A 140,259-nucleotide genomic window follows, 5' to 3' on the forward strand; every position below is an offset into this window, starting at 1 on the left:
TTCTGTCCCCCAGCAGGAGCACGGGCTGGTAAAGAGGTGACTCAAAGGCTACATTCCACATGTTCTCTGTTGGAGGGTGATTCACTTGTTGGTTTGGAGATGATCATTTCAGAGATCTTCTGTGCCATCCCCAAAGTCTGGATTACTTTGTTCCTATGGAGGGTGTGGGCTCAGGGACAGATAACCTTGCCTAGGATGGGGAGAAGGTGACCCTGTTAACCCTGAGATTAGGGAGGAGCAGGGAGAGAGGAAGAGAAGGAAACAGTTCATTTTAAAGATAAGTCTCCGTGGCAGAGCAGCAAGGGCTATATTCAAAGCACAAAGTGGACCCTGTCCTACACTTACTTACTGAGAAGAAAAGTGATAGAGCCCCAGGGACTCCCCAGCACCCCCTCCATCCCACGTGGATCACGCCTCTTGACGGCATCCCGAGCGCTGGCTGTGGGACTGGCCGCACTGTCAAGGTTAGTGTGAGTGAACCGTGTGATGCACAGATAAGATCACCCTGCAGCGCCTCTCTCAGAACCCACCCTGCCGTTAGGAAACTCAGGACTCTGATGCTCCAGCCTCCATGTCCACCTGAGGCAGACCCTCGGGCCACCCTGCTGGGGCAGGAGAGCATTGGCGAGCAGCAGGCGTCCCGCAGACAGGCACCACAGGGGTCAGAGCAGCCCTGGTCCTCTCTGGTCAGGCATGCCATCCATGCCTGGTGCCACCTCCCCGAGTGTCAGGGGAAATGCATTTGAGGTCAGCATTCTGAGTTCTTGGGGTCAGCCACTAGTTGTCTAGGAGTAGAGGGGTCTCTGGGTAGAGATTAGCAGTCAGGAGAGGAAATGTCTATTTCATGGAAATGTAGAATCAGAACATTCAGGATTGAGTTACTTCTGGTCTCACAGAACCCAGGCGAGTCTGGGGCCTGATGGGTCCCCTCAGCCCTGGCTATGGCAAGCCAGCTGAGTAGAGGGCCCAAGGAATTCAAAGGGGATTGAAAGTAGAACCTGCTTTTAAAAAAACATGTGGTTTGCCCAAATCAAAACCTACTGAGCCATCAAACCACAGAAAGGATATAAGATGACCCAAACCACAATGGCCATGTGACCCACAGAGCCTCCTGTGGGGCCACTCAGTGTTGGCTTGAGGTGTGAGCTACTGACGCGCGGACAGGGCCTGTCCCTGAAAAAAGTCCCTCCTAGTGGGCCACCTTCCAGGGCTGCTGCCTGCAGGGATCCCAGCAGGTTTGTGCCAAAGCTGCCACATGGGCCTCCTCTGGACCAGAAGCCAGCCAGCCCCTCAGTCCACTCTGCCCACTCCACCCCTGTTGAAGTCCCCTTCTAGGAAGCCCTGGCCTCGGGCAGTGTGGAGTCCAGCAGGGTACTGGGGCACAGTGCGGGATCCCCAGGGACAGCAGCCGCCTGGCAAACCTTCTGGGCACCAGGCTTCCTCACCCCCCCCCCCCGGCTCCTAATCACAAAGGTGCCACTGGTCTCCCTAACAGCCTGACCTGCATGTCCAATGGCAGGAAGCTGAACACCCGCGTTCACTGATAGACCCTCACCCTCGAGGGCGCTCATCGGGATATCCTGTTTTTAAAGGTCTCAAGGAGGTTTGCAGGAGAGTTAATATTTGTTGAGGTCCCACAGGCAGAACTATTATTGAACCAAGAACAAACAGTTCTTGGTTAAACATTCACTGTTTGCTCAGCCTTAGGCCCAGATGGCCTGGGAGGTCACGAGGAAGATGATGTGATCACTGCTGACACAGCCAGGCTGGCAGAGGGACCTGCCAGACCCCATTCCAGGCCACGGTCAAGGGGAGTGGTCACTGCCCTCTAGTGGCCAGGGGCATGGAAGAAGAGCGTGGTGGTTTCACAAGTCAACTCACAGGCACGGGGGTGGGGGGGGCAGCTGGGTGGGAGTCGGGGCCTGGGGGCCAGCACTTCACCCTTCTAAGCAGAGGGATCTGAAAGGAGAGGGTGACTGCGCCAGGCTCTGCCGAGGGATGGGGATGTGTCATCGGAAACGTAAGAGAGGACAGAGATATGGCAAGAAAATATTTCTCTCCAGGGCACCAGGGCGGGGCCCACCAGGCCTTGGCTCCAGGATCAGGTGCTCAAGGACTGAGGCACAATGGTCATAACCGGGGTCCCTCGACTTTGTGGCCAGAAAAGCACCTTTGCCCGACCCTGTTAGTTGTGTAGGTGGGGCTGGTGAGTTCAAGTTACAAAAGGAGGGACAGGAGAAAGGTACACAGATGGCACTTGATGTGAATATTTCAGAAGTCTTCATAAAGAAGGAGAGACCCAGAGAGTGATTGGATTGGGGGGTACGTATGCCATGTTGACAAAATCCAGCAAGTTGTGGAGAAGGGATAAGACCCAGGAAAGGTGAATCGCTGCCAGCTAAGGGAAGTGAAGACAGAGGAGAGGAACTCAAGCTTGTGTGGGCGTCTGTGGGTGCTGGCCCAGGTGGGAACAGCACCACCTCCCTTGCCTGCCCTCCCGAGGGCGCCGAGGCTTGGCACAGGTGGATGGCTCAGCCTGCAGGGTGAAGCAGGTCCATGTGCTGGGGCAGTGCTCCTGCTGCATTACAGCAGGACGCCACTGCTGCCCGTTGAGGTCATGGGCATCTTGTGTGGCCCTCTTCGGATGCCTGAGTTGCTCCCTCCTGATTCGGTCCTAGCTCTTCTCCTGAGCCCCATCTGCTTAGGAGGAAGCTGCTCCCTGCGCAGCTCCTGGCGCCTCTGTGATGGAGGGAGGCCATTGCAGAAGGCGGATGTGGGAGGAGGTAGGTCAAAGGAGATGATGAAGGCCATTGACCTGGTCCGGGTAGCGCAGCTCTGCACTGTGGGCAGCAGTCAGCCCTCCAGCCTTTGCAGGGTTCCAGAGGCACCTGGTGGCTACTGTGTGATCCAGAGCCCCACTGAAGGCCTGGCAGTTGCCTGCTCTGCTCCACAGACCCCCGGGTGGTGTGAGCCAAGGTGGGAGGGGAGGCGCCTTGTTGTGAGGATCACGTGGGTCACAAGTCACCACACTCCACAAGCCAAGGCTCGCTCTGCAGAACAAGAGCCAGAGAGCAGAGGAGGTCAGAGAATCCTGAGCCAAGGTCATTACGAGGCTCGGAGGGGATCAGGCAGGAAGCAGACAGAGGGTTCCCCAGCCTCTGGACCCCTGCACACATGGCACGGTGGAAACAAAACCAGAAAGAAGTCCTCAAGGCACCTTTTTGGAATTATAAAAACAAATCATTTGTAGTAACTGTATGGCGTACACAAAGTGGATCGATATGTGTTTTAATTTAGGTAAGGGTCTCATTAAAATATACTTTTATCATGGTCTTTTCTTCTTTGCTTTTAGTTTCTGAAAAAAACTTTGCCCTTTATGCAATTTTTAAGATCATTTCATCAGATGACTTACCTTTAGGGGATCCGAACAGGAAAGGGCAGTATTATTACTTTTATCATTAATATTCTCATTAGCCTTCTTTTTTCTTGACCATATTCCTTTTCTTTCTGCCCTTAACCAACAGCTATTCTGATTAAAAGTCAGTTGCTCTGTGGCTAAACACACAGAGCTTTGGGCCATCTGATGATGGAAAGTGATTGTACCACCAGCTCCTTGGGGTCCGGCCAAGCAGGACTCTGCCCACGCAACAGGGGCCCTCAAACGTGAAAACCAAAAATCCGAAATGCAAGCCCAGGGGGAGAGAGAGAAACCACGGCCAGGCATGGAACTCCACTCTAGGCACGAGACAGCCAAGTAAACAAAAGGAAACGACACACTCTCTTGTTTAATCTGAAAGATCATCCTAACATGCCTGTTATGACACTCATGTGTGTCCGACTTTCAATCCTGATAATAAAACAACTTAAGTACACAGGAGATGTTCACAGACTGTACTGGTGTATTTGTTCACAATGAAATCACTAAGTACCTTAAAGTAGAACGATACCATCACTCTACGGCCAAACACAACAGAGGAAGAAAAGCTGTGCAAGGTTTGAAAAGGCTCCTGCACAGGGAAATTCATCTTTTATTAAGCAAAACTCTAGAACTTCTTAAAAAGCTCTGCATTAAAAACACGGCCTCTCTGGAGCTCGGGGGATGTCTAGCGTAGTGATTAGAAACGGAGAGTTTCAGACTCACATCAGTGGTACGTGAGTCCAATTCCCACCTGAGGAAAAACCAAGAAGAGCAACCACAGCAGAAATAGAACCAGAGGGAAAGAGACCAACAGAGTGGGAGAGAGAAGCAGCAGATCAGTTGATATGCCAAATACAGCTCTTTTCAAACACACACACACACACACACACACACACACACACACACACACAATACACAAACTATGACTTATGTAGTCCAGGGCCAGGGAGAGAAGAACCCAACTATATCAATGGTCAACGGGGGAGCAGTTAGCAAACAGAGGGAACTAAAAATGTAAGAAACCACTCTGAGTAACTTCGTGCCACTAATTTGTTTTTGAGGGTGCTACTGGGGATTGACCCCAGAGATGCTTTACCATTGAGCCACGGCCCCGATCCCAATCCTTGTTGGTTTTTTAAATTTTTTATTTGTTTATTTATTTTGATACAGGGTTTTGCTAAGTTGCTTAGGGCCTCATCAAGTTGCTGAAGTTGGCCTCAAACTTGTGATCCTCCTGCTTCAGCTCCTGAGCCACTGGAATTACAGGCATGCGCCACTGTGTCCAGCTTCATGCAACTGCTTTTAAAAATCTAGATGAAATGGATAAATTCCTAGGAAGATAACAGCTTAACAAAAGTGGTCAAGCAGAGACTCAACAGCTGAAATAAACCATGGGAGAAATGGACAAGTTATCAAGAAACAAACCCAGGAAAACCTCCAGGCTCAGACAGTCTCACAGGAAAATTCTATCCAAGTTCAAACACCAAACCATTCCAATGCACAAAAATTGTTCCAGAGTATGGAACTAGGGAAAATGTTCACACTCATAGGAAGACATTAGCTCAAAATGTGCCATTGGCCCAAAACATAAGAGCTGAAGTTATAGAACTTCTAGAAGAAAATACAGTAGAAAACTCTGTGGGCTTGGATTAGGCAGAGGTTTTTAGTTAGGACACAGTGTAAATCATAAAAACAAACCTGGAAAAAATGGATTCCAATTTGCTCTTTGAAAGACACTGCTAAAGGAAATGAAAAGGCAGGGCACAAGCCAGAAGGAAATACTTGCACAAGCATCTGGCAGAGGACTTGCGGGTAGAGTCTAGGAAGAACTCTAACCATGAGCATTCAGAAGGACAACGCCCGGTTAAAATGCGCCCAGTACCTGGACCACCACTTTGTCAGAGAAGGTGGGAGAAACGGAAACCCATGAAAAGATCTTCCACCGCTCGTTACCAGGAGATGAGGGCTGAAATGCAGACCGGAGTCCTATCACAACTGCTGCAGCGGCTGCAAGGTGAGGCACAGAGAACTGGAGCGCTGGGCAGGCCCCCGACACCTGCTCCTCCCCTGTGGCTGGCGGGAGGGAAGCGCGGAATAAGCACTTCGGAAAACAGTGTTCCAGGTTCTTAAACAGTTAAACACCACCTACCCCACGACCCAGCGGCCCACTGGAGGTGGTCACCAGGAGAAAAGACCTTACCCCCCACCCACCCAAGTGCTTTCAGACACCTGGGCACAGTCCCTCACAGCAGCTTTATTCTTGAGAGTGGGGAACCAGAAACAACCCAAATGTCCATCCACGTTTGTGAGAAGTCCCCGCTGTGGCCTGGCAACACGAAGGACAGAGTGCCTATGTAGGCGGCAGTGAGAGGAGGTGGACTTGGAGACCCTTCCTGCAGGACTCAACTAGGGGAACTTGGAGGAGGGGGAACCAAGGGGAGAGGGAACAGGCCCCGACCTATCCCTGGGGTGGGGGTGGGGGTGGGGGAGGGCACTGGCTGTCAAGGGGAAGGCAGGGACCTGGGGGCTATGGCGAGGGTCCTGTCTCTCCATGTCCTGCCTGCGGCAGTGTTTACAGTACTGTATATGTTTGTCACAGCTTCTGAGCTCATCACTTCAATCAGATGAATTTCATTGTGTGAAATTGTGCCATATTTAACAAACCCCCAGGCACAGCCATAACCAGATCAGTATTTCTAGTGTGAAGACAGTGGACTGATGAGACGGAAGGGCAATTCTCACCCGTGTAGCTGTTGAGGTCCCTGCCTTGAGGTTCATTAAGACCTTGGATCCTCAGCCACCACCTCTTGGCTGTGGAGGAGGCATGACATCTGCCCTGGGGTGGCCAGCAGAGGGTGCAGGAGGGCAGATACAGGACCTCGGTAGGCCAGGAAGTTCTATCTGGTGGACCCTCAGCCCTTGGTCTCCTGAGCCCTGTCTCCTAGGCAGCACTGATGGAATGGTCCCCCACCCCTCTCTGAGCCACATTTCTGATGGTGCCACATTAGGACAGACAACCACTGCCCCTTGGGGAGACCCAGCCACCCTTCTGAGCTGCTCGGAGGCCTGGCAGGAAACCTGGGATCAGCCCCTTCCATCTCGGCCTGTGTGGCCGGAGCCGGCTCACTCTGGGACACGTGCTCAGGGAGATCAAGCGTGAGGGGCTGCAGCTCTCGGTGAGGAGCTACGGTGTGGTAATGGTGGTCCCTAACAGCCTTCTTCGGTGCTATGGAGCTTGGTGTCACCCACAAGAGTCAGTCCTGCTGAACTTGGGGACATGTTTCAAGCAGTGTACAGGCTCAAGGGCGACTGGGGGCCACCTGTGGCCTCCTCAGAGTGCAGGTCCCGGCAGATGATACAGGGCCAGCTCCGCTCCGTGAAGAAGCACTGTTGAAACCCAGCAGCCTCCAGGGCCAAGCCTGAGTTGCTGGCCCCGCTCCACCACGGGAGGCAGGGACCCAGGGTTCCCAAGGTGACAGACTGGATCTGAGTGGCACACACCAAGTTGGGAGCACGAGGAGAGGGCAAAGCTACAGAAAGCCTGGCCTGGTCACCACTTGGGCTTTTTGAAGTGGACTGGGACAGGGAGTCGGAGTGACAGTGTGCCCTACCTGCCACTCAGCTTCACGGGATGCTTCATGCATCCAGAAGAGCCTGGAGGCCTTCAGGGACTCGCTGCAGATGAGAGGTGTTAGAACCACACACGCTCACCCTCGTACACTCACATGCACACCCCGATCCACACGCACAGCCGCACATGGACATGCAGGTAAACACATGTGTATGCGCACGCGCACACACATGGCCACCTCTGTGTCCATGAGACCAAAATGAAACTCAGCAGATTTTCAGATTTCCTTTATTTGAAGAAATTGTATGTTGAGCCCCTGAAAAGGGTCAAAAGAAGACGGAAAACCCAGGAATTCAGGAAATAGGGAGCTGGTAAGATGGTAACTTCCTTCTTCATGAGCCAGGGTGTTCTCTGGAGCAAGCACCTCTTAGTGATGGCAGTCTAGAGATTCAAACGTGGGACAGCTGGTGAGCACACAGGAGACAGGACAGCACCCACACTCAGGAGTCAGGGTGGATGCTGTGCCAAGAGGCCATTCTGCCCAGGTCCCCCTGAGGGAGGGTGGGATGGGAGAGGACCACCACCCTGAGCCTCGGTGCTCTCTGTGAGGCCCATTGGGAAAACTATCAGGAAATTTCAAGGGGGAACTTGGGGTCTCAAAGGAAACCCCTCAGAAGGTTCTGGAAGGTAAGGCTCTGCTCTTGGGAGCACTTAAATGTCCTAAGAGGGAAATTGGAAGGGTATCTCCAGGGACCAATGTGCTCTTTCCTGGGTTTTGAATGAATCAGTCTGATCCTTATCTGGCCAAACTCAGAGTCAGGGGCACACAGAGACTGGGGAGAGGGAGGTGGGCAAATCCGAGCCTGCGGTCGAACCCTCTGGACAGCCATGGGGGAGCATGTGGTGGGCAAAGCCTGTCTCTGGGGGCAGGGGGTGGGAAGGCGAGGCAGGGGGGAAGGGGCAGGACTAATTGCTCCAGGCCCATCCCTCAGGTCCAGCCTGCTGCACACACATGCTCTCACTCCCAGGAGAGGCCCAGCAGCATGGACACAGGGAGGCAGGATCACAGTGCAGATGCCAGCCCCCTGCACAGGACAGGAGTGGCTGAGAGCCGGCTGGGAGTGCTGGAGGGAGCTACCCTACTGCAGAGACCCTCTCTGGGGAGAACGTGGAGCAGCCTTCAGCTGGTACATGACAGGGACACGCCCCACCAAGGGGCACTTCTCTGCCGGGCTCACTGAGGCCCTGGCCAGCTCCTACCACCCGCTGACCCTGCCTAGGGAGAACTTCCCAGGGTGGGGACCCAGGTGGGACTCATCCCAGCCACCTCACCTGTCACAGAATTCAGGAAGAAACACCAGGGCACCTCAGTGGTCAGGTTGGAAAAGCAGCACTTGCGAGAGGCACACTGTGAGTTGTGATGCTGGGCAGACACAGTTGTGGGGCAGAGACCTCCATGATGCCCTGCTTGTCCACAGCGCAGAGACCCAGCCAAGCAGTGGGCTTACCAAAGCCTCCAGATTCACAGCCCCCTTGTATCCCGAGGGGCTGCCTGGAGGTGGTATTTCTCAGAACATCCTAGACCCATCCTGGCCTCCCACAGGTGTGGGCCCATGTGGTGGTCACTGCAGGCAGAAGGTGGAGGAGTGGGCCTTGGGAAAAGCGCTGTCCTCTCTTGGCCTTCTGCTCCGGGAGTGCTGTGGCCCACTCACCATGACAGAGAAGGTTTGCAGAGCCTTTTGAAGATGAAAAACGTTGATGGAAGCTTTGATACCCAGCACTCCTGCCTCCTGGGGGGCGGGGGGCTCTGGCTCCCTACCTCACGTCTGTCTGGTTCCCTTTCAAATCCAGCCAGCTCTGAGCAACAGTCTCGGGGCAGGGAGCCCTACCCAGGAGTGTGGACCAGTCGGGGCAGGGCCCAGGGGCCTTGGTCTGTGCAGGGCTTCACATTACAACTTTGCTTCTTGACAGGAAGCTCATTCCTAAGGCCCCCGGAAGTCTCCCTCACTCCCCTAACAGGGAGGTCTGTGGACTGGGCTGTTACTGATGCTCTGTTAAGTGTTTCTGTTTCCCCTTGGGAGCTTCTTCCAAAGTGGTGGTATTAGAGTTAAAAGGAACCTGAGACATTTATTTTCCCCTCAAATAAAGCAAAACTGATGGGTCCACACACATCTGGGGGGAGGGTGGGAGAGGCGTGTTCCATCACCTTCTGGTTTGGTTTCTCTCTAGACTCACCCACCTGGGTTGGTCCCCACGAGCTCTAGCTAACACCAAGCCTCCCAAGTGCTGCTCTAGACTCTGACCCTGAAACTGAGTCCAGGCACTGGCCACTGGCCCAGACAGTCTGGCTCTCTGAAGATTACCTTGATTAGGAGAGGGTGGACACACCAGGGAACCCCACTAATTTGGGGCCATAGCAACATCCTATGTTGAAGCGCCACTCCTTGGGGATGCCAGACAAGCCACAGCTCTTCCTCTTGCTGGGGTTCATCCTCGAGCGCTGACAGGGAGCTGCAGGCAGCCCCACCTAGGGTGCAGGACTACGCCCCACCTCCTCAGGAACTTCGGGGAGCCTCCCTACCCCCTGTCCAGGGAGCAAGGCAAGGGCTTATCTTGCCCATATTTGAATGACGCAATTTCCTCCCAAGAAGCTGACCGGCCTTTGCTGACGTGGTTTGATTGGTTTAAAGAGTAAAGAAAAGCCTTCTTTTGCGGTCAGATAGACCAGGCAGAATTAAATTGAAAGGTCATCCAGATGAGCCAGGGGTGGGTCTCCTGACCTCCTCAGACTGGCCAGCACCACAGCCATCAGCCTTCTGGCCGGTCAAATAGGACAGACCCTAGGGAGCTGTATCTTCCCCTTGGGGGCTAACTCAGGTCTCCGCCTTTTTCCTTTCAAGAGAACAAAGAGGAGAGTCCTCTCCGTTGTAGAAAGCACCCCCCAGGGGGCAGAAGGCCCTGCAGGAGGCAAGGACTCCTTCCCCACCACCTGCCCAGACAGGAGACACAGTCTGGGGTCACCTGTGGGCATTGACATAGAAGGTTTCTGGCCCCCACCAGGATGCAGAGCCCCAGGACCAGGAACGCTGCCAGGATGCACCCAGAGCAGCCTGCAGAATGCCCGGTTCCCATGGCCATGGCAGTCTTATCATCTTCTGTCTGTCTGTGAACAAGCACTGTTAACCTCCCCACTCCCACCTGTGGCCTCAACCCTCCAGCCCCTTTGGAGAGGGAGCTGAGAGAGCGGAGTGCAGGTAGAGAGGAGGCGGAGGAAGCCCTGCCCCGGGCTGGAGGCCTCCGCCCCGCTCGCACCCTGCACACAGCCACCCCTGCCCTGGGAAGAAAGCCATTCCCGCCAGGTTGCTGAGGCGCAAAACGGCCCAAAGGACCAGGGGCGCATCTAGAGTTGGCACTCACAGGGTCACTCCCAGGAGAGGGGTTTCCACGTGGTACTCCCGAGAAAGCACTTGGCCACCACGGGGATTTTTTAAAATATTGAGTCCAAGGCTTCTGAGATGCTGCACAGCACAGGGAAGGGCAGCAGAGAGACCCTGGGCAGAAGGACAGGGGACTCTTACAGGATGGCAGAGACACCTTCCAGAGCTGCAGTTGGCCTCTCCCCGCCACAGCACAGGCCCTGTCTGTCTCCCTTTGACCCATCCCAGCAGCGGGGGGCTGCTCCCCATGGAGAAGGGGCAGAGGAGGGATGTGGATCCTCCTGGAATGGGCAACTCAATAAGGCTGGGCGTAGCCGGGTGGTAGAGCGCTTGCTGAACACATGCAAGACGCGAGTTGATTCCCAGCACTGGTCATATTTTCTTGTGTAGGGATTCTCTATATGTCCTCAAAGATGGCATCTGGACCCTGGCCTACTTCTGGGAGTGAGATGCTCTGATAAGGAGGAACTGTGGATTGGACAGAGAGAAGAAGGAAATCAGGGCGTACACACCCCAAAATAAAAAGAGAGAGAGGGACGTCTGGAAGGAGGGAGGGATCCTAAGTTCCTCAGCCCTGGGGAAATTTCCAGATCTGTGAATGGTGGTTGGGTACCCTGACCAACGGTGCCTGAACGTCAAACCCCTGATCAAGAGCATGCACCATCCTGGGGCTTGGAGGGCATGCCTGCACCCTGACGGCTCCTCCAGGTCTGGCTCAAGCCCCTCCAACCACCCTGCACTATTCTCCCATGGAGCGGCTGGAGGTCTCACTCTTTAAAAACCTTGGAAGATTTTCCCTGTCCCTATTCCTGTCACCCTTTGTCACCACCCAGACATGAGTGCTCTGAGTCACCCTTCTCTCCAGGATGCATCTCCTTCTCCTCTCTGTGCCCCCACCTCGACCTGACGACCTTTGTGCCCGTCCGGCCCTGCGGGACTCCTGCTGAAGCACCTAACCCCTCTCCTCCTGCTCCACCCTTGGCCTCTCACCGCCCTGGCCCCAGAGGAAGCCCGTGACTCCTGGAGATGCTTCCCACACTGAGATGGTTCAGGCAGACATCTCAGGACCCTCCACCTAGGACCCCAACACCCCCAAGTGCTGTGTGCAAATGAGAAAAGGGAACCTTTCCTTCCAGACATTTCCTTCCCTGCTGAGAAATCGCCGTCACAGAGGCTGTGCCTGAATGAGTGGCACTCTGCTCTGGGCAGAGTGAGAGCCCACACAACCTCAGCAGCCACACTGGGTGACCACACTCCCAGCACGAAGGCCCAGGCCTGGGCACCACACACTGCCCTTGAGGGCCAGCCTCTATCTCAACAAAAGCTCTTTCAGTGCAGACTTTCAGCTGTACCCCCAGGCTTTCTCTGTGCCTGTGCCATCTACCAATGTCATGGTTTAGTTGTGAGGTGTCCCCAAAACTCACGTGTGGGACAGTGCAAGAACATTAAGAGGTAAAACGATGGTTATGAGAGCTTTAACCTAATCAATGAATTAATTCTCTGATGGAGATCAGTTGAGTGGTAACTGAGGGCAGGCAGGCTGTGGCTGGAGGTGGCGGTCCTGGGGGCAGCATTTGGGGTATATATTTTGTATCTGGCAAGTGGAGTCTCTCTGCTCCTGGCCACGCCCTGAGCCACTTTATTCCACCCCATTCTTCTGCCATGATGTTCTGCCTCACCTAGAGCCTTAAGGAATGGATTTGGCCATCTATGGACTGAGACCTCTGAAACCGTGAGCCCCCAATTAAGCTTTTCCTCTCCTGATTGTTCTTCTCAGGTCTTTTAGTCACAGCAGCAAGCACCACACTCTCCGGGCACGTTCTCGGCTCTACCCGACACTCCATTCTTTAGCACCATCCCTCCCCACCAGCAGCACAGCAGCAGCCAAGGCCCGAGGGCAGGGCTGGAGGAAAGGGAGACGGTGTGACAGAGCCAGGATCACCCTTGTTCTCTGCCTGGTGGGGACTACAGGCCAAGCCGTCTCCTGAATCAGGGCAGCAGAGGCCAGAAGTGGAGGCTACTGGGTAGGTGGGGTAGGAGAAGGAGGAAAAGGGAGTCCCAGAATATGAAGGGGAGTCCTTTGGTTTCTGCTTGTGTCCCCCAAGCCAGACAACACAGCTGTTGGTGGAAGGACCACCAGTGGGGAGGCTGAGCTGAAGAACTAGTGCAGGGCTGGGACCCTGGAGTTCTGAGCAGCCCGAAGGAGGAAGGGATCACCCACCCAGAGCAGGCTGGCTGTCCCAGGATGAAGGTGCTCTGGATCCATTCTAGAAAAACTTTAAAGCAAGTCTCGAAGGAACCTTGTTAATCTGCAAGTCAACTAACTGCCTGCATTAGGTGGCTAAGGTGACCATTAGAAAACGCCACAATGGGGCTACAGTGACAGAAATGCCACTTTTCACAGTCTGGAGGCTGGAAGTCCAAGATCCAGGTGCAGCCAAGGCTGGTTCTTTAAGAGGCCTTTCTCCTTGGCTTGGGGGTGTCTTCTCCCTGTGTCCTCACAAAATCCCCCCTCAGCACAGCCACATACCTGGTGTCTCTTTCTTATATGCACATCAGTCAGATTGGATCAGGGTCCACCCTAACAGCCACAATATACCTTGACGACCCCTTTAGGACACAATTTTCAAATACAGTCACACACTGAGGTCCTGGAGGTTAGAGCTTCAACACACAAATTTGGGGCAACAAAGTAAAATTACCTGACTGCACAAAGCTCAATGCTTTTCTAAAGATAACAACAAAATCCAGATGTGCAACACAGTGTTCATAGTATATAACACAAAAACAAAACCTGTCAGAGATCTGGAGGCAGGAAAGCACAGCCAACATCTACTACAAAGATCAGTGATTGGAAACAGACTCAGAAATGGCACAAAAGTGTTAAATTTTTAAAAAAAACTAAGATATAATGAAGGAGCAAAAGATTGGAATCTCAATATAGAAATAGAAAGTAAAAATAAGCCACGTAGAAATTCTAGAAATGAAAAATATAATATCTGAAATGAAAAATTCACTGTAGGAGTTTTATGTGAGATGCTGAATAGTAGATTCTGCAGAAGAAATGATCAGTTTACTTGAAGCTGGTGTAATTCAGACTATCCAAACAAAAGCACAGAGAGAAAGGAGCTGGAAAAAAACGAGTAGAATCTCAGTGACTTTTGAGACAATGTCAAGCAGCCTCACACACCTGTGATTAGTGCATTGGTAGGAGAGGAGAGAAAAAGTACACGAACAAACACTGAGCTAAGAATGAGCATTGGAAGAGATTTGGTCAGATTTTTTGTAAATTTGATAAGGATAAACCAACAAATCCTAGAAACTCAAATAACTTCAAGAAAGATAAATACAATAAAAGACACAGTGTGAAATAGAATGGGTCACAGTGAAAATCAGTGATTAAGAAAGTACTTAAAGCAACTAATGAAAATAATACTCCCTCAAGGGGAACACCAGGGAACAACTGACTTCTCATATGAAACAATTCGAGCCAGAGGGCAATGGAACGGCACGTGTGATGAGCGTCGTGAGAGCGGAAATTGGGTAATGAAAACATTTTCTGCCTTGATAACAATGACAATGAGACCTTCCCATGCTTGGTTTTAGGGAATGACAGTTGAAAACCGTCCCACATCTCATTCAACGCCTAATGCCGGTGGGAAAGGCGAATGGCGTGTACAGTGAGTCCTTTCCCAGGTCCCCAGCTTCTGGAGGTTCCTTGTGCTGAAGCAGGTAGCAATAGAACTTGTTGAAGCCCAGGACTAAATACAGAGCAAAGAGCTCAACCAAAGCTAGGAGAAAGAATCAGCAGATGGGCCAAGCCAATGGGAATTTCAAGGCTGAGTTGGGAAGGGATGAGCTTACGGATGTCTTGCAAGTGACAATCAGGGTGTGGTCAGATGAACATAATGCAGGCCCATCTTCAGAGTATCCTGCAGCCAACAGTTAACCTGCTCTTGAAGGTCTCTTGGCCTCTGATGACGTGGCACCTCCCCGAGACAAGCCGAGATCTGAGAAATTTTAAAGCTCAGACATATTAATCCATTTAAAGTTCAAGTCATGGTAAACTGGTGTATCAAGGTGGAGCTGAGAACGAGGGCTCGTGGGCCCATTGCCTGTTTTTTTACATAAAGCTTTAGGGAAACACAGCCACACTGTTCCTCTCTAGCTTCTTGGCTTCCTTCTAGACACAGGGGTACAGTTGGTTAGCTGAGACAGAGACCCTGTGGCCCATGATACCTGAAATGGTGACTATCTAGCCCTTTTGTAAAAATCTGCTTACTCCAGGGGTGTGGTCCCCACTCTGTTCACAGGGGAGAGGTCCCCTACCCTCTCAGGGGTGTGTTACCTTCCCTGCTCTGCTCCCAGAGGTAGGGTCCCCTGACAATCAGCCTTTCTTTCAAGGGACCAGCACAGTGCCCGCTTATCAGGGATTAGCGGATTTCAGTTTGCTGCCAGCCCACAGGGCGACGTGAGCAAGCTGACCCTGTCCTGCTGCAGGAGCAGTCGCCACCACACCCTCCGGAGGCTGCAGGGCTGCCTCCCACAGCCTGGCTCCTTCATGCTGGTCCTGAGGGCACCCTGTGGGGCCACGCGTGGCCCACCCTGTCCTCCTCCCCTGGGCTACATGTGACTCACGAGGGGCTTTCCTTCTCATTTGTCTGTGCTGGGAGCAGGGTGCCTGGCCACCCCCACAGCCTGAGAGAAACCCTGCCCTCCCCTCCCCACCCCTCCCCCATGAGGGTCGGAGGCTAAAGCAGCCCTTTCTTCAGGTCTCTCTTCCAGAGGATGTTGTGGGGTAGGCAAGGGGCTCTCTCTGGAGCAAAGGACAGGCAGCCTCGGGTCCCCACCACCAGGGTCCCTGTCCTGCAGCTCACTGAGTGGTGGCTTCCTCCCGAACCCAGCCCTGCCAGCCCAGGGTCTCGGGGCCCAGGGAACCACCCTCCTGCTGTTCGTGCCGCTTGCTATCCTAGGAGTCACGACGTCCTTCATCTCTTGGCAGTTTCCACCAGCAATGCAGAAACAGCAGCAGGTCACTTGCCAGCCTGCGAGCTCTTCCCAGTTCCTGACCCGGAAGAACCAGAGAGGACTGGACGTGGACAGTCCTCCCCACGCCTGTCTCCGGGACAGCTGCTCTCTAGCCAACGGCTCACTCCCCTGGGGCACAGCCACAGGCAGGTGTGTGAAGTTTGCCTACCTCAAAAAAATCCAGCTCAGTGCCAGGTGACAGGCTGGAGGGACAGCCGAGCTCTGCCTGGAGTAGCACTGCTTCTTGTGAAATAGTCCTCTGTCACCAGCCACAGTAGGCACGGTCCTTTAGGCCACCAGCCTTCCTTCCCGGTGGCCACAGCCACTTTCAGCAAGTGGTGTGCACTGGAACTTGCCCAGCCAAAGTTCCCTTCTCATTAGTGACCTTTCCCAACAGGCTCACATGGAAAGATGGGGAAGTTTTTTAAGCTGACCATATCTTGCCACGATAGTGTAAATGACCCTATAAATATGATCTAAAGCCACAGCTCAGTTTCACAAGAGTTCCCAGTTGGGCCCTTGGTTCAGCCTCTCTGAACGGAACCTGTTTGGTGGGACATTGTACAGAGCAGTGGAAGCCCCCAGCACAGGAGCAGCTCAGAGCAGAAGGGCTCACAGACCAAATGGAGGTGCTGGACCTGCCCAGTAGGTGAACCAGCTCACAGTGCAGGGAGGGCAATGGGCAGGGGCAGCAGGCTAAGTGCAGGGTGCAGGTGCGGAGGACACACCTCAGCCCTGGGCTCCGGGAGGTTCTGGGGGTGCTGCTCTCCAGCTCCTGCAGAACTGTGCTGATGAGAGCCGAGTTGTGGTTTGAGACAGAGAGAGGGAAGGCCGGGGCCACCACGAGTTCTTAACCTACCTGAGGATTCAGGGGCCAGGACCCTGGCCATGCCGTGGCCCAGAGTGGCCCAGAGAGGTAGGCTCTCACTCTGTGATGCTGGGGCTGAGGTCCTGGGGCCACCCGCCTATGGTCTGTCTTCCCTGTCCCTGCCTGTCGGTGACTATTTCCTGCTGGCTCCATTCTGTCATGCAGCACATCTCACAGGTCACTAGCTCATACAGTGTCCACAAGGAACAATGCTTGTGAACAATGATCACATCCTACAAGCCTCCTGGTTGCCCACTATCTGTACTCGACACATCTTCAGTATCACAAATTCACTTTTTTTCCACCATCTCTAGCAGAATTGACTAGTCTCAAATCACTGTGAACAATCCCGGCTCTGCCCTTTGGTAGCTGGCATGGACAGGGCTCCTCAGCTGCATGTCACGGGGTTATGGGCTGAATCTCGACACCCATCCCATTCATACGCTCAAGCCCAGACCCAGTGCCTCCAAAGGAGTCTGCGTTTGGACCCGGGGTCTTTAAGAGCTGACTAAGGCAGAATGGGGCCTTTAGGGGGCCTTAATCCACATAGCCATGTCCTTATGGGAAGAGAGGTCTGGATGCAGACCCCAGACACACAGGTGATTTCCTGGGAAGAGCAGGAGAGTGGTCCTCTGCCAGGCCAGGTGCAAGTCCTCCGGACAAGCCAGCCCTGCTGCTACCTCGATCTTGGACTCCACGTTCTTGTCAGAACTTAGACAGACCATGAACTGCCCACATCCATGTCAGACAGGTAGACAGGACACTCCCACCCCTGCTGTCCAGCTAAAAGCCCCTGTGTTCCCACAAAAAGTGAATGTCTCCCCACAAGAGGTTCCCTGAACTTTTACCTGAAGAGCTCAAGGACATAAGAAGTTCTAGAAAGTTCCCCAGTTAGTAGTCTACAGGCCAGAAGGAAGAGGGCGGGGCTAGGACCTGTAGCCAGCTCTGGCAGCAGCTGGGAAGGAAGTGGTCAGCAGGTGCTTCAGCTTCATGGTGGCCCAGAGCAGGAAGAGCGTGTCCCCAGCTCCTCTGAGGGCTATGCAGGTGGCAGACACACGGTAAGAAGACTCCACTCCATGCAGCACCTAGAGCTGCCAGAGTGCTCAGCGTGGTGTGCACTCCCGACACAGGCCCCACAGTTTGGGGTACTAGGAGCCCTTGCCCCCAGTGGCCATCCACACCCAGCCCTCAGCCCCCGTCCCTGAGGGCACCTGTGGTGAGCGTGCGCCACTCTCTGCCAAACCCTCAGCACCTCGTCAGTGGAGCAGCTCCCAGGGAGGCCCTGTCCCCACAGCTTGCCTGCCCCCCCTGGGCACTCCGAGGGCTGCAGCACCCAGCCTGCTGCTCCGGAGCTTCCTCTCGTGCCCTGAAAGTGCCAGAATGGTGTGCAGAGCTGGTGCCTGGCCGTGCTTTCCTCCTACTTCTGGGCTGTGGGAGGAAACCATTTCCCTGCTGGCGGGCTTCCTCTGGCCTCACCCCTGGTCTCTCTGAAGAGAGAAGGAAGCCACGGGTGCCCACACTTGCCGCTGTTGGTGGTGTGCAGAATTCAGCAGGTTCCCCCTCACCCACAAGCCTGAGGGAGCTGCAGGTGCCCCAGAAGCTCTGAGGCAGCCCGGGGCCAGGGCCAGGGCCAGGAGAGGCCTCAGCACTGTCCTCTGACTGTCTCCCGAGCACCCCAAGCCTCCCGCCCCAGCAGCACCTCTGCCAGGCCTCTGGCCCCTGGCATAGTCCCTGCCCCCTCTTGCAGTCCACCCTGGAATCTCCGGGCTGGCGAGACTTCCCAGACGGACAGTGGCAGAGACCACTGTCCAAATGCTCTTTTGTGCCCTTTTCCTGGCAGTGGCAGGGCAGAGGGTGGTGGTGGCCTTCTGGTGGTGGCAGGGCCACTCCCCCGGGAGTCCCAGGCTTCTTGCCTATATTGATGCTGAGCCGTGGACTGTGCATGTGGACGGCGGGTGTCTAGAGGAGCGTGGGTAGAAGGAACCCAGAGAAAGGAAAGGGAGAGTCAATGTCACACACCTCTCTCCTTCACTCCCTCCACGGGGTGGGAGCCCGGGGGACCAATGGAAGGGAGTGGCCCTGCCTGATGGCCTCCTGGTCAGCTGGCCCAGCCACCATGCCCCTCCCTGCCACAGCAAGGCTCTTGTGGTGGCTGCCCCAGCGAGAGGCTCCTGGCCGGCCACCCACAAGGTGGAAACAACTACCCACACCTGGCCCAGGTAGGAGGAGAAAGGTGGGACTCTGCCCTCGATGCCCTTGCTGCCCAGGTGATGCCCTCACCTTGCTCGGTCTCTTGGTCACCAGCTGTTGGTGTCTCAGATCAGCCTCGGGTGCTTTTGCTCCATTCGAGATGGAAATTGCCAAGGGGCAGCAGTGCCCTCTGAGGGAGGCTTGGCTGGGGCTTTTGCTGGGCCATAGGAGACAGTGAGCAGGTGAGGGTTCTGGACAGTGCTTCCAGGAAGCCCGGGGGAGCTGGCCCAAGCTGACCCATGACTGCTGCTGTGATGGTGCAGGGCTCAGGACTGTGGCCGGGTCTTCTGCTCTGGGCCCTGGGATGGTGCATGGTGCAGGGCAGTCATGGGCCCTGGGTGGGCTTGTGCTCACCTGGGGGGTGCTGCCTGAGGGCCTCACACAGAAGGCCCAGCTGAGAATCTGCACGCATAGAGGCTGCAGGAAATTCCCTTTGTAAGCTCTGAAGAAAGCAGTGGCATAAATAGGGCTATCTTGAAGTGCACATCCTGCCAAAACCTGGCTCCCACCCAAGACATCACAGACCCGACAGGACCTCAGCCTCCTTTCCCCATCTCACCTTGGCTGCCCAAGGCTTCGATTTCATCAACACCCTCAGTTCTGGGAGCTGCTACTTCCTGAGCATCTGATGTGAGCTGACCTCCGTGCCTGCATGTGTCTTTCACCTGCAGATAGGAGATCAAGCCACGGAGGAGACATCACTTGTATCAGAGCTGATGGTGCCCATGGTAAGTGACACTTTCACTTGACCCTTCTTTCAACCTGTAGTGGGGCTGTATGGGGGTCGAGAGGGACACATGTAGACTGCAATAGACTTTCCAGTGAGCCCTGGGCATGGGGAGCAGATTGCCTAGACCACCTAACAGATAGAGACCCACTGGAGGACTCACCCCCAGGACTCTCACCTCAGAGCACTTGGGAACAGGTGGGCAACCGCAGCAGTTGACCTGCAAGGAAGGGTACCAGGTTCACTTCGCTCAGAATCCAGGTGGTGGTGGGAGCTCAGATTAGCAGCTCAGGGGTGTGCAGGCTTTTATCAGGGAGAAAAGGTCTTTCCTGGAAATCTTCAAGAAGCTACCTGTGTCTCATGGCCACCAGAGTCACGTGGCCACCTCTAGCTGAAAGAGAAGTTGGAAAGTGAGTTCTTTCCCCATTCGTTCTTCCGAGTGGAAGGGAGACAAAACAGAAGGGAAGAAGAGGAGGGTGGGCAGCCAGGATACAGGCCAGTTCTGAGCTGTCATTGGGAAAGCCCACCTCCCTATCCCTGAGGACGATTGGGGAGAAGAAGGCATGGGGCCTCAGCCAGTAGACTGCTCTGTCATCCACCAGAGAGTGTGCACAACTACATATGAGGCTCTGGAGCACCCACAGATTTTTGGCATCCACGGGGGTCCTGGAACCAGCACCCCATGAACACGGAGGGGCTGCTACACTGTTCTGTGCCGGTGCAGTCCCTCCCATCCCGCTGCTGGCTTCTGGTCCTCTTCAGTCCTTTGACTGGTGGCCGGGGGTTTGGGGACTGGCTGACCTGACTAGTTAATTTGGAAGAACTGGTCTCAGGGTGCCCGGCGCCAGCCTCTTCCTCTTGGGAACCAGCTGACAGCAGAAAGTGAGAGGTTTCCTGGGCCCCTGAACCTCCAGGTGCTTTGGTTCAGGTCATACACAGCCCAAGGGCACCTGGGAGACTCGAGTCGGGGAGGAATCCAGCTGCCTGGAGGGACCTCTACTAATCCTCAAAGAGGGGCTGGGGCGGCAGCACCTGTGCTCTGTCCCCACCCATGCTGCTCCTTGAGCAAGGACAGGTGGGGTGGCGTCTGGTTGGGAGCCCCAGTTGGCTCTGTCTCCTTTAATCTGGCCTATGATAGTAATCAGGTGACAAGATGGCTCCGGGCTTCAGTTTTCCAGTTTGTTCAGATGCCCAGGGGTGGAGGCCTCAAGGTATCAGCTCCTGCCATCTCTGCATCCTTATCATGGGCACTCGCGACTTGCCATCAGGTTTGATCTCCTAAGCCAGTTTCCATGGGGGAAGTAAAGGGAGTGGACGGCGTTTTGACCCCTGGGTGGTTAGGGCACCACAGTGAGGGTTTCCAGAGAGTGCCCGAGCTCAGAGCGGCTTCTCGACCTCACAAGACCGGGCTCAGACTTCTCTTTGAAACCTTTGAGGGCTCCCGGATTGAGCCTGAAATCTGAAGTCCTTGCATGTACACTGATGCCAGCAGCCAAGGAGCCGCCACCAGCATGGGGACCCCTCCTGTCCCCCAGCCTCCATCTTCTGCCTTGCAGCTAGTCTGCAATCCGGATGGAAAAACCAGCAGTGAAAACACTGCACTCCATTTTCAAAGACAGAAACGCATTGTGTGTGTGTGTGTGTGTGTGTGTGTGTGTGTGTGTGTTTGTTTTGTTTTAAGAAAGAAAAAAAAACCCAAAAAGCAGAGAATAACGCTCATCTCTTTTAATTTTAGGCCGATTTTAAGTACTGAAGTCAGAGTGGTCGAGTCTGCAGGGGAGGCAGGCGGAGGGGCTCCTGGGCCACCAGGTGCAGCGCAGTGGTGCAAGCTGGGCGGTCGAGAGGAAGAGCGTCTAGAAGAAATACTCGTCTGCTGTCGGGTGGGAGAGGCATTAGTGAGAACAAGTATTCTCTTTCACTTCAAACAATTGCAGAGTTTTTCCTCAGAATATCAACAGGAAGATTCTTTAGAGAGCAAGACTGCCTTCCTATTTCCATGGTCATTCCCGCCACCTCCACCCAAGTGAGCAAAACATGTTCTGTGGATTGAATCTTCCCCGGGTTTGGTTTGAGAGGTGACGAAGGTCCCGGTAAGGACAGCCTTTCAGCCTGACTCTCCGTGCTGGACTTGAGTCCAGCCTCGGCAGGCAGAACCAGCTCCCCACATCCCAGGGCCCCAGCTAGGCAGAGCACGGCCCTCGATGCTGGGGAGTCCCCGGGGGCCCACAGGATTGTTCTCACTACTCAGACCTGATGGAGTACCTTCTGTGTCGTTCCCACTTCCTGTCTTGTTGGCGGACCAAGGGTGGAAGCACCAGGGGTACCCCAGGGGCCTGTCTGCAAAGCAGCAGTCTCTTTTCTTACAGTCATCGGCCGTGATCCCAGGGAAGCCACAATTCATCCTTTCGTAAATTTCCATCTCACACTTCTTCCCTACAAGTGCAGGAAGGGCAAGAAGCAGCCGTAAGTTGTGAGCCAGTCCCCCCTACTATCATACACACACACACACACACACACACACACACACACACACACACCCGGCCTCCTTCTCCAAGGAAGGAAGCATCTGGTGAGGCTGATGCTGAGCCTGCTTCTGGGTCTGAAAGGGAGGTGGGGTCTGTTTTCCTGGTGACTTAACCACTCGCTCCTTAATCCCAACAAAGGATTGTTGAGCCTCACTCCCCTGATAAATCAGCATTTACTGAGCACCGTTCATGTGTGCGAGAAACACACCAGGCCAGGTGATGGGATCCAGAACTGTAAACCAGAGCTGCTGTTCAGAGCCTGACGGAGAAGTCCGTGGAGATGGATGACAACACAGAGCCATCACCACTGTGCTCAGGGAAGTGTGGGGACATGGGGCTTGCCAGGAAGGCCCATGGCAGGAAGAGCCTCCTAAAGGAGGAGGCTGAGCAGATGTGGAGCAGCCTGGAGCCGAGGAGCTGCAGGTCCAGGGGCAGGTGAGGTGGACGGGTGGGAGCTGGGAGGAGCTGGACGGGGCTGGGTGACAGATCCCGGGAACAGCTTGAAACAGGGCCGTGGTGAAAGTGCTCCAGAGGGAGGCTCATGGGGGAGGCTTGTGGGGGAGGTTGGGGAGGCTCCTGGGGGCAGCTAAGAGCTGCCAGATGGCCTAGGTGTGGGGCCAGCCAGGCCTGAGCCAGACCACGGTCTGGGTGTGTCAGGGATCTGGTGGCCGTCAGACCGAAGCAGGCGGTGGAAGGGGATTGGAGCGTATCTCTCTGTGTTGGGGCTCAGGTGGAGCAGGCGCTCGGGAGTGCTGTGAGGTGTCTGGGGTTCTGTAGGGGCCGCCCTCCTGGTCTGTTTCCACGTGTGGAGGTGTCTCCAGCTTTCCTAAAGAGGGCTCCTGGCTTTGCAGCAGAGACATGAGCCTTCCCAGGTGTGACTCCCATCAGGAATCTAAGGTGACCGTTGTCCACTCCACAGGGCAGCCGGAGGTCTAGAGGAAGCCCAGAGCAAGGGAGGATCCACAGCCCCAGGGCAAGAGGGGCACCTGGCCAGGTAACCTGCTGCCTCCAGCTGGGTCCCCAAACACAAGTTTAAGGTCTCCTAACCTGGCCCCTGCGCTCCACAGGCCTGTCCTGCCCTGCAGAGTGTGGTCACACGAGGGAACTAACGGCAGTGCTCCCTGTTGAGGGCCAGATGTGCCGTTATGGCCTTCTAGATTTGTGCTACAACAGGACTGTGGACCCCAGAATTCAAGATGAGCCCTGAGCCCCAAGCCAGAGGGCAAGGGTGGGGGCTGCCAGACCACGTAGCAGGCCGAGCTGGGGACTGGGAGGGGAAGAGCCAAGCAGCCGGGACCCTCCCCCATCATGACCTCTCTCAGGCCATTTCCTCCTCAGGTTTAGAGGCCGACCCACTCCCTGCCACGACTTTGGGGGCCCCAAACTCTACCCTTCCTCTTTCCTGCTGCCCTACACTACCCCTTCCACCCGGCCCCAGCCCACAGGCATCAAGAGGGACCTGGAAGGTGCCCAAGGGGAGCAGAGCCTCCCTAGCTCCTCCATAATCTCTGTGGGGACCCTTGACTCAGAAATTTTGGAAAATGCTTTCTGCTATGTGCCCCACAAAGTGGATCTGACCACAGTCAGTGGCCTTCTGCAGCTCCTCCTAGCTGAGGACACACGTCCACCAGCACTGCCCCAGGCAGAGCACTGTTTCCAGCTGGCTCTCTGTGTGTCCACCGCGCCTTCCTAATGTACATGTCAATGTCCAGATTTAGAGACCAACGAGGCCTTGGGACGTGGTAGGCCCCTTCCCCCTGCACACTCAGGGAGAGCTTGGGCCCACTGAGCAGAGCGGACGGCACAGGGGAGCAGGGGTGCGCACCCCTAGGAAAGGGGTCTGCTCCCCCAGCCTGCAGCCATCAAGCCCAGGGACCTGGGGGTCGATTCTGAAAGACTGATGGCCAGGGAGCTCCTCCCATGGCCTTCCTCATGGGCCTCGGGAGCCTGCCTCCACAGCTGGTCCCCACCTGCCTCTGCCCATCCTGCTACGGGCTGTACTTGGAGGGGCTGGACCAGTGGCTGGAACGCAGCAGAGTGTAACTGTGGCTCCCGCAGGTTCTCATGCCCACCAGGAAGCAGGAGGGCTTACCTCCAGGGTTCTCTGTCAGGGTGCTGAGGGCCAGCATGAGAACCATGAGCAGGATGCAGGTCACCTTGTGCCCCATGGCCACTTTGCCTCCTCTCGGCCCAGAGCAGACCACGAGTCAGGGATAGAAACCTGTCCGAGTTCTCACCTTTATACCGCAGGCCTATTTGCTTAGAGTGTGAGATAGCGTTTGCCTAAGGAGGGTCTCCAGCCCTCCATGCCAAACAACCTCCACCAATCACAAGCTGTTCCTGAGACGCGCTGAAGCCGGTCAGCGGGTGTGCTGTTATGGAGAACACTGTGTGGACGGTCATCTAGGGGCAGGGATTCAAGATTCAGAAAGTCTCTCTCTTTTTTACCCTCCCTTCTATTTTTTTTTTAACTTGTTCTAACTAGTTATACAGGACAGTAGAATGCATTTTGACACACTGTACACAAAGGAGCACATCTTCTCCGTCCTCTGGCTGTGCATGGTCAGAGTCACTCCAGTAGTGCACTCACATAGGTATGTAGGGTAGCAATGTCTGTCTCATTCTACGGTCCTTCCCATCCCCACTGCCACCCCTCACCTCCCTCGCCTCTGCACAAGCCAAAGTTCCTTCACTCTTCCCTGCCCTCTCCCCCTGCCCCACTATGGATCAGCATCTGCTTATCAGAGAAAACATTTGGCCTTTGGCTTTTGGGGATTGGTTTAGTTCACTTAGCATGATGTTCTCTACTTCCATCCACTTACCTGCAAATGCCATAATCTCATTCTTCTCTAAGGCTGAGTAATACTCCATTGTGTGTATATACCACATTTTCTTTACCCATTCATCTGTTGTAGGTCACCTAGGTTGGTTCCACAGTTTAGCTATTGTCAATTGAGTTGCTATGAACACTGATGTGGCTGCATCACTGTATTATGCTGATTTTAAGTCCTTTGGGTATAAACCGAGGAGGGGGACAGCTGTGTCAAATGGTGGTTCCATTCCAGGTTTCCTGAGGAATTTTCATTCTGCAGGAAAGTCCCTGTCTTATCCCACCAGTCTCCTCCAACAAGACCTTGATCCGGGTCCCTCCCACACCTTGCTCTCACTGAGCTGGTTCATAGGGACACATGGCCAAAGAGGGCCCAGTGGCATCAAGCCCCGCTCCAGGATGCCTTGGGAGGAAGAGCCCCATCCAGCTGACCTAGTCCTTTCAGGATGGACAAAGGAGTGACTCTTGGACATGTGGAGAGTCCAGGTCTGAGGAAGGGTCACTGAGGCTGGATGAGATGCTAAGGGGAAGAACAAGCCTGTTCTACCCTCTGCTCAGCCCCAAGGCTTTGGACCTTCACCTGCACCTTCTGTCCACTTGCTTTGTCCTGCTGGACATCTCCATGGCAAATGTGCATGTGAGCGAGGCACCTCAGGCCCTTCACCAAGGAGCCTGGCCCAGCCCAGGGGCTCCCATTCAAGCAGCCTTCACCTTGGACACACAGGGCTACTGGAACTGAAGGTGGAGGGCTGTCTCCTAGGTCGGCAGGCTGACCACTGTGCACCACTCCAGTTCCTTACCCCAAGGGAAACTTGGAGGCATTGGGTGGGGTATATAGACAGAAATATCACCCTGAGATGTTGAACAATGGAATCTTCTCCAGCCCTGCATGAGGTGAACCCCCCCATTCCCCTGCCTCAGCCTTCAGTCAGTCAGGCCGTGGGATACAGGGCAGAGGCTGCAGGGAGTGGGGCCCACAGAGGGACGAGTGGACACGGAACACGCAGTACCTACTGTTGAGCCCTAAACCAGAAGGACATCCTATTATTTGTGACCACACAGACAGAGCGGGAGTACATTATGTTGAGTGAGTTGAGTTGAACACAGAAAGACAAATCCTGCTTGTCTTAGATAGGGACTCCTGGAAGCAGCCGGTGGGGTGGTGTTATCCGGGCTGGATGTGGGCTTGGGGAGGCATCAAAGGACACACAGTTCCAGTTAGACCAGAGGAACTAGTTCAAGAGAGCCAGTGTCCCTCTTGGAGATAGTGTTTATAGCAACATACTGTGTATTTGAATAATAAGAGCAAACTTTAATGCTTTCACTGCACAAAATAATACATGCCCTGGCACAGACCCATTCGTGAAACACCGAGTTAGCCATTCCGTAAGGTACACGCCTGCGCTGGAACATCATCTGCATACCACAAATAGGTATGAGTTTTATTTTCCCATTAATTTAAATAATAAATAAAGTGGGATCTAAAAAGGAAAGACAGACTGAAGGAGCCCACGGCATCCTTCAGAAGCCCAGTGGCCCCAGGCTTTGGAGCCAGGGTTGATGTGGGACCCACAGACCCTCGATGAGAATGGAGTCCAGGTCCCTGGGGGAGGGGTCTTAGAGCAAGGCCCCCAGGTATACGGTGACCCTTCTCCCAAGCCTGCCCCAGAATGGCCTGGGCCATTTGCCAATGCTATGGGTTACCTTGTATCCCCACAAAAGATGTCGAGGTCCTGACCTCCAGCACCTGAGAGCATGACCTTGTTTGGAAACAGGGTCTTCACCTGGAAAATAAGCCGGGTTCGTTGGAGGTATTAAGGTGGCCATGACTGTTTCTCTATAAAAACAAGAAATTTGGACATGGACATGTCCATCAGGAAGGCGAGGTAGACACACAGGGAGCCGCCATCCAAGTCCAGGGACAACTAAGGCTACCAGAGGCTGGGAGAGGGCTGCAGTGGATCCACTCAGAAGGAACAGGCCGCAGGCCCCAGGCCCCAGGCTCCAGCCTCCAGCACCACGAGACGGTGCGACTCTGTCACTGAAGCTTCTCTCTTTGAGGGGCTTTGTTACCACCGCCCCAGCAGGCCAACCCATCCCGCATGACTGGATGCTGGGAAAAGAAACAAAGGCTGTCCGAGGGTGGCCGAGCATTAGCTGACCTGACACTGAGCCTCAGGAACCAAGCCCACAGCAGGTCAGCCTGTGACTTCAGGTGAGGGCCACGTCGGCCAGCTGGTCCAGGATGCGTCCGTCCAGTGAGGCCTGACCCTCGGCCCCTAGGGAAGCTTCCCTCACATTTTTCTATGGAATTTGTAATAACATGGAAAAGTGTCGTGCGGTGGTATTAAATAAAGCATAAACAGACCCAAAAGTTGACAGACAACTCAGTCGGAAAGAGGAGACGAGCCCTTCCCCTGGATTCCGCCCTCTGGCCGCCTGAACCACTTCTAATGCACACACGCCACCGGGACACTGTGTTCCTAAAATGCAGGGTAAAAATTGGTCCCCTCAAAAGCAGAGAGGGAACGGAAGTGCCTCCCCTCCTTCAGTGAGTCAGGTGAGAGGCAGAGGTGTCTGACTTGGGGTGCCCGGGGCCCCGCCCCACTGACACACTGGCTCTGTGACTGTTCCTCACTCCTTCCCTGAATTCAAACACAGGCCCCAGGTGAGGACGCTGAGCGCGCCTGGATCTCATAGATTTCGGGTGCCAGGGGAGGGAAGCAGCCCAGTCCAGCCCACCGTGTCCTCCTCGCCCCTCCCAGCAAACCCCTACACACAGTGTCAATGTGCAGATGAGGCCCGGAGGGAAAGGATATGTGTGACCTGCAGAGGTGACAGGGCCTCACCCCGTCTACCCGGGCCCTCTTATCCTGGCCCCTCTTCCCACTCCTGCCCCTCACCAGCACCAGCCTGCCAGGCCCCTAACCTTGTCCTGGACGACCCTGACATCTGGCTAAGGCAGGTTTTGAGGCAGCCCCTGGGGCAGGGCACATGGCTGAGAAAGGCACCTGAGCTGCCCAAGGGCCTGGGGTAAGGTGAGGACTAGACCGCAGGTTCCTGATCCCACCCGCATCCAGAGAGTGTGCCCCTCATCTCAGGCCACCTCGCCACCACAAGACCACCCAGGCCCCTCAGGAAGGCACGTGTCCTACTGTTGCGGGGCTGCCGTGGCCAGCAGCGGTGCTGCCGTGGCCAGCAGTGGTGCTGCCGTGGCCAGCAGTGGTGCCTCCTGGTACCAGCAGTGTTCACATGAGCGACCTCATCTGAAAGATGACTCAGGAGGAGGTGAGGTCCTCCGGCGGCATGGCGCCCTCTCCCTTGCATCCTGACGCCTTCAGTGTGAGAGGAAGGGGCAGCTTTGAAGTCACCATGGTGGCACCACCCAGCCTCGGCTCCCTGTGTGAAGTCTGACCCCGGCACACAGCGGGCAGCTGAGTCCACCCCTCACTCTGTGCTGTGATTTGCGGGTGTCCTGCCTCCTGAAGGTCCATGTGCTGGAAGCTTGGCCCCAGTGTGGAACGTGGAGGAGGGCGTGCCTCTAAGGGGTGAGGCCTAGCGGGAGAGGATGGGGTGTGCCCTTGGAGGGGTTGAGGTAGTTCTGGTGACAGTGGGGTGTTGAGTGGTCGTCTCCTCCCCTCATTGGGCCCTTCTTCACAGGGCCAGTTCCCCTTCCACTTCCCCACCATGTTGAGACACAGCCAGGGCGTCCTCACCAGCAACAGCACAGGCTGCTGGGACCACAACCGTGAGACAAATGAACCTCTCCCCTTGATGAGCCTCAGGTTTCTTTTTAGAGCAACAGAAATGCACCAGGTCAGTGTAAAATATTATATTTTGAGATTCCCACTTTACCCAGGGGATGCCGTCGTCCTTTCCCAGGGCGTCCCTGGTCTTTTTGGTTTTCCCGTGGGCAGAGATGATGAATGGGAGTGAGTTTCTGAGAGCAGACCTCGGGGCACCTGGGCTTCCCTTCCAGTCTGCACCGAGGATGGGGTGATGAGGAGGTACAGGGGGCCCAGAGAAAAATGGAGCATTTAGCCTCAAAATTTTTATGACAGGTACATGCCATTCAAGAAGTTATTCTGTATTTAAAATCCTCAGAAGTATTAGGCCTTATCAAACAACAGAGCCTCACAGTACGAGAAATAGAATGGAAAGGAGAAGGAGATCAGGACACAGGGACATCAAGGCCCCTCACAGCAGCTGGTAGAACTACGGAGCAGGAGGTTGACAAGGGCACCAGAGATCTGAACCTCACCACCCATTAAGAGGACCTGATAAATAGGATATGTCACCAGAAATAGCAGAAAGCACATTTTCTAAGTGTCCATGTAAACCCATAAAGATCCAGCATGAGCCAGGTGTGATGGTGTGTCAGGAGCGGTGGGTGAATTACGGGTTTGTCTGAACCATCTCCAGGCAGAGGTGATGCCCTCTGAGAACTCCAGGTGATATCTCGCTGATGCAAGACAGCCCACCTGGTGATGTGGCTCAAAAAGGATTCTGAGTCTCATTTATTGGCTCATTTATTGAATTTATTGGCTCAAATAGCTCTAAAATCAAATGCCAGCTGCCCAGGGGTGGAAGAGATGGCTGTGTGCCCAGGGGTGGAAGAGATGGCTGTGTGTCCAAGTAGCCTGAGGTGCCAGCTCCCCGGAGAAGGGAGAAATGCCAGGCAAGTTTAAGGACTCATTTAGCCTATTTTCCCACAGCCCTGCTTTTGTTTATCTTGAAGAAGCTTTTCTCACAATAAATCCTTTGGATGTGTTTGCCTATAAAATGAAGCACACGGAGCTTCATTTGATCGCTCTTTGTTAGCGATCAGATCACCATCAGGGCTGATCTGCCCACTGGGCTGCTTTTCACCTATATCCGAGTTTTTGTGTTTATTTCTTATCTAAGTTTCCTTAGATAGCCCACCACCTGCATTCCGAGGACTATTCAGTCACTGAGCAGGTTGTGGCGAGGTGGTGCACAACTTAATCCCAGCAGCTTGGGAGGCTGAGGCAGGAGAATCACAAGTTCAAAGCCAGACTCAGCAACTTAGCAAGGCCCTAAAGGAACTCAATAAGATCCTGTCTCAAAATAAAACATAAAAAGGGCTGGGGATGTGGTTCAGTGGTAAATCACCCCTGGGTTCAGTCCCCAGTAAAAAAAAAAAAAAAAAAAAACAAGATGCACCATACACATGCATCTAAAATAACTGAAATTATAGAGTAGATTTTATGACTACAACAGAATCAGACAGACTCTCTAAACATGTGGAAATTGAGTAATATTCTTCTAAATAATGCATAGTTTAAAAAGGAAGTTTCAATGAAATTTAAAAACACACAGAACTGAGTAAAAATAAAAGCATATCAGAATTTGTAGGGCTCAGCTGACGCAGTGTGGAGGTAGAGATTTACAGCATTAGCCTACGTTAGAAATGAGGACAGAGTCAGGCCAGTGGCAGATGCCTGCCGTCCCAGAGACTGGGAGGCCACACAGGAGGATCATTGATCCCAGGAGTGTGAGGCCAAGAGCAAGAGCCTATCTTAAAGAGAAAACACACACACACACACACACACACACACACACACACACACACGAGAGAGAGAGAAGAGAGAAAGAGAGAGAGAAAGAGAGAGGTCTCAAATCAATAACCTAAGTTCCTACCTTGAAAGGCAAGAAAAAGAAGAACTAAATAAACCCAAAGCAAGGAGAAGGAAATAAATGATAGAGGTAAGAGCAGAAATAGATGAAATTGAAAATATAGGGGGAACAAGAACAAAAAAAATAACTTGTGCTTTGGGAAAATCAGTAATACTGACAAACCTATAGCAAAATTAACAGATTTAAAAAGAGAGAACACAGTAACTCATATCAGAATTAAACAGGGAACATCACAACGGACCCTGCAGGCATCTGAAGGGAAAATTTTAAAGAACTTCATACTCAAGATTCTGACACCTTAATAAACTAAGCCCTCAAAAACCACAGGGTACCAAAACTCAGATAAGATGACATGCACAACTTGAATGACCCTATGACCACCGGAGAAATTGAATTTATAGTTTTAAATCTCAAAAAAAAAGAAGAAATTTTTAGACCCTTTTTTAAAAGAATTAACACCAGTTTCACACAATCTCTTCCAGAAGGATAGAAGGCAGGTGAACATTTCCCAGCTCATTTTACCCTATTACCAAAACCAGGCAACACCAATTTACAAAAAGAAAACAGCACATCTTCATCTCTCTTGAAGAGATGATCTCGGATTACATGCAAGACGCCTTGGTGAAATCTCAGCACAACTAATTCAACCACACCCTGCACTAACTCCACCTGACCAGGCGGGCTCATTGCTACCGTGCAGGACTGGTTCGACATTAGGGGGTCATGAATGGAATCTATCACACCAGCAAGACACAGAAGACAAAGCTCATGTGGAAAATAACTGACAAAATCCAGCATCTATTCATAATAATTTTTACAAAGTCTTAGCAAGTTAGTAGCAGAGGGTGTTCCTTGACTTGGGAAAGAACGTCTACAAACCTAACATCCTGCTTAGGACTGGCCACGTCTGCCCTAGGGCTGGGAGTACGGCCAGGAAGCCAGGTCTCATTCAACATGGGCCTGAAACCAGGCAAAGGGCAGAGAGGAAATGCAGAGATGAGCAGGGAAGAAATGGAGCCCCCCGTGTGCAGATGGGTGATCTGCAGGACAGGTAAGTCCCGGGGAGGACGGGCTGCAGCCTGAGGTAGGGCAGGATTAGTCTGCGGGAGGCGCTGGCCTCCACCCAGCCTCTAAAATGAAATAACCCCAATGAATCTTCAAACACAACAAAAGAATCCCAGAGACTCCTGAGAAAACCAGCAAGGAGCCCAGATACAAGGCCCCACACCAAAGCACCCACACTTCTGTGCACTATCACCGAATACGCAGAATTTAACATCAGAAACACTGTAACTGCCATTTACAGTCACTCAAAAAATGGGCCACATTTAACGTGGACAAGATCCTATGCTGGAAACGCCGAGGTTCTGAGGGAAGAAGCCAGACGTCCTAGAAAATGCAGAGACGCTCCATGTCTGTGCCTGGGAAGGCAGGCCCAGAGTCCGTCCCCTGGCTTGGCCACAGGGGAGAGCAGCTCCTGGAGAAGCCCAGCCAGGTTTCCTAGAGACACACACAAGCTCACTCCAGAGCTGATATGGAAGACGCAGGCCCCGGAACAACCAAGACAGGCTTGAACAAGAAGGTCAGTGGGAAGAACCCCACCCAGGACATGTAGGCTCACTGCTTTAGGGACAGTGAGTGACAGTGTGGTCGAGGCAGATGGATAGACACACAGATCAACAAACAAAAGAGAGAACTAGGAAACAGACTCACACAAACACACCCGGCTGATTTGGGCAAAGGAGCAAAACTAATTCAGTGGAAGAAGGAAAGCTTTTCACCAAATGGCGCTGAAACACCTGATAAGAAACTCAGATCCATCATAGAATCAAGACTGAGATATAATAAAATATAGAACCTTGAGAAAAATAGGCAAAAATCTTTACAGAACATGTAACCACAAACCCCATCGTTATGCACGACTACAAGGCACCCATGTAAAAAATGTGGAAACAAAAACAAACTTTGAGAACCTAGAACTGAGCAAAGGGTTCTTCAAGTTGGCACTCTGAACACCAGATGTACAAGGAAAACGCCAACGGAACCACACCAAAGTTCATCCTCTGGCTCTAGGAAAGCCCAGTGGACAGGGACAGAAAGACAGCCTGCAGACTGGGAGAAAATATTCACAAGCTACACATCTGGCAAAGGATTTGTTCCAGAATATAAAAAGATGCAACAAAATGCAACAGTAGAAAACAATCAGCTTAAAAAATGGGCCAAGAGCACAGAGATGTTTCACTAAAGAGGATGGCAGCAATCTCATGAAAAGATGTTAGCCACCAGGAAATCCAAATCAGAACCACAAATACATGTCTCTGCATACCTATCGGAGTTGACAGGTCAGGTCCTAACAGGCAAAAGCGAGCCTAGTTCAGAGGTTTGTTCTGCAAGAGGTGCGTGGCAGCACACCTGCTGGTCCACACGAGTGGAATGCACCTACATTTTAACATCATCGACATTAAAATGTTCCAACATCAGCAGCTCCTGCCCCACCCTGCCTGCCGGGCCACTCCAGGCCAGGGGAGCCAGAAGAGGGGCAACTGCAGGTACAGGGACTACATCCTCCCACCCTTGACCCCCAGCAGAACGAGGGGTCAGCAAGTGGCCGAGGCAGGTGAGGAGGGGACAGGAGGCCCAGCTTGCCTGCACAGCTGGGCCCTATCAGCCAGCTCCTTGTCAAGGCAGGAGGAGGGTGGGGCCTCTGCGTGGCACCCAGATGAAGGGAGAAAATGCCACTGAGAGCCCAGCACGCACCCGACCCCGTCCCCAGTGTGAGAGCGGCTCCCAACACCACCCCTGCTTTCCCCTTGTTCCTCGGAAGGAAGCCTCCTGTTGCAGCTTCCCGCCAGCTGGGATAGTATTTTGACCATTCTTTGAACTGGACCTTGGATCCCTGTGTTTCTGATTGATCACCCTAAAGCAGACCAGAGCCCAGGGGGACCCAGAGATTGGCAGGGCTCCACCTCCTCACCTCCAGTGTGTTCTGCACTTGTAAGTGGAGAAACCAATCATGTTACTAATTTATGTTGCCTTCGGCCGAGTCTCGCCTGTTTCCAAGAGAGAAGTGTGCCGGCATGCGAAGCAGCAGCACTTGGACAATCCATGGAGTGGTGGCTTGTTTTGCGGTGGCTGTTCATCCATGTCTCCAAGCTCCTGGGCTTCCTATGGGTCCTGGACTCTAGCCTGGTGCCAGGAGCATGGGAGAATGGAACAGCTTCGCTCTCAGTTGAGTCTCAGTGTGGAGTGAGTGACTCATGAGCTAGTGGCCATGCTGCCATGGGAGTGCCAACACATGCACACACACCAACAGGTCTGTGCACACACACACAGGTATCATGAGGAAAGAGAGGAGCCACAAAGTTCAGGGGGAACCCGACTACTCCCCGAAGACCATTCCCCCAAGGAGACAAATGAGGCAGCAAGCTGAAGAATCTGCCTCTGCGTGGTCAGTCGGCTCCGCAGGCCCAGCTCCCCTGAGACCCTGTCACCCAGGGAACATTCCAGCCGAGCAGCAGGCCAAGGCTGACGGGGACAGTGGCCCAGAGGGGACTCTGTCGACTCCGTCTAAACGGGCTGATCAGAGTGGATGTTGGAGATCTGCACAACAGAAGCTTTATTCTTTGGGCCCTGGCTGGGCTTCCCATCCCCTGGGCTCAGTCCCTTCCGCCTCCCCGTGGCTGAGGCTGGTCCTCAGAAGTTAATCCTGCCTATCTGAAGGCCAGTGTGTCTGAGGCCGGGATTCTCCATTCTTTGGGGCTTTGGGGCTTTGCCCTGCATCTGTGACCGACACTCCTGCTTCAGATGAGGAGACCTGGAGGTCCCAGTCATCAGGGTGTCCCCAATTCAGACCGGCACCTTCTGTACCAGGAGGAAGGCCAGCATTCAGGTTTTTATGGCCAACTATGATGTTTAAATTGTTGACCAAACAAATAAAATTAAATTAAATTAAAAAGCAAATAAACTATTGGCCAATTTTTAACACTCTTTTCCCCAGACTTTTTTCCCCCACTCTTTTCTAGAATGTTGTTAGTTCTTCTCCTTCTCCTTTTTTGTGGTTCTGAGCATTTGACCAGATTGTTCTACCACTGAGCTACATTCCCAGCCCTTTTTATTTTATTTATTTATTATTTATTTATTGATTGATTGATTCAGGGTCTCACTAAGTTTCCCAGTGACAGAGACAGGGTCTCACTAAGTTGCCCAGGTTGGCCTTGAACTTGCATCCTCCGGCCTCAATCTCCAGAGTCACTGGGATTTCAGGTGAATGCCACCTCGCCTGGCTGTTGTTGGGTCTTCTATAATTCTTGTTAAACGTTAACATTATAGGAAATACCATTGAGATTGCTGTTTCTGGTGGCTCTGACCTGGATGGCTATGGGGACATTCACCATCTCAGGACAGGAATGTCCACAGCTGGCTCTCAGGTCCCAGGCAGCCACGGGCAGCCCTCTTGGTCTCTGGTGTATCCTCCAGCCATTTCTCTGGAGATGGCTGCAGGCAAGAGGGCTGTTGCCATGACTGTCCCTCCTGGCCTGGCTCTCAGGCACCAGAATGGCCTAAGCTGCAGCAGTGGAAGCAAATACCTCCTTGGAGGAGGAGAGTTGATCAGGACTTGGATTCACTAACATGTCTCAATGGCTCCAAACAGCTGGCACAAGAAACTTCTGCCTCAAAGGCCAAAGTGTCTGACTCCGTCTTGCTTTCTTTCCTGTAGTATGATGAGCTACTCCAAATCCCAGATACACCACTGGCCCTCCATGGGACCCTGGGAGAGTGCTGCACTTCTCACATCATCTCATCCACGGAAGAGAATCATACAGTCCCTCTCTCACTGAACCTTTGTGAAAATAAGGCAGGCAAACATGCAATGTGCACAGAACAGGCTCAGGCCCCAGCACCCGCGGGTTCATTTCCTGTCTGCATTACCCAGTGTCTTTCGTCAGCTGCCAGACATCTCCTAACAAAATTAGGCAGCAGTTAGAGAAGGCAGAAGCCACAACAGAGTAGAAACTTGTTTCTCCAGCAAGATGGTGCACAGGAAGTCTTTCCCCTTCACTCTGTGGATATTTGCTGTTTCCAAAGACAGATGGGCAAAAAGACTTAATGTAAAACTGGGCTGGACATTTTCTATTACAGAGTTCCCCTCTTACTCAAGGTTCCTCTTTACAAAGTTTCAATTACACAAACTCAGTCATAGTCCGATACTACGAAGTGGCAAATTCCAGAAATAAACAATTAGTAAGTTTTAAATGACACACCATTATGAGCAGTGTGATGAAATATCATGCCATTCTGCTTCATCCTGCCCAGGATGTGAGTCATTTCTTTGTGCAGTGTATCCACACTGTATATACCACCCACCTGTTAGTCACTTAGAATCATCTCAACTATAAGATTAGCTGTCATGATAGAGCAGTGTTATGCCCAAGTGACCCTTATTTTACTTAGTCATGGTCCCCAGGTTCAAGAGAAGTGATGCTGGCAGTTTGGGTATGCCAAAGAGAAGCCATGAGGAGCTTCCTTCAAGCAAAGGTAAAATATCAAAAGATATTTTGAAAGAGAGAGGCCACATCCACACCAATTCTCAGAATTGCTCTATTTTATCATTAGTTATTACTTTTAATCTTTTCCTATGACTAATTTAAACTTTACCATAGATGTGTGTGTATATATAGGGAAAACATGATATGGAGAGAGTTCAGAACTACCCCCGCCTCAGGCATCCATGAGGGTCTCGCAGTGTTCCCCGAGCACAAGGGCTGAACTGTGTGGAAATCTGTCCATGGCTCTGGTGTGGTGGGGAGATCCAAATTCAGCCACTGCCAGCCAGTTTGCCCTAGCTCTTGTACTTCATCTGTCCTCAACACACACGTGCACACACACACACACACACACACGCACGCACGTTTCCTGGAGCCGCTCCTCCCCAGGCACCTGATCACATCCTGCTCTCTTTTAAACTCACTGACCTTGTTGACCACTGCCACATGCAAAGCGACTGATTCAGATTCTGATGACTTAATTTGTGACAAGCACCAGTGGCCAGTGAGACTCACCAAGTGACCCTCTGTTACTATGTGACATGGGACTCAGGGCAGGGGGATCAGCTGGGAGGGGTAGGTGTGCGGAAGATGAACAGACTCCATGGAGTTGACCTGTGGCCATCTACTCTTCTTGTTTTTGGTGCCCCTGGGTTGGAGCTGGTGGCCCCTTTCTACCCAGGACTTCATCTCTTCTGACTTTGCTTGTGAGTCTTGTACTATAATATGAGGCAACAGGAACCTGCTAAGAAACCTGCTCCAACAGAAAACGCAAACTGCACAACAGGCACAGAAGAGATCAAAGAAGAGGCTCCGGTCTCAGGACTTCCGGCTACACGGGTCGTCGGCACTCAGCCAAGAGCGAGATGCAGGGTTCTCAGGAAGCCAGAGGCCAATGAGGAGCCAAGCACCGGGCTATGAGGACACGGTTCTGGTCTCTAGAGGGACACATGGGAAGAGCTGCATCTACAGGGAGGGATGGCTTTCAGGGCCCTGGGTCCCCGTGTGTGGCCAAGTGGCCATGGTGCTCTGCACGACCCTGCACAGAAGAGCCCTGGGCTGGTGGGAAAGGCTGCGCCTGGGGACAGCCTGCTTCTGTGCCTAGTGGGAGGCAATAAGGAGCTTCAAGTTCACTTCAGCCCAAAGCCCCGGGCCGCGGCATTGGAAGAGTACCAGGAGGGCGCCTCCCTGGGGCTCTGCTCTTCATGCCTTGAGCAGAACCCTGGAGGCACCTGCTCAGTCCAATGTACCCACACAGGAGTCCAGGGAAGGATGGAGCCGGCTCCCTCGAGAGCGCTGGTGGCAGCATGTCCCCCAGTCTTCAAGTCTGCAGGTCCCTCTAGGAGGGAAAAACAGAGGGTCAGCATCGTCATTGACGAGTGTCTCCATGACCAGTGAGGACAAGCCTGGCCTCAAGGGAGCAGGCTGCGGCTGTGTGTGAAACCCGACGCCCAGCAAGGCTGCCTGTTTCTCCTCACTGCCCAGAGAAGCCCACGCCCTCCCCTGGAACCTAGGACTTAGCACGGTGTTCCAAAGTTCAGGCTGGAGTCAGAACAGTTGGCTTTGTGACCCAGCAGGCTACAGAAGACAGTGTGACAGCGACCCTGTGACTGACAGGACAGTTTGCCAAACCAGGCCAGTGCTGGAAGGGCCCATGACGGAGCTCAAGCAGGACAGCGAACGCCTCCGAGACCACGCAGGGGAGGGGAAGCCACTTCTAAGTCCCTCCAGGATGTCAGAGGAGTGATCCCAAATCAGGTCCACAACCAGGGACATCTCCTGCAGACTCCGTGGTCAGAGGTGGCAGATGACTACGATGCCCCACAGAGAGTGTCAAAGGCATCTGCCAGCCACTCCTCAGAGAGCAGGCTGCTTCCTGAGAGTGGTGAGAACTTATTCTTTCAGGGAGCCAAAGCACAGGGACCGGCGTTTCTCAGAGGGCCCCCGAACACCCTGTGCACACAGATCACCAGGTCCTCAGCCCAGACCCCCAGGCAGACTGTGTGGAGGAGGTCCTGCAGACAGCAGGACAGGGAGGGTCTTCTGCATCCCAAGTTGGAGATCTGGTGGTTCCACTGTGCAGAGCCGCACTGGGTGAGAGTCTGGGATCTGCTTAGACTCATTCTCGCCCCCTTTATGATTCGGAAGCCCTGAGCAGGTTTCCTCCCCGTCATGCAAGGAGGGTCATAGTGTCTGCCACCCGGGACAAGGCTCCGAAGGCCTCACATGCCCTGTGGGGAGACGGCAAGCTGCTCACAGGCCCTTGCCACAGAGCAGAGGTGCTGGGACCAGAACCAGTCGTGGGCCTCCCCTTGAGCCCTGGGAACCAGGCATCTTCTCATTCGAAGCGGAAAAACAAAATCAAGAGGCAAAACCAGGGGTCCACGCCTGAGGCACACTAGGCGTTGGGTGTCCTCTCTTCCTCGATTATTTCAAATGCGAAGAGCATTTTGAAATGGTCTTTGACCCACAGGGATGGGAAGCAGAGTGGTGGGTACTTGGCTGGAGAAGTGGGGAGGGCTGTTAAAAGGGGACCAGGTTCACTTGGGGACGATGACAATGCTGTGTGACCTAGAGGACACACGACACCGTCAATGTCAGAAATACATGGTACTGTTCACTTTAAGATGGTTCATTCTGTGCTATGGAAATTTAACCTGAATTAGGAGTCAGGTCTTCAAAACTGATCCCAAGAGTAATATGAGACTCAGTCTGAGGCCAAGTCAGCAAATATTTGCCAAGTGCCCTGGAGGCCACGGCTTGGCCTCGCCTCCCTGCCTCCCGGCCTGCTCTGGAGGGCTGGGGTCACCCCCACCTTCTACCATCACAGCAGGGCCTGTGTTCACTGGAAATTCCCATCCCTGGTGCCCAGCAAGTCTCAGCGGCCTGGAGACTCAGGGCTCTGCCTGCCTGCCCAGGGCCTGACGAGCCACTTACTGCCCAGGGCTCCCCTGCAGGCCCTTCCCACTTCTCTCCCAGGCAGACCCCCCCAAGAAGCACAGCCTGGGCCCTGCACACTGGAGATCTCCATTCCATCCTGGCTCCCAGCAAGGGGCAGTCCTGTAGGGAGCGTCCAAGGCCCTCTGTGGCCAATTCCATGGTCACCCCACCACCCACCCTCTGTGGGTGCACACGGCACACCTGACTTGGCCCCACCCCTCCTTTGGGACTGCCCTTTGCCCTGCTGGGTAAAGCAGTTCCATTCTTCTCGTCCCAGCTGGGGTCCCTCCTCGGTGTGCCAGGACCACACCTACAAATGGCGTCGCCCAAGGATCAGCCATGCTAGAGGACTGATGCCCTGAAGCCACCAAATCACCGCTCGCTGAGTCAGTAGCCACTGGCTCCTCTGGCTCTCTATAGCACAGCTGGGCCACGGGGGAACCCGGCACCCACCTCCATCTGCTCGTGAATCCAGTCCAGGAAGGAGGTGATGCGGGTGTAAACCCCGGGCTTGTTCACCTCGGCACAGCCGATGCCGAAGCTCGTGGCCCCCACCAGCTTCCACAGCCTGCGCTCCTGGCACACCAGGGGCCCCCCACTGTCTCCCTGGATGGCAGGAAGGAGGCGAAAGTCAAGGGAACAGCACAGTCACGGGTGCCCTGGCCATGGCACACGATTCCCCCCTTACAGCCTGACGGGCGCCGCAGAAGGATGGCTCTGTGTTCCCCACCAGCCCTTCTGGAACACACGCTGGCATTCCAAGAGCATGGACCCGAGGCCCCACTGGGGCAGGTTCCCTCCCACTGTGTCTCCCGCCAGGTCTCAGATACTGAGCCCATGAGGGTCAAGGGTGGCCAAGGGAGCTCTGGAGGGAAGTCTGCCGGGGCCAGACCCTCAGTGTCCTGTGGTCCACCAGGCAGGATCAGAGTCCTGCCCACTGTGTCTTTGGGGGGCCCGGGTTCACTGGCACCCACCTGCCTCCCTCTCTATTAGCCCCTCACACACACAGAACTGGGCTGGGGGAAGGAGGGAAAGGCCGTCCCCAGTCCAGCGGCCTTGCAGACCCAGAGCACTGGGTAAACACCAGCCCCTGCCGCCAGGAAAGGCAAATATCTTAAGCAAATTTCTTCCCCACGCTGTGTAAATTTGCTTTTCGTTCAATCACAGGGCTGGTGGTGGCCTGTTTCACGTGCTGGGTCACTCCTGGACCCTGGCCCGCTGCCCCGACCCCAGGGCCGCCGGGAGCCCTTACCTGGCAGCTGTCGACACCACCTTTCAGGTAGCCAGCACAGAGCATGGAAGGGGAGATGATGCCTCCGTAGACATCCCTGTGGTTACAGAGCTTGTTGGAAATCAAGGGGACAGCTGCATGGTTCAGGACAGGGGACGCGTCACCTGCTTCAAAGCAAGAAGGGAATGTCCAGGGAGGAGGAGGCCCAGCACAGAGGCAGAGGGTGTGTGCTGGGGACTTGGGTGGTGAGGCACGAGGGGCAGGCTGCCCAGCTGCAACGGTGGTCGTGGCCAGGGCCCGTGGGTGGCCAGCAGACTCACCTGCTGTGGACATCCCATGCCTAGAGCCTCACCCCCTCCTGAGTGGGCGGCAAGTCAAGGTCACTCATTTCCCTAAGGAGCCTGGAGTGAAGGAGGACACGGGGCAACTGAGCCAGGGTCCCCCCACCCCAGGGCCTGTCGTGGGCCAGGCTCCCGACACACCAGCCAGTCCAGGTTCCAGGAAGGAAACTGAGATTCATGAAGGTCACCTACAGCATCTGGGCAGAGCCCTGCAGTGGTCAGCAGAAAAATGCCCTCCAAGAACATGCCCATCTCAGTCCCTGGAGCCTGTGACTAGTCACCACACCTGACAAAAGGGACCTGGCAGGTGTGACCCAGGTATGCACCATGACACCATCTGGATTAGGTGGGTGAACTCAGTGAAGTCACAGGGCTTAACAGACTCAGAGGAGTGTGGTGACTGACGCAGAGGTCAGGACCAGGGAGAGGCTGGAGAGCACTGAGCTCCTGGCCCTGGAGCAAGGGCAGAGCCCAGGAGGAGAAGGAGGAGCAGATTGTCCCCAAGCCTCCAGAGGGCGCCAGGCCACCAACACTCTTCAGCCCACTGAGACCAACTCTGGGCTCCTGACCTCCATCATTGTCAGGTGATAAGTTTCTCATTTTAAGCCACTAAGTTGGGGATCGTTTTTTGCAGCAGCCACGGAAGACCAATACCCTGAGGCGCGTCTGCCTGATCACTGACAGGGGTGGACCCCTCCACGAGAACTTGCCTTTTCACTGTGGAGTCCTGAGGCATGAGGGTCCTTCCCCTCCACCCCTAGCAGACAAGCAGGGGTGTGAGGGTCTGTGCTCCTCAAAACCCACATCTTAACTGACCAAATGACATGGCTGTATTATGTTCATGTGCAAACATGAAACAAGAAATCCCACCATATGTGTAATCATACACACCCATAAAAGTCCCCATCGTAAGTGCACAAGTGAGCGTCGCCTGCGTTCTCTGTCGGCCCAGGTCCTCCCCCCATCTCACCCTCAGTGGGACTGCCTGGTGCTGCTGTCCGGCAGAGGAGCCATCTCCACCCACCCCACAGAGATTCCACGGGGTCCAGTACTCTTCTCCGGGTACTCCTGATTCTTCAAGATGGCCCTGGCCAAGGGCAGGGTGGGAGGCTGAAGGTGGACCCCAGGCCCTGGGCCAGCTGGTTGTGAGAACCTGGGCAAGGGGTGCCCTCCCTTCTGCCTGTGTCCTCACCCACACCTGAGCACAGTGATAGCACCCCCTCGGGGCTGCTGGAAGGAGCAGGCAGACACACAGAGCTCCGTGCACACAGCTCTGGGTGCAGGAGGAGCTCCCTGCACAGAGCTCTGGTGTGGGAGGAGCTTCCTGCACACAGGCGGTGGGGGCAAGCCCCTGGGGCAGGGCCTGGCAGGGAGAGAGGCGGGCTTGGTGGGAAACTGAGCAGATGCACCAGGGAGAAGGGGGCTCTCCTGCAGCCCCTCCTCTTCCCAGTCCCCTGTGATTCAATCCTTCTGGTGGGCTGGGTGGTCTTGAGTGAGCACTCCCAGGAGAGAGTGGGCATGGTTTGCTTTCCCTGCTCAGCTCCACAAAGCAGAGGCTGGTTCTGATGGAGCTGGACCTGGTAGGCTCCCGCATGCCTTCCAGAGGGCGACTCAGCTCACAGCTGTCTAACGAGAACAGGGAGCTTGCTGCCCTTGGTTGAATTGGGCCACCCCACATACTACATGCAACCATGAAATCCAACGCTATTTGGAACTCAGTGTTTGCAAATGTAAAGAAGGGAAGAATCTCAAGGCGAGATCATCCTGCACTCAGGCAGGCCCTAGACCTAGTGACTGGAGTCCTTACAGGACAAAGGAGAAGGAGATCTGAGGCACAGCAACACGAGAACACCTCGTGGAGATGGAGACTGAACCTGGAGTGACACATCCATAAGCCAAGGAACACAGAGGGCGATGGGTGCCACCAGACCCTCAGGAGACGCCTGGAGCAAATTTCCCTGCAGAGCCTGGGGAGGAAGCAGGCCTGCCCACACCTGACCTCTGACTTCTGGCCTCCAGAAATGTGGGACGTTCCGTTTCTGCAGTTTTAAGCCAGTGGATTGCAGCCATTTGCCATGGCAACCACGGGAAACCAACACCACTCCTCCTAACAAGGAGCAGTTGACGGAGACCCTGCCGTGACCACACAGGCACCCCACTCTTCTGAAGACAGAGGCTGGGTTTATTCATCTGCTGCTTGCATTGTCTGCATGGCTACTTCTGCTGTTATCAGAGCAATAAGATCCCATCAGGTGGCTCTTTCTACTTGACCTTTGTAAGATGAAATATCACACCTTTCCAAAGTCCCACAGGCACAACTTCTCCACCTGATACCCATCTCTGACTGCTCCGAGTCTCTTCCAGGCGGGCTCCACATGTTAGTTAACGGGTGGGAGGTGGAGGGGCAGGCGGGGGCCCTGATGATGTTCTCCCTGGAGTCTCATTTCTCCCCTGAGAACCTCAGCACCTCGTGTAGTCCTCAGACAGGTGGCACCATGTCTCGGGACCCACAGCCACGCAGCAGGGGGAGTGCATGTACCCGCAGCTGGGAGCCCTCTGCACCCCACGGGGACATCACATGGGGACCCTGGAGGAGCCCCTTCCCAGTCCCAAAGTTCTGAGCTCCTCAGCTCAGAATCCGATTCCAGACCACTGACCTCCGTCCTCCGTGGCCCCCCATCCGGACGTCCAGCACACTTTTCCATCAGGAAAGTTCTCCTCAGAGTTGGGCAGACAAACTGGTTGGATCATCTCTGTTTGAAGAGGGGGAAATGGCTCGGGTCAGTGAAGCACCGGTCAGAGGAAACCACTAGCCCAGAGTAGGGGGCCCACCCCACCCACCACCCAGAGCTCCCAAACTGGACAGTGGCGAGCATGTGGGCCTAGAGGGGCAGCAGGGCTTTGCTGTGAACAGTAAGTCGTTCAGGCTCCGAGGGCTGAGCAGTGTCTGTCGCTATGGCTCCGCTCTGCCTCTGGAGCATGGAAGTAGCCACTGGTGCTGGTCAGCAGTGGGGCCATGCTCCAGGCCGGTTTTATTTCCCCAAACAGGCAGCAGGTGGAGTTGGGCCCCCTGGTCAGGAGCTCGGGTAGGTACTTTGCTTAGCGATCACCACGTTGTGGGCATTCCTGCCACTCCTGATGTGTCTCGTGGCAGCAAGCTTGCCTGCATGTGAGGCTGTGCCACCCATAGGAACAGTGCCCAAGTGCCCAGGGCTTGCATGTGTATCCCAAGATGTGCTTCTCTGGGTGGGACAATAATGGAAAGGCTAAAAAGGAATGAGGAGATGTGTCTCGGTGTGTAGCAAACAATTCCCTTTGACTCTAGAAACATTCCTTTCCCCGTGTCCTGTAGGCTCAAGGGGGCACACAGATGCCACTGTGGGCAGACTCGGCTGCTCCGTGCAGCTCCTGTGTCAGAGAGGGGAGTCCACCCGCCCTCCGAGCACCCATGGCCTTGGCAAGGGGATTTACTGGGGAGGCTCTGACCCAACACCCTTGAGAGTTCTATCAGGGGTGTCCTTTCCATCATTTTCAAAATGTCCCAGAGGCTGGACTTGACTCAAAGCAATAGGGCTTTTTGGAGCCTGCAGAACTCCGTAACTGGTAGGATGAGAACTCTTTTGAGAATTTCCAAGGAGCTGAGGATGCCTAGTACCTTGCCGCTGGTAAGTAGGTGGCAGGTCCTGCCACACCCACCGGGCAGCTCTGCCTCTTAGAGACTGGGATCCTGTTCCTCTCCCTAGAGGCTCCAGGCAGAGGACCTCACACAGCAAGCTCCTGGACAGGCAAGTATGCTCTGTCCCTGCAGAAGGTGACTCTCTTCCACCACCTAGAGGCATCAGTTGCCCTGACCTGAAGAAGCTTTCTGCCACCAGATGGCACCAAACAGTCCACAGAGATTAGAGTCGCACCAGGAAGTCCCTGAAACTAAATCAGCATGGGAAACACGGCCAGGCTGCAGACGAAATCTAAAAAAAGGGACAGTCTGCTAAAATTGAAAATTTGTGTAGTCTCCTAACATAATGGCCATATTGTCCAGGACATAAGTGAACATTATTTATGCCAAGAACTGTGAAAAGACAACCAAGTCATGCAAACACACACATAAATCAGACACTGGAATGGTCTGATAAAGATGAGGCAGCTTTCATAAAAGTGATTCAACAAGCAATCACAAATTCTCTCGAAACAAATGAAGAGCAATGGAATGACAGAAACCCAGACGCACCGCTGAAGGTGAGAGGCCTCGCCAGCTTCATCAGAGCAATGTCGTGGCCCAGCCTCTTTGGCTTGTACTTGCTGTGGTAGATGATCTTTTCCACCAAATGGGAGGGCTCTGGACTGTCCAGCAGAGAAACCAGACCCACTTGGATGGTCCATGACTTGGGGAGGTATAGGCTGAAATGAACAGACCCAGAGGAGAAGCACAGGAAAAACCCAATCATGCCACCCATTGATCTCAGTGTCCTGAGGGCCCAGGAGATGTGGGAGATGTCGTCAAGCAAGAGATGGTCTAGCACCCTGCTCATTTGTGCCTGGCATCTGACCACGCTCTTATGCCCTGCAGAAATCAGGCCCGCAGCCTGGGTATATCCTAGATGGGCCTCACTCTGCACCACTGAGGATTCTCTGCATTTGAGAACTAGTCTCGGCTTTGCTTACTGCAAGGGACCTATCAGGGGCTAGTCTTCATCCCACAGCAACCGAAGCAGGAGGTAAAAATAGCAGGAGATTAGTCATTGCATTGGGAAATCTTTTCTGTGGTTTTCTTGCCCTCTAGACTCCTGAGAGAAACTGCTCTGGGGCACTCGGTGTCCTGCACCCTGTCCCCACCCCATGCTGCACTGTCTCACGTGGCAGTTAGAACACAGTCTGTGGATGGAATTAGCTACTCGAAGCTCTAGGGCCTTTGTTCAGGGGCTCTCCTCCTGCTGGGCTTCCTCCTCTTTCTACCTTTCCTGCATGAGCTGCAGGTCTGCAGCTCTTCAAATGAGCCTGAGTCGCCAGTCCCTCCCAGTCAGTGATGGTGGGTCCTTGGTGGGGAGGACAGGAACCCTCCACCTGGACAAGGCTTCGTGGTGACTGGTCTGTCTGCTCACCACCCAGCTCAGCCCACCCCACCTGACCCAGGACAGGACAGAGGTCAGGGAAGACCAGGAGGCCAGGCCACTCACTCGTAGACACAGTGTGCAGCAGTGACGATCCACAGGGGGGTGATGACGGAGCCCCCACACAAGTGGTACCCCTGGAACTGAAGGCTGACCTGCCAGGGCCACTGTGCCAGCGAGGACACGTTTCCGCCCACGATGCGTGGGCTGTATCCTGTTCTCAGGCCACAGACTGTGGAGGGAGAGAGCGGGCTGGGGAGATCCACAGGCTTTTCTGGGGCCAACGGAGTCGCCACCCAGACTTGCTCCTCCCCACATTGCTGCCACCACCTAGAGCTCACAGAGGTCCTCAGATGCGCACTGCTAGGAGGACCGTGTCAGACCCCAGCCAGGGGAACTCTGCCTTCTGCCGGGAGCCAGCAGCAGCTCCCCTGGGCCTAGGCAGCCTGTGTGTGCTCAAGGGGGGAGCGGCAGTGAGCCAGGCTCTCAGGATGTACACAGGGACCTAGGCCTGTCCACTGCTAAGAAGTCACCTGGGCCTGTCTCCACACTTGACAGGTGAGCCTGGCCCTGGCCCCTCCTCCAGGATGGAGGGACAGAGTTCCCACCTGGCACCTGGGAAGGAGGGCTCCAGAGCAGTCGTGGGAGGGGAAGGAGGAGGATGGGACATTGCAAGCCCTGACTCCTGTTTGGTCCTCTGCCATCTGAAGCTCTTACCTGTGCATTTCAAGGTAACTGCATGACCCGAGGCACAGCCCTCCCTGAAATGGAAAAACATGGCAGGCTTTGAGATATATGTCTGAGGCATATGAAATGGACATCTTTTTTTATTTTTTTAACTTAGTCTTGATGTAAAAGAAAACCAGGCCATGTGCGGTGTCCCACACTGTAATTCCTGCAACTCGAGAGGCTGAGGCAGGAGGATCACAAGTTTAAGGCCAGCCTCAGCAACTTAGCAAGGCCCAAAGCAATTTAGTGAAATTCTGTCTCAAGATAAAAAATAAAGAGGCCTGGGCCTCAGTGTTTAAGTGCCCCTGGGTTCAGTCTCCAAAATGAAAGAAAGAAAGAAAAATCAACTCTAATTTGCCTTACTCTTGAATTACAATTGTGGTGTATGTTTTAAAGAAAAAGCAAACCAGGGAGCCAGACTGCACACCTCCTCTAACCCTGGAGCATCGTGAAGTGGTCCCCGTGCTACTGTGTCCAAGCCTCGCGTGGCTCTGAGGACACACAGACCATCTGCACATGCCTGGTGTCATTGTGGGTCTGTACCCCGTGTTTTCCACACCCTGGCCCTTGGGGACACAGAGGGCCCCCAGGGACAGCACACCTGGCCGTCCAGGACTCTTTCAGCCTGGGTTACACACCTTAGACAGGACTCTGGAGCAGTGAGATGCTCTGGAAGAAGACAGGCCCCACAGGCCCCACACTGGTGGGGACCAGGAATCTGCTTTCTCAATAATGAGGGGAAAGGGGAGCCCAAGACCTTGGCAACTTTTCTGCCTTTAGAGCCCCAGCCTCACCATACAAGAGAAGCTAGTGTCACAAGGCTGAGGACATGGGACATGAGGGAGGCCCTAGGTGCTGCTCATTCCAGGGTGGACAGGCGAAAAGCCTGTTTTCAGACAGAGGACATGCAGCCCAGGGGGTGGTCCCAGGTGTCAGGAGGAGAGGGTGGATCAGAACACCCGGCTGCGGCTTCCCCTCACCGTCCAACCTGGGACAGCAAGCAACCCCCTCTCCTGCAGGTGACCACTTGTTGCCAAGGACACCTGGTTCTCCTTCCCCGTGGGGAAGCATGCAAAGTAGGTGAGGGTGTTGAGGGACTTCGTAAGCAAGTTGCTTTTTGATTTCTTATTTCCTACCTTTCTTCCTGTTTCCATTTCCCAAACAGCTGGAGTCCCTGCTGGTGACAGGCACAGCACTGCCTCGGTCACACAGGTCACTCCCCGACTGCATTTCCTTCCTTTCTCTGTTGGGCCGTACTGGCTCCTACACCCGGCTGCCGCACCTGCCCAGCCTGACCACCATGGCCACCCTGCAGACTCGCTCCTGCAGCTGAGCCCAGCTTCACAAAGCCAGACGAGGACTCAGCACCAGCGTGGGCCACCTACCTCACGTACACCGAGTGGTGTAGCATGGTCACCTTGTCATCTGGCAAGAGGTGATTGATGGACACAAAGTGCCCCCGGAACTGCTCCTCCAGAGTGTCCACCCGGAGGCTGTCTGAGCTCACGTAGCTGCGAGCACATCAGAGGCACAGACTCAGCAGGTTACAGGGGCTGAATCCTTCCATCCACCAGCTCAGGGTAACCTGGTGGGGCTTCGTGATGTCCACCCCACACTGTCGGAAACTTCCTTTTGCTGGTAAAATAAACTGCACACACCTTAGAAGGCCCCGCAGACCCGGCCCAGGCCCTGCCCTCCTACCCTGGTCCAGCCACCAGAGGAAGCACAGCTTCCCGACACACCGTGTGGTCCCACCTCTGTCTGAAATGGCCTGTGCTTGGCCAGTCCCGGGGGGCGGGGCAGAGCCAGGTATGGCCTGGCCAGGGGACCAACATGGGGCTGTCTGCTCAGAGCTGGCTGGGTTCCCTGCAGAGAGGGAGAGCAGGGACTCAGGGGCCCCAGGACCAGGACAATGGGAGAGGCATCAGGAAGCAGGTGTCCTGGCAGGGACAGGAAAGGGGTGAGACAGAGAAGTCAGGCTGAGGGGCTCAGGGCAGAGCAGCTGCCTAGGACACAAGGCCCAGCACTGCAGGAGGGAGGGAGGGGGGAGGGGGGAGGGGAGAGAGGGAGGGGGGAGAGGGAGGGGATGGAGGGTAGAAGTGAAGGGGGGGGGAGAAAGAAAGGAAAAGGAGAGAGTTCAAGCATCTGAAGAGTCCCAGAGGAAAGCTGGTCTAGGGAATGAGCCAGGTATGGGGCAGGGGGCTGCTCGCTCTGCACTCTGCGCACAGCAGCTCAGCCGGCAGGATGTCACACAGAGCAGGGAGTGACATGTCAGGAGGGCACACAGTTCAGTCAAGCCTGATCTGAGGAACACCTCCTGGAGCCTGCGTCCGTGACCTTGGCAGCCCTCCCAGGAGTGCTCAGACCACGGCAAGGGCAGAAGGCCCTGGCACCAAGGAGCATGCTGTGGCTGGTCCCAAGAGAGCCGGAGTGCACAGGCAGCTTGATGGGCGGGGACCTGTGACCTGCAGAGGGCCTCCAGGTGCCACAACTGGGGCCCACAATGGCTCAAAGCAGCAGCCACAGCATGAGTGTCACAGCAGGCTGCCTGGTGCCAGCCCCCTCCAGGCCTGAAGGCCACTCCCGCAGCCCCCTGGAGCAGGACCACGCTGCCCCTGCTCTCAGGGAGGAAACCAGGCATGGGCCAGGATGGAACCTGAGCTCTCTGTTTGACGGGCCTGTTTATGTCTTTTGTTTATCACAAACATCTGCCATAGGATGTGGTAGAGCCCAGGCTCAAAGAAAGGTTTTCAAAGAGAAATAGGAAGAAGCGAGAATGCAAAGTGGGTCTGAGCAATGGAGGCGACAGATGGGCAGGACAGAGAGCAGGGAGCCTGGGGTGGGAGACACAGGCTGATCAGGACTGCAGGGGAGGGAGGGGGCGGGCTTCTTGGGGGTGGGGGACAGTCCAGGGGGAGGAAGCAGAGAGAGGGGGGCTAAAGCAGGAAGAGGCAGGAGCAGGAGCAGAAACCACCCCAGGAAGCTAGCTCTCCAGTGCTGCACGTGGGAGCATGTGTGTGCGTGTGTGTGTGCTGCATGTGTGTGTGCGTGTGCATGTGTGTGCGTGTGCGTGTGTGTGTGTGCACGTGTGGGGTGTGAACTTGTCCCTGCAGGTCTCTGCGCGTAGAGCCCACGTAACTCTCCAAGGCAGCTGTGGGAGCGACTGTAGCAGTGCTCGGGACGCACGGGGTGTGAAACCAGGACTCTGTGGAAGGTCAGAGCTGCGAGGCTTGGAGGCCCAGGTTTCCTGAGGTGCAAACAGGGCTGCAGCCCACGCTGACCAGAACCGACCCTGCCCAGTCCCTAAGAGGAGCGGGAACCCAGGAGCTGCCCCTGCACACGGGGAATCCGAGTGAAGGGCAGTGAGGCGAGGCCAGGGCACCAGGGAGGGGCAGCAGCCGTGAGGAGTCACAAGGAGGGCGGCCGTGTCGGGCCGAGGTGTGCCCCAGCGCCCCAGCCCCAGACGCAAGCTGACCACGAAGCAGAGGATCCCCTGCCCGTCTTTCTTCTGCCTGTGGCTAAACAGTGTCTCAACCCCTGTCCTTCACACCTCTGGCTTTTTAAGAGATGAGTGCTGCAGGGTTCTCGGGAAGAACACACAGACATTGAGGTGGCCACCAGGAGCAAGGAGGCCGTGTCCACCTCTGCCCCCCGGCTGTGGAGTGGGGAGCCAGAGCCATCGTTTTTCAACTCCAAAGCACTCATTGCAAGCATCCGGGGTCCTGGCCTGACCCTGAGGACCCCCCACGCGGCTTCCCGGGCGACTTCAGCGGATCACTTGGGCTGTCTGGGCTGCTGCTCTAGAGATGCTGGCTCACAGCTAAGCAGAAGGTGCTCAGCTACCTGCGGTGACCTGCACTCTCGCTGCCTGGCCTGGGGTGGACACGCTCCTGAACTTACCTGGGGAACCCCAGCTGGGCACAGGCGACGTTCGCATAGTGACCTTTCCAGTCGTCGGAGCACATGGTCCTCCACGAAGCAGCCGTGAACACCTGCAGCACGGCGTTCTGACCGCTCACCCGGACTGGCCGTGGGGAGGAAGGTCTGTGAGCGGCCATGCAGGCTGAGGCCTGGGCAGAGACTGCTCTAAGGCCAGCTCCAGCCCTCCCCCTCCACATCTGGCCTGAGGCCCACCCACAGCTGCCTCCCCACAGAGCAGGGGCAGCCTTCCTGTCTGCCCCGAGGCCTCCTGGAGGCCTGGCCTCTCTGCTCCTGTAGCCTCCCCAGCTCCTCAGCCCTCCCTGGTCTCCCATCATCTCCAGGGCCTAGTGATAGCTAAATCCTGGCTGAGGACAGGCATGACCATGACCGAGGAAAGGCCTCAGGTGGGAGGGTCCGAGCTGGTCCTGCCAACCCCCTCCTGTTCCTGCAGTCAGCAGGCAGCACCTTACCACACCGAAATTCATCCTCTCCATCTCTGCAGTCAGAAACCCCGTCACATCGAGCTGTCAGTTCAATACACCTAAAGGATGAGCGGCATCTGTACTTCCCAGAGCAGTCGAAGTGGACTGAGGAAAGGGAAGAGGGCAGGAATGTGAGCAAGCAGCTCTGTCAGTGCACCACACTATCAACTGTCCACCTGCCACGTGGCGCTGACTAGCCCATTAATAATGAAACCTGTCTTGAAATTGCATCCTCCTCTGTGGCCTGTTTCTTCCAGACCAGCTTTTGTGCTGAATTCCAGAGGGAGGGGCTGCATCCCACTTGGTCTTATTATGTGGCCTGGCCTTGGAAGCACAACTAAACATGAATTTAGACTCTGGAGGGTTCAAGGTCAAAGAGAACCACATGGCAGTAGGCCAGCTACCCTCAAGGCTTTGCATTCATGCAGGTAAACAGAGCCCCCCCCCCCCCCGTCAGCAAACCAAAGGGACAGCAGCCCCCAGTAGCTAAGGCTGAGGGCAGCAAGACCCTGGAGTGAGGAAGCACATGAAAGTGTAAGTGCTAGAAGGAGCATCCGAGAGCCTGCTGAATAATGGACGGTACTCACTGCCCAGACCAATGGCCAGCGCCAGGATCAACGCAATGATCCCCACGACGATGATTGGAACAAACTTCAAGGGCAGCAGAGACAGGATCTGGGCTGCCACTGCGTCTGCATCTGAAAACCAAGGGGGGCACAGAGCACCAGAGCAACAAATCTCAGAGTTTAGCCACTCGTCCCCCCAGTGCAAACGCACCCCCAGGAAGGTGGCTTAATTAGATAAAGGGCCACATTCTCTAGAAGTTCTGTGCTCCCGGTCCCAGTCCAGCCAGTCTGTCCATCCTGGACTGAAAGATGGAGTGAGGGTTAAATGGTGGGCCAAGAAGGACAGGTTGACCTCTGTACCCCCAGGCCTCTGAATGCCCCCTTATTGGGGTTTTTCTGTAGCAGTCAACTCAAGATGCTGCCCAGGGGGTGGGCCTGACCCAATGTGACTAAAGTCCTACAAATGGGCAAGTCAGACACTGAGACAGACATGCATAGAGGAGGATGGCAGGGAGGGACACAGGGAGCAGCTGGGGCAGAGGACAGCATGATGTGCCCGGAAGTCAAGGAATGCAGGAGGTGGCCGGAAGTGGCCAGAAGCTGGGAGCGGCCAGGGAGGGCCCCACAGGTTCCCAAGGAGGCACCCTGCTGCTGTCCTGGGTTGGCCCCCAGAAGGGAGACAATGAATTCAGGCTCTTTTAAGTCACCCTTGGGTTCCATAGCCCCAGGACACTGGTGCAGAGGGAGAAGGAGCCCCAGTCCCAAGGATGTGTCTCTGTAGAAGAGGACAGTGTGTAAATCCTAGACAGGGTCCTTGAGGCAGACTCCCAGAGAGTCCCCAAGCTGCCTTGGGACAGGGACACACTTCTCCTTGTTCTTGCACAGACACCGACAGCCTCTGTTCTTGATCTCTCTCCGAGGATGTGTGTGGAGCTGGTGGCCTTGGGAAACAGAGGCAGCAGACCCTCGGGGCAAGGACCGGTTTGCTCACTGCCCAGTTTGATAAATTAAATGTCTTTTTCCAGAGCAAAGTTCACACAGTTCAGCTTGCAGCCCGTTACAAATATCAGGGTGCCCTTAATTACAGGTCCTCCGGCTGTGACGCAAACCTCCCGCATGCGCAGTCTACACCTGGCTGCTCCCCAACTCTGGAGCTGAGGGTGGTGACCGGAGCAGCAGGCACAGACTGGATGCTCAAGCCGCCCGCTGTGCTGAGTCATGTGTCCCTGTCTCCAACACAGGACTCTCTTGTCTCTGTGGCAGGCCAACCTGTTAGCTCGTGAGAGGGTGAAACTTCAGGCCCTTCACAGGTCTTGCCCACGGAACCAGCAGATTTGGTGGAAACGTAAATGTAAAGAGCACTGAGATACCCAGAAGTGCCCGCCTCTCGGGCACCAAGAGTAGTTCCACTGTCGCTCCTCCTATCAGGAAGAGCAGTCATTTCACACACATTACCTCACAGCTGCGCTGACGTCATGTTCATTAACAACGAGGAAGGAAGGAACCCCAAAGGGAAGAGAGCCTGTGGAAGATCACCCCTGCCCGGCGGGGTGGGGGGAGTCTCGCACCTGCCCCCTTCTCCTAGTCTTGGAGACATGGAGTGGGAACTTGCCCAGGGGAGACCTGGACAGACCTCCCTGCCTGCATCGGGAACCACAGCTTCACCCCCAGCAACAGAGTGTGATTAAAAATGGTCAGTATCATCTCAGGCAGCTGAAGACAGAATTCAAAGACAAAAATGGTAAAAAACAAATAAAATGGGAGGGAAAAGAGGAAGCTGAAGGAAAGGGTCAGAGGGCACAGAGAAGTAGAAGGCAGATGATCATCACCCACTCAGAGACTAGAAATGAACAGCAAGGGCTTTGTCTTTGGCCTGAATGGGCTGAGCAGCTTGTTCTTGGCTGTATCCCCAGTGCCTTGAACAGCAGCATTTGATAAATACTCATTAGATGTGTGTATGGATGGATGGATGGATGGATGGATGGATGGGTGGACCCATTCACAATAGCCTCAAATATATATATATATATATACTTGGGAATCAATCTAACAAAGAAGGTGAAAGACCTCTACAATGAAAACTACAGAACACTAAAGAAAGAAATTAAAGAAGATCTCCCATGCTCTTGGATAGGCAGAATTAATATAGTTAAAATGGCCATCCTACCAAAACTGTGTATAGATTTCATGCAATCCCTATTAAAATCCCAATGACATTCTTCATACATCTAGAAAATGCAATCATGAAATTCATTTGGAAAAATAAGAGGCCCAGAATAGGCAAAGCAATTCTCAGCAAGAAAAATAAAGCAGGAGGTGTCACAATCCCACAACCTGAACTATACTACAGAGCAATAGTAACAAAAACAGCATGGTATTGACACCAAAACATACACACAGACCAATGGTACAGAATAAAAGACAGAGACAAACCCACATAAAAATGGATATCTCATAGTAGACCAAGGCACCAAAAACATACATTGGAAATAAGATAGCTTCTTCAAAAATGGTGCTGGGAAAACTGGAAATCCATAAGTAGCAAAATGAAATTAAACCCTATCTCTCACCCTGAACAAAATCAACTCAAAGTGGATCAAAGACTTAGGCACTAGAACAGAGACCCTGTGCCTAACAGAAGAAAAAGTAGGCCCAGATCTTCACCATGTCGGCTTAGGACCTGACTTCTTTAACAAGACTCCTAAGGTACAAGAAGTAAAATCAAGAATCAATAAATAGAATGGATTCAAGCTAAAAAGCTTCTTCTTAGCAAAGGAAACCATAAGATAGTGAGAGAACCTACAGATTGGGAGAAAATCTTTACCACATACACCTCAGATAGAGCACTGAGCTCCAGAATATATAAAGAGCAAAAAAACTTAACAACAAAAAAAAAGATAACCCAATCAATAAATAGGCCAAGGAACTGAACTTCTTCTCAGAAGATGATATATAATCAATCAACAAATATATGAAAAATGCTCAACATCTCTAGCAATTAGAGAAATGCAAATCAAAACTACTCTAAGATTCCATCTCACTCCAGCCAGAATGGCAATTATCAAGAATACATGCAATAATAAGTGTTGGTGAGGATGTAGGGAAAAGGCACAACCATACACTGCTGGTAGGACTGAAAATTGGTGCAACCACTATGGAAAGCAGTATGGAGAGTCCTCAAAGAACTTGGAATGGAACCACCATTTGACCCAACTATCTTACTCCTTGGTTCATACCCAAAGGACTTAAAATGAGCACACTACAGTGACTCAGCCACATCAATGTTTATAACAGCTCAGTTCACAATAGCTAAACTATGGAACCAACCCAGGTGACCTACAACAGATGAATGGATAAAGAAAATGTGCTATATACAAAATTAAATATTACTCAGCTGCTGAGGGCCATTGCCAAGTAGGAATGACGCATCGAAATTTCCTTGCCAGCGTACCCCATGTTAAATGGACTTGCCTTGGAAATCCGCTGTGACCTTGCATGTGTGTTTGAGAAAGGTGACCCTGCTCAAGGACCAGGGTGGATCCAGGTTTAAGGTGCATCCTGCAGGTTTGAGGAAGTATCCCGCTCCTTGGGTTTAAGGCGTTTCCGGTTTAAGACAAGTTTAAGGTGTTCCCGGTTTAAGACAATATGGGTTTTAGGGAAGTTCCAGGTTGAAGATTATTGCTGCTGGGAATAGGGCGTTCCTGCTGCCAGAGTTCCCGTTGAGTTCTCGTGGAATTTGGGACGTGAATTGTGCGGCAGAACTTGGATTTCCCCAGAACGTGTTTGTAGAGGGCCGGTGTGAGTTCGGGAATAAAGAATTGCTGTTTGAATCTACAAGGTGTGAGTGGCTCATGATCTTGTGCCCAGCCAAGACCGTGGCACTCAGCCTTAAAGAAGAATAAAATTATGGCATTTGTGGGTAAGCAGATGGAAGTAGAGAACATCATGCTAAGTGAAATAAGCCAATCCCCAAAACCAAAAGCTGAATGTTTTCTCTGATAAGCAGATGCTGATCCATAGTGGGGCAGGGGGAGAGGGTATGAAAGAATGAAGGAACTTTAGCTTGGGCAGAGGCGAGGGAGGGGAGGGGTGGCAGTGGGGATGGGAAGGACCGTAGAATGAGTCAGACATTGTTACCCTACATACCTGTGTAAGTGCACTACTGGAGTGACTCTGACCATGCACAGCCAGAGGACGGAGAAGATGTGCTCCTTTGTGTACAGTGTGTCAAAATGCATTCTGCTGTCCTGTATAACTAATTAGAACAATTTTTTTAAAATTCTAAAAAAAAGAATGAGTGGGTGGGTGGGTGGATGGATGGATGAGTGGGTGGGTGAGTAGGTGGGTGAAAGGATGAGTGGGTGGTTGGGTGGATGGGTGGGTGGATGGGTAGGTGGGTGGATGGGTGGATGGGTAGGTAGGTGAATGACATGTTGATAATGGAAACAGTTTTAACACAACATGGGAGGCCAGTTCCTTTCATGGTGACACATCTAAGGCTTTGAGCCAGCAGGGGTTTCTCTTTACCCTCATCCCACCCCCAGAAGGAGTCTGCTCCAAATCCACTCATGTCTACTGAGACGTCCACCATTAAAAGTGTCTGCAGGAACCCCAAGTGTGACCTGCTGGGGTGTGTGTTTAGATTTAGGAATCGACTCCCAGTGTGGGATCAAGACGGACACCGAGGGGGAGACTGCATCAGCCCCCCTTTGCCGGCAGTTCCTCCGCCCCCAAGGTGCCGTGGGAGCTGCGGTAGCCCCACCCGACCCTGTATGTCCCGGGGACAGGACAGAGTGAAAAGCCAAAAGCCTCTCTGCAAGAGGGGTGCAAATGGTCAGTGGGAGAAAGGCCAGCCTCTGAGAAGGGCCCTGGCCGCTAGCAGCGCCACGGCCTCACACTGCGCTCAGCAGGGGGCACGGCAGGCTGGCCTCCCTGGGCTGAAAGGGAGAGAGGTGCCAGAAAGCTGGGGAACTGGTGCCCCAGCTCTGCTCCTCCTAGGACTCCATCCAACCGTCATCCTAGACCCACGCAAAGTCTGCCTTAAGACCTGAGAAGAGCACCGTGTATCATGTTGGCACCCGGGGACAGCCTGAGCCTCCGACGGAGGGAAACCAGAATGAGAAATGGCAAAAGCCCGTGGGAGAACATGCAGAGAAACTTCAGTGACACAGAAAAGGGTCGGCCGACTTCCGTCAGGACCAAATGTAGACACTCAAACTTGATGGGCATTTGCCCTGACCTACACTCACTCCCCTGTCCTGGCTGAAGGCAGTCAGAGGCAGAAGTTCTCTGGCAGGACTGGGGGCCACTGCTACTCAGGACTTCCTGGAGGCCCAAGAGGTTTTCTGGCCAGGATCTGACCCTTCCAGGATTGACCAGGACAGCTGTGGAGCCCCCGTCTCCAAAAGCCTCCAGCAAGTCAGCAAGCAGCTGAAGGAGACAGTCCCTCCTTGTCCCCCTTCTCTCTGGGATCCGGCAGCCCTGGGAAAGGCGGGCGGCCAGCTGCCGGGCAGGCGGACGTAAGGAGGGACTCTCGGCCATAGTCGTCATCTTTCTGTGGACACCGCAGGGTCTCACCTGGTTCCACCTACCTGGCACAACAGGACTTATTTTCAGATCATCAAGGCCAAAGAGTGAGCGGAAGGAGAAGGGGGCCTCGGTGGCCGGTGGGTCGTTTTCCCCCATGGTGACTATCTCAGGGCCTCTGAGGCTTGGCTCCACCTCCACCTCCACCTCCTTTAGCCGAGGAGAACAGAGACATTCATTCCCCACCCGAAGCTCCACTGTCAGAAGTATCTTTGTCACATTTCAAATCTGATCCTGATCAATTCCACATCTGGGTTTTCGTTGTTGTTGTTTATTCTGAACCACAGAGAAGCTATTTTTGCCACAGAGTTGAAAAAAAGAGCAAAAAAACTTGATTCCCTTACGAGAGTGGCTTTCCCGTTGCCCGTTTAACCTGCTTGGCATCAATCGAAAGGCTCTTGGGGGGAGATGCCCCTTGGTCAGTAGCAGTCCTGTGTTGTGCCTCAGCTGAGAAACTACTTTCAAAGTCGTTCTGACTGTCTTCACCCACCCCCATGTGCAGACCCCTGGGCCCTGTGACACTCCTGCCACAAACAACAGGTTTCCACACTCCCCAAAGGTAGCCAGCACCAAGGAAGGGCGCCCGCCACCGTGTTAGCAGCAACGTGGTGTCCCCAATCACGCCCTTTCCTGGCTCCCACAGAGGTGACCTAGTTAAGGATGGGAGCATTCAGGGCCTCTGGGGCCCAGTGCTCCCCACAGAGCCAGGCAGCCAGGAGCTCTGGCCTCGGTCACACCTGGGCAGCCACACCTGCTCTTCTCCAAGAGAACTCCGTGGCAAGGACAGGAGGGCTGAGGCCATCTCAGTCACTCCCCCACTCCAGGAGGGACCCCAGGAGCCAGGAAATGGCAGAGCCCTGCAGGTAGATAAATGGCAGGCCTCTCTTCCGGTGTCAGGTGTGGGCTGGCGAGGAACCTGCCCCAGAGCTGAGACCCGGAGAACCCACAGGCTTGCAAACGGGGGCCTTTGGTCTGCCCTCCCTTCCTTCCTCGTTGCCCCGTTCTGACACTGAAATTCCAAAGGGAGCCACCAGCCACGCACAGCGAGCCTGGCTCCACAGGTCTGACACACGCTCAGAGTTGCGGGCCAAACACGGTCATTTCCCTGCATCGCGGGAGGGACTTGGAGGAATATCTTAGAAAATTAACCAGCTCGCGCTTGGCCGAGCCCGGCTTTGCTTCTTGCTGATGCTTCTGCCCATTATCAGCCTGTGGCAGATGAGGCAGTTTATCTTCCTAAAGGGGTCAGAATTCATGGAAAAACTCCCTCCGAGGGCGGCGCCTGCAGCAGCCTCTCCCCGGCCCTCCCCGGCCCTCACTCACCATTTCTGGAGCCGCCATCACTCAAAGCAGAAATAATTTTCTTTTTCATTATAAAAACAGGCACAGTGGTGAACAGCCGGCCAAGGGGGAGTCCAGCCGGAGGAGGCTTTCACCAGGTCACTCAGCCTTGTCGCCTTGGTCATCGTGGCCAATGGCACTGCTGCCGTGCCTGTGTAACCCAACCTGGACGTGGCTATCAGGTAGCCCTGGCTGGTGTGGTCAGAGGGGGAGGGGCGCGTGTGAGGGAGCCGCTCGAGGGGCTTTGCACAAGAGGGCTCTGCAGGGCACCACTTGCTGGAAAGGCCTCAGGAGCCCTGCCCAGGGCTGCTCGGGCAGCCAGGAGAGGGTCAGGGAGCCCCTGGAGGGAATGCTATCCCTCTAGGCTACTGCGCCTGGTTGGGTCCTGCCCCCCCCCCCCCCCCCCCGCTATGGACAAAAGACAGGCTGAGCGTGCTCACTGCAGCAAGCTCTGTGCGGCCATGCTGGGCTCTGATCCATAGGGACACTGCGTCCCCACAGGCTTCTGCCTGCAGATGCTCCAGAGGAGAGGACACCCTGCGTGGGAGGAGGGGCGAGAAGAGGCCCGTCCAGGTGGAGCGGCAGGGTGGGAGTCCTGCCTTCCCACGTTCATTCACGCAGACTGGCCATGTCCACCAGGAGCCAGGCGTCTGGAGCAGAGCAGACAGCAGGACACTGAGCCCTCGCCCGTGGCCTTAGATGACGAGAAGAGGAGGGGGAGAGGGTGGCTCAGGACCGGCTCTAGAAAGGAGGTGACAGGACAATGTGAGTCCTGAGGAGCCCAGGGAGAGGACACACTGGAGAGTCCCAGGCCCCCAGAGAGGGCCCCAGGCTGGGAGACAGAGGAGTTGGAGGCCTTGGGCGGCAAAGTTAGCCAGGCCAGCACACAGGCATGGGGGCCGGGACCTCAGGAAGGATTTCAGTTCACTTTCTGTGTGATGGAGGCCACAGGGGACGTAAGCCAGTAGCCAGGTGGACAGGAGGAAAGCACAATGAGGGTGGGCACTCAGGCGGCTGCGGGAGGCTGCTGCAGAGTGACTCAAGGCTGTGACTTGGACCAGGGCTAATGGCAAACATGGTGGGAACCGTCAGGGTTGGGCTGGACAAGGAGGTAGAGGTGGTCGGGTTTGCCAAGGGCCATAGCCAAGAGCCGTTCTCAGCCAATCAGGGTTCAGTTCAGCCAGTTTTCCGCCTCCCCGTCCCTGCCCACCCCCTGTCCAGGTCTTGGATTCACCGAGGTCCCCCAAGGTCAGGTTCCCTCCTTACCTCTTTCTAATCACTACAGTCCTGGGCAATCATTTGCCCCCGAGACTGGGACAGGAGAGTCTCTAGCTTTGACCTGTGTGCTGCAGGTGGAGTATCTCAGAGGACAGTCTGGAACATTCTCCATTCACAGCCCCATACTTCTGGCACCATGGTTACTGCGATGGGGGCCCGTAGATACCAATGGGATCAAAAACCAAAGTGGGCAAAGGACACTGAAGAGACACACAGATGACCAACAGCCACCATGAGCGCACCTTAACAGCAGAGCCAGAGCAGGCCAACGCTCACCCCGCTGCCCAGCGTGGTCATGAGGGTGGCTGCACAGTACCTCCCCAAAAGGTCAGGCATAAACCAGTTCCATCAAGCTCAAAACAGCCCACCAGGAACAGAAGCGCAGCCGGGCTGGCCCCCGGCCTCATGAAGCAATGTTCCAGGGGCATGGGGTGGAGCCCTGAGAGTCCTGGGGAGTCTCCTGGGCACTCAAGGGAAGCGTTGGAACCATTGTGTTCAGCTTGTCACCTCTTCCGTGAGTCAGAGGAGACGCTGTCCATTGGGGTCTTCTCCTTTCTCTGTTGGAGACAGATTTCCTAGTTAAGAAGAAGGGACCGAGCGGGACAGGGCATTTCCCGGCTGACACCAGTCAGTTATTCTTCTAAGAGACGACTCGAGGGGCTGGGGGGTGTGGTTCAAGTGGTAGTGCACTCGCCTGGCATGCGTGGGGCACTGGGCTTGATCCTCAGCACCATATAAAAATAAAATAAAGATATTGTGTCCAACTACAACTAAAAAAAATATTTAAAAAAAAGAGACGAGTAGAAACATTTTAACGTTTCTAACCTTTCAGGAAGGGTTTATGGTTTTGAAGAGAAAAGCATAGTTGGATAGAGGGTACTTATCAGCCCACGCATCTTTTTCCTCCTCTGAGTAACAAGCTTTGTCTGTTTCAACACTTTCAAGATCAAATCATTTGGTTATAGAATTATTCATCTCTCAGGCCCCTCAAAGAGACAGGACAACAGACCTGGAGGACATTACGCTAGTAACACACCAGGCTCACGGTCTCGCTTGTGTGGGATCTACAAAACAAGAAAAGCAAAAGCTTGAATGCATAGAGAAAGGCTGTGCTTCCCAGGGTAGCATGGGGTGAGGGGAGAGAGCTGTGGACCGACAGACCCAGGGCCGCCCTCATGGGAAGGAGGAGCCGGCCAGGAGGAGGGTCCAGCCAGCACCACAGCTACTACCGTCCGACTGCCTGGTCCCACCTTGTGTTGGATGCAGGGAGCTATCCAAAGACTTAGGTGCCGTGGCCACACACACAGCAGGAAGGCGACCATGTGAGATGCTCATCCGCTTCAGCAGAGTGACCATTTCACCGTGTATTTCAAAGCATCGATGCAGCCGGGACCTGGCTCCTGGGTGTAGCGTGGACTTAGAATGCACCTGGCCCTGGGCTTGATCGCCAGCATCAAAGATAAAACAGAAAAAGAACAAAAAAAGAATGTTAAAAAGCATATTATAAAAATATCATAAACTCACATTTAAAGGTGAAATGCCAAACCCTTTTCCTCTAAGCTGTGCACTATAATCACCTCTTTTCAGCATCTATGAGGGTCCAAACCTGTGCAATAAAGCCAAAAATTTTTTTAAATGTAAAAAAGAGAAGAAAGGAAGGGAAAGAGGGAGGGAGGAGGGTGCTGGGGAAGGAGGGAAGAAGGAAGAGAGAAGTGTAAGATGCAAAGTCATAAGCACTGATAAGAAAGAAAACTAGACTTACTCTCAGTCTCATTTTGTACATAAAATACATTTAAAATGCTAAAAATAAATTATTAGAACAAATCCAGAAGGACTTTTGGATATACAGTCCATGTAAAAATAATATAAAGTCAATGGCACATTGATTTATCAACCACAAAGAGTATGAGTATGAACATTCTAAAGCGATGAGCGGCATCAAAAGTTCCCAAATACTAAGAATGATCTAGTAAACACCACAAGATCTCCATACAGAAAACTCTGTAACAAAGCTTAAAAAAAAAAATTAAAGCCTGGCAACTCTAGGCCAAGAAATTTGACAATTCCATAAAATATTTCTTAAAAAGTAATTTAATAAAATAGAACCACAAAGGAGACTTCTATACCCTTGAAGTAAATTAAAATTTAAAACTTCCCAACAAAGAAAGTTTTAGGCCCGATGACTTCACTGGTAAATCTTTTCAGCACTTACGAAAGCAAAGACACCAAGTTCAGGAGAACTGAGAGGGAGGCGCATCCCTTGGCCTGACTGTCCCCTGGCCTCACCTTCTTCCCGCTCACCTTGGGCAGCTGGGTCTGCTGAAGCCCCCTGGGGACGTGCCCACCTGGTCTGCCCGTCTGGTCGCCAGCTGGGTTTGTCTGGCGCTGTCTGGATTGTTCCCCGTGCACACGAGGTCTTTACGTGGACACACGTTTTTATTCTCCCTGGTAGGACGCTCCAGGCAGCATTGGTCATGTGGTGGATGCACCTTCACCTTTGTGAGAAACAGCCCAAATGCTCTCCCAAGTCGTGGGCACCTCGGGTGTCTCGTCCTCTGGTTTCCACTCTTCATCTATATGTCGCTCTCCTCCTCTGACGGCTGACGATGCCCGTTCACGCATCTTCTCTGTCAAATGTGTATTTTGATATTTAGCTATTTTTAAACTGGCTCGTTCTCATTGATACAATGCAACACGTTCCTATGGGTAATATTCAGTGTGTTCTGAACACAAGTCCTACATCAGGTATGTGTGTGCTGACATTTCCCCCAGTCTGCAGCTTGTCTTTATGGTGTCTTTCAATAAAGCCAAAAATTTTAAAAAATGTAAAAAAGAGAAGAAAGGAAGGGAGGGAGGGAGGGAGGGAGAAGGGTGATATAGAAGACAAGAGTAGAAGTTTGCAATTTTGATAAAGTCCCAATCATCACACTTTTTGTTTTAAAGTTTATTTTTTATGTCCTAAGAAAGCTTGGCAAACTCTAGGACACCAAAGTCCTTCTTTTAGAATGTTATGGTGTTAGATTTTTACCTCTAAGTCCATCATAAATATGAATGAACTTTGTGTGTGTTGCAAAGCCAGGGTCAGGCTCAGCCCATGCCCACGGGCCCTTTCCCAGCACCATTTCCTGAAGGGCTACCCTTTCCCTAATAGGTGACCTTTGACTTTTGTTGAAAATCAGTGGGCCACACAGGTGGGTCTTTCTGCACCCCTCACCAACTAAATTTAGGTGAGACAGCAAGGACCTAAGACAGCCAAGACAATATTGAAGGAAAAAAAAAAAAGTCAGAGAACTTACCCCTGTAGTAATAAAGCAGCATAGAATGAGTTCACATATGGGCCAATGGAAAAAGAGGACCAAAAGAACCATAAACAGTCTAATACGTGGCCAGTCACGTGACTCACAGAAATATGTGCTGAGATTCACTGGGCATGTTATGATCTCACTAATGGGAAAATAACTAAACTTTCTCCCAACCTCACACCATGTAAGTTGCTTCAGACAGACCGTAGAGCTAACTACGAATGGTGAAAGTAATGAAGTTCCTGGCACAAAGCCCAGGAGACTACCCTCCTCAATGTGCACAGAAAGAAATTTTGTGAACGGGATGCAGAAGACACTAACTAGAGTTCCCACCAGTGGATAAGCAAAAGCAAACCTCACAATGAGCTCAATGAGCAGAAGATCTGGAGAGGGGCTTCCCCAAAGAGAATATTCTAATAGCCAGTAAGACTATGACACGGTGGCCCACACGGGTGTCCTCCAGGGAAACACAGGGACAAGCACGGTGAGAGGCCCACAGCGTTCCGCCAGGATGTGGAAGGTGAAATGGCTAGCGGTGGCAAGGGTGATCTAAGGTGCAGAGCACCTTTGTCCTCTGCTAGCTAGAGGGCAAATCGTCATCAATAGAGATGAGTGACATCATGCTTATCTAACTAGATAGTACACAGCAATGATGGCAAATTAGGCACATCTGCAAGATTGATGTGGGTCAATCTCTTAAAAACCTGACAAAGGAACTGGACATCAAAGAGCATATACTATAGGGTTCCATACACATGAGGCTCAAAAACAGGCCAGTGCTGTGCTAGAGAGCACAGTGGTTCCCTCTGCAGGGGAGGAGGAGATAGACACCCGGTGGCTAGGCAGGTCAAGGGGGCTTCTGAGGTTCTGGAAAGTTCTAGAACAATTTTTAAAATTAAAGTACAAATTGGTGAATACTAAAAGAACCAGAAAATTTTAGAGCCCGTAGGAACAATAGGTCCAGCATAGTTAAAGGTCTTGTTTGCACCCATGGAGATTGAGACACAGGTGGCCAGGACCGGTGGGACCCAGGAGAGAACCTGGCCCCTGACTGGCGCTTCCCCATCCTTCCTCCAGGCTCTCACATATCCGTGCCCCCGAAAGCTTCCCAGGCACAGATGCACATCCCGTGCAGGGCCCTGGAGGGCCTTCCAGACCAGACCCACGGTGGAAGCAGGTAGGGTGTCGCGCCTGCAGCCAACACCCGCAGAGAGAAGGCTGAAGACCAACGATCGTGCAAACAGGATATGGGGTTGTGTCAGAAGACCAGAAAGGCTTGAGGTTTTTCTTCACAAGTAAAAAGAGAGGCCTCCCCCTCTCCTCTCACTTTATCTGCTCGCGGCAGTGAGCAGGCGCCTCTTGCACCACAGGCAGGAAGAGATGGCAGCGGGAGAGACTCAACTCTATGCTAAGGTCTCCAACAAGCTCAAGGGCCGCAGCCTCCCCTCGCTCCTGGACCCCCTCCTGGCCACGGGCGTCCCAGCACACACCGCGTGAGTACTGTGGCTGCGGAACCCCGGAGCCCTGCTCTGGGCTGAGCCCACCCTCCTGCAGCCCCTGACACAGCTCTGGAGGGGCTTGTGGCACAGGCTTCCTGCTGCAGTGGCCGCCCTGCAGTGCAGGTGGTGTCTCAAGAGAAGGTCATTCTCTGCTTTCTCTACACGAGATGGTCTTGACTTTGAAAGACCAACGCTGCCGGCCGGCTCCTGGGGGACCCTGAAGTGGGTGCACACTAGAAGCCACGTGTTGCTGTGGCTGCCTCCATTTATGGGGGTTGGGAGGATCTTGGGTCCTCTGTGAGCCTCTAAGGCCAGGTCCTGCTGAGAACCATCAGAGAGTTTCCAAACTGCACAGGGAGACCATCCGTCCTCCAGGGAACGTCCCCTGGATGTCAGTGATGAAACCGAGTGGCTGAGAAATCACAGAAACAGCACCAGTGCTGCCCTGCTACCCAGGGAAGGGGTCCACATGGGGACACTTGAACCCTGGAGTCACCCTACTCAGAGGAAAGAAGTGATGCTGATAGTGGCTGCAGCTCTCGTAGCAGACCCGTGTCTCCCCTCTGGTCCTCTCCAGATTCTTATTCACAGGGAGAAATTGATCAGAAATATTCTGAGGTAACCTGGGGCTTGGGGAGGGGACAAGCTCTCTTCCACGGCAGAGCAACACCCGACACACTGGGGCAATATCTTTGAAGTTAGGCCCCTTTGTCTCCCCCCACATGAGGGCTTTGTAGTCACCATGAAGCCTGCGACAAACCAGGGGTCTGTGAGATGGGGGTGGAGCAGGAGGCACCTGCTTGGCCAACATCAGGTAGCTCACACACAGCACCTGCTGCCGGTACTCCCTGTCCAGCTGCGGCTGTCGAGGACACCAACACCCAGAGGGGTAGCTGGCGGCAAGGCCAGGGCTTGAGCCAGCCCTTGATGCCCCTGGTGCCCATACTGTATTTACTGCCCAAGTGTGAACTCACTCTCAAAATCCCTCCTCATTTTCACAATAAACACGTGTCGGAGCTCTTAAGCCAGCTCACCCCCAAGGAGGCTCTGCATCTCTGCATCCCCATCATCGGCTCTACAGGTGGCCATGTCCCCACGGTGTGTACTGGAACAGCAGCAGCCCTGGGCAGCAGTGACCCAGGGTCCTCAGGGAGCCCAGCTGGACCTGAATCACATGTTGAATTACTGCAGTGGCCACATCCATCCTGTTCTGTTCTGTTTGGTCCAGTTCAGCTAAATTCAACTGAACTCATCTCCCTCTGGGGTCACTGGCTGAACAAGGCACAGAAGGGCAGGGGGAGCTGTGATGGCCTCTGTGTTGCAGGGAGGGGACGGGGGCTGTGGCCAGCCCGCCCGGGCAGCTCAGCAGGAGGTGCTGCCCCAGAAGGAGAGATGTTGGGGTGCACTTCATCTGCCAGGGAAGCACACATCCCAGCCCAGGGCCCAGGCCAAACTCCAGCATCCACAGTGTGCTTCAGGAGGGGCAGAGGTCAGGCCCCGAGGGCATGGGCCTTGTCGCCCAGAGCTAGATAGAGGTAGGGAGCCCTGGAGGGAGAGTCGTGGAGGATCCGAGAAGGTTGGACTGTCAAAAGCCACGCGGCAGCCCCGTAAAGGACAGAGACCGGGACCTCAGCAAGACAGGCGCAGGGATGCTGGGGCCGACCACACCTGCTCCTCTGACCCTTTTCCAAAGTGGACAGCGTGGTTCTGAGCGCACCTGTGTTTACTCCTCTCTAGGCTAAAAGCATTGGCGGCCACTGGGAGGAGGACAGCAGAGGAGGCGGCCGAGTGGTGAGTGGGGCCGGATGTACAGAGGGTTTGGCTCAAAGTGCCCTGTGGCCAGGGTCCCCTGGGCAGGAAGGGGCTGCTGGGGAAATGCCAAGTGGGCTCCCAGTTCACACCCCCAGCACCAGGGCACCGGAGGAGAGCCTCCTTTAAAATAGAGGAAGACCTTCGAACAGAGATGGTTTCACCTAAAAATGTGGCTTTGGGCAGGGGGTCTGCCTCTGGGGCAGAGTGCGTGCTAGGCCTGTGTGAGCCCTAGATTCCATCCCCAGCACAAAAACACTTTTTACCTCATCCAAACTTGACTGTCACAGAAAAAAAAAAATCATGAGATTTGTTGAATAAATAGGGAGGAGCCATTTCTGCTAATATAAAAGAGAGGTCCCACACTTCGGGCTACCTGGAGGTGGGGGCAATTGACTGGTGTCTGGGAATCCCCCTGAGGTGTGCACCGTACCCCTGGAGGGGAGCTCTGGGCCCCATCAGCTGCTCCACACTCCAAGTGGGTCCCTCGGTGAGCCACCCACAGCCATGGCCACGGGCCTGTTTTCTGCTCTGGAAACATGGAGGGGGCTCCATGGGCCCTGCTGCCGTGCTCCACCCGAGGTGGGAAACCCCTCCCTCTTGATCTGCAGTCGCCCCAGTGAAAAGCAACAATAAAAGCCAGGTCCCCTCAGCCACAGCGCCCACTGCAGCACAGGATGAAGAGACTGACAGTGGGACCAGCATTCTCTGGGGAGCGCCCTCCTCCTCCTCCAAAACCCCAGAAGGGGAAAACAGGCAGCACCCCCACAGACAGGGAAACCCCAGAGCCCTCTGGGCTGGTCCAACCATAAAGCCAGGGACCAGAGTGGCACCAAACACCCAGCCCACGGCTGGGAGGGGCCGGGTCCATACCTGCCAGTTAGCCCAGGCAATAGACGGGGAGACCCCAGGGAGGAACAGCGGATTCCTGGGGCTCAGCCAGCAATGCACCCGGCCTCTCCCTAGGAATCAGGAAAGAAGAAAGTAAGATTCCATGAAAACAAAGGGTGTCAGGATGTCAGGTGCTGTTGAGGAGCCATACCGACAGACAGCCACGGGTGCAGACCGTGAGGGGTGCACTCACCGACATGGCCACCCTGCAAAACCAGGCCTCAGTGGCACGGTGATTTAAACAACAGCTTGGGATTTACGTAAACACAGCTGTGCTGTCTCTTCAGCGCTTGCTTAAATCCCCAGGAGGAAACAAAGCCCACCATCAGGGTTCACTCCAGAGAGGGGGGGAGGGGAGGGTGAGGCCAAGGGTCGGGGCCCCTCATCCATATATTCACATGAAGGAGAAACTATCTGCAAATAACTGAGGTCTCCCCAGGATCTGTACACTGCTTTCTACACTAAGACTACGTCACATCACTGCCCTGAGTCACCAGAAATTCTTCAAAGCCATAATTTCCAGGGAATTCACAATAAGCAGATTCCCCACCATTCAGCCACGCTCCCCTGCTTTCCCGTTACAAATCAGTATTTCATGTGGGAATTTGGCCTCATACTTTTTGCTTCTTTCCTGGCACAAATTTAAAGAAGTGCAGCTCAAGAGGCAGGCAATCCGAGGCTCTGCCTTCTTGGAGAACCCCCGCACAGAGGTCGCGCAGATTCGCCCTGCGGCCTTGCTGCGCGACGGGCAGGGCTGAGCACCGACTTTCACTCTCCGACAACACTCAGAGAAACGATTCTGTGCTGTTTGCATTTCCATTTTTATGATTCATGGCAATGAACTCCTATTTGGGGGTTGTGTGTCATATTTCTTTGTATTTAAAGTAACTCTCAGAACCAGAAGACATAGAACAGCCATCTAAATGTGTCTAGTCTTACTTTTTGAGTGTGTGTGTGTGTGTGTGGCTTTGATTTTCACATTTAATCTGGAGTTTTTGAGAAAATGAAAATGTGTTTTTCCACAAAATTTTAATACCACAGAGATAGATGCTCTGAGGTCATGTGAATGGCAGGCTCTATCTCGTCTTCTGTCAGCTTCACCTTCCCCTCTGGTGACACGGAGGAGAGCCTGGGACCAGCCAGGCCTGAGCCCACAGGTCCCCTCTACGTGAGGCCCCTGCTGTGAGCTCCGGCTGCCCCTCACGGGGCCTGTCCCTGCTGTGGCCTGTCCTTGGTGGGACTGCTCCCCGTCACAAAGCTGGGTAAATGTGGCCTGTTCTCTGCTGTAGGCTTCGCTGTCACGGCAATGACCCTTCCCTGGACGACCCCATCCCCCAGGAGTACGCCCTCTTCCTCTGCCCTACGGGGCCCCTGCTGGAGAGGCTGCAGGAGTTCTGGAGGGAGAGCAGGCGTCAGTGTGCCAAGAACCGAGCCCACGAGGTCTTCCCCCACGTGACGCTCTGCGACTTCTTCACCGTGAGTTGGCCGCGATGCCTTGAGCCCCATGACCGTGGCCGCAATGGCAGCACTCTGGGGACAGGGGACAGGGGCTGGGACGCGGCTGCTCTGTTTCAGTGGGGTGGTCCTGAAGGCCGTGTCCGTGGCTCCGTGGGGGGCTGCTCTCCACCCGTCAGGCCCTGTGCATGTTTCCTAGCTCTTTTCCAGTCCCTCTTCCTCTCCCCAGGCAGAAGGAGGTGCTGCCCCCACGCCACCCCGTCTTTCTATCTGTAAATCTAGTGCCGTTTTCGTGTCCTGTTAGGTGTGGGCTGCACCTTCCCAGGCTGAGCCCCCCAGGGAACGCCAGGTACCCGGAGACCAGCACAGTGCCCAGGCCAGAGTCAGGGCTTCCTAAATATGTGGCAAACAGGCTGAGGACTGGGTGGTTGTCAACAAGCCACCGACGTCAAGCTCTCCCTGGCTCACAGCTCAGCCCTCTGATTTAGAAAAAGATCAAGAGTCATCCTCACAGGGTACCAGGGAGGTGAGAGGGACCCGGGGGCTGCTAGAGAGAGAAGGAAGGCTGGGAGCAACAGGGAGGGAAGGCAGCCCCCTCCCCTGGTCACCACTTCCCCAGAGGAAGGGGAGATGGGCCCCTTGTTCCCTGCAGGGGTACCTCCTGAAGCATGCCTCCAAAGCGTCTGCCAGGCCTTCTGGTTTGCCTCTGGGGAGTCTGAGGACCCAGAACTAAACCCCAGGGCCCGCCAGCCCCATCCCCTCTGGGTGGGCTGAGCAGTGCCCCCCACCAGACTGCCTCGAAGTTGGCTGGAACCCTCCAGAAACCGACTCACACTAACTGAGAAAACCTGGGGCCGGGGGTACAACAGGGGAAGGGCAGAAGTGACCAGGAACTTCCCGCCTGGCCACCTGAAGGAGATTTCATTCCAAGAAAAGATTTTACCTGAAACACCTTTTTTCAAAACCCATGAGCACGAGGCATGGGCAAACCCACTGGCCAGATGCACGGGGATGCAGGCGGCCTCCCCCACGGCTTTGGACAGAACGGGGTCCCCTGCTGGTTGCAGCAGGATTCTTGTTAGGTGACGGTTGATGCTCCCCGGCAGGAGCTGAGGACACGGGTTCCCTGTCTGTCTCCCCCAGTGTGAAGACCAGAAGGTGGAGTGTCTGTACGAAGCTCTGAAGAGAGCCGGGGACAGGACCCTGAGGTCCTTCCCCACCTCGGTCCCGCTGGCTCTCCACTCGTCCGTCAGCTACCTGGGCTTCTTCATCAACGACGGCCCCGCAGACGTCATCCGGGAATTTGCCATGGCGTTTGCCACGGAAGCATCCGTCTTGGCAGGTAGGAGGCCCGGCCTTGTGCATCGGGACCTGACTGGTGAGACTCCCATCAGTGCTGGCCCTTAAGTGCCCTCTCCTGCAGAGGACAGCTGGTCTTCCTGCCCCCAGGCAGCCTGTCACTGTCCTCAGACAGGCCCAGGGGCTCCCCTGCTCTCCCTGCCCCTAGGTGGGCCTCATCAGCTGCATTGTTGTGGGGAGACTGAGGCCACTAAGGGTAATATACATGCCCAACATCACTGACCTGGGTTGAGTAGTGTCCCCTGAAAAGCCCTGTCCACCAGGAACCTCAGAATGGGACCTTATTTGGAAACGGGCTCCGTCAAGATGTAATTAGTTCAGACACGGTCACCCTGGATCAGGGTGGACTCTCAGCGCAACAACCGGTGTCCTGACACCAAGAGAAGAAGACACCAAGAGATGTACAGAGCAGCCCTGTGACAACAGAGGCAGAGAAGGGCATGATGTGACCAGAGGCCACAGGAGGCGGGCAGGACCTCCCTGGGCCCTTCAGAGGGAGTACAGCCCTGGCAGCTTCTGGACTCCAGAACTGCAAGAGGATGCATTTCTGTTGCCTGAAGCTGCCAGATCTGTGGCGACCCCTCACAGCGGCCACAGGAAGCTCACAGAGCTGACCAGGGCTAGTGGCTCTGCCTTGCTCCACACCACCAGGGGACCATGCGGACAGAGCCGGCTGGAGCCTCACGTCCATCTCCTGACCCAGCCCTGTCCTGCTCTCCACAGCCATGCTCTCAGCCTAACCCTGAGAGGGCTAGGAGGGGCCTCCCTTGCTGACGAGTGGCCAATTACAGTTCAGGAGTGTCCCTAGTCCTTCTCAGGGCAGTGTGGGAGGCCCACACTGGCCACCCCAGCAAGACACAGCCCCAGACCTGGGCCTCGGAGAGGAAAGACAAGGGCCCATTCACAAGCCTCGTGACTCGCTCTCGTGTCCTGATGACAGCAGGCTGGGTCTTTCCCAGGCCAGGCTGACTCATGTGGCAAGCCACCCTCCCTGCTGCCGAAAACGGGTCAGAAGAGGAATTTCCCTCCACCCACACTCGCCCGCTCGGCCACTCAGCTCAGCAGCTCGGGCTTAGAGGCCTCAGGGAGCACCTGTGGCATGCAGGGCCTGTCTGGGCCAGGCCAGGGCTCCCTGGAGGCTCTGTGTCCTCTTAGGGGAACAACCACCCCTGTCTGATTGTAAGTGACCTTTGTGGCAGGGGGCCACCAGGTACTCTGGGCCCACAGGAGACTGAGCTGTGGGCTGGTTGCCCAGCACCGCCCCAGGAGCCAGCTCTGTCCCCCCGTCACGGCTGTCTGTCACTGCTGGAAACTGAGTCAGGACACCACACCTGACCACGGTCACCCTGCCGAGAGGGCAGAGGGGCCTCAACTTGGGCCCATCCAATAGCAAAGTCTGTGCCATCCCCACAGGACACCGACAGCTGCCCCAGCATGTCCGGCACTTTGTGGCCAAGCTGCCATAGGATACAGGCTGCTCCAGAAGGGGGCCTGGAGGGCAGAGGCCACCCGGAAAGGCCTGCGGCTCCACCACTCCCTGGGCTTCCCATGTGGCTAAAGCAAGGAGAATGTGGAGACCCTGATGCTTCCCAGTTCTGCTGATCAAGTTTCTTCCTGAAACTCTTCCATGGAACAAAAAGCCCTTGAACTGCAGCTGTGGCCCCAGAGTCCACTGAGTCACCTGCACAACAGGAGCCCAGAGCCAGTCCTGAGAGTTGAAGCCCTTTGTTTGGGCAATCCGCTTGCCAACTGATGGCCTTGACCCCTTAACCAACCGCCTCTCTATACCTCCTCCTCTCCTTCCTTCTTGAAAATCCTACAGGTTTCCAACCCCCTTCCCTACAACGTCACTCAGCACAGAGATGGAGGGTGGGCAGAGGCAGGAGGCACTCTGTGTAGAGGCGCTTCCTAGTCTTGGGCACGTGGCGCTCGCTGCTTAGGTAACCGCCTGCCCCGTGTTCCTGATTTCCCAGACTGCTCCGTGAAGGCTTGTACCAAGCAGCTGCATCTGACCCTGGCCCACAAGTTCTACCCCCACCACCAGAGGACGCTGGAGGAGCTGGCTAGAGCCATCCACCCTGGCCACAGCTGCCAGTGGACGGCGGCCCTGTACTCCCGGGACATGCGCTTTGTGCACTACCAGGTAAGACAACTGTGACCCAGGAGTGTGGCTGGACATGACCCTCTCCACAGGAGACCAATGGACCAATGACCTCCTTCCCCACAGCACTTCCATGGGGAGCCCCTTTCTAGAGTGGGAGAGGACTGCTGTTCCTCCTCCGAAACTCTTGCCACTCAGAACCAACCTGTTAAGATGTGAGCTACAAGTGTGCAAAACAATCAAGACAAAATCCTGCATTGCTGACAGTATCTGGAAAGGACTGTTGCAAAAACGTGCGAACGCAGGTTTTGCTTATCAGATCATGTCATGTAATGATGGAGTGGAGCCTGATTCCAAGGCTTTCCCCTCTGTGAATTGATTGGTTTGGGAAGAAAGCGTGTGTCATTCCTTCCAGAGCCAGGGAATCAGCGTGATGTGGCTTCCCAGTCCAAACCCTTGTGGGAGTCCACCATGCTCCTGTCCCAGGAGAAGCTGTGAATGACAAGCAAGTGAATGATGAATAGATGGATGATGGATAGATGGATAATGGATGAATGGATAATGGATGAGTGGATGGATGATGGATGGATGGATAATGGATGAATGGATAATGGATGAGTGGATGGATGATGGATGGATGGATGATGGATGGATGATGGATAGATGATGGATGATGGATAGATGGATCATGGATGAGTGGATGGAAGATTGATGGATGGATGATGGATGATGGATAGATGGATGATGAATGAGTGGATGGATAATAGATGGATGGGTGATGGATAAATGGATGGATGGATAGATGATGGATGAATGAGTGGATGGATAGATGGTGGATGATGGATAGATGGATGATGGATGAATGGATGGATGGATGGATGATGGATGGATAGATGAAAGGATAGATGGGTGGATGGAAGGAAGAAGGCAACAAGCAAGCAAGCAAGCAAGGCAGAAAAGAAAAATTTTATTTCTAAATCTACCCAAAGAATTCTGCGCTGCTGTATTTTGCGATATTCTATGCTGGATGTCATTAGAGGCCTGGTGGCATCTTGGAGACACAGAACACATCAGGGACCCAGAAAGCAAGATGTGGACTATACCACTCCTCCTAGTGCTGTTGCTTCCCAGTGCAAACCCTGGTGGGAAACACGAAACCACTTCCCTCCTTTCTAGACCCTGAAGGTCCTGTTCCAGTACAAGCCCCAGAACGTGGACGAGCTGATGCTCAGTCCTGGCGACTACATCTTTGTGGACCCCACTCAGCAGGAGGAAGCCAGCGAGGGTTGGGCCATCGGGACCTCCCAGCGGACGGGCTGCCGGGGCTTCCTGCCAGAGAACTACACGGAAAGAGCCTGCGAGTCTGACACTTGGGTCAAACATAGGTGAGTGCTGCCCCTAGCCAGGGCCCAAACCTCTCTCTGACCAGTCACTACCTGAAACAGGAGACTCAGCAGCAATGTGCTTCCAGAACATTCCATCACTGGAAAAACTGCATTCCTGGTGCTGCACAATTATCCCTGCAGATACAGTGGCTATCCTCACAGATTCAGTTTCTGCTGATAGCATTCAGGAAATGTGGGTTACTCCATATTCCTTTCCCAAGATAATAATGTCCAAATTGTTGCAAAATACTTCTTGCTTCATATGAGTGTCAAAATTATACTTAGAGGACTTAAGCTTTGGCTTATTTATTCTTTGCTCAGTGTATAAAACCTGTGATATCATAAGGTGCATTAGTTGTTTTCTATTTCTCTGCAACAAACTGTCACAAATTTAATGGCTAAAATGAAAGACTTTCATTTCTCAGAGTTTTCACGGGTCTGGATCAGAGTACAGTTTCACTGGGTCCTCTGCTTGGTATCTCATGTGGCTGAAACTGAGGTGTGGCCAGGACCAGGGTCCCATCCAAGTCAGGTGCCCTCCTAAGCTCAATCACTTGTTGGCAGAAGTCACTGCACGAAGCTGGAGGGCTGCTGCAGGCTTGTCCTCCTGCTCAGCTGGACATCTCTTAAGTGCAGTGTCCTTAGCCTCACCTGTCAAGGCTAAGGATTTTAGAAACAGCAGGTACTGATTTCTTTTTGTTTCTTGGTTCTTCAATTTGTCCCCCTCCTCCCTGTTTTACAACAAAAAAAAAACAAGAAGAAGCCAGGTGATCACTTTAACTCACAAACACCCTCATCTACAGAACCAACCTCATCCCTCCTAAGTTCCGACCCCTGTGGATGAGCCCATTGAACTTCTTGCCCTGCCTCATGGGAGCCCCTCCTCAGGCTCCTGCCCAAGGTCTCACTCCTCATAGGGTTCTCCGCGGGGCACCTTTCACAGCCTGCTTCTGCGGGCCCTCCACTCACAGGGACACAGCAGCGGGCAACTCAGATCCTCCCAGCCTCTGCCCTGCTGCCCAGCCCCAAGTGGCCCCCACATTCTAGGTACTTGTTAGGATAGCCCCCCACCCCAGTTCCTGATACCAAACTTAGAAGAAGTTTAATTGGAATAGAAGGACCGTGATTCTATATTATACATAGATTTGCTACAAATACACATAAATACAGGTAGGTATGCTGCAAATGCATGTGCAATATGAGATGCACACTACACCCAGGAGGAAAGATCACAGAGCTGGGAGGGCAAGGCCCACGGGTGACAGCCAGCAGCACCCAGGGTGGGCCAGCAGTGGCAGTCACAGCTGCTCTGTGGAGTTTCTGTGTTTGAGGAAGGACTAAGCCTTTTTAAAATGCCTTCCAACTGAGTAAGTGGGGCACAGGTGGGATAATGGCCCCTCCACCCACTTAAATCCAGCTGGTTAGGGTGCTCACCACATCTCCTCCCAGCAGCTTGAGGGTGAGCATTTGATCGGACCATTGGGAAAGCTGTGTGTGATGCTCAAAATGACTGCCACTGCCCAACTCTCACGAGAGTGTCTCCGGGGACCTACTGAGCCAGACACATGCTAGACAGGGAATTCTGGGACTTGGCTCAGTGCAGCCATAGTGACACACTGCGAAGTCATGGCAAGGTGCTGAGCCCTGAAACCACCCTCCCAGGGGCTTTTCCCTGTCTTCCCCCAGGTGTCAGCTAGGAGAGTGGAGGATCGTGCAGAAGAAGAGAGGAGGGGAGAAAGGGGGGAGGCTGCCCGCCCTCTAGGCAGGTGCATGTGGGGGCGGAGTCAGGCGGTTTCGAGGAGACTGGTAGAAGACCTAGAGGGGGTGGGCAGGGGAAAGGTCTAGAAAAGCCTTTTGTGTGGTCTGGGGCTTCCTGGCACTTTCAGAACTGAGAGGCTGTGGAAGGGCCTAGGAAAGCACCCAGGTGCCCATCCCCTGCCTCCAGGAGGTCTCCCTGAAAGATTGCACTACTTCATTCTCTGCCTGGGTTTCCACACCAATGCGGAAACCATGGACTGAGCACAGCTCTGTTCACAGTCGACTCAGTCCACAGCTTTTCAGATCCATGCGAGGCCCTTTCCATGGACAAATTTTATCTAGCCTCAACGCACCCAGGGAACTTCTTCTGTACCTCTTCCCACAGAGGTTCATTCCAAATCAGAGCTATGAAAACGGCCATTCTGCTGGAGAAGCTGTGGGAAGTACTTTAAAGAGAACCTGTGCATAACTAATAGAACTCTAAGAAACCTGGGGCTGAGGAGGCCCAGCTCAGCAGGAGAGTGCTCACCCTGCACGCGCTAGACCTGCCTTCCAGCCCTAGAGCTAGAAAGAAAGAACAGGGGAGGGAGGCACCCTGAGAGAGCTGGGCTTCGAGTTCTCTGGCCTCCAGGTGGAGGGGACACTCCTTCAACGACCATCACAGCAAACGGTCACAGACACAGGCGGACGGGTGGGTGCAGAGAGCCCCCTCTGCTAGTGTCGACATCCCTGGGTCTGGGGGCCACCTCGGAGCTACAAGATGCTGGTCCATGGGGACCTTAGCGATGACCCAGTACAAACCCCTGCCCCACATCACAGCCAAGATGACAGACAAGGCAGCAGGCCAGAAATGCCGCAGCATGAAGAAAGTGCTCATCTCCACTCCAACCGACTGGTCCAGTGGGCCACCGACGGAATCGCAGGAGCAGAGATGCTCTCCCCCTCGCAGGCCATCTAGACTCAGGAGCCTTGCCTGCCCTGAGGCCCACAGCCTTCCCCACCTGCCCAGGAGAGCTCACTGCCACCCAGGAGCCACCAGGCCATCCGCAATGACCCAGCAAGACTGCAGAAGGTGAGCTCGTGGGTGTCACATTTTTCACATCACAATTGATATATCAGGGACCTGTCACCAGTGTAACCAGTCTAGCTTTTACGCCTGAGTTTCTCTTAGGAAAAATTACAATGTCAAAAATTGCAATGAAAGGAAAGAGAAGCCAGCTCTGGGCTGGGTACTCTGGGGTGTCTGACGGGCCTGTCATTCAAGCTCCCCACCCCCACTCAGGGAGTCATGAGACACCTGGCAAATGTGACATGTGACCTGGGCCCTGGTGCCAGAGAACTAGCCGGCTGAGTCTTTCTAGAAAGCAGAAAGTCCTTATTAGACTCCTAAGGCTTCTTCAATCAAATACAGGCCTTGGGTGTCTGCACATGTCACAGATGTCTTAAGCAGTGGGGAATCGGTTCCATGCTGTGTCTGAAGGCTGGCTCGCCTGTGGACAGGTGGATGGCGGTAACTCTGTGTGTGTCAGCCTCGGGGACCTACACGGGGCACGCGTGATACAAGAGCAAGAACTGCAGCTCTCCAGACCCGCCAAGTTTGCAGCCGTGATGCTCACACTTGGCAGCTAATACAGCAGTCACCCTGCACCCCTAGGGCCACCCAGCCTTTACCCAGGGCTCCTTGACTGGCAACCACAAAGTCACACTCTGATGTCCACCCACTGCCCTGGAGAAGGTGGGAAGCTGTGTGCAAGGCCGTCATGATGGGGACCACTCCTGACCACAGCAGTTGCCAGCCATCTGGGCAGGAGGATGGGGAGCAGAGAGGCCTGCGTGAGGGTCCAGCTCAGGGGGATCCGTGGAGACCTGCAGCCAAGATGAGAGCATTTCCAACATCCAAGACAGAGGCATCCAAGTGACTTTTCAGAAACCACAGAATGAATTGAGGGCAGGTCGTTCAGACTGAAAAATGCAGTGGTCCTGGGGTGAGTGTTGTCCCCCTAAATCCATCTGTTGGAGTCCTGACCCAACAGATATGACCTCATTTGGAGACAGGGACTTTCCAGAGGTGATCAGTTAAAACAAGGCTGTTCAGGTGGCCCTAATCCCACAGGACTGTGTCCTTAGAAGCAGAAGAGATCAGGACACAGACACAGAAGGACGGCCCCGTAAGGACACAGGGGAAGACTGGAGCTGTGGAGTGTAGACACAGCTATTTCCATGTGTAAGTTAACCACTGAGTGACTCGTGAGTTCGAGAAAAACGGAAATGTCACAAAGCTGGGCCCTTCTGTCCCCTCCCATCACCATCACCCACCATCATCTTGAGTGCATTTCATCTGAAAGATGGCAGAGAAGTTCAATTTTGTCTCCAACTGTAAACTTCGCAGATGTCACTTGTAGATAACGAGGCTTCATTGTTGGCATAGTGAGCCTCAAGGGGGTGTGGGTGCCCCGGCTTTGCCCTCAGGAAGAGAACCCTGCCCACATTTCCTGTCTGATATGAGTCCTTTCGCAGAGGGAGCTGTCCATGGCTCCAACACAAGGCCTACTCTTGGTCACTGGCCATCAGCTGACGTCTGCTGGTATCTGACAGTATGAGTGCATGGGAACCAGGTCCATCCGTTTGGCCTGGCCTCCTCCCATAGAATGTGTAGATCCAGACAGTGCAAGCCATGGCGACGTGGGCAGGGGAGCAGAACTTGAAGCAAACAAGAAACTCGTGAACTGACTGAAAACACTATGTGGGCAGGAAGCGTTGCAGGGCTGGGTCCTGGGGCCCCACCTGAGTCGTGGTTGAGACATAGGGCACGTGACACCTGCCAACTTCAGCCCTGGACAGGTCTCAGCACGGAAGCCTGGTGAGCCATTGCTGGGTTTATAGGATCTGGGGACCTGAGTGAGTGTGGGGGAAAGTGGACATTTACTCCCAGGCTGAACAAGTCAAGCACATGCAAATTCGTGGCTGAGCAGAGTGGAGGCAGGAACGTGCCAGCTCCTCCCGTCATTTCCAGGTTTAATGAAGTTCAGGCAAAATCGCCACAGGTCACTTTGTGGAACCTCTCTGAGGGAATGGAAAGATTCTGCTAGGAGAATGAACGGGGCAGTTGAGAAGACTTTGAGAACCAGCATCCTGGCTTAGGGGAGGTAAAACACAGAGGAGCAGGACCGAGAGAAGAGCAGAGGAGCACTCTCACTCCCTGGGAGGTTCGCGTCTGAGGAAGGACACCCCAGAAACCAGGAAGCAATGGGTGCTTCACATTCTCACCCCGTCTCACATCCACCCCTGGCAGAGTCTGGGATTGTGGAAGGCAGTCGAAGCTCATGTACTTCTGATTCCTGGGCTGGGAGAACTTGGGAAGCCCAGAGGCAGCAGGAGAGATCCCGACAGACACGTCTTTCACCAGAGTCCACAGCAAACTGGGTTCCGATGCCTGAACCTGGGCTCTCTCCTGTCCCCACGCACTCTGCTCAGTCACTCTGGCCTCTGCTGTGCCCCACGCCCTCCGAGGGAGCAGGGTGCCCCCGCAGGCTCTCTCTCCTCTCCCTGGACCCTGGCCCACACCTGCATGCCCTGCAGTCTCCTCCCTCTCCGTTTCCCATGTCACCGGCAGCACCCAGGGGCTCTGTGGGACAGCTACCCCCACCTCCCCCACCTGGCCACCCCTGGTTTATCTGCCCCCATGATGCTCATCACCTTCTCATCAACCATGAGCTTTCCTTTTCCCAAAAAAGTGGATCTGATCATGAAAGATCAAAATTGGCTGGATGAGGAAAATGGGGTGAGATTCCGTGATCAACTGAGCCAGCAAGTTATATTTTATCTTCTTTTTCAATTTATTATATTTTCTAATAATAATGAGGAATAAAACATCCTGAGTCCTTCTGCTGGAATAGGAAGCCAGCGGAGCTGGGGTTGGCGGAAAGCGAGGACCCACGTGGGTGGAGGAACTGGTGGAGAAGGGCTCTTCACACCCAGCGCAGCCCTGAGAAGGGCACGGAGGCTCTGTTGGAGAGACGCTCAGCAGCTCCCGCCCCCACAGAGGCTGTGGATTCCTTTGAGAGATCTTTGCATTTGTAAGATGACCTCCCTGGGTAGAGGATCTTCTGCTGCTCTGAGGAGGATTCCTGGGACGTGGGCTCTCTCTCCTGCTCTCTTCTTCCAGCCACTGCCGGTTCCCTGCAGACGCACCTGCTTTGCATTCCACCCTGGCCTGAATGCCGAAGCCAGAGTTCTCACCTCCCCTGGCAGCTGGGGTCCATCCCCAGCCTCCCCAGAGCTCCCCAACGCCTGTCCACCCTAGGGCACTTTTCTTGATTCAATGGACGTGAGTCAACTTCCTCTTCACCTGCGACTTCTCTCTCTATTGAAATGCACCCCCTCTTTCCCATGTTTTCATAGCTCTCAAGGCACCTGCCCGCCGTGCATCTGTCCCTGCACCCCAGCCATGCCCATCTGCACACCTGACTGTTTCAGAAGGTGAACCAAAGAGGATGGTGTATTAACCAGAGAAATAGTCTGTGTTCCCCAAAGAAGCAGAAGCAATCAGATGTGAGAGAGAAGGGGAGAGATTTTAAGGAACTGGCTCAAAACTGTGGTCTGGCCAATCTAAAGTCTGCAGGGCGAGAGGCTCAGGGAGGAGCTGGCGCTGCAGCTCCAGTCCAAAGATGGTCTGTGGGCGGCACTCCCTCTTCCTCAGGGACCCACCCCAGTCTGACTCCTTCCAAGACCTGGCTGGGTGGGGTCCCCTGCATTACAGAGCTCGTAATGACGTTTCTCAGAGTCTAGTGATTTCGGTTTTAATTTCATTTAGAGAGCACCTTCACAGCAACATTTGAACTGACATTAGAGCCAAGCATGTTGGCATGGGCCTGTCGTGCCCACTACCTGGGAGGCTGAGCAGGAAGAGCTCTTGAACCCCAGAGTTCAAAACCAGCCTGGACCACACAGCAAGACCCCATCTCAAAAATATAAAATAACCTTTGACCAACATCTGGGCACCATGTCCTGGCCAGGCGGACATGAAATGAACCCTCATGGTGGGGCCAGCAGCCGCAGAACACCCCACCATCAGGTTTGCCCCGTTCTGAGCATTTGGCACGTGCTGCTTCGGTTTGTCCTCACAGTGACCTTGTCTGCCAAGGTGGTCACACTCGAGCACATCCACAGCCAAGCACGGCCAGGGTGGTGCTTCTGAGGCAACCCGTCTTCTTCCTGCAGGACGTACACCTTTAGTCTGGCCATAGACAGGAACTCCAGGAAGGACGGGGACGTCAACGGCAGACAAAGTGGGGACTTCCACCCCTCTCCAGCGCCGAGGGGTGTCAGCAGCGCGCTGGCTCTGCAGGTAAGAGCACCCCCACCCTGTAAAGTCAACTAAGCACAGCACTTTCTATTAACTCACGGCGGATGCGGCTGCTTAGTGTTAACTGTGGGTCTGTAGGCAGCCTCCTCTGCGGCCCCACAGCAGACTGGCACGTGGACCAGCAAGGTGCCCTCCCACCAGGGCTGAGCTGCTGGGCCACCCGGGTCTGTCCTCCCTGGGGAGGGTGGTTCGACCTCTGTGGCTGAGCAGCCTGCCTGCGTGTTTCTGTAGGCAGCATCTGCCATGGCCCGAGGACACCAGGCTGGGAGGAGACAGGGACAGAGCATGGCCAGGACACTCAATTCTTGCTCCAATTTTCTCATTAACAAGCCAAGTACCCCCAGAGAAGTCTCCAGCCCTGGAACCTCGGCTTCCCTTCTTTCCAGGCAGGGCTGGGCAAGACAGGAGCCCATGCTATAACGTGGGGGACAGAGTCCAGGGCACATGTGGCCCACCAGGAGTCAGGCTGCACATGTGGGCTCAGGAACAGGCAGCCCCCTCCCAAAGGCAAGTGAGTTTCCCTGTAAGCCCCCAGACGCTGCCTGGGCTTGGGCCATCTGCCTTCCACCTGAATCTAGTCCTCCTTACCAGGAACCCCCTGGGGAAGCACCTGCAGGGTCCTTGGGCAGTTACTACATCAGTGGGACGGTCTCTCTGGTCCCACCTGGTGCCACACACAGAATTAGGACCCTTTTCCTGCATCCCCAGCATTTCTGCCCTCATTTTACAAATCTAAAAACAGGGGCTTACAGGAGGAAGGCAGCTTGGTGGGGGCCACAGAGTGTTGACCCACACTGGACGCTGGGAGCCTCACAGGAGTGGGGCGTCTAGGGCCTGCCGTGGCCAGGCCCCAGCAGCCCTAGCAGGCAGCCCAACATCCTTCCTCTAGACCCGCTCAGTGCCCCAGAGGCTGCCACTGAGCCAGGGGAGCTCAGCCCAAACAGGAATTGAGCCTAGGACACTGGACACCCGAAGGTGACACAGATCTGCTTTAGTCAGAGAGAAGGATGGCCCAAGCTGGGCAGCCACTGCCCGGAAGTCAGAGACCTGCTGGTCACTAGTGGACAAGAAGCGGACACCTGTACCCCAGCTGCCCAGGTGCCAGGAAACACAGTGCGGGCAGATATGCCACCCACCCACTGTAGGAGTGGAGGAGCAGGCATGGACGGCCCTCCCAGACCAGGTCCCTTCCAGAGCAAAGGAGGGGACCTGGGACAGAGGGCTCCCCAGAGCACGGCCTGCGTTCCAGCTCATTGGGGCTTTAAATGGAAGGAAGGAGCCCGCGTCTCCCTGCCAGCGGCCCCTCCTCTGCTCTGATTCCACCTCGTCTGAACAGTGAGGAGAGCTGTGGCCTCCGGTGGAACAGGGCACCTGGGGCAGGCTGAATCAGGCCCGCAGGTGAGAGGCCCTGAGCCCGGAACCTGCAGATGCAACCTGAAAGGACACAGGGATCCAGTTAAGGACCTTGGCGTGTCTAGTGGCCCTAATGCAGCCACAACTGTCCTCAAGAGGGAGAGCAGAAAGGCCCACAGAGGGAGAGGCCACGGGAAGAGAGGCAGAGACTGTGCCGCCACAAGCCAGGGGACACTGGAGCCACGGGAACTGGAGGAGGTGAGGAAGGGCTGGCCCTGGAGCCCTTGAGCTGGACTTCTGGCCTCCAGGATGGTGGGAGCTCACCTGCGCTGCTCTGTGCTGCCCGGTTTGTGACGGCTCTGCCTAGAGACAGGGTGCAGCCCTCTCCATCCTCAGACCCAGGGGCTGCTCTGTCCCCTCCCAGGACCTCGCTTGGCTCTGTCATCATGTCCCTAGACAAGGGTCCACGTTTCCAGAGGAGGAGCAGCACAGAGGACAGGACCCCGGGCTGCCCGTCACGTTGCGCTCCCCACCTGTCATCCTGCTGACCTTGGCTTCAGGAGTCACCAAGTCCTGTCAGGCCCAGAAGCCCCCAGCCCACTCCAGGGGCAGGCACTGTCCCCTCTGCCCTCAGTGGCTCTGTGATGCATCTTCCTGGGTTTGTCCCTGAGCCCCACAGAGACCTGCAGCTCCTGGAGAAGGGGTGCCCTGCAGCACTGTCCCAGCATCTGGCCTGCACCTTCCCAAGACACCAGGTTGTGACAGTGGCACTGACAGCCTGAGTCCTGGGAGCCAGCAGGCAGCACTGTGGGTCCTGGGTTGAGGTGGGACAGCTCTATCCAGCCTTAGAGCAGAGGCCCCCAGAAGCCTGGGCCTGGCACTGGGTGGCGGTTCTCCAGGTGACGGCTGACCCTCCTGCCTCCTCAGAGTCCTGGCTTATATATAATAAGGGCTTTGGCTGCCCACAGCTGTCCTGGAGGCCTCTTGCTGGCCTCCTGCTGGCTCAGTCCTCAGAACTCTGCCCTCTGCCCCCCCCCCCCCGCACCGTCTCCCTTAGAGCAGGTGCTCCTCAAGCTGCCCCCACCCCTTCAGTCGTTCACGGGTAGGAGAAGGGTCATCCCCAGCTCCCCTGGCGATAGACCCCCACAGGTAGGAGCCCCCTCCAGGGGATAGCGCATCATCACTTGAAGGGCCTCTGGTGACGTCAAGAACAGGTGGGACACATCCCTGCAATTGCAAGGCTTAAGGCCACTCAGAGGGCAGTCTGAGCCAGGGAGGAATGTGCCAGAGAGCAGCTGACCCCAGTACCTGAGACTGCTGGCCACTGCCAAATCCTCTGTCATGCCAAAAAGAAGCAGAATAAAATACAGTCAGCCCTTCATAGCCACAGGTTCTGTACCCACTGATTCAACAGACATGGATTGAGAATATACAGACGAGTTGCATCTTCAGTCAGTCAGTGTTTCATCATTGTGACAAAATCCCCCAAATAAGCCAGTTAAAAACATGAAAGGTTTATTTGAGCTCCTAGTTTCAGGGCACAGTCACCTGGCCCTGTTGCTTTGGGCCTTTGGCAGCAGAGTGCAACAAGGCATGAGCCCAGGGTGGAGGAGCTGCTCCCCTCACGGCAGCCAGAGAGCAGGGGGAGAGAAAGGGGCTGGCCCACCACCCCGACAAGAGTGCCTCGGTGACCTGACTCCCTCCACTAAGCCCTGAAGTTCCCACCAACTGCCAATAGTGCCACCAGCTGGGGACCACGCTTTTGAACACAGGGGCCTTTGGGGATCATTCAAGATCCAAACTACAGCACACCTGCACTGGGCAGTACAGCCTGTTTCCTGGTCCTCATTCCCTAAGTAAAACAGTAAAGCCATTATTCACAGAGCACTTCTGTTGCCTCGGGGTGATTATGCAACAGAAAGATGATGTCGGGTACATGGGAGGTGTGTGCAGATACTGTGCCATTTTGTATGGGGGATTGAGTGTCCGTGGATTCTGGTATCCGAAGGGGTCCTGCACTCTCCTCCATGGACCGCCAGGGACAGCCATGCTGATTTCCCGTAGCACTTTCCCGTAGCAGAGAACACAGCTGCAGGAAGGCAGCGAGGAGGATGGATGGAGGGCTTCTCCCTGGGTGCTCAGGGGCAGAGGACACACCTGAGTCCAGAGGAGTTGTCCGGCTGCCTTTCAATGTGCCAACACAGGGGCAGTCCTGGAGGGCTCCTGGAAGAGGAGGAGTGTCTGCAGAACAGGAGGTGGCAGCCAATAGATGGGTGAGAGAAATACGGTAACAATAGATCACAAAACAGTGATAGGGAGAGAGAGATCACAATCTAAGCAGTCTCTGTGGAGGACTGAGGACTTGCAAGAGACAGGGACGCAGACTTGTTGGGTTATGGGGGGACCAGACCTGTCTCTTCGTCTCCTTCATGAGGCTCTGTGCCCAAGAAGTGAAAAGGTGGGAGGAACTGGGATGTGCCCGGTCCTTGTTAACTGGGAGGGCTCTGGCAAGTGGACAGAGCTGGCGACCAGCACGGGACAAGGCTTCCCCTCAGGCCAGCCGCCAGGACCTGGAGGGACACTGTCCAACAAGGCTGATTGGTCCCTTGGGTTCCGTTTCCTCCCACCGCCAGGCCGTGATCTCCAGGAGGAGCGTGCTGGTGGTGCGGCACGGGGAGAGAGTGGACCAGATCTTCGGGAAGTCGTGGCTGCAGCAGTGCACCACTGCAGACGGTAGGTCCAATCCAGGGGGTCTGCAGGCAGGATGACCAATGAGGGCCCCGTCTCACTTTCTTTAGTTGTGCCCTTTAGAGTGGCCATGTCACTGTGGCTGCAGGAATGTGCCAACACCAGAGAGCTCCGGGGTTACTTGGCGCACACTCATCAATGGTGATACCATCTGCACGGATGATGGAGCATGTTGATAGGAGACAGCCCTGGCACTTGCTGGACACGAGTCTGAGCCGGGCGCTGGGCTCCAGCACTAGCTCAGTGGCACTAGCTCAAATCTCACTTCCCCTCTTTACTGAGGAGGAGGTAAGCTGTATGCTTCTCCTCTCGTAGCTGTTGCCAATGGTGCCAGGATTCGCACCCTGACAGACAGATCATAGAGCTCAAGGTCGAACTCAGAATGTACTATGCAGCCCCTGAGTGGGGAGGGTGTCTGGACACGCCCAACTTTCTAGTCCTGCCCTCAAGTCACTGAGTGTCCCCAGTGCAGATCACCAGAGCCGGGTGCACACTGTCCTACAAGCTGTAAGATACACTTAACGCTGTGGAGCGGGTCACCTTGCACCTGATTAATTAATGCCACATCAGTCATGGAGACTCTGCTTCTCTCTCAGGATCTTCACTGTGTGACTCTTCTTGGGGCTTCTGGGAGGGCAGAGAGGGTCACGGTTCCTGGGGCTGCAACCTCAGTGCTCTGCAAAGCACGGCAAAGCTGCCTTTGCTCCTCAAGCGGAATCCGCATCTCAGAGCGAGCGGGAAAAGCAACGGCTGAGGGTGATTTAAATAAGAGCCTTACTGGCAATGCAGCCTCCTGGGACACGTCTGCTCCGACGTCCCACGTTCTTTCGTTTTGCCTTAGGAAAATACTACAGGCCTGACCTGAACTTCCCCCACAGTCTGCCTCGACGGAGCAGTGGCATCAAAGACTTTGAAAACGACCCTCCGTTGTCATCCTGTGGAATTTTCCAATCCAGACTAGCAGGTGTGTGTGAGGCCACTGGGAAGGAGCAGCTGATAGTCACATGGTGGCCATCGTAGCTACAGGGACGTGGCCCTTCAGTGTGCAGTGTAATGTCAGTATCAGCATTTCCCCACTCTGCTGCAGGGAGGCTGGGCACAGAGAGGTGAGGCAACTCACCCAGGGTCACCCCCTAAGGTGCCAAATCCTGGCATGCTCAAGTCCCTTAGGTGAAATGGTGTGGTGTTTGCATAGAATCTGTGCACACCTTCCCGTATACTCCAATCCTCTCCAGGTGACACGATGCCTGAAACAATGTAAATGCTATGCAAACAGACTCTGTTGTTTAAGGAATAACAAGAAAAACGTCTGTACACGTTCTACACAGATGCAATCTTTTTTCAATATTTTTGACCCACACTTGGTTGGGCCTTTGGATGCAGATGCGACAGGGAAGGGAGGCCAATGCTCTCTATAAACACCCTGGGTCCACATAAGGCTGTATCTGAGGTACCTGGGGTTCACACTCCACCCGGCACATCTCTTTGGGTAGGCTCCCTGGTGCCCACCGGCCTTGGCCCTGTGCAGGGCTTGCCCAGTAGGGACCCCTGCTTTCCCAAGAGTGGGACTTGCCACAGCGCAGGAAAGGTGGCTGGTCTAGAGGCTTGTCCCACAGTGAGCCTCAAGGGGCCTTGTCCCCGGGGCCTCAAGTTTGCTGTTACTGCAGAACAGCGTAAGGCACAGCCCACATGTGTGCACCCAGGTGGGCGGGGATGGATCCTGCCAAGTCTCAAAGCCAGAAATCAGAGGGTCCGCAGGACGGAGCGCCCACCGGAGCTCAGGCCCCCATCCAGACTCCGGCTGAAGGCTGATCCTCTCGGTTGTGGGACTGAGGTCCTCTCCTCACGGGCTGTTGACCAGGGACTGCTCTGCTCACACTCCTGGCCGTGGGGCCCCTCTTGCAAGACAGAAACGGAGAGTTTCTCACATGCCAAACCCCTCTCACTTCGAACCTCTGACTTCTGTGACTGGCTGGGGGAATCTCTGCTTGTGACGTCCCCTGGGTCGTCTCCTGGTCACAGGAGCAGGGATTGGTGGTCACAGTCACACCCAGGAAGATCATGCCAGGTGTCCCAGAACCTCCTAGGACCCTGCCTGCCTCAGGTGGAGCCGCCTCCTAAGCTGCATTCCTGGGCTAGAGTCTGAAGGGGCTTTCCAACGGCTGTCTTCCAGGAGGAGCGCTGATGGACAGTGGCGTCAGACTCACCGCCGTCTTCACCTCCCCAGCCCTCCGCTGTGTGCAGACGGCCAGACACATCCTGGAAGGTCGGTGAGAATCTCAGCAGGCTTTGAATGTGGCCTTGACTGTCCTCCAGGGGAGGGGAGGGAGCAGAGGTACAATGGGATGGCGGGCCTGAGCCGCCAGACAAAGCAAAGGCCGAGATGGACCAGCGGCCCCAGGCCAGCCGCTGAGGCACTGCTGCTTCTGCACTCCAGGACTGTGGGCAGTAGGAGCCGGGTGACGAGCACCGGGCCCGTCCTGCTGCTCACCCAGGCCCCTTTCTGCCAGGTCGAAGGAAACACCTGGAAAGGGGCTTTCAAAAACCCAGGGATCTGGGAACTGCTGTGGTCCCTTCTAAGCTGCCCACGGGGGCTGTCCTGCGTGCTTCTGGGGGCAGAATATGCCAGGAAGCCTTTGGTGGGCCCTTGTGCAGCTTCTACACAGGAAGAATTTCCTGCCCAGAGATGGCAGCCCATTAGGAGGTTCTGCTCCCCAGTCTGCACCCCGCCTGCTCCTCCTGGGTGGGAGGAGGGATGTGACCTAGTTCCCCAGGCAGGGACTGGTGCGCCAGGACACAGGGGCAGGAGGGAGGCCAGGCACAGACACGGCAGGCGGGCCCACGTGGGGGAAGGGCTTGCTCCATGTCTCAGAAACACAGGAAGTCAGGTCGCCATGGACAGCAAGCCAGGGGGGACAGTCAGAAGCTTGCAGAGCTGTTGGGGAGTGGGGCCACACATGGGCTGGGACAGCAGAATGACCGGGGCAGCACAGTTGTGGGCATGAGTTTCCATGGAGCATTGGGTGGGCCCGGGGTCCCCCCCAGCTGGAGCTAACAAAGGCTGGGGTGACAGTGAGGGCAAGGCAGTGAGGGAGTGTGGATTGGGGACAGTGTGTGCAGGGTGATGAGGCTGCGGGGTCCAGGCGGGCTCCGGCAGGGAGACGGGGCTGGGCAGGTGGGTGGAAGGAGAAGGGCAGGGAGCTCACAGGAACCAAGTCCTGGGGGAGCGAGGGAGCAGCAGGAGACTGCGCCTACAGAGTATCCGAGGCAGGAGCGGTGACTGGGTGCAGATGGTCAGGAGGAGCTGTAGGAAGGATGATGGGTGGACTGGACAGGTGCACCTGCCCCACTCCTGTGCCTTCTCTCCCTCCCGTCCTGTGTGGGCAGCTCTGCAGGGACCATCCAGGTCAGGATGCATGGTCAGAAGTCCCAGCCTGTGGTGGCTGACCACCTTCAGGAGCAGCTTGGGCCCCTGGCGCCATCCACCCCTTCCCAGGCTCTCATGGACTATTTTGTGACCCCCGAGAAGCCTCCGTCTGCCTCCCACCTGGGAACCCTCCCTGCTCCCTTGTCATCCCACCCCCTAGTGACATTGGACCTCGAGCCCCCACTCTGCGTTTCAGGTCTCTGAGTTAGAAATGCGGGTACCTCAGCTGGTGCAGGGGTTCCAATGTGACTGCAGGGTGCCTCTCCCTCCGGTTCTCAGCTCATGGTGCTGAGGAGGATAAAAGGACCAAGTCAGCCTTTTACGGCAAACCTGGGCAGCGCCCGGTAGTCCCCAGTGCCTGACTGCCTGGGTGGCCTGATGCACGGCATGGCTGCACCCAGGGTGGGACAGGCCTGCCAAGGGCCCTCGTCCCTCCCCATCAACACGTGTGCAGACTCTTGCACACAGAGAGCACGTGTGTACACACCACACACGGACACACGGCACACACACACACAACCGCACACACATGAGCACATACACACATGCGCACACACCTCGGCGTCTCCTTCAGCAGCTGAGCATGGACTACAGTGCTGGGGGACAGGAAGACGAGACCAGCTGCTTTTTCAGAGAAATGACCCAACCAGGTGATAAGGGCCCACGGTGGTGGACTCTCCTCGTTTCTCTCACCACCCACCCAGAAGGGAAGGAGAAATGAGAAGTGGCCACTCCGTGCCGCCCTCTGCTGGAGGGACAGGGCAGCAGAAGTACCACCAACGCCAGTTCTTTCAACGCCCGCACAATCGCTTCTAGGCCACATTTGTTGCAGCTTTCAGGTTGGGGTGACTCTTAGTGAATGTGACGGAATAAAGCAAAACACCTAGGAAATAACACACCCCAGGTTGCCTAGCACCAGCGTGCTTATTATTGACCCAACGATGACAGTAAGAGGGAACAAAGCAAGGAACGGGCAGGGTGTGATACAAGGTGACAGCTTGGCCTCAGTTCCCTCTCTGTCCCTGCTCCAAGCCTCTCACTTCCTCCCATTTATAGAGCCTCGTTTGTGGTTGCCTAAGATGCAATTTTCCACCATCTTTCAAAACTGGTTTAACTTCCACTCTGCAGGCGCACCCGGGAGAGCTGGTGTGAGACGCCCAGGGCCTGTGTCCCGCCAGACGCCCTGGGCCTGGCGCCTGGGCTTTTGTGGCCCACCCTCTCCAGTGGTGACCTGGCCCTCCTCTTCCCTCCCAACCTCCCATCACAGCAACGGCGTATGAACAGAAGCATAAAAACATTCTTTTGTGCAGTCTTCATGGCAAAAAAACGCTGAGCACTTTAAAAATCTTTTCGTAATTTTGTCCATTTTGTCACTTATGTTTCCATATTAGGAGCATATTTATTCCATATTTTGTGGATATTCTTTTGGCTTCTGTTACTTGGGTCTCTGGCATGAACAACAAAAAGTTCTCAAAACTGTCATTGGACAATGGCCATGTCTGTATCTCTAACGTGATCTTTGGCTTCTACTCTAGTCACAGAAGATTCCCATTGTTACGGCTGTTAAAGGACACAGGCTTATAGATCCTGTGTTAGCTCAGAAAACAAGCAAACCCGATCCTCCCCATAAATCCCAAACACGATCCACCTGTTTTCCAGGCAGATCCAAACATGCTAAGCTTTACATCAGTTCCTCGTCCATGAGTGTCCAGATGGGCCATTAGCCAAAGGTGTCCCACAGCGCAGTGGCCCAGGAGGCGTCCTCCACAGGGGAGCTGCTGGCCAGGCCCTGGAAGCTCCCAGAGCCTCCTCCTGTGATGTCCTTAACCATGACCAGGGAGGACGCAGGAGCCTTGGTCCAACCCCTTCCTAAAAGTGCCTGGCGTGGGAACCCGTCCCGTGAATCTGGACACATTTTGGAACTAGTTTAATCTCCAACACTTGCACTTAATGACACTTTCCCCATTTCAAATAAAAGCAGTCAGTCTTTTATCCCCCCTGCAAAAAGGGACGGCCTTCCTTGACAGACCTTTTAGTCAAGACATAAAAGGTGAGTTGCAAGGAGCCAGAACCTCCCAGAGACAGTTCCTTTCTGTCCTTCACCACTTGCCCAGTCGGGGCCACGTGTCCATCAGGACAGTGCCTCGTCACTGACATTCTCCAGAGGGCCACATCCTTCCTACTGACGGCTGGACCGGCAGAGTCCTCACTGCACCCTCCTGGCCTCCACCAGAGGGTGAGGCCTGCCATGGTGGCTTAGCTGTAAGTCCTCCTGGGGTCCAGTCGAGCCTGCAGCCTTCGAGGTAGGCTGTCCCTTCCAGACAGAAAGTCCTCACCCCTCTGGTACCTCCATCGCCTGGCAGCTTGGGTTTCAGAAACAGCACAGCTGAGTTTAATCACAGAACAATATTCACCAAGAAAAAGAATCACATCTTTGAAAGGTATTTTTAGATCTGCGTGAAAGTCAGCTCCAGTGGGGGAGAGACCCATCTACTCAGGCCACACTGGACGCTGCCCAGGACAAACACTTGTTCTCTGTTGAATCCAGAACTCAAACTGGAGAAAAAAATGAAGATAAGAGTGGAGCCCGGGATCTTCGAGTGGATGAAATGGGAGGCCAGCAAGAGCGCCCCGGCCTTCATGACCCGGGAAGAGCTGAAGGAGGCGGGCTTCCACGTCGACCCCGACTACAGGTGGGCCTTGCCCAGGCTCTCTGCCCCTCTTTCCCCAGCTCTGGTTAAAGAGTTGTCAGAACCCTGGTGGAAGAAGGCGAGGGAGACCATGTTCAGGAGGGACTTTGTGGTGGCGCTGAGCAGTGGGGGAGAGGGGTGGGCCCAGCTCTGAGCACGGCCAGGGCCGGCGGGGATCTGTGGCCCAGGAGCAGGTGGGCACTGGTGGAGAGCAGCTGAGCCTGCCTGCCAAGACTCCTGGTGAGGGCAAGCCAGGGTGATCAGATGGCACCTGAGGGGCCAGGGTAGAGGAATCTGGTCAGACATGGACGGTGGTCTTACCCGTGCAGATGCCCAAAGGTCAGGGCCTCGCAGGGGAGGCATCGGGGGGCACCTGACCTGAGTCTGATGGAGGGGAACATACTGGTCCTTCCCTCCCAAGCCCAAGAGCTGAGCAGGACCCTACTGGGCTCCGTAAGAACACAGCCCTGCCAGTGCCATCTTCTGTTGACTGGAGGCCCCTGAGCCCTGCCAGGCAGGGCCACCAGGAGAGCGTTCTCCTCCCCAGCCGGCCCAGCGCACACCCCCAGTCCCTGCGAAGGAGCCCACAGGGTAGCCAGACCCTCCTCCTCCTTCCAGGCCTGCCTTTCCCCTCTGCTCCCTCCTGCCTGCTGAGAGCTACGAGGAGTACGTCAACAGGTGTGCCGTGAGCATGCACCAGATCCTCGGCGCCTGCCCCCAGGACGGTGAGTCCTCCGCCTTCCGTGGGAGCAGCCTCGGGGGGCTCCCTCTGCGGTGGAAACGGACGACTCCTGGATTACTAGCACCCCCACTCCCCCGCTCCCGTCCTCCAGCCCGCAGAGCACCCACCTCCACCGCCACAGTAACGGGGACCTAGATGGGACCCTGATGCTGGGCCCAGGAGCTGACAGACCCAGGCCAGCACCCATGTCCAAAGAACTCAGGTCAGCTTCTAGGGACCAGGAAGCCAGGGAACTGCCAGGCAGGTGGGTGTGTGGGCCACAGCCCACTCCCCACAGCTGGCTGGGGCACTCACGTCACTGAGGGAGACCCACTCAGCCCGGGAACTCTGGCTGCCCTCCAGACACTGGAGTCCTTACAGTGATAAACTGGCTGATCCCTTCAAGCACCCACCTGGTCAGTCCTGGGCAGCAGCCACCACCAGATCTCACCTATGGTTGACTGACCCAGGCAGCCAACCCCCGGAGGGTGGTGGCTCAGATCCCCCACTCCACCCTGCAGTTGGTGCACAGGTGCTGTACCTCCAGACCCTCTGCAGAGGGGTGATGCCCGCTGGAAAAGACGGCACCCAGGGGAGGCAGAATAGTGAGTGCGGTTGGGCTACGGTCAGCCACGCAGCTACTGGGAGGACACTCGTCCGAGAAGGTGCTCTGCTCCTGCTCTGACAGCGAGATGTCCTTTTTCCACAGCGGGCATCATTCTAATCGTGAGCCATGGCTCTGCGCTGGACTCCTGCACCCGGCCCCTCCTGGGGCTGCCACCCCGAGACTGTGGGGACTTCGCCCAGCTGGTGAGGAAGGTAAGTGCGTGTTCTCAGCTGTGTGGGCCACTAAGTCCAGCAGCCAGAAGGCACAGGCTGTCACAGTCCCTTCTCTGGGCAACAGGTCCCACGTGCCTCTGAGAAGGTGCCACCTCTCCTGAGCAGAGAGCAACCCTGGCTGGGGTGACGGACAGGCCTGTTGTCCTTATCACTGTCACTGTGACTTGAGATCACTGCTGCCAAGAGTGTGAAGAACAAGAAGCAGGATTTAAAGATTTTGGTTCCTGTTCTAATTCCTCGCCACTTGTAGAAGACACAGCCCAGTAAGGGCTGAGCCGTCTGGAGCGGGAGAGACGACTGTGGGCCCACTGCAGACCCTGGAGGGAGTACTGGGGGACCAGAAGGACCTTCCCCTGCTTGTCTCCAGACTCACCAGCTGCAGAACGTCCCTAGAGGTTTTCCTGGGGCATCCTCCAGGGTAGCCCCAGCGCCCCCCGAATGTTGCTCTTGCTCCTGCAGATGTCAGTGTGCCTCCTGCCACCTGCTCTCAGGCCCCCCTCCTCTCCCTGCCCCCTTCCTGCAGCCACACGCTCACACAAGCCCCGGCCCGGGCTCCTCTTTGTCCATGTAGCCAGCAAGGGTGACAGCACTGCACACCAGACAATCTCAGAACTGCAAGTTGACACCGTTCCAAAACCCACTTGTCCTTGTGGCCAAAGGTCTTGCCCACTCACAAGACCCTTGGCCAGTCCTGAACTCCCGGGGCTTTCCTATGCTGGCCATCTGGCATCCACCCCAGCACCCCCCAAGATAAGCCAGACTTGCCCAGGCTCCTCAGAACTTCATCAAGGGGCTTTGCCAAAGGACGGGCCTTCAAATCAGGGGCAGCTGCAAACGGAACACCCAAGACCTTCCTGTTGCCCACTCAGGACCTTCCTGTTGCCCACTCAGGACCTTCCTGTTGCCCACCCCACCCCCACCCCTTAAGCCAAAGGAGAGGCTCACTCCTGAGTCCACACCAGCCTCCACTTAGATCCCCCTGCCTCAGGGGATTTCTGCAAAATTTTGTCTGATCCAAGAAGTTCTAGATATTAGAAAGAGAAAGGAAATGAAGAAAAACAAAACATGCCACAAACGTAAAGCCCGTCACAGGGGCCTGTCCACCCAGCATGTTCGTTCCACAAGGAACTGTGCCGGAGCTCCTCGGGTGCTTGTCCCTGAGCCTGGAAACCCCACAGGCCCCTTTCTGTGCTGCTGCGGGAACATCAGCCACTCCCTGGGGGGCCAACCAGGGCTCCCATGGCACTGTGGACATTTGGACCTCACGCTTCTCAGGTCCCCTGCATTCCAGGGTGCTCAGCAGCACCTTGACCCCAGGCGTCCCTAGGGGTCAGTCGGCCCCAGGTGAGGACTGCCCTGGCAGACGCCACACTGGTCTAAGGCAGCGGGGACCCTGGTGGCCCTCCACAGCCCAGGAGTGCCTGTCAAGACCAGCCCAGAACTGGCAGGCTGGCATCAAATGTCAACACGGAGCCCAACCTCTGTTCCAGATCCCCTCCCTGGGAATGTGCTTCTGTGAAGAGAACAAAGCCGAGGGGAAGTGGGAGCTGGCCACACCACCCGTGAAGACGCTGACGCATGGGGCCAACGCGGCCTTCGACTGGAGGAACTGGATCCCGGGCCACGGAGCCCAGTGAGGCGGTCCACCAGGAAGGGCCTGCGGGCTGCAGACTGTGTGATCCTGCCACCACCGAGGTGCCTGAGCCTCGCCGGAGGTGACTCGCGAAGCACAACATGCACTTTTATATTCCAGAATTCTTGCCGCTTGCTTTCACCCTGCCACGGCCATCCGCCATCAGGGCACAGAGCAGCCAGCCACGTTAGGATGTCACACTAGCGCACACACCGAGACCTGCCACGGGGCCGTCAGAGCTGCTGGGGTGGAGGGAGGGGGACCAGGCATCCCATGTCCAGGAATCGCAGGCCACACACACACACATGCACACGCACACACACATGCACAGGCACATGCACACACACATGCACACACGCACACACATGCGCACACGCACACACACGCACACACATGCACGCACATGCACACACGCACACACGCACACACGAACACACACACACACACTTTATCTTAGGTGCTCTTCGAGTCAAGCTCCCACCATTTCCCTTCATCTACTCCCACCACTGTCCATGTGCACGCCAGCTAAAGAGGTCTAAGTGTCCATCAAGCAGGGAACTGTCCGCCTGGTCAAGGTGGGGACTGCCCCTGGGTGCCAGCACCTTCCCTGTCTGTTGCCACTGCAACAAATGAGCCCGACACAGCGGTGGCTGGAAGCACACCGACCTTGACCACACACTTATTCTCTTACAGTTCTGGAGTCAGAACTTCCAGAACGGGTTGGGACCTGTGCTCCCTCCGGGGACTCAGGCGGGTCACATCTCCTGCCTCCTCCAGCGACTGGAGGTGCCTGCGCATCCTGGCACAGGGGCCTCCTCCATCTCCAAGGCCAGCAGCAGAGCACCCCCCAGTCTCTGCCACCTGGCCTCTGCCTCTGCACCTCCTCCTCCCTCTCACAGGGACCCTGTGATGGCCCCGAGCCTTCCTAACAACCCTGGGCTCCCTCTCATCTCAAGGTCTTTAACCCACATGTTTTACCATGGAGGCCACCTGCTCACAGTCCCAGGAATTAGGATGTACGCGTCTCCGGATCTCCACCTGCCAGGCCCTGTCTTTCCAAGCACATCAGGCTGCTATACGAGGGCCTCAAGTGAGGAGTCGAGGCCCCTCTTCCTGAGTTTCTCTGGCTCTGATCAAGTGCAGCGAGGGTGGGGCTTTGCAGAGCGGGAGAGCGGGTTCTTTCTCTTGGGGAATCAAGAGGAGGGCCCCAGCAGAGGGCAGCCTTCTCCGTGGTGGCATAAGCCCTATGGTGGCTTTGCCTTTGAAGAAGATGCTCATCAGAGGATGCGGTGTCCCCATCAATGTCCTCCCACTCCCACACCTGTCCCCCAGCCCATGCACAGGGTCCCTAAACTGCAGGCAACACTCCCACCGTGATGACGTCAAAATCAAATCTGTTCTTCTCCAGAGGCCCTTTCATGACTGCTGGGTGATCCGCTCCGGCCCTTTACAGAATGAAGTGCCGGTGTGCTCCTTCCCCTTCCCCTGCATCACCCAGGCAAGCCAGGAGCAGTGATACAGGGCACTTGGTAAATAAAGATGGCAAATGTCCCCACAGTCGGAGCACCACACCCTGCTCAGGGCCTCGCTGTCTGGTCAGGCGCTCTCCTGAGGGAACCCTACGCCTGTTGGCCCCGTTTTGTTTTACTAATGACTTATTTTTTCTGCATCCAAACATAAGGACGTCTGGGGCTGTCACGGCAGCAGAGAGCAAGGCCCAAGGGCAGCCCTCTGTGGTGCACCCAGGTCTACTCTGCAACCCCGCAGGCGCCCGGCAGGTCCTGGCAGGAAACAGTGGGCTCCCTGTGAGGGCAGGCAGGGGACCCTCCTGCTAGGAAGCCATCCTGCCCCAGCTCTGGGACAGCTCTCCTCCCTCCAGCAGGGTGTGGAGGACAGCCGCTGTCCCCAGGGGGCCTTTCCTGGACCTGCTGCCACACCCACCAGCAGTGACACAGGCACAGAGCACATCAAGTGGGCACAGTAAGCCACAGTCCCAGCACAGGCTGGCCTGTACTGTGTACCTGGACTCATCTCCAGGGTGAGGCTTAGGGTTCCCAGTCCCTGTCTGGTTCCAGGGATGATCCTGGCGTGGGTGCTGCTGGCCTGGTTCGCCAGGGGAAGGGGACGGCTGGAGTTCCAGCTCTCGGGGTGCAGTGTGCAGGAAACACTTTTCCTTTATCTTCCACGTGGTCTAGCCAGACCAAGTTGGGTCATTTTGGCCTTCCAGAAGGAGTGACTTATGACAAAGCTGAGTCCTGAGCCAGCCTGCGCTGGAGAGGGGCAGAGGTGGCACCTGTGCCGGCTTCACCCTGCAAGTTTCCACCCCAAGACCTAATGAGGGGCATGGCGGGGAGGCTCCTTGGCGGGCTTCACTCTTTCCTCTTCCTGGGTCAGCCCTCCGTGTTTCTGAGCCTCGTGTGACCCCTGCTGGCACCATCTGGGAATGGACGGGTCACCATGGACACACCAGCCTGTCACCACCCACATTCTTCTTTTGACTCCTGCACCTGTACGCTGGAGGACACCAGCCTGGGCGGGATGGGCACCCCGAGGCTGGGTGGCTGGGACCGGTTCTTAGATACTTGTGGCATCATATGCCCACCCCTTGCCTGGCTCTGGAAAGACGGAAAGTGGGGGAGAAACTAGAGGAGGAGGAGGCAGAGGAGGAGCCAAAGGAGGAGGCAGAGGTGGATGGAGATGGAGGTGGAGGTGGAGCCGGCCTTGGCTGGACAGCAGAGCCAGTGCCTGCTCTCCAGGATGCACCCTGTGACAACGAAGAGCTCAAGGCCAGGCCTGAGGCCACCAATCCAGGCCTGGACCCCAGAAATAGTTGTCCTGAGAAGAAAAGGCCAATATGCTTTTGCACCAAAGTGAGTCTGATTTTAGAACCAAATTCGAGATGTTTAGGCAGGATTCACGTTGGCCCATGCTATGGCTGTGTCCCCTCCCCAAATTAAAGGGGCAGACAATTCTGCCCAGAGGTCAAAGGAAAGGAAAGTGACCGTATGAGCATACAGCTGGAAAGCTGGAGACACCCCAGGGTCCCCACAGTGGCTGGGAGGAACCCAGGTCGCCCCCAGAAGCTGCTGAGACCAGTTCAGTTCGGGGGCACGTTGTGTCCCCTGAAGACCCTGAAGGCCAAACCTGGCACTGTGCTTGGCCACAGGGGGTCTCAAGAAGTGATTAAGTTCAAAAGGGCTATCAGAGTGGGCCCACCCCCTGCTGCACTCCTTCTAAGAAGAGTAAATAGGACACAGCACACAGAGAGGGCCCACCCTGTGGGGACACTGGAGAGGGCCTCTGTAAGGAAGGAGAGAGGGGTCAGAAGAAACCAGCCCTGAGGCACCTGGACCTGGCTTTCAGCCTCCAGGACCTGAGACGATACATTCCCTGCCTCTGTCCTTGTGTGCAGCCACAGGGAGCTAGCACAGTACATAGAGGACAGTGCTATCAACACGTGCCCCTGGGGGGCTGAGCTCTGCATGGGCAGGTCAGCACCAGGTCAGTGTGAGGTCAGCGCAGGTGTCTAAGGAGCTGTGCCATCCCCTCGGCGTCACACTTGGGAAGGTCCTGTGAGTCCCCTGGGTGATCTGGAGCAGACAGAGGAAAAGTGGGTTATGTGCAAATACTACGCTGTTGTACACCAGGGGCTGGGGCACCCCAGGACTTCAGTGTCCACAGGGCCTGGACCATCCCCAGAGAATGCTGAGGGTGACTGCCAGGGCCTGGACCAGGATGTGAGCTGGGGCACCTTTGTGGGGCTGTGGGCACCAGGACCAGGGGAGAGGTCACTTGCAGGCTCAGGTGGGGGTCAGATCTGGCCGCGTGGCTGGGTACTGCCATTCAGCTAGAAAACGCTGAGGCAAGCCCAGTCTGGCAGCTACTCTGCGACCCAGGTGAGTTTGTGAACTCTCCAAATCTGTTTTCTCATCTATGAAATGGACTACCGTTCACACCCTCCCTTAGGACAGCCATTAGGTCAAGGTCAGCCTCCGCAGGCAGGAGCAGCCACCTGTGTGCACTGGAGAGTCCTCCACCCTTCACTGGACAGCTGGGACCACCAGAAGAGCACTCAAGCGAGTCTGGGTTCTCTCCTCCACTGGCCTTAGGAGAGGGGTGCAGCTGCCAGGGGATTCCAACAGAGCAACGCACAGTGTTCCGTGAAGAAAGCAGGTGGGGGGCCTGGACTCAAGAAAGATGATCAAGATGGATTTCTTTATGTTCTCGGATGCAAACAATCATATGAAGAGATAAAGGAAGGGCTGGGATATGGCTCCGGGGTCTAGCATGCACAAGGCCCTGGGCTCTACCCCAGCAACACAAATTTTTTAAAAATGGTAAAACAATAATTTTGAAGTAATCAGAAATTCAGGATATTTTTTAAAAGAAAGAAATTCAAAATATGGCTCCTGAAAAGAGCCGGAGGCCAAATAACAGCTTCTACAGAACGCTTTGCTCTCTTCTCAAATCCTGTCTCTGTTTTTGACGCCCTGAGCGGTAAGAGGAGCCAGTGCCGCCATCGTGTCGGAGGTGGGATTAGTGCAAGGGGGCAGCGGGGTCCAGCAGCGTCAGGGTGGAGGCCAGGCGGGGAGGGCAGCGGCCGCTATAGAGAAGGAAACGGGAGCTCCCCTGCCTGCCGCGGAGCTGTCTGAACTGGACGAACCGGATGGAAGAAGCATTTCCTGGTGCTGGACAGGCAGGAGGGCAGCTGGTGTCCTGAGCTTACCACAGTCTCTGAGAAAAGCAGTTTCCAAACCACAGTTAGAGGCCTGGACAGAGCCCCGAGGTCTCATGAATTCAAAGAGACAAAGAGGTCCCTGGGAGCAGGCAGCAGCTAGAAATTGCAGGACAGGGTGCCCAAGAGAAGGGCACTCCCAAGACAGAGGCCAGGAAGGGGCACAGCAGTCCCTGAGCCTCTGGCTGAGACAGACCAGAGAGGTGACCTGCAACAGGCCAGGTGGAGAGCGACACAGGCCTGTGAGGCCCAGAGAGCCGCGGTCCCCAGACCCACGCAGCAATGACCTGCTCCTCTCTGAGCTACTGGAGCATCGGCAGAGAACAACACTTACCAGGCCCCACCATACAGGAGCCAGACGCTCCCGTGGCAGCAGAAGCCAGGTTTCAATCTGTGAGCTCCAGGGGGACATTCCCTGGGCCCCCAGCCCCTTCCTCTCCAATCGGCCACACCCCTTCACTGTGTGCCTGCCCTACGAACACACACAGACCCTGCCGCAATGTGAGTGACCATGCCGGGCTTCTGAATGACCCCCGCCCCTGCCAGAGTCCACTCCAAGCAGAGTGTTGGTTCGTAGCCCCTACTCTGTAATGTGGTCCCAGACAACAACAAAATCACCCCTGAGTGTCATTGCCTGTAATAATATTTCAGTAGTTGTTTTATTGCGGTGATAAAACTAATAAAGCCCAGTTATAACACACATCATGATGTTAATATATCAAATAATTTGTCAAAGTTCATAACTTGGTGGCATTTATGTAAAACATTTATATCACATTGTTAAAAGACCGTAAAATTCAATAGCTTCAGGGACTACATGCTCTTAAAATCCAAATCGTAAATAAATTGTTTTACAATAAATCTATATTTTCAGCAGCTGTGTTCTGGATCACCTGTATGTAAAACGAATTTGAGTGGGTTTCATCACCTGGGGTCAGTAACCGTTTGTGGGCCTCCTCTGTGGAGATGCACTATCTCAAGCAGTCCCTAGGTCGCTCCTGAGATTCACAGTGATGACACCATGTCACATGCAGAGAGCACCTGTGGCCAGCTGACCTGCAGAGTTGGTGCCTGGACCTGGCACCTTGACCCTCCCTCACGGAACCCTTGGTCTCCACCCGAATCAGCAACACACCAGACCCTGTGCAAACTCATGCCAGGCCTCACCCCATACCTGCCAATCAGGCCAGCCAGTCCACTCAGCCCTCAGGGAACCGGCCTGTGGAGGGAGTCATTCCAGATGCAGTGCCCAGAACAGACCTGCGACGGCGACCATCAGGAGTTCATATCAGAATTGCTTGAAGTGACAGGAAGACGATCCTGTGCCTCATAGCTGTACAGTCGCCCCTCAGACTCCAAAATCTACACCTCCTCGAATGCCTTATATAAAGTAGTGTAGTACTGTTGTACTATAAGACCCTGTTACTTAGAATGCCAATACCATGTAACACTATGAAATCAGTAGTTACCGTATGTTGTTTAGGAGGAACAACAGAGGATTTCATACAGATGCCACCCCTATCCCTAGACAGGCACCACCGCGTGCAAACCCTCTTTACTGAAGGCACAGGGCTGTGCGCAGGTGGAGGGCAAGGCCTGGTTGCCATGGCGAGCTCTGGTTATGCAGAGTGCGCGTGGGTGGGTAAGGCTGTAAACATACATTAAGAGCCAGCATGGGGAGCTTGAGCTGCCACCACCCCGGGGCTGAGCTGTGAGTGAGGATAAAGAGCTCAGGTGTGCTGGGAGGGCTCCTCATGCCCTATGGGTCCAGTAACAGCCTTGCTGACTTGGCGGCCACCTGTTCTGCATCCCGGCTACAGGTCAGAGTTAGACAAGCACCTATGGAAAATGACCTCTGAACCTCAGCCAAGCGAGCTCTCCCTGGGGCATGGCAGCCCTAACCATGACCCAGCACGACTTGTCTGCGATCCTTCCTCTTCTAACTTTCATGAATACCCACCAGAGATTCTCAGACGAGGTGATCATAGTCATGAATGCAGAAGGCCAGTGGGACAGAAATGGTCATTGTCCCATGTGGTTGAACCCTTTGAAATCCATCCAAGAGCATTATCTAGGGACAGTTTTCCCTTGTTAGATCATCAGAACCTCCCTCCCTCCCGTGATGGCAGGAGTTATGCTGTAATTGCTGGACCGTGAGGTCACCTAACCCTGGACTCGGGCTGCCTGAGGGTCTCACTGCCTCTGACAAGTTGGGTGAATGCCTGTGGTCTCATCGTTTACCATTTACAATATGGTCCTTTTAAACGACACACTTACTACACTGTCCATGTGTATAAAATCTTTAGGTGGTAAAAATGGCCTTCCCAGATTTTAAATTTGCAACAAATACAATTTTAAAGAAATAAACTTTTTCAATTCTTAAAAAATAAGAAAGTAGAACCGGTGTGACCAGTTGGCTGCCTTCTGAACATCCAGCAGCCGGGAGGGTGGCCCTCCTCTCCTTTGGCCAGGGGCAGATGGGTGGATGGCCAACAGTGGGTCTGAGTGTAGGGGGCAGTCTAACCCAGTGCTGGACCCCGCTAGATCTCTCACAAGGGAAGGGGGCCCCTGGGGAACAAGAGGTGCCAAGAAGATTTGGCGGAAAGGGATGGCAAGCTGAAGACCGGGAGCCAGGGAGCCCCTGCATGCCCCGTCCCAGGAGGAGACCTCACTTCCTGTTGCTGTTCTCCTCGGGACCCCACACACACTTCTCATGGCCTTCTGTACAGAAGAGAGTTGGCCAGACCTCCTGGGAGGAGAGCCCACACAGGCACAGAGCTGTGGGCTCAGAGGACAGGCAGCAGGTGGGGGCCACGTGGAACGGGCGCAGTGGCTGAGGCTGACATTCTGACTTGGATGTCCTCCCTGGGATCTGGGAGTGGTGGTGTGGGGTTAGTGATCTTCCAGGTTGGCTATCTGAAGCCTGAAGGAGAATGGCTCAGAGTTACTCAGGTCGGAACGTCTGAAATCTCTCATGCTGCAGAGGACAGAGCTCAAGGCTCCAGGAAATAGAGATGAATCTGTTCTCTGCACCCAGCTCAGCCACTCTGACACCCACTCCCTGGGAGGCCGAGAGGATGACAAGGAACGTGCTGGTGTTCCTTAAGCAGCTCTGGGAGGCTGACCTGAGCAGGCAGGAGGGGGGACACACACAGAGCCTGGGGACGGAGTTCCTCACCTTTACCTGGAACTATGGGGTGCCGCAGTCCAGCTGGGCAAAGTAACCGAGAGGTGACAAGCAACTGTGAAGGTTGAAGCAGGAACTGCTTTATTGCGGAACAGCAGAGGTATATATATCTCACTGATTTACATAAAGCGTGACTCAATCAGCATCATCCAATCATAGCATTGCTCCCCTACAGATAGATACAGCAATCAGCCAATAAGGAGTCCCCACCATCTTTTTTTTTTTAAGAGAGAGAGGTGGGGGGATTTTTTTAATATTTATTTTTTAGTTTTCGGTGGACACAACATCTTTGTTTGTATGTGGTGCTGAGGATCGAACCCGGGCTGCACGCAAGCCAGGCGAGCACACTACTGCTTGAGCCACATCTCCAGCCCCTCCCCACCATCTTGATGGCTCGGTGGCGTTGCCTCACAAGCCACTCCTCCTGGCAAACTGCCAGGCACCATCTTGACTTAGTCACGGCCTCCAACAATGGGGTCCAGGGGTGGCCTCAAGAATCAGGGACAGGTGGGTCTAAGTGCCTCAAGAAGCAAGGGATAGAAGATACTGGAATATTCTGACCCATCGTTGCTGGTGGTCACAGGGTCCCTGACATGCCACAGATGCCTACTAAGTGCCGTTTGACAAATTTGGAAGGGAAAAGCCCAAACTGCCAAGAAGAATTTGAAGTCCTGGCTGCCCCGTCCTGAGCCCGAGGTGGCCAGCTCACACAGGACACAGGTCCACACAGGCCGTCCCTGTGGCTCTGCTGCTCGGAGAGGCCATCCTCTCCCTGCTGGAGCTGGACTGCCAGGAGAGCCTTCACAGCCCTTCCACCTCAGAGCGGGGACGGTGGCCAAGGGACAGTTACAAAGACCAATATGTCAGGAATTCCTCCTCAACTGAAGACAATGGTCCAGAGCACCCCAAGTAAACGAAGCTCAAACAGAAACCATGATTCAAGGTATGGTGAGAGGTGGGCCTTGGTTTAGAGTCTGTCGTGGTGAATCAACAATCACAAACGTGGGGTAGTTTAGCCACCGGCCGTTTAACAAAAGGTAAGCCGCACACACTCCACCGCTCGGGCCCCCAGGTGAATGGAGAGCAGACCCAAGCTGGCAGTGGGCTGCGCTGTCCTGTGTTCCTGGCCAGCGTAATTAACCCGTTGCACAGACCGTGACGAGCCATCTTTGGTTTCACGTCTGGCTTACCTGACGTTCACGGTGGTCCATCAAGGGCGTCATTGCTACAAAACGTTTATTTTACTTTTACTTTTCCAAGAGCTCTTCCTCACCCTTTGAACCGAATTGTTCTGCTCTGAAGGCACCCTCGGAGCTCCTTTGTTGACTATCATGTACCTTATTATTTACCCCAATTTTGACTTGAGCTGTTCTCCAACGTAACACTGACCATTTCCATCAACTCCTGCAGCTTTTCCAAGACTCAACACTTCCCCTCCTCATCTACTGTACCACAATGTGGGAAATCTGGCGATCAGGAAGAGGGCTTGTCAACAGCATGGACGTGAGGGGCTGAACACAGCTCGCCTGGCATGTACAGAGCACTGCAAAAAAACCAAAAATGTGCGTTCACCTGACACCCAGGGACAGCAAGTTGCTAGCATTAAACAGGAATAGTCTTTAAAAGGTCGGTTCATTGGCAAATATGGCCAACGCTGCCTGACTGCCACAATCTCACTCCCAGCTCTATAAAACAGGATTCACGTCATAAATCCTCGGAGGGCTTCCAACCCCAGCCCCAAGCCCAGTGCCTGATTCACAGTTGGCCTCCAGGAAATACCCGCTGAATAAATGAACTGCAAATCATGGTAAAGGGCATACAAGAATAAACAAATCATCGCCATGGTTACCAGCACCCCGTAGAGCAGATTCTGCTCAGAGGTATGAGAAGTCTAAGAATAATCAGTCAGGAATAGAGGGCAAAGACAGAAGTTAGACTGAAAGGGAGACACCAGGTGGGTCTCCCAGCCCTGAGAGGAGCTGGAACTGGGCACCTGGACAAGGCCCCAGTCCTTTATCTAAGGAAGCACATCAGCTTTCACTGTGGCGGGGACCTGGTGGTGGCAGGTGACGCCCCTCTCGGCGGCGGTGTTTGATCCTGGGGCTGTGAGCTGAGGCAGGACCTGCGTGACCTGGGCTTTCTCCAACCAGGAATCTCACCCTGGAGTGCTCAATGCACGTAGGTAGATGTCACAGCTCGTTGATGTTTACAACTCATACATGTCAATAATCACAACAGAAAAGAAAACCAAAGAGCACTAGGAGATGGTATGCAGAGGAGGCAGGACACGAGGAGGGACTGCCAGCAGCCAGAGGGGAGGGCCCTTGCGGAGGGGAGTGGTGTGGGGCAGGGCATCAGGGTCAGGGGTCAGGCAGAGCCCTCACAGTGGGCAAGGCCAGCATAGCCAGAGGAGGAGAAAGGTCAGGTGCCAGTCTGGGGGTCCCCAAGGACACTGGTCCCCAGGCTGGCAGCAGAGCCCAGCATGCGCTCCTGGGGACCCCGCAGGGGGAAGGTGAGCCGAGTGCCAGGGACAGACCCAGCCAGAGCCGGAGAGTCTCCAGTCTGTGATGGGACTCACCCAAATTAGAGTCCTCAAAATGTCAACGCTCTGAGTCTCCTCAAACCACGGTCAAAAACAAACAGGCCACAGGCCAGAGAGATCACATGCTGACGAAGGGCAGAATGGGCAAAGAACTCTCCATTCAAAAATAAAAGAGGGCCCCAGAAAAACTGGGAAAAGACGTGACCAGACATTTCACAAGGGAAGCTATGCAAATACCAGAGAAGCACAGGAATAGAGGCCCAATGCCATTAGCTAAAACGGACGCTTGGGGACAGTTAATGTGAACATGCTTTGTGGGTTATGTGGATTAGGAAGATTCTATCAAATCACACTGACATGGAATCTCTTGGTTTGTTAACTCTAGTTTGATGGTATTCTTGTTGTCATAAGACACGCACTGAAATACTTAGGCAATGATTGCAAAAAATAGTCTATCTGTAACACACACACAGTACATTCTCTCTGCACACTCCTCTCTCTTCCAGAGAAAATAAAACAAATGGAAATTGACCAAATTACATTACATGCATGTACAAATATGTCACAATGAATCCCACTATTATGTCTTATTATAATGCACCAATAAAAATTATTAAATAAAAATGAAAATGAACTTACAAAATAAAGCAAACAGGGCCTGATGCAGATAATTTCTATCTGGGTAAGGAGTATATATAGGAGTTTCTCTTACTATTTTTGTAACTTATAAATTTAAAATTACATAAATTACCAAATATTGAAAAAAAAAAACACTGAAAAACTGTAATGATGTTTTCTAGGATTAATCTGGCAAAAGGACCAGAAGCCAAGATGAAGAAGCCACCTCTGGCCAAGAGGTGTCCTTCTGGGCACAGCTAGTCCTGGCCTGATACCTTGAGGCCAAGTCCACACTGACATCTCAGAGAGATGTCCCAGGGCAATCTGGTCACCATCTGAAGCCCGCCACCTAGCACCTATCTAAGACGCTGGTGCTTCACGGGAGAGAAGTGCTCTTCTGTGCTGCACAGCCTAATAAATCCAGAAGCAATGGCAGGTTAGGAAAATCTTATTTCTCCAACATGACTGCAGGGCCTGAACTTGGGCCCCAGTGATCACCAGGATCACCTGCTCACCACAGGTCGACCACACAAGCACACCTTCATGACTCCGTGGGTTCAGTTCCAGACCAAAACAAAGAGATCACAGTCAAGCACGTCACCTTGATATCCTTGGTTTTCCAGTGCATATAAAAGTTGTGGTTTTCCTTCCATCAAATAAGCAAGTGTACAATAGCATGGTCCAAAAAATCTGTAGACTCTTATTATTAAAGATTCTTTATTCCTAAAGCACACTAATAGTCACCTGAGCCTTTCGGGAGTCACATCGTCCTGCTGATAGAGGGTCTTGCCTCAGTGTTGATGGTGCCCGACTGACGCGGGGGCCAGCTGCAGAAAGCTGGATGGCCTGGAAGTTTCTCAGAACAAGAAGCGGTGAGGTCCACTGCATGCATGGGCTCTTCCTTTCAGGACAGGTTTCCTGTAGCATGGGAGGCTGGGGACAGCACCGTGCCCACACTAGGACATTGGGAATCTGCTCTTCCAACCCGCGGGTGCACTATTCTAAATCCTCAACCACATCACCTCGATCACAGCATCCTCCCAGAAGTCGGTGCCATCTCAAGACCATGCTCTTTGCCCATTCACAAGAAGTGACTCCTCACCTGTGGAAGTGTCACTGTGAGGTGCAGCCATCCAGCCACGTCCCCAGGCTCCACTTCTCCGTCTGGGCCTCTTGCCGCGTGCATCGCCTGCACAGTTCCTTCTCCACCGCCTTCCTGAGCCCCCCAAAGTCCCCGTGAGGGTCGGGATGAACTTCTTCCCGTTAGTGTAGGGATCTTGTCCCCCTCCCCTGACCATGAATGTTCTTACCGGCATCCGGAACGGAACCTTCCAGGTTTTCAACTGCCCGGATCAGAGGAGGCATCACCAAGGGTACTCACAGCCCCACAGAACACGCTTCTTAAACAAGAAGACGAGAAGTCAGAATGACCCCCAGTCCCCGGTGCAGAGGGGTGCTGGGCCAGCAGGCCTGGACACAACACAGGCCCCGTGTCCCTCTCCACCAGAGCTCTTGGGGACGAGGTGTTTGGCCAATGAGCAGTGATATTTGAAAGAATCTTTTTTTCTGAGCAGCAGGTCTCAATGGTGGACTTAAAATGTTGACCGTGTTGGAAAAGAGAGGCCTGGCCTGTGGCTCCACTCGCAGAGCATGAGCTGGTGGATCCAGTGCTGTCCCAAGGGCCCTCCATTACAGGTGGTCAGTAAGCACTCGACTTACAGTCACCCGCTACAGTAGCCCCTGAGGAGAGTCAGCCTGTCCTTGGAAGCTTGGAAGCTAGACCCAGACCCCTCTCAGCAGCCTCTTCCAACGCCGGCCTGTCCACACTGAGAGTCATCATTCAGTGCGGCAGATGGACGCATCTGTGCCATGTCACCATGCACCCACTATTTCCTAACCCTCTAGGCTGCCTCCAGGGGTGACCTGCTCCCAGCTTCTTCTGCCGAATCTTCACAGAACCTGAGAGAGCTGGGCCTGGCTCTGTATCAGCTTTAGGTACTGTCGTCGATCCAGACAGCTGGCCTCCAGGAGGGCAAGTGGCCTGTTTGGCTTCCGCTCCACCTGCATGTGCCCTGGGCTGGCACTGTCATCTCCTGCATTCACACCTGGCTCACTGCTGCAGCAAGCTGCCTTGGGACCTGCTGGCTTGGGACAGGTCTCCCTCACCAGGCTCCATCAACTCCAGCTTTGATGTAAGCTGCTGTCTTCCTTTCACTTGAACACCCAGACGAGGACATTGCAAGGTCATTTACTGGCCTTGTTTCAATACTGTTGTGTCCCAGGGACTAGGGAGGCCTGAGGAGGGGAGGAGGTAAGCATGGCAGTAGGTGGGGTCAGAGCCCACACCACACTTCTCTATGGCTGACCTTCCTTCGACCTTCCTTCCCTATGGGGGCAGTTGGTGGAACCATGGGGCCAAGCTGGAGGAAACAGTTCAAAGAATTGCAGCAGAGACTGCTTCAGAAACAAAAGATGACGGAAAGATTTATTTCAATTGCAAACCAACTTAACAAATGACTAAATAAGAAAGATTGGCCCTAACTGCCCACCCTGCCACCTGCTGCAATCTGGACCTTCCACCGCTGGATCTCAGTCCTGCAGATCCGATTGTCTGCCTTCTTCTTCTTCAAAGCTCACATTTCCTGAGAAGAAAAGGGAAATCGGAGTATATGGAAACAACCACCTGACACAATAAAAGCCACGTCCATGTCTCCAAGGGGCCCGAGCCAGGGCAGCCCTGCTGGGAGAGCAGGAGTGAGCGCTGCATCCAGGACGGGCAGCCCTGCTGGGATCAGAGGCAACGGGAGCAGCCTTCTGTAGGAGGGCCCCCTGAGCTCACAGTGGGCCTTCTGCAGGCCCCTCCAGGCCCCTGGGCCTGGCCCAAGGACCCCATGGTGGGAGGAGGGTGAGCCCCACGCTCCGCCTGCGCGTGGCTCCGGCTTCATGCTCAGGCTCCTCACCCTGGTGCTCCTCACCCTGGTGCTCCTCACAATCGTGCTCCCCACCCTGGTGCTCCTCACCCTGGTGCTCCTCACCCTGGCGCTCCTGACCCTGGCGCTCCTGACCCTGGCGATCCCCACCCTGGTGCTCCTCACACTGGCGCTCCCCACCCTGGTGCTCCTCACCCTGGTGCTCCTGACCTGGCACTCCTCACCCTGGCGCTCCTCACCCTGGTGCTCCTCACCCTGGCGCTCCCCACCCTGGTGCTCCTCACCCTGGCACTCCTGACGCTGGCGCTCCCCACCCTGGTGCTCCTCACCCTGGCGCTCCACACCCAGGCGCTCCCCACCCTGGTGCTCCTCACCCTCGTGCTCCTCTCCCTGGAGCTCCTCACAATCGTGCTCCTCACCCTGGTGCTCCTCACCCTGGTGATCCTCTCCCTTGTGCCCCTCTCCCTGGCGCTCCTCACCCTGGTGCTCCTCACCCTGGCGCTCCTCACCCTGGCGCTCCTCTCCCTGGCGCTCCCCACCCTGGCGCTCCTCACCCTGGCGCTCCTCACCCTGGCGCTCCTCACCCTGGCGCTCCTCACCCTGATGCTCCTCACCCTGGCGCTCCTCACCCTGGCGCTCCTCACCCTGGCGCTCCTCACCCTGGCGCTCCTCACCCTGGCGCTCCCCACCCTGGCGCTCCCCACCCTGGCGCTCCTCTCCCTGGCGCTCCTCACCCTGGTGATCCTCTCCCTTGTGCCCCTCTCCCTGGTGCTCCTCACCCTGGCGCTCCTCACCCTGGTGATCCTCTCCCTTGTGCCCCTCTCCCTGGTGCTCCTCACCCTGGCGCTCCCCACCCTGGCGCTCCTCTCCCTGGCACTCCCCACCCTGGTGCTCCTCACCCTGGCGCTCCTCACCCTGGCGCTCCTCACCCTGGCGCTCCTCACCCTGATGCTCCTCAACCTGGAGCTCCTCTCCCTGGCGCTCCCCACCCTGGCGCTCCTCACCCTGATGCTCCTCAACCTGGTGCTCCTCTCCCTGGCGCTCCCCACCCTAGCGCTCCTCACCCTGGCGCTCCTCACCCAGGCACTCCTCACCCTGGCGCTCCTCACCCTGGCGCTCCTCACCCTGGCACTCCTCACCCTGGCGCTCCCCACCCTGGTGCTCACCACCCTGGAGCTCCCCACCCTGGTGCTCCTCACCCTGGTGCTCCTCACCCTGGTGCTCCTCTCCCTGGCGCTCCCCACCCTGGTGCTCCTCACCCTGGTGCTCCTCTCCCTGGTGCTGCTCACCCTGGTGCTCCTCTCCCTGGCGCTCCCCACCCTGGTGCTCCTCTCCCTCGTGCTCCTCACCCTCGTGCCCCTCTCCCTCACTCTCCCCACCCTGGTGCTCCTCACCCTGGTGCTCCTCTCCCTGGCGCTCCTCACCCTGGCGCTCCTCTCCTTGGTGCTCCTCACCCTGGTGCTCCTCTCCCTCGTGCTCCTCTCCCTGGTGCTCCTCACCCTGGTGCTCCCCACCCTGGCGCTCCCCACCCTGGCGCTCCTCTCCCTGGTGCTCCTCTCGCTGGAGCTCCCCACCCTGGTGCTCCTCTACCTCGTGCTCCTCTCCCTGGTGCTCCTCACCCTGGTGCTCCCCACCCTGGCGCTCCCCACCCTGGTGCTCCTCTCCCTGGTGCTCCTCTCGCTGGAGCTCCCCACCCTGGTGCTCCTCTCCCTCGTGCTCCTCACCCTCGTGCCCCTCTCCCTCACTCTCCCCACCCTGGTGCCCCTCACCCTGGTGCTCCTCTCCCTGGTGCTCCTCACCCTGGTGCTCCTCTCCCTCGTGCTCCTCACCCTGGTGCTCCTCACCCTGGTGCTCCTCTCCCTGGCGCTCCTCACCCTGGTGCTCCTCTCCCTCGTGCTCCTCACCCTGGTGCTCCTCACCCTGGCGCTCCTCTCCCTGGCGCTCCCCACCCTGGTGCTCCTCTCCCTCGTGCTCCTCACCCTGGTGCTCCTCTCCCTGGCGCTCCTCACCCTGGTGCTCCTCTCCCTCGTGCTCCTCACCCTGGTGCTCCTCACCCTGGCGCTCCTCTCCCTGGCGCTCCCCACCCTGGTGCTCCTCTCCCTCGTGCTCCTCACCCTGGTGTTCCTCTCCCTGGTGCTCCTCTCCCTGGCGCTCCTCACCCTGGTGCTCCTCTCCCTGGCACTCCTCACCCTGGTGCTCCTCTCTCTGGCGCTCCCCACCCTGGCGCTCCTCTCCCTGGCGCTCCCCACCCTGGCGCTCCCCACCCTGGCGCTCCCCACCCTGGCGCTCCTCACCCTGGCGCTCCTCACCCTGGCGCTCCACACCCTGGCGCTCCTCACCCTGGCGCTCCTCTCCCTGGTGCTCCTCTCCCTGGTGCTCCTCACCCTGGTGCTCCTCACCCTGGTGCTCCTCTCCCTGGCGCTACCCACCCTGGCGCTCCTCTCCCTGGCGCTCCCCACCCTGGCACTCCTCACCCTGGTGCTCCTCACCCTGGTGCTCCTCTCCCTGGCGCTCCCCACCCTGGCGCTCCTCTCCCTGGCGCTCCTCTCCCTGGCGCTCCTCACCCTCGCGCTCCCCACCCTGGCGCTCCTCACCCTGGGGCTCCTCACCCTGGCGCTCCCCACCCTGGCGCTCCTCTCCCTGGCGCTCCTCTCCCTGGTGCTCCTCACCCTCGCGCTCCCCACCCTGGCGCTCCTCTCCCTGGTGCTCCTCTCCCTGGTGCTCCTCACCCTGGTGCTCCCCACCCTGGTGGGCCTCTCCCTGGTGCTCCTCTCCCTGGTGCTCCTGACCCTGGTGCTCCTCACCCTGGCGCTCCTCACCCTGGCGCTCCTCACCCTGGTGCTCCACACCCTGGTGCTCCTCTCCCTGGTGCTCCTCACCCTGGTGCTCCTCACCCTGGCGCTCCTCACCCTGGTGCTCCTCACCCTGGTGCTCCACACCCTGGTGCTCCTCTCCCTGGTGCTCCTCACCCTGGTGCTCCTCACCCTGGCGCTCCTCTCCCTGGCGCTCCCCACCCTGGCGCTCCTCTCCCTGGCGCTCCCCACCCTGGTGCTCCCCACCCTGGTGCTCCTCACCCTGGCGCTCCTCTCCCTGGCGCTCCCCACCCTGGCGCTCCTCACCCTCGTGCCCCTCTCCCTCACTCTCCCCACCCTGGTACCCCTCACCCTGGTGCTCCTCTCCCTGGTGCTCCTCACCCTGCTGCTCCTCTCCCTGGCGCTCCTCACCCTGGTGCTCCTCTCCCTGGCGCTCCCCACCCTGGCGCTCCTCTCCCTGACGCTCCTCTCCCTGGTGCTCCTCTCCCTGGTGCTCCTCACCCTGGTGCTCCCTACCCTGGCACTCTTCACCCTGGCGCTCCTCACCCTGGTGCTCCCTACCCTGGCACTCTTCACCCTGGCGCTCCTCACCCTGGCGCTCCTCACCCTGGTGCTCCTCTCCCTGGCGCTCCTCACCCTGGCTCTCCTCACCCTGGTGCTCCACACCCTGGCGCTCCTCTCCCTGGTGCTCCTCACCCTGGTGCTCCTCTCCCTGGTGCTCCTCACCCTGGTGCTCCTCACCCTGGTGATCCTCTCCCTGGTGCTCCCGACCCTGGCGCTCCTCTCCCTGGCACTCCCCACCCTGGTGCTCCTCACCCTGGTGCTCCTCACCCTGGTGCTCCTCTCCCTGGCGCTCCCCACCCTGGTCCTCCTCTCCCTGGTGCTCCTCTCCCTGGTGCTCCTCACCCTGGTGCTCCTCTCCCTGGCGCTCCCCACCCTGGCGCTCCTCTCCCTGGCGCTCCTCTCCCTGGTGCTCCTCTCCCTGGTGCTCCTCACCCTGGCGCTCCTCACCCTGGCGCTCCTCACCCTGGTGCTCCACACCCTGGTGCTCCTCTCCCTGGTGCTCCTCACCCTGGTGCTCCTCTCCCTGGTGCTCCTCACCCTGGTCCTCCTCACCCTGGTGCTCCACTCCCTGGCGCTCCCCACCCTGGTGCTCCTCTCCCTGGTGCTCCTCTCCCTGGTGCTCCTCACCCTGGTGCTCCCCACCCTGGTGCTCCTCTCCCTGGCGCTCCTCACCCTGGTGCTCCTCACCCTGGCGCTCGTCACCCTGGCGCTCCACACCCTGGTGCTCCACACCCTGGTGCTCCTCTCCCTGGTGCTCCTCACCCTGGTGCTCCTCACCCTGGTGCTCCTCTCCCTGGCGCTCCCCACACTGGCGCTCCTCTCCCTGGCACTCCCCACCCTGGTGCTCCTCACCCTGGTGCTCCTCACCCTGGTGCTCCTCTCCCTGGTACTCCCCACCCTGGTGCTCCTCTCCCTGGTGCTCCTCTCCCTGGTGCTCCTCACCCTGGTGCTCCCCACCCTGGTGTTCCTCTCCCTGGTGCTCCTCACCCTGGTGCTCCTCACCCTGGCGCTCCTCTCCCTGGCGCTCCTCACTCTGGTGCTCCTCTCCCTGGCGCTCCTCACCCTGGCGCTCCTCTCCCTCGTGCTCCTCACCCTGGTGCTCCTCACCCTGGTGCTCCTCTCCCTGGCGCTCAACCACCCTGGTGCTCCTCTCTCTCGTGCTCCTCACCCTGGTGCTCCTCTCCCTGGCGCTCCTCACCCTGGTGCTCCTCTCCCTGGGGCTCCTCACCCTGGTGCTCCTCACCCTGGTGCTCCTCTCCCTGGCGCTCCCCACCCTGGCGCTCCTCTCCCTGGCGCTCCTCTCCCTGGTGCTCCTCTCCCTGGTGCTCCTCACCCTGGTGCTCCCCACCCAGGCGCTCCCCACCCTGGCGCTCCTCACCCTGGCGCTCCTCACCCTGGCGCTCCTCACCCTGGCGCTCCTCACCCTGGCGCTCCTCTCCCTGGCACTCCCCACCCTGGCACTCCTCACCCTGGCGCTCCTCACCCTGGCGCTCCTCACCCTGGTGCTCCTCTCCCTGGTGCTCCTCTCGCTGGAGCTCCCCACCCTGGTGCTCCTCTCCCTCGTGCTCCTCACCCTCGTGCCCCTCTCCCTCACTCTCCCCACCCTGGTGCCCCTCACCCTGGTGCTCCTCTCCCTGGTGCTCCTCACCCTGGTGCTCCTCTCCCTCGTGCTCCTCACCCTGGTGCTCCTCACCCTGGTGCTCCTCTCCCTGGCGCTCCTCACCCTGGTGCTCCTCTCCCTCGTGCTCCTCACCCTGGTGCTCCTCACCCTGGCGCTCCTCTCCCTGGCGCTCCCCACCCTGGTGCTCCTCTCCCTCGTGCTCCTCACCCTGGTGCTCCTCTCCCTGGCGCTCCTCACCCTGGTGCTCCTCTCCCTGGCACTCCTCACCCTGGTGCTCCTCTCTCTGGCGCTCCCCACCCTGGCGCTCCTCTCCCTGGTGCTCCTCTCCCTGGCGCTCCCCACCCTGGCGCTCCCCACCCTGGCGCTCCCCACCCTGGCGCTCCTCACCCTGGCGCTCCTCACCCTGGCGCTCCACACCCTGGTGCTCCTCACCCTGGTGCTCCTCTCCCTGGTGCTCCTCTCCCTGGTGCTCCTCACCCTGGTGCTCCTCACCCTGGTGCTCCTCTCCCTGGCGCTACCCACCCTGGCGCTCCTCTCCCTGGCGCTCCCCACCCTGGTGCTCCTCACCCTGGTGCTCCTCACCCTGGTGCTCCTCTCCCTGGCGCTCCCCACCCTGGCGCTCCTCTCCCTGGCGCTCCTCTCCCTGGTGCTCCTCACCCTCGCGCTCCCCACCCTGGCGCTCCTCACCCTGGGGCTCCTCACCCTGGCGCTCCCCACCCTGGCGCTCCTCTCCCTGGCGCTCCTCTCCCTGGTGCTCCTCACCCTCGCGCTCCCCACCCTGGCGCTCCTCTCCCTGGTGCTCCTCTCCCTGGTGCTCCTCACCCTGGTGCTCCCCACCCTGGTGGGCCTCTCCCTGGTGCTCCTCTCCCTGGTGCTCCTGACCCTGGTGCTCCTCACCCTGGCGCTCCTCACCCTGGCGCTCCTCACCCTGGTGCTCCACACCCTGGTGCTCCTCTCCCTGGTGCTCCTCACCCTGGTGCTCCTCACCCTGGCGCTCCTCACCCTGGTGCTCCTCACCCTGGTGCTCCACACCCTGGTGCTCCTCTCCCTGGTGCTCCTCACCCTGGTGCTCCTCACCCTGGCGCTCCTCTCCCTGGCGCTCCCCACCCTGGCGCTCCTCTCCCTGGTGCTCCCCACCCTGGTGCTCCTCACCCTGGTGCTCCTCACCCTGGCGCTCCTCACCCTGGCGCTCCCCACCCTGGCGCTCCTCACCCTGGTGCTCCACACCCTCGTGCTCCTCTCCCTGGTGCTCCTCACCCTGGTGCTCCTCTCCCTCGTGCTCCTCACCCTGGTGCTCCTCTCCCTGGCGCTCCTCACCCTGGTGCTCCTCTCCATGGCGCTCCTCACCCTGGTGCTCCTCTCCCTGGCGCTCCCCACCCTGGCGCTCCTCTCCCTGGCGCTCCTCTCCCTGGCGCTCCTCTCCCTGGTGCTCCTCACCCTGGCGCTCCCCATCCTGGCGCTCCTCACCCTGGCGCTCCTCACCCTGGTGCTCCACACCCTGGTGCTCCTCTCCCTGGCGCTCCTCACCCTGGTGCTCCTCACCCTGGTGCTCCACACCCTGGTGCTCCTCTCCCTGGCGCTCCTCACCCTGGCGCTCCTCTCCCTGGCGCTCCCCACCCTGGCGCTCCTCTCCCTGGCGCTCCTCACCCTGGCGCTCCTCACCCTGGCGCTCGTCACCCTGGCGCTCCTCACCCTGGTGCTCCACACCCTGGTGCTCCTCTCCCTGGTGCTCCTCACCCTGGTGCTCCTCACCCTGGTGCTCCTCTCCCTGGCGCTCCCCACCCTGGCGCTCCTCTCCCTGGCGCTCCCCACCCTGGTGCTCCTCACCCTGGTGCTCCTCACCCTGGCGCTCCTCTCCCTGGCACTCCCCACCCTGGTGCTCCTCTCCCTGATGCTCCTCTCCCTGGTGCTCCTCACCCTGGTGCTCCCCACCCTGGTGTTCCTCTCCCTGGTGCTCCTCACCCTGGCGCTCCTCACCCTGGCGCTCCTCTCCCTGGCGCTCCTCACCCTGGTGTTCCTCTCCCTGGTGCTCCTCACCCTGGCGCTCCTCACCCTGGTGCTCCTCACCCTGGTGCTCCTCACCCTGGCGCTCCTCTCCCTGGCACTCCCCACCCTGGTGCTCCTCTCCCTGGTGCTCCTCTCCCTGGTGCTCCTCACCCTGGTGCTCCCCACCCTGGTGTTCCTCTCCCTGGTGCTCCTCACCCTGGCGCTCCTCACCCTGGCGCTCCTCTCCCTGGCGCTCCTCACCCTGGTGCTCCTCTCCCTGGCGCTCCTCACCCTGGCGCTCCTCTCCCTCGTGCTCCTCACCCTGGCGCTCCTCTCCCTCGTGCTCCTCACCCTGGCGCTCCTCTCCCTCGTGCTCCTCACCCTGGCGCTCCTCTCCCTCGTGCTCCTCACCCTGGCGCTCCTCACCCTGGTGCTCCTCACCCTGGTGCTCCTCACCCTGGTGCTCCTCTCCCTGGCGCTCCTCACCCTGGCGCTCCTCTCCCTCGTGCTCCTCACCCTGGTGCTCCTCACCCTGGCGCTCCTCTCCCTCGTGCTCCTCACCCTGGTGTTCCTCTCCCTGGTGCTCCTCACCCTGGCGCTCCTCACCCTGGCGCTCCTCTCCCTGGCGCTCCTCACCCTGCTGCTCCTCTCCCTGGGGCTCCTCACCCTGGTGCTCCTCACCCTGGCGCTCCTCTCCCTGGCGCTCCCCACCCTGGCGCTCCTCTCCCTGGCGCTCCTCTCCCTGGCGCTCCTCTCCCTGGTGCTCCTCACCCTGGTGCTCCCCACCCAGGCGCTCCCCACCCTGGCGCTCCTCACCCTGGCGCTCCTCACCCTGGCGCTCCTCACCCTGGCGCTCCTCTCCCTGGCGCTCCCCACCCTGGCGCTCCCCACCCTGGCACTCCTCACCCTGGCGCTCCTCACACTGGCGCTCCTCACCCTGGTGCTCCTCTCCCTGGTGCTCCTCTCGCTGGAGCTCCCCACCCTGGTGCTCCTCTCCCTCGTGCTCCTCACCCTCGTGCCCCTCTCCCTCACTCTCCCCACCCTGGTGCCCCTCACCCTGGTGCTCCTCTCCCTGGTGCTCCTCACCCTGGTGCTCCTCTCCCTCGTGCTCCTCACCCTGGTGCTCCTCACCCTGGTGCTCCTCTCCCTGGCGCTCCTCACCCTGGTGCTCCTCTCCCTCGTGCTCCTCACCCTGGTGCTCCTCACCCTGGCGCTCCTCTCCCTGGCGCTCCCCACCCTGGTGCTCCTCTCCCTCGTGCTCCTCACCCTGGTGCTCCTCTCCCTGGCGCTCCTCACCCTGGTGCTCCTCTCCCTGGCGCTCCTCACCCTGGTGCTCCTCTCTCTGGCGCTCCCCACCCTGGCGCTCCTCTCCCTGGCGCTCCTCTCCCTGGTGCTCCTCTCCCTGGTGATCCCCACCCTGGCGCTCCCCACCCTGGCGCTCCCCACCCTGGCGCTCCTCACCCTGGCGCTCCTCACCCTGGTGCTCCACACCCTGGTGCTCCTCTCCCTGATGCTCCTCTCCCTGGTGCTCCTCACCCTGGTGCTCCTCTCCCTGGCGCTCCCCACCCTGGCGCTCCTCTCCCTGGCGCTCCTCTCCCTGGTGCTCCTCACCCTCGCGCTCCCCACCCTGGCGCTCCTCACCCTGGCGCTCCACACCCTGGCGCTCCTCTCCCTGGTGCTCCTCACCCTGGCGCTCCTCTCCCTGGTGCTCCTCACCCTGGCGCTCCTCACCCTGGTGCTCCTCTCCCTGGCGCTCCCCACCCTGGCGCTCCTCTCCCTGGCGCTCCCCACCCTGGCGCTCCTCACCCTGGCGCTCCACACCCTGGCGCTCCTCTCCCTGGTGCTCCTCACCCTGGCGCTCCTCTCCCTGGTGCTCCTCACCCTGGTGCTCCTCACCCTGGCGCTCCTCTCCCTGGCGCTCCCCACCCTGGCGCTCCTCTCCCTGGTGCTCCTCTCCCTGGTGCTCCTCACCCTGGTGCTCCCCACCCTGGCGCTCCTCTCCCTGGTGCTCCTCTCCCTGGTGCTCCTCACCCTGGTGCTCCCCACCCTGGTGCGCCTCTCCCTGGTGCTCCTCTCCCTGGTGCTCCTGACCCTGGTGCTCCTCTCCCTGGTGCTCCTCACCCTGGTGCTCCTCTCCCTGGTGCTCCTCACCCTGGCGCTCCCCACCCTGGCGCTCCTCTCCCTGGCGCTCCCCACCCTGGTGCTCCTCACCCTGGTGCTCCTCACCCTGGTGCTCCACACCCTGGTGCTCCTCTCCCTGGCGCTCCACACCCTGGCGCTCCTCTCCCTGGCGCTCCTCACCCTGGCGCTCCTCTCCCTGGTGCTCCTCACCCTGGCGCACCTCACCCTGGCGCTCCCCACCCTGGCGCTCCTCTCCCTGGTGCTCCTCTCCCTGGTGCTCCTCACCCTGGTGCCCCTCACCCTGGCGCTCCTCTCCCTGGTGCCCCTCACCCTGGCGCTCCTCTCCCTGGTGCCCCTCACCCTGGTGCTCCTCTCCCTGGTGCTCCTCACCCTGGCGCTCCTCTCCCTGGTGCTCCTCACCCTGGTTATCCTCACCCTGGTGCTCCTCTCCCTCGTGCTCCTCACCCTCGTGCCCCTCTCCCTCACTCTCCCCACGCTGGTGCCCCTCACCCTGGTGCTCCTCTCCCTGGTGCCCCTCACCCTGGCGCTCCTCTCCCTGGTGCTCCTCACCCTGGTGCTCCTCTCCCTCGTGCTCCTCACCCTCGTGCCCCTCTCCCTCACTCTCCCCACCCTGGTGCCCCTCACCCTGGTGCTCCTCTCCCTGGTGCTCCTCTCCCTGGTGCTCCCCACCCTGGTGCTCCTCTCCCTGGTGCTCCTCACCCTGGTGCTCCTCTCCCTGGTGCTCCTCACCCTGGTTATCCTCACCCTGGTGCTCCTCTCCCTCGTGCTCCTCACCCTCGTGCCCCTCTCCCTCACTTTCCCCACCCTGGTGCTCCTCTCCCTGGTGCTCCCCACCCTGGTGCTCCTCTCCCTGGTGCTCCTCACCCTGGTGCTCCTCTCCCTGGTGCTCCTCTCCCTCGTGCTCCTCACCCTCGTGCCCCTCTCCTTCACTTTCCCCACCCTGGTGCTCCTCTTCCTGGTGCTCCTCACCCTGGTGCTCCTCTCACTGGTGCTCCTCACCCTGGTGCTCCTCTCCCTGGTGCTCCTCACCCTGGTGCTCCTCTCCCTGGTGCTCCTCACCCTGGCGCTCCTCACTCTGGTGCTCCTCTCCCTAGTGCCCCTCTCCCTCACTCTCCCCACCCTGGTGCCCCTCTCCCTGGTGCTCCTCGCTCCTCTCCCTCGCGCCCCCCACCCTCATGCTCCCCGCCCTCGCGCCCCTCACCCTGGTGCTCCCCACCCTCACGCCCCTCTCCCTGGCGCCCCCTCACCCTCGCGCCCGTCACCCTGGTCCAGGTCGTAGCCGTACTCCCGGGCCTCCTCTGGGTAGATGTCTTGGTCTTCGCCTAAGGGCCTCAACATCTCCATCTCGCCCTCATAGCCCTCGGGCATGTCCTGGGCTTCCTCCTCTGATTCTCCCCGGCCTGTCACAAAGCCAGCACCAGAAGGTGAGGACAGCGGTAAAGAAGGTGACCAGTGGCCGGGAAGCTCCCTGGCGTGGGCCTCCCTCCTCCTGAGAGCAGCCCTGGCTCTCTTCCAGCACCCCCCCACCCAGCTGCAGCCTGAGCCCGGCCCCACAGCACTCCCAGCCCCACTGCAGCAAATGGCTCGCGATGCCGCCTCCTTCTGAGGATCTGGAATGAATATTGAGAAAGAGAGACCTCTGTGCCTCGGGGCTCCTGAGCTGGCTGTGCAACAATTCAGTAGAGTCCAACCGTTAATCCCAGAGGGAAGAGAGTGCTGGCGTGACCCGGCTGCACCTGAGCCTGTCCCGTAAACCCACTTTCCAGTACCGGAACCAGTACTTAGCCAGTGCTGATCCAACTGTTCTCTACTGAGTTGGCTCTCGACCCTAGCGACGGGGGGAGTCACCCCGTTAGAGCCCCCTCACTTTCTGTGGCATGTGGACGACAATGGGTGACACTGTAGTGGGGGGAGTGCTGCCTGAATCTCCCTCCAGGAAGGAACTGTCACCAGCACTGTCAGTCACCCGGCCAACATGCACACACCGTGCTGCCCCTGACGCCTGGGGTCACAGGAACCCGGCAGCTGAGGCCTGCACGTTCGTGGGATGCTCCTCCGTCCCCTGGGTCCTGTCTTCTCCGCCTCCTCTCCCTGAGGGTGGCTGATCCCAAATGATCACCCTGACCATGTCCTCACACCACACTGGCCCACGGTCCACATCCCAGGGAGCCCACCACACAGGTGAGCAGGGCGCGCGGCTCCCACAGACTGGGGCTCCGCACCTTCAATTCCCACCACCTCTTCCTGGCCCGGCCCCTCAGTGGGGGGCTGCTCCTCAGCGAGGGTCGGTGTCCACAGGGCCAAGTCTGTGATTTTGGTAGCTTTCCACTTTGGGACAATAGTTATTAATGTCTCCTCTTCTTCCTCCTCTTCTCCTCTTTCCTGTTTTAAGTACAAAAATGTAAAATTCACCCACACTTATATAACCTTGGTTTGAAACATTAAAAGCGAAGAAAGAAAGGACAGGTTCTGAATTGTTAGAGCCTTTTGGTGACCCTCCTCCATGGTCAGACCAATCTCCCGCCACCCCCAGCATGAGATGAGAAGGAAGACCAAGCAGTGCTGCTTCCCTCCAGGCCCCGTGAGCTCCCAGGCCCGGCGTCCCAGCTGCTGGCAGGAGCTAGGGGACAGCCCAGGCTGCAAGTCCCCTCCAACCTCAACGCCTGCCAGCTCTGATGTTTATATAAACAACAGAAAGAACACCAGCATCAGACAAGCCCCGAGAGTGACAAGAGGGGTAAACATGGAAGTCCTAACGTCAACAATTCTGGGCAATAGCATTCCAGGAAAGCGAAACGAGAGATCAGCATCTCTAAACATGGAGCCTTTTGTAACAACATGTAATTCCAACAATTGTTGGCAGCCCACATATGTCAATTTTGACAAGCATATTTGTCTACTTCTCAGTTCTGTAATTATCACAAAATTTCAAAAAGCTGAGCATCAACCCTATAAATGTGGCACTCTCACTGTCGCACAGATGGTAATACCTGTGGAAAGAGCAACACTCGTCTTCCTCTGAGTCGCTCAGAAATAAATTACTCTACTTGGATTCAAAGTGTCTGAGTTCCCTCACCAGGAAGGGGACCCCAGTGCTCCAGGACCGCAGGGCTCAACCTGACCTGCAGCAGAGGCACCCGGAAAGCTCCTTGAAACCCAGACTGCAGATCCACCATACATTCAGTAGTCTGGGTGGTGGCCTCTAGGCGCATGGACACTGACACTCCTGGTCCAGGGTCCCCACTCTGGGAACCTCCCCAGGGGCAGCGGCCCTCCACGCACCAGCATATCCTCCACCAGGATCCCAAGCTCCTGCCTCCCGCTGCTGGGAGGCCACAGTGGCAACTGCTGCTCATAACTGAGTCCCTCCCAAGGGACAGCCTCCACCAGAAATGCTGCAGAGCCGGGGGCCCCACTCCACCGTCCACGGCAGCAGACATCCCAGCTTCAGAGCTCCCCAGGTCTCCTGAGAGTTCCTTTCCGCTTCTGCCCAACCTGCTTCCCTCACTCCCTCTCCGAGCACCGACCCCGGAGCACCGATAAAACTTGCAGGCACAACCCAGACTCCTGGATTCTGTCTCCTTGGTGTGATGGACTGAATTACTGCCTCCATCCCCAAACAGAAATTTCTGTTGTTTAATTTCTGTTGTTTCAGTCAGCCGGTTTGTGGTGTTTTGTTAAAGCAGCAAATTAATACACTCAGGAACCTGGTGCAAGGCATATCATTTCAGAGGAAGGAATGGAGGGAGGAGGGAGGGAGGGAAGATCATTTAGAAAGAAGCACTAAACACAGGACTTTTGTTAGAAAGGGGGGGGGTATCTAAAGTAGTTAATAACAAAAAAGATCAGAACTTAAAAGCATGTTACTTTCTCCCCACGAAGGCCACAGAGGAGCCGTGGACAAGTCTGCACCACAGGCAGCAGGGGATGGAGAGAAGTGTGGGGCAGCTCTTGCGGTGCTGCGGTCCACCGGAGACCTCCAGCAGTGTGGCCCACAGGCACAAGCCCAGTGCACTGGTCTCTACCACCAGAATCCCCTGGAGGTTTTCTATTCTATGAGTTTGTTTTTCAAACTGTGATTCACAGTCTGCTAAACTAATTTAATGACCCGGAGGGGTTTCAACAAAGGTTTTAGATTTGGGGGGCCATTACAGTGTGTCATGGTCAATTTGACTGAATTAAGAGATGCCAAGGATGAATAAGATTATGGATGTGTCCGTGAGGGTGAGTCTAGGAGTGATTGGCATGTGGGACAGCCAACTGAAATGGAGACCCTCCCTAAGCATGGGCAGCACCGCCCAATAGGATGGAGGCTTGGATGGAATAAATGGTGGAAGAACAAGGGAGGGCAGCAGATGCAAGCTCCATTCTTCTTGAACGGTCCTTGATTGCTGCTGAGGATCCTCTGAGGATATCAAACTTTCCCTTCTTCTCTTCCAAAGGGGACTCTTCAGTGATTCTCCAGGAGGCTTAGGTCGCAGACAAGTGGCACCATTGGTCCCCCCTGTTCTGGGGCTTCAGCCTCTTGGACTGTGCAGCTACTGGTTCCTCCAGCTCTCCAGCCTGCAGGCGGCCACTGTCGACTGTCCAGCTTCTGGTCACGTGAGCCAGCCTAATAAGTCCCCCTGCTATAATCATCCTTCCTGTTGACCTCTCCCTCTAGAGAGCCCTGACCCCTACATGGCGACTGCAGCAGGTGCCCGTTCTGCCTTGGCAGCGTGAAGGCAGCGTAGGCCATGTCCGTGCGCCAGCGGCAGGGTTCTAGTACCAATAAATCTATTTGCAAAAACAAGAGGTAGGCCCCTCTCCTAGGACTGGGCAGAGGGAAATGGCGCAGCTGCTGTAGGAAGTATCCAGCAGCCCCTCAGAAAGCTAAGCAGCAGGACACCATGCTGCCCAGCAGTGCCCCCCAGGTAACACCCCAAGACTGGAAAAGGCACTCGGACGGGGCCTGGTACACCCGTTCACAGCAGCATCTTCATGATCACCACAAGCAGAAGCCAATGACGACCATCGACAGAAGCACGGAGGAGCCCGTCCTACAAGGCAACGAACGTCACTCTGCCACAAAACGGAAGGAGAGTCTGACATTGGCCACAATGCGACTAACCCTGGAGGACAACACTACGTTCTTTGTCAAGTGAATAAGCTGGTCACAGAAGGACAAAGACTGTGTGAGTCCATTTGTATACACTATCTAGAAAGAGCACATTCATGGCACAGAAAGCAGGTTCAGTGCCACTGGGGAAGCGGGAGGGGTGACAGGGTACCATTGCCAGGCGGGCATTTTCCACTGGGACGGTGGACAAGGCCCAGAGCGTGTCCTTAGTGCCACTGAACTGTGCGCTTTGAAATGGCCAAATGCAGGCAGGTGTGTGGTCCAGCCACATGGCAGGCTGAGGCAGAAGGGTCACTGGAGCAGAAGTCGGAGCCAGCCAGGACAACACGGTGACATCCTGTCTCAAAAAACATGGTGAGCTGGGGTGTCACCCAGTGGTAGAGCATTTGCCTACAACATCCAAGACCTTGGGTTCAAACCCCAGCACTGCAAAAAAAATAAAATATAAGCAAGTTTTGTTTTACAGATCTATACAAACACATTACACCCACAATTTTATTTTATTTCGGTACCAGGAATTGACACCAGGGGAGCTACACCACTGAACTATATCCCCTGGCCTTTTCAAAATTTTTTATTTTAAGACAGGGTCTCACTAAGTTACTCAGGGCCTAACTTGCAGAGGTTGGCCTCAAACTCACGATCCTCCTGCCTCATCCTCCCTGGTCATTGAGATTACAAGTGTCCCCACGCACCTGGCTAAATCCAGGATTTCATTAAAAGGACAGGAGGTGGGCCAGGCTTGTCCCGTGGACTGTGAGCACTTCAGTTGATTTACCAGCTCCTATGCAGGGGACATGGCCCCCTCACTGGGGGAAGAGGACAGCTAGGCTCTCTGTGTCACAGTCCTTGGCACCCATGGGTGAGCACTGCTTCCTGTGGTGCTCCCCGAAGAGCAATGGAATGAGGAGCTCGTGTCAATGCCCCTTAGATGTTCTTGACCTTGTTTTTCTCCTCACTCTGAAATACGGGCTTCTGATAACTGGTGCCAGGAGGGCCCCCACTTGGCTGTTTCTCCACACTGCCCCTGGTGGCAGACCTGTGGAATCACAGTAGGACTACAGGCAGATTCTTACCAGTGGGGGCAACATGCTAGATTCACAACCAGGTTCTTTTGGGGGACAGGTGGGAGGTGTCCAACCCCGGGGAGCCCAGCAAATGTACCAAATGTGTCACCATCATGTTGAACAATGAGGCTGATTGGTTTTCCGACTGTGTGTCGTGGCCACTTTCAAACATAATTGCAGCTTGCTAGAGAAGCACACAGTGGGACAACACGTCCCACCCCCCTCCACTTCTCCCAGATGCAGAGGGCTTGTGGAAGCCACCTTGAATTGAGTGGGCACCTGGGGTCCCTGAAGAGACCGTGCTCAGGGCGGTGAGGCCTCTGTTTTAGCCTGTCCATTTCTGGTTAGCCAGGACCTGACCCTGGCTGGTGGCTCCTCTTAGCTGCATCAGAGGGGATCCAAAACAAAACAGCAGACACACAGCTAAGAGGTCAGATTTGTGTGAGACCACAGAAGATTCTGGTCACTGAAAGGAGGTGGACAACTACTCTGTAGACCACAGAGGACAGTGGGTGGTTTGGGGGAACTGAGTAGCCATAGCCAGAGAGAGTACAGGAAGGGCAGCATCCCAGGAGAGGAGTCAGGCCAACAGCAGGTGCTCTGGAGACCACGCAGTCCCTGGCCACTCAGGGGACAGCTAGGAGGGCCTGAGCATCCACTAGCCATGGCAGGTCAAGGGGCAAAGATGCCTTCAATTTTAGCATCTGAGAGAGTTTAGGGAGAAAAATGAGAAAGTCAGGTTTGAAAATTATCTGAACACTGAACGCAAAAACTGGTTCTGAATTCAGTCAGGATTTAAGCTGGGGCCTGCAGAAGGTAAAGGAAGGACACCAGATGATGTCAGGCAGGAGCCCTGAGCAGTGCCAAGCAGAGCCCCTCAGTGAGCAAGGGTGACCTGCCTTCATCTCATGAGCACCTGAAAGTGGTGGAGAAGAGTCAGGGCCACAGTCCCCATGGGTGATGCAAGCCAATCTGAAATGCCTCGGCCACAGCTGAGAGAGATGGCAGTCCACCTGACCCACAGTTTCACTTTCCACGGTTTCAGCTGCCCACAGTCCACCTGGTCTGAAAACATCACATGGAGCACTCAAGAAATAAACAGCTAGTAAGTTTTAAAGTGAACATCGTCCCAAGTAGTGTGATGGAATCTCATGCAGTCCCACCCTGCTGCACCTGGGACCAAATTGTCCCTTCGTCCACGGTGTCCAGCCTGTATATGCTACCTACCCATCACTCACTCAGTAGCTATCTAGATGACCCAATTGTCCATCATGGTCTCACAGTGTTCAAGTGACTCTTACTTTTACTTAAAAATGGCCCCAAATCACAGAAATATCCAAATGCTGGCAATTTGGATAGGTTTAAGAAAAACTGCAAAGTGCTTTGTTTAAGGGGAAAAGTTCTCAATAAGAAAAGAAAGAAATAATATGTTAAGGTCGCTGAGATCTGTAGTACAACAAGGTAAGCGTGAGGCAACATCCACATGACTGTATACAGACTCATGTCGTGCTTGCTAGATTTCATTTCTGGCCTTGCTAACCTCTTGCTTTATAAATAAAACTTCATGGTGACCGTGTACATCCAGGGAAAAATTCAGTGTACACAGACTCCACACCATCCATAGTTTCAGGTATTCACTGGGGGCATGGATCAGAGGCCCTCAGATGGGAGACACCACTGCACTGGTATGGTGGTTGACACCAAGAATTCAGTTCTCCAGCTCTCTTCAAGAAAGAAAATATGTGGATATGGAAGAGTGTGCTTACAATCTATTTTTAGATCATTAGGAAAGGGTACATAGGAACTTCAGAGTTCCTGTGTAAAAAGAAAACAAAAACACAATTCAACACTTTTTTCCAGGCTCAGTCTCTTTTGAAAAATTCAGAACTTCTCACAGTGAGAATGATATCAGTTAATAAGCAAGTCCAAGGCTCAAAACTAGCACCATGGTCAGGAAATTTCACTAAGTTGCCAATTAGGCACAGGCACCACTCAGACATTAATGACAGGGATGAAACCATCACCCCCAACACACGCCCGTACCTAGACGCCTCATGATGATGATATAATCTGGCTCATTTAATGTTCACCAGGGAACATCAATTTAGTATTTATATCAATGCTAAATACTGGAAAGGAAAGAAAAATCATTTACCAGCCAGGCTTTAAAAGATTCAAGGTGTACACCCAACACGTGAACAAATACCAGACAAGTTGTGGTGGCACTGGTGACAGATTTTCGTTGTCCTTCTGGTCCCTAACACTGTCCAGAACTCTCCGACTCAGGACTAGCTGGTTCCTCTTCACAAAACCCAGGTCTGGACTTGCACAACTGTGAAATGACGCTCAGCACCTCCAGTGGCTGAGTCCCACCTGAGCTCACGCAGACCAAGAAGAGCTGGCACAGCGCCCCTCACAAATCACCCTGACCGGCAGGTCCGCGCCACTGCCCAGCCCTCCCTCTGAGCACGCCGCCGGCAGCCACCCTTCCACTCACCGTGTCTGTCAGACGATACTCGCCATGCTGCTCACAGCCGATGTCAAACACGTACTTTCCGGGGCCGACAGGCTACGAGCAAAGAGAACCCCAAAGCACATCACTCTCGAGGCACGACACCCAGCACAGAGCCCACCCCACACCACGTCCCCGGGCCGGTCCAGCAGGATTGCCACGTATGTGTCCTGTCTAGTTATTGTGTAAGACTTCAGCCACATTTTACTACTTTATGAAAGTTGACCTATTCATACCTACAGTTTGATGAGTCTGACCCACAGGCAAACTCCCGAGAGGGCCGCTGCCCACGTGCTGACACCTCCTCTGTGACCCCATTGCTAGTAGACAGGGTCATTTAAAACACTAAGACACTGCAATGTGACTCCATCCCTGCCCTAGAAAGACCTCCCGCCACAGGGCAGCCATCAGCCTGGCTGTCCTCCACCTGAGGAGGGAACCCCCTTGGCTCGGTGACCACTGCTGACACCTGCTGTGGGAGGACAGGAAGTCCACTCTGAGATTCATCCTTAGGCACGTCTCCAGAAGTGAATTCCCGGACTACAACATTCACGTGTTCCAACCAGGATGAGGCTTGAATGATTTTCATTTCTACAGAGTGAGTCTCCAAGTCCTCAAACCCTTATTCTTCCTAAACATTAACATTTTGTTCTATCTTGATGGTTTTTATGTAACAATTGGAAATCTCATAATTCTAAGTTAGACCTTTTAGGTTATTAGCAAAGGTATTTAAGATTTTCATAATTTTTAAATTAAGTTTTTGATTGTATAAATGGGTCACCATAATTTCACATAGGTATGTTTTAGGTTATGATCAAATGAGAGTAGTTAACATTTCTATCTCCTCAAACAATCTTCTAAATCTTCGATTAACATGTAATGATCGTACGGGTTTATGGGGACTGTTTAAATCACGTGGAGGAACGTGCTTTATATATTAAAAGTTGCTCGTATCCTAACCCCCTTTGTCATTCATCCCCTAAATTTTCTTTATACTGTTTTCTATTTATAAAGGATTGTTCTTATGAATTTAAGTCTACTAGGCTTTTTTAAATGGATCTCATTACTAAAGCCTCTTCCTCGTTCCTGGGAAGCACCCACCTCTGTAGGCTGAGGGAACCCTGAAACCTTCTTTCCCACATGGCCACCCAGTTGTCCCAGGCCACTTCCTGACGCCACCCGGTCAATCCCTCATCAATTTGAAATGAAGCCACACCAAGCACTCGAGTGCAGTGTCCCCTGGGACCTGCCTCAGACTCTCTGTGCCTCTTTGTATCTCCACCAGCAAGGACATGAATGGGCCATTTTCTGAGAAACACAAACCAGCACTAATGCTGTGAAAAATGCTTCAGCTCACTAGTGCCCAGGGAGACGCTCGGGCAACAGGAGGACCTCTGCCCCTGACAATGGCCAATGCTGGTGAGAAGGTGTGTGCTCCTGCTGCTGGAACCACCGCCCGTGGCCGGTCAGCAGAACCACTGTGGTGTGGAAGCTCAGCACTCCGTTGCCCAGCCTCCATGGCCCGACCTACCTAAACCCTCTCAGCAAGGCAGGGCTATAATCCGTCAGTTAAATAGCTCCCTTGCAATTCTAGGGTCCTGCGACACCTCTATCTATAGAACAGGTGTGTGCAGGTGAGCCAAGGGAGGAGGAGGCCTTTACAGACAGAATTGCTAATAAAAGGAGAAGCAGAGACAGAGACAACAGCAGACTGGTCATTCCTCCCTGGTAAAGGTGAGAGTAGAGGGGCCTTCCTCGCCGGTCAGCCAGAAACGGCTGGGGTTTGACTCCACCCTCCCTTCCCAGGTCCCCGCGTGCCACTTGTGACCTGAAGGTCTCCTAACTGGAGGACAAAGCCTGCATTTTTACTCCAGTTCCTCGGATCAGCCTCATCTAGCTTACCGATTCTTCCAAATCAATGCTAGGGCACAATGATGTGCAAAGGACAAGTGGCTTTCAGAGCCTGAGGGGAACCCACTCCGTCAGCCAAAGGCCCCGGCGTCAACTCCAGCCCATCCACTTGCTCAGCAAACGCTCAGGGAATTTCTACTCTGGATCTGGTCGAAGCCACCACAATGCCCAGGTGGCAGGTTCTGAGCTCTTCAGGGTTCCTTCGCACCCTGTGAGAGCCAGCTCTCTGCGAGCAGAAACGGCCCAACAGGAGGCCTCCAGAGCCAGGCAGACACTCTGGCCAGCCTGCAACCCCCCGCCCGGCCCTGGGTGGTGGCCTGGCCTGCAGCAGCAGAAGGCAGCTCAGGGTCTTCCTCCCCAGGGCTGCAGCACCACCCCTCCCAGGGGAGACAGAGCCAAAGCATCCACAGACTGAATCCAGGAAATAAAGACTTGATGCCTGACCTACCAGGAAGCAGGGACACATAGAACCAGAGGGAGGACGTCGTGTCATAAAGACACACAGGGCTCTGCCTGAGGATGAGGCGACAGCTACTGAGGCAGAGAAGCAGGCCAGTGTCCCCCCGCCCCGCCCACCCCCTGCCCTCTAGGTGTCAGCGGGCTGGAGACACAGCGGTCCACCCTGTGTTTTCAGTATTTTCCATTCCATCCCACTTGCAGGGCTGGGGGGGGGGGGCTGCCCAGCTCATCATCAGATCTCCTTCCCACAGACTTACGTTTTTGTTCATGAACTTGCCCTGGTACCTGTGGTTCAGGTGAACCAGCTCGGCCGCGCCCTCCTGCTGTCCATTCACCCAGGTGCCGACGTACTTACTGCCCGTGTCTGCGTAGAAGTAGGTGCCTTGCCCGTGCCTGGTTAAGACAAGGGCCCAGTGCATCACCTCACCTCCTGAAAGAACTTCCGGGTTCATGGCTGACGGTGAAATCACGGACGGCCTAGATGGAGGCCAGCTCACAAGCCATTTGGGTCCAAACAGAGGATGCTTGGGTTCCGCACCTCCCACAGGCCACTAAGATACACACTTGGAAGTGGACTTTGGTCACGACTTTGCTGACAAACCCTAGCAACTGAACACATCTGTCACCGTGTTCCTATTCCAGAATAAGCCCTAAGGCCGAGGGCAGACCAACCTTTGGTGAGCGAACCAGTCCCCGGTGTAGGTGTCGTTATTAACGTAGTAGTACACGCCATGGCCGTGCCTCTGGTCGTCCGCCCACTCCCCTGCAAGGGACAACACAAAAGCAGGCCCAGGTGAGAAGCAGGGAATGATGCCCTGAGCCACGGGCTCAGGAAATTCCACAGAAGAGAGAGTTTGAACCCCAGGGGTGAAGGCCGCAGGGCTCCTCTGACTTCCTCTGAGCCCCTCTCCCTGCGCCGCTGGCATGTGGTGGCCAAGCATTTTGGAGAGCAGCTAAGAGAGAGCTGGGTTGCGTTCCCTGGGCAGGTCTGCTGCAGTGTGTGCCCGTGGGCCACAGTCACCCCCGGCACCTACAGGCAGGGGCATGGCGAGATCCAGCCAAGCTTGTCTGGCCTGCTGCCGGAGATCCTGATGCCAGGCTCCGTTCTTTGCCCTCGGCATCCAGCGGCAAGTCAGTCAAGCTCAGGGGTCTAGCCTCGGCACTCACCAGCTTCCCTCCTCCACCCACCGAGCCTCCAGGCTCAGGGAGTCCTCTGTGTCCCCTTCCCTGGCCTGCTGGCCTTGCCCACTCACCTCCACACTGGCCTTCCTAATTACCTGAAGACTAGATGGGAAATAAGGAAATTGGCAACGACATCACAGGCTCACGACCCAGCCCTGCAGTGAGGACTAGAGCAAAGAGTGTCGATTAAAGCCTGTGCTGGAAAACTGAGAAGGCCTACAGCTCCCACGGTCACCTCCCCAGGGGTGGGGGGGTGGCTGGGGGGCTTAGTGTCAGCGAGTGCCTAGCACGCACCAGGCCCTGGGTTCAGTCCCCAGCACTGTGAGAACAGAAAAAGAAAAAACTGACCTATCACCACTAACAAATCATTAAGCTGAACAGAGCTTTCCTAGACTATGAGAACTCAACAGCTAAGTCTGATAAATATGGTCATCAATGAGAAAAGAGGAAATCAGCCTTCTGTTATCTCCATAAAAATATTACAAAATTGTTTTCTTATGGAGAGGTATTCAGAAAGTATTAGATACCCATGGTGGGAAAGCTGGTCTCGAAGTGTGTCAGATATTAATTTATAAAAATTACTGGCAGGAAGCCCTGGGTTGGATTCCCAGTATCATAAAAATAATTAAAAACCTCAGTTACCCTTGGACTGTGTTGTGGTGGTATTTTTAAATGTTTGACGTATCCTTATTTCTCATTAGCAGTAGAAATTCACTTCTGTACCAACTTTACATCCTTTTTCTTAAGGTAATGAGGGCCCCCAAACTTGGATAAGCTCCCGGCTGGCAGGAACGCTGGACACACACCCATATGGAGGTAAGAGCCCAGGGTGTGCCCAGAAGATGCCAGTCACCCATAAGGTGTGTTTCCAGGAAAGACCCGAAGTCTGTCCACAGAAGGCACTGCTACACGTTCTTCAATCCCTTTAGAATTTGTCCAGCAACAACAGTGTCCTGAGCACTTTCTGAAGAACATGTTCTGATGACACTGTCTTGGAGGAGTGTGCACCAGCTTGGGGACAGAGGCTGGCCTGTGGGCCACCCAGAGAAGGCGGACAGCAGCAGAGCCCACTGCCTGAAAAACAGCTCAGAAAAGGGTGGGCTTACCAAGGCCAGGCTCCCAGATGTGATGTGTGGGCAGGTTCCCAGGTGAGCAACGGGGGCAGAGTCAGACATTTAAGAAATCCGTGAAACCACACATGAGGTACCTGAGGTAGCCATGAGGACATACAGCATGTGCAGATGTCCCAGAGGAGCGGCCTGCATCTTAAGGGACAATAATGTGCCTGGATTTGCAGCATCGACTGATTTCTGTGGTGGCGATCGTCCTGCTGTGGCCAATTTCAAGCTACATATAGAAGTGCAGAATTGGCTTCTGTGAGCCATGGGGGCCGGCTCCACACACCCCTGGGGAAGACACCTCAGCTGGAACAGTTACATCATTTGGTTTCTTCCCAGAAAAAGACTGGGACAAAATGACTACATCTCCCTTCTCTTGAGCACGTGAGCTGGGATCCAGGGTAGCGCCATAAGAAAAATGTACTACATATTTTGCACACATTTTTAAGAAGTTAAAGAGGCCAATTAAATTACAAAAGACACTAAATTTTATGCCAATGGGGTCTGGTGAGTAAATTTTTTTTAAGTCCTACTCAAAGTCAGAGACTCTGCCCAGGGCAATCAGCCCTGTACAACTGAGCAGGCAGTTAGGAGAAAGGTCACCTGCTGGGGCATCTTGAGTGGCCATGAGCCAAGGGAACGACATTCAGAAACTCCATTAATACTGCTTTAATTATGCATTTCACTCTTTTCAAAGCCCTCCTTTCACTGACCCTCTACTTCCTCATCATTCTGGATCTGGCAACAGAAGTTTTATAATTATATTTCTCTTCAGGAGTAGCCCCTACAGGTGGTTGGCTGGTTGGGGTTGGGCCTTCCTCTGGGAGAGCAGGGGGTCAGATGCCAACCCCGCCGTTGTCACCAGGGCTCCCAGTCTGGCATTCTGGGGATTAGAGACTATTTAAAAAGAAAAGCTCCCACACGAAGCTCTCCTGTCCTCTGACATGCTGGTAAGCCAGATCCCAACACTGCAGGCCCAGCCAGCCAGAGAAGGAACTAGCATTTACGCAGCACCAGCATGCCAGACACAGGCTGGCCTCGTGCACTTGGTATATGCAGAAACCAACATGGCCTGCTGGACACAGAGACCACGTGCATTGCCCAAGTCGCAGTGGAGCCCCAGAGAGAATGGAACTCCGGCACATCCAGTTCCAATGCCAGGACTCTCCTCTGCAAGTCCCCTCTCCTGGAGTCCAGGCTCACTGCTCCTCAGAGCTTCCAGCCAGGCCACCATGAAGCCATCGCAGCGCGTGTCTCTCCAGTTTCACTGTGAAACTGCACTTTCTTCAGTTCTGTGTGACAGGCAACAAGACAGCATGCAGTAGTGACACCCCTTCCCCTTTCAAGCCTCACAGGTTGAACCGGCCTCATCCCCAAACTCCAAAATGGACAGAGGTGGTCCAAGGGCCTCTCTGACATGTGGTATCCGTCCACCCCTGCAATCTCATATCCCACCACCCCCGGGCACCTGCAGCCCAGGAACACCTCCCAGCTCATCTCCTGGAGCTCTGGATCCGCACACCCTCCTCAGCGCCCTCCTCAGACCCGACTGAGCTGCAGGGAGGCCAGTCCTGGGCCTTACGCTGCATGGTCCTGAGGCTGAGCACACTGCCCTGCAGGTAGCCATCCTGCTATTAGATGGCAGTTAGCCCAAGTACACTTCGTGGATCAATCAGTCACAGTTAGACTTGGTGATTAGAAGATCTTTGACTTACTGAGCCCACAATATCATAGCTTCTGACTTGAGATTCCATTACTGTCTTTGTGAAATGAGACACTTATTTAAGCTTTAGTCAGAGAAGAAATCTCTGGACAGTGACTACACCTCATGCCCCTAGGTTATGAGACCATCTGGACCCTTCCATTCTCACCCTGTGTACCTCTTCATCTGACGATTTATCTGTCTCCTTTGGAATAACCTTTATCATAACCCAGTAACAGTAAAGTTTTTCCATGAATTCTGTGAGCCATTAAATCAAATCACCAAATATGAGGAAGGGGACACAGGAAGCCATGATTAGCCATTAAAGTGGACAGAAGAGTGGGTCGCCTGGCATCTGAATAGGAAGCAGCCTTGTGGGGCTGCGGGTGACACTAACTCACTCTGGGCAGTCAGTGCAAGCATTGGGCGGAACCCCGGGAGCCCAGCTGTCAGCAGAGCTGGAGACGGCTTGGGCTTGGTGTGGAGACCCATGCACTTGGTGTCCTGAGTCACAGGGTTAGTTTTCCTTTAGTTAGTTAATCTCCATATTAAAAGTTCCTGCAAAGGCTTATTCTGAGTATTTTTTTATTTACTGTTTATGTTGTCTGAATTGTATCAGCATTCACACTAAAATTAAGATTGAGATTGGGCTCATAAGGAATTGGAAAGAATTAAATTAAGCCCTAAAGTGTTTAAAGTTCATTTAAAAAGCAGATGGTGCTCACGCTGGCTCGGGCTTCTAAGGTTTAGGAAACAATCCAACACAAACTCCACCTCTCGTGGGGCAGGCACATACCCTCTCCAGCGTGGCTCAGAACCGACAGCATCCCCTTTCTATAATCACTTTTCCTTGCTGTATCTAGGACAGGACAGGTATGGTTTGGATAAGTGTCCCCAAAGGCCATGTGTTGAAGGCGTGGCCCCTGGCCTGTGGCACTATGGGGAGGTGGTGGGACCTGTAAGAGTAGGGCCTGGTGGAAGGAAGTTAGGTCACCGCAGCGTGCCCTTGAAGGGGACATCGTCACCCAGTCCCTGCCTGTCTCCCTTCACCTCCTGGCTGCCATGAGGTAAGAGATTTGCTTCACTGATCACTCCACCATGATTCACAGCCTCAGCTGACACTCAAAAGCAATGTGTCCAAATGACCATGGACTAAAACCACGAGCCAGAAGAAAGCCCTCCTCCTTTTCCATGATGGTCTCAGGATTGTGTCAGGGGGGCAGAGAGCTACCCACACAGCAGCATGGCTGCACGTGAAGGACACAGTGCCTCAATAAGAAGTGATGCTGTCACCTCGTCATGTCGTGGTCTTTGCCAACGGTCACTGGGCAGGGCTCCGTGTGCTCCCAGGTGCTAATGCCGTCCTCAGGCTGCAGGCCAGGAGGCCAAGGCAGTAAAGCCAAAGACAAATGCAACATCACCTGTCATCACCACACTCCAAGGTCGGGACCTTTGGGAAGTCTGATGACAAGCAGATAACTTTTTCCAGGGGGAAGGGACAGAACACAGAATTTTGCATTCAGTTCCCAAAGGTGCACAGCCTACTCCCCACCTGCCCTCTGCCAGGTCTGTGATATGACTGCTGCAATCACACTAGAGGATGTGGTGCAGAAGGGCAGCAGTGAGGTCCCTAGAAATAAGGTGGCACGGTCACCTGTGACATAATGTCAGCATGTGAGCAATGTTGGCAGACAGGCGCTCCACTTAGCAGTGAGCCTCCTCGCTGAAGGGAACCATGGGGTCTGAAGAAGCCATGTGTCCATCAGAAGAGGGGCTGTCAGGGATGGAAAACAGCAAGGACTTCAGGGGGCGAATGCTACAGAGCACCTGGAGCCATGGAGCCCTGTGACACCTGTGGCCTGTGCTCCCAGTCCCCAGGCCTCAGAAGGGCATGGGCTGGCAACAGGGAGAGTCAAATTTCCCACTGTAGTTACAAGGTTTCTGACTGCTGGGCCAACCCTGTGAAAACAGGAACACTATTTGTGTTTACTGACTGATAACATGAAGAACAGTAGGCTTTCTGTATACTACAGTACCCACAGATGAGTTCAAAGATAGAAATAAAAAGGCAAAACTCAGAACCTCTGCAAACCAGAATGTGATTGTGATAACATTTACCTTCGTATCTGGACCCATCAGGATATATAAACGTGCCTTGACCATGCTTTTTATTTTTAATATATTCTCCCATGTATCGGGCACCATTTTTAAATTTGTAGATCCCCTGAAATACATCGATTGTATAATTGATATCATTCCTGAATTTCATATTCACTAATAATCAGCAGGGAAAACCACCCGCCTAAGTCACTGATTCTGACCTGACCATGTCTTTTACCAAATTCATAGCTCCCCTCATAGGTGTCACCATTGGGCAGTCTCGCCTTCCCGTGTCCATGCCGTTCACCTGCCTCATTCCGATCCCCTTCATATTCCTGGGTAAAAGAAATTAAGAGAATTACAGGTAACATTCATTACAGCATGCTAACTACATGCCAAGCATTTTGTACATATTGTGCCAATGAATCCTCCCAAACCTCGGCCTACATTCAGTTACTCCATCATGCAGGTGATGAGGGTGACCAAGCCTGCCGTGAAGCAGCACTGGTCCAGGGTCACACAGCTAGGGCATCGGTGCATGTGGGAGCCTCACTTCCCCCAACACGGGGGCTTGCAGTGTGCTGTGCTGATCGACCAGTGTGTACAGAGTGCTAATGTGCTCTGCTGTTTGTGGGAATATGCTTCTGCAGTAGCACAGGCAGCTGGGGCAGGTCTGCAGCTGCAGACACCTCCCTCTTCACATCACCCAATAATCCAGCACTAAGAAAGCAAATGTCCCAAGAGAAGTCAATCTTCCTTCCAATGGCACCTAGAGTATCTGTAACCTGAAGAGAACTTTGCCCTGCAAGGAAATTCTGACAGCAGGGAGAAGGGTGGGAGGGTGCTGGGAGTACAGGGGGCTTTACCTACTGTGTTCTAACTCAGCAAAGTTTATCTGCTTTTCAAACTCCTTATCACAAGACTAAGAGTCAAACACTCATAGCCTAAGTTGAAATAATTGAGTAGCTGTCTAAAAGTAAATTGGGCTGGAGGCGTAGTGTAGTGGCAGAGTGCTTGCCTAGTGTGCATGAGGCTGTGGGTTTGATCTCCAGCACCAAAAACAAAAGGTGTTGTGTGCCTGTAATCCCAGCAGCTACAGGTGCATAGGTAGGAAGATGCCGGACCCTGTCTCAACAAAAATAAATAAATAAACACAAGCTTGTAATCCCCCTATTTTTCCTATCCTTCATAAAATAAACATTCCATGACACTTACTACATGAGTGGGGAGTGCATATAATGACATGGTGGAAGCAGTATAACTTAGCCTGGGAAGCTGACAGCATCATTTGCAGAACTTACATATAAACTGTAATATTTATTTAAAAATTAAAAAATAAAAAATCTTTAAAACCATGGAATTGGCTTTTGTCTCAATGTGCTACAAGTACAGACATAGTACAATGAAGACTTCAGAAACAAGCCACCCCCTAATTCTTGACCTTTTCTAGTAGTGCTTAGCCCAGAAATTCTTGCCAAAAAATAAAAATTTGTAACCTTATATATTTGTTTCAGGATTAGTCTCAATCAAAACATGCAAAGGCCCATCCCCCATCCAAGGCCTCCTACTACACCCAATACTGAGTTGCTAAGTGGCTCATCAAGAGAAATTCTCTAAGGTGACCCCAAATACAATCTGAACTTCAAAATTATGGACACGGAATGGTTACAAATACAAATCAATACAGCCATTTGAGGATACAAACTAGAGAGCTTTCTAGACAGGTATTGTAGGTTGGATCTTCCCAGAAGCACACCTTGAGTAAGTTACTTTAAGTGCTTACACCAGAAACCTAAGGCAGAGTAGGGAGAATAGACAGGAGAAAGGAAGCAGCTAAGCAAGAAAGGAATTTCAGGTAAAGTATCAGCCTCAAACTCATTGCACAGAGGACTCTGGAGCCGGGATTTCACTGCAGCTTGTTCTGCCTGTTGCACTAGCTAGTGGGGGTGTGAATCCCAGGCACTGGTTCTTCAAACTGGCCAGGTGGCTCCAGGCATAGAAGTGCTAGCTTTGAGCAGCAAGTCAGGCAGAAGCTGGGACATTGGTGCCCAGAGCTGGCAAAAAAAAAAAAAAAAAAAAAAAAAAAAAAGTATGAGCAGGCACCAGTAGCATTACAGAAGAGGTGCTGGATTTCTTCGTTGATTCTGGAACTCTTAACTCTGTATTGCACAGACATAGAAGCCAAGGTTCCCAACCTGGCAGCAGAGAGGGGTCTTTCCCTGACTTAGGGAAGAACAATGTGCCCACACAAGCCCAAGCCCAAGTCACTTCAGTGGACCTGTATATCTTACCTCCTCTCTGCCTGCCTAAATGAGAGAATAATCCCAACGACCCTGGTCAGGTCAGAGGAAACAGGAAAGTAAGGGCCTGCGTGGTGATGTCTCTGGCCCCTCCTGAGCGCAGGGCCTCTCAGCACCTCTTGGAGGCTGCCAGGAAGCAGCGTTCCTCCACTCACGTCACCCCTGCGGGGTCAAAGCTCAGTTAAGAGAAATGGCTTATTCAAGGGCGACACCGCAGCTTGGGACGATCCGGTCATCTAAGGACATGCCTCCACTGTGGTTAACACCAGGAGAAGGAAATTCCAAAGCCCTGGGCTGGAAATCTTCGCCTTTAATGGGAGGCGGGATGAGAGTGGGGAGCGCGAGGGGAGGTGGAAACCAGACGTCACGGCGCTTCACCTCTCGCCGTCCGGGACGCAGCGCCGCGCGGGAGGCCCGCGAGGTCCTGCCGCCGCCTGGGGCTGCGGCTCGGCACTGCTGTCGCCCGCCTGGGCTGCCGCGCCCGACCCCGGAGGCCCCGCCACCGCGCCCTCGGAAGCCCTTCCTGCCGGAGGCTCACCCCGATGTCGTTCTCTCCCTCCTCCTCCAGCTCCTCGGAGCCCAGGTCCGACATGGCCTCGACTCAGCCGGGATCCCCGCCGCCGCGTCGCTAGCCAGCAGGTACCCGCCACCCTCGCTGGCGCGTCCGGCGTCGCCATGGAGACGCGCCCCCCACCCTCCCCAGGCCGGGGAGGGGCGGGGCGAGAGTTGCGGGGAGGAGCCGGGGCAGCCCGCGGGCCACCCTAGCAACGGGAGGGCGCCTCGGCCAATCGCCGCCCACGAGGGGTGGGGCGGTGCCCAGTGGGCCGAGGGGCAGGGCGGGCGCGCGGCAGCCGGGAAACCGCCCTGGCAACGGGGGGGCGCCTCGGCCAATTGCCCCCGCGAAGAGGAGGGGCGCGGCGGGGGCGTGGCGGAAGGCGCGGGGTGGAGCCTCGAGCGACCCTGGCGTTGTCCTAGCAACGCGGAGGCGCCGGCACCAATCGCTTCCCGGGAAGAGGAAGGGGGCGGGTCCTGGGCGAGCCCGGTACCCGGGCGTCTCACCTGGTCTCAGCGTACCTGGCCCGGAATTTAGGCTGCTGTCCTTGACGCCCAGGAGGAAGGGCTCCCGGGCACTTTCCAGCTCTCGAGCTACCCCACCTCGCGGCCTCTGTGTCTTCCCGGGATGCCACCTCCTCCTAACCTACCCAAGCTCTTCTGCCCCTTCGGTGTTCGTGGTCCCCAAAGATGTGTGCGCCACGGTCTTTTTCTCTGGTTTGTAAACGCCTCCTCCCCTCTAGAGGCCTGTTCTGGCCTCAGCAGCTGCGCCTCCACACTGACATCCACCGGTTGAACACCCCTCCCCAACCCCGCGATCAGCCCACTCGTGGCCACTCTCAGGTGTCCTGCACCCAGCTCCATTCCCGTCCTCTGGCTGCCGGCACCTCCACACACACAGCCACCTGATGCACTCAGCCGCCAAGGTCCCTGGATCTCCTTCCTCTGCCGTCACCCAGACTCAGGCCTCCCTACTCTCCCACCAAGCCAGTCTCTTCTGCCTCCTGTCTCTGGTCTCTTACCAACTTCACAGCCTCCTGTGCCCCAAACCCAAGTACAGACAGTCTCACTCTCAGGCACTCCATCTCTCCAAGTCCCCAACCTCCCCTCCCTGTGCTTGCTGCTTGCTGCAGATAAACCAAACAGCATGTTCCCAAAGTACCTCCAACCTCCGGCCTCCCGGCCTGTTTGCCTGCGCCGCACCCTCTCCCTGGAATGCCGCCTGCTCCCCACTCGACCTGGCAGAACTCACATCCATTCTTCACAGGCTAAGGAGCTACTTCCCCAAAGAAGCTCCAAACTCATTATGAGAGGACCCTGAAGGAGGGAGAGGGGAATGGGGCTTGGAGGAGGAATGATCTTCAACCCCATCCATCCATTGTAAAGGTCTGAGAGTGACAAGATTTAAAATTTAAGTGGCAATTTTTAAATAATACTTAATTGGAAGTAAAAATGCTATGTCTGCAAGGTATACACAGAATGATTTGATATACGTAACATACACGTGTACTGAATACCACAGATTAGCACATCCATTACCACCCACAGTAACCGTTTGTGTTTAAGTGTGTATAGGGAGCCATGAGGGCATTTAAAATCTGTTCTCAGATTTCAAGTAAACAAATGCATCATCATTAACCACAGTCACTATTCTGGACATTAGAGACCCGAGCATATTCATTTTATAGCTGAAAGTTTATGCCTTTTGACATCTCCACATTTTCCCCATGCCCCAGCTCCTGGCAACAACCATTCTCTCTGTTTCTGTAAGTTTGACTCTTTCTACATTCTAAAATGCTCTGGTTTGAATGTCTTCAAAATTCAGGTGTTGCCAATGTGACAGTGTGTTGGTCAGATTTCTGTCTCTGTGACACAGTGCCTGAGATAGTCAACTTAATTGACTCCGTTTCAGAGGTCTCAGTCCATGGTCAGTTGGCTCGTTGCTTTTGGGCCTGTGGTGGCATAGTACATCATGGCAGGAGTGCATGACAGAGGAAAATGCTCACCTCAGGGCAGCGGGAGAGGAGGGAGAGAGGAAAGGGCCAGGGACTCAATATTTCTTTCAAGGACATTGCAGGCCCTTCATCTTAAAGGTTATACAACCCCCCAAAAGCATCAGCTGGTGACAGATCCTTTAACACAGGGAGGTTGGGAGCAGTTTAAATAGCAGCAGATAGTACTAGGTGGTGATTAGGCCCCAGTGGCCTTTCCTCAGGAGCAGGATTCAGGCCCATGCCCAGGAGGCTTCTCAAGAGCCCCGCTGGCTTGCCCCCCCCCCCGCCCTTCTGCATCTGTCCCCTTTGTCCCTGTCCATTCACCATGTGAGGACCCAGCAAGAAGGCCCTCACTGGAGGGCGTGGCTTTGAGCTTGGACTTCCTACCTTCAGGACTGGGAAAATACATGTCAGTTCTTTACATGTTTCCCAGCATTTTGTTACAGCAGCACAAAGGCACTAGCACACATAAAAGCGAGATCATTGTCTTTCTGTTTCTGGATTATTTCACTTAACATCATGTCCAACAGCTGCATTCAGGGATTTTTTTTTTTTTTTTTTTTTTTGTACCAGGGATTGAACTCAGGGGCACTCAACCACTGAGCCACATCCCCAGCCCTATTTTGTATTTTATTTAGAGACAGGGTCTCACTGAGTTGCTTATCACCTTGTTTATGCTGAGGCTGGCTTTGATCTAGCAATCCTCCTGCCTCAGCCTCCCAAGCAGCTGGGATTACAGGTGTGCGCCACCGTTCCCGGCAGGATTTTCTTTTTTATGGCTAAATAGTATGCATATAGTCATCTATTGCTGGACCCTTTGGTTGTTTATCTCTGCTATTGTAAACAGGGTTGCAGCTGACATGAAAGCAGACTCACTTTGGCATACTGACTTCAGTTCCTTTGGATATATGCCTGGAAGCGAGATGCTATGTTGCATGAAAGTTCTGTTCTAATCTTTGGAGGAGCGTCTACATGGCTTTCCATGGTGAATTCGTTGTGGCAATATGTATCAATGCTGCAGTCTACTTTTAATTTTTATTCTAAGTGTTTGCTCCCTTCTCACTGCAGCTCCTATTGGTCTTTCAGATGGGATGTGCTGGCCGTGCCTCATGTACTTTAGCCCACATCTATCACAGGCACCCCGCTCTGGCTTCCGTGATAGACATCCATGTGGTTGTCTGGTTTCCAGAACCTCAGGAGCCAAGCTGCCATCTTCATCTCCCCCATGGCACTCAGAAGTGCAGAGCAAGTGCTCAGCCAGGGCCACAATACCTGTCCACGGGGCCTTTAGATCTCTGCTCAGATAGAAATATGGAAAGGATCCCAGGTTTGCTTTCTGACTGAGCTACATTCCCAGCTCTTTTTATTAATTAATTAATTTATTTTTATTT

At 55.3% G+C, this 140,259-nt stretch overlaps 3 protein-coding genes across 5 annotated transcripts; 1 reads left to right on the forward strand and 2 right to left on the reverse strand.

Moving 5' to 3' along the window:
- Window positions 1-36,208: 36,208 nt before the first annotated feature.
- Tmprss3 (transmembrane serine protease 3) lies at window positions 36,209-58,189 on the reverse strand. 2 transcript variants are annotated; one of them, XM_077795059.1, is made up of 13 exons: window positions 58,083-58,189; window positions 56,765-56,909; window positions 51,195-51,305; window positions 50,596-50,712; window positions 50,105-50,228; window positions 47,590-47,715; window positions 46,193-46,236; window positions 45,542-45,707; window positions 44,596-44,765; window positions 43,025-43,120; window positions 40,048-40,190; window positions 39,249-39,401; window positions 36,209-37,194 (listed from the first exon to the last, which is right to left on the reverse strand). In XM_077795059.1, the coding sequence occupies exons 1-13, from the start codon at window positions 58,098-58,100 to the stop codon at window positions 37,177-37,179; spliced, it is 1,431 nt and encodes a 476-aa protein (XP_077651185.1). In that variant the 5' UTR covers window positions 58,101-58,189; the 3' UTR covers window positions 36,209-37,176. The 2 variants fall into 2 exon arrangements, with proteins under 2 accessions (XP_077651185.1, XP_077651186.1); XM_077795060.1 differs by having other exon boundaries at window positions 56,765-56,906; window positions 58,083-58,100.
- Window positions 58,190-64,060: 5,871 nt separating this feature from the next.
- Window positions 64,061-93,718, forward strand: Ubash3a (ubiquitin associated and SH3 domain containing A). Its single transcript, XM_026410109.2, has 14 exons — window positions 64,061-64,173; window positions 65,917-65,970; window positions 68,169-68,355; window positions 69,478-69,676; window positions 71,667-71,836; window positions 72,971-73,179; window positions 80,158-80,284; window positions 84,289-84,388; window positions 85,245-85,367; window positions 86,577-86,669; window positions 90,379-90,523; window positions 91,139-91,245; window positions 91,951-92,060; window positions 93,572-93,718. Exons 1-14 carry the CDS (start codon window positions 64,061-64,063, stop codon window positions 93,716-93,718), a joined length of 1,884 nt encoding a protein of 627 aa, XP_026265894.2.
- A 12,394-nt stretch (window positions 93,719-106,112) lies between these two features.
- On the reverse strand, window positions 106,113-136,955 carry Rsph1 (radial spoke head component 1). 2 transcript variants are annotated; one of them, XM_077795422.1, is made up of 10 exons: window positions 136,861-136,955; window positions 134,244-134,357; window positions 134,041-134,146; window positions 128,593-128,683; window positions 128,178-128,313; window positions 125,536-125,607; window positions 119,075-119,234; window positions 118,100-118,252; window positions 107,346-107,438; window positions 106,113-106,196 (listed from the first exon to the last, which is right to left on the reverse strand). In XM_077795422.1, exons 1-9 carry the CDS (start codon window positions 136,912-136,914, stop codon window positions 107,386-107,388), a joined length of 939 nt encoding a protein of 312 aa, XP_077651548.1. In that variant the 5' UTR covers window positions 136,915-136,955; the 3' UTR covers window positions 106,113-106,196; window positions 107,346-107,385. The 2 variants fall into 2 exon arrangements, with proteins under 2 accessions (XP_077651548.1, XP_026265867.1); XM_026410082.2 differs by lacking the exon at window positions 106,113-106,196 and having other exon boundaries at window positions 107,309-107,438.
- Between the last annotated feature and the right edge of the window lie 3,304 nt (window positions 136,956-140,259).

Source organism: Urocitellus parryii, chromosome 2 (assembly GCF_045843805.1).
Source record: "Urocitellus parryii isolate mUroPar1 chromosome 2, mUroPar1.hap1, whole genome shotgun sequence".
In the NCBI taxonomy this organism is placed as follows: Eukaryota; Metazoa; Chordata; class Mammalia; order Rodentia; family Sciuridae; genus Urocitellus; species Urocitellus parryii.

What these genes read in the sequence shown, in the direction of transcription:
- Rsph1 (XM_077795422.1), bottom strand. Translation starts at nt 136,914, where the DNA reads ATGTCGGACCTGGGCTCCGAGGAGCTGGAGGAGGAGGGAGAGAACGAC. An exon ending in GCAAGTTCATGAACAAAAAC is followed by an intron (nt 125,608 to 128,177) that starts GTAAGTCTGTGG and finishes CTTTGCTCGTAG; the next exon opens with CCTGTCGGCCCCGGAAAGTA. An exon ending in AGTATCGTCTGACAGACACG is followed by an intron (nt 119,235 to 125,535) that starts GTGAGTGGAAGG and finishes TACTTAAAACAG; the next exon opens with GAAAGAGGAGAAGAGGAGGA.
- Tmprss3 (XM_077795059.1), bottom strand. An exon ending in AGAGGATGAATTTCGGTGTG is followed by an intron (nt 50,229 to 50,595) that starts GTAAGGTGCTGC and finishes CCCCACGGCCAG; the next exon opens with TCCGGGTGAGCGGTCAGAAC. An exon ending in GAGGCCTCTCACCTTCAGCG is followed by an intron (nt 43,121 to 44,595) that starts GTGCGTCTGGGT and finishes CTCTTCAAACAG; the next exon opens with AGATGATCCAACCAGTTTGT.
- Ubash3a (XM_026410109.2), top strand. Translation starts at nt 64,061, where the DNA reads ATGGCAGCGGGAGAGACTCAACTCTATGCTAAGGTCTCCAACAAGCTC. An exon ending in GACACTTGGGTCAAACATAG is followed by an intron (nt 73,180 to 80,157) that starts GTGAGTGCTGCC and finishes TTCTTCCTGCAG; the next exon opens with GACGTACACCTTTAGTCTGG. An exon ending in GCAGCGCGCTGGCTCTGCAG is followed by an intron (nt 80,285 to 84,288) that starts GTAAGAGCACCC and finishes TCCCACCGCCAG; the next exon opens with GCCGTGATCTCCAGGAGGAG.